Genomic DNA, 103,354 nt, shown 5'->3' with positions numbered 1-103,354 from the left:
TACACCTTACATGGCTGGATAACTGCATTGCAAAATTCAGTAAAGTGCAAATTTCAAAGCCTGACTGTGTTTTGGTCCACATTGTTGTTCCAGAAAGCTTGCATTTAAATGCAAACTGAACTGAATTTCTCCTCCATCCCTGGGCAGCACTTACCTTCTTCAGAAATGTTTAGTATTGCTTGGCTTTTAATTTGCAGTCCTCAACCCAGTGCTTCATCATTCATCAATTTTTTTGTACTCTGAATTCTCATTCTGAGAAGGTGTGGAGTGCAACTTCATTTCCCTGTCGTCTCCTCTCTCTTAAAGCCACACCATAAGACATTTTGCTTCACGGAAGTGCCTTGGACGAACACAACTGCCCAATTCCCTCAGCGATGTCCTCTCACTGCATGCAGCAGTTACTCTTAAGGTAAAGGTAAAGGGACCCCTGACCATTAGGTCCAGTCTGGGGTTGCGGTGCTCATCTTGCTTTACTGGCCAAGGGAGCCAGCATACAGCTTCGGGGTCATGTGGCCAGCATGACTAAGCCACTTTTGGCGAACCAGAGCAGTGCACGGAAACGCTGTTTACCTTCCTGCCGGAGCAGTTCCTATTTATCTACTTGCACTTTGACGTGCTTTTGAACTGCTAGGTTGGCAGGAGCAGGGACCGAGCAACAGGAGCTCACCCCGTTGCGGGGATTCGAACCGCCAACCTTCCGATCGGCAAGCCCTAGGCTCTGTAGTTTAGACCACAGTGCCACCCGCACCCCACACATTCTCACCAAGAATCCTGGGAAGTGTAGTTTGCCTCCACAGTGCTACACTTCCCAGAAGTGTGCAGTTCTCAGAATCATTTTGTGTGTTTAAAATGTATGGTGTGTGTACACAGACTTAAGCATATCCTTTATCCCTGACCTAGTTTTAAAGTGATGTAGCGCTTATGTCAAAACAAAAATAAAACACTCATCCTTTCCTACTCTACTTTCCACAGGGCAGCAGCCCATAATATTCCTAACCAAACCAAGAAAGCAGCTCTGCTGCAGCAGCAAAGGGAAGGGACACAGTGCAGACAATCTTTTTTGCAGGGTAACTTGCAGAAGATCAGAGAAATGTCATCTCCACTCCAGCCAGTCGGGGTCCTTTTTTCTTGAGACACACTAACTTGCTAGGATCTCATACTATCAGCCTCCCCTCCCCCCAAAAAAAGTTCTCACCAGAAATTCTGCCCAGAGCAAGCCAGAATTCTTGCATTGTTGCCTACGATGGAATCACAGGGAGTTCTTGTGCTTGAAAAATAAAGATACTGGTACCTCGGGTTAAAAACTTTAATATGTTCTGGAGGTCCGTTCTTACCCTGAAACTGTTCTTAACCTGAGGTACTGCTTTAGCTAATGGGGCCTCCCGCTGCCGCCGCCACCCAATTTCTGTTCTCATCCTGAAGCAAAGTTCTTAACCCGAGGTACTATTTCTGGGTTAGCAGAGTCTGTAACCTGAAGCGTCTGTAACCCGAGATACCAACCAAAATAATGAAATCTTTACATTTCAATCTAAGCAATACATTTCAATGATGATTTCAGTTTTGGAACAGTGTCCTAAAAGAAAAGGGGGAAGAAGAAGAGCAACAAAGCAAATTTCAAAATAAGATCCAAGCCGTTGGCTGAAATTATTATTGTCGTACACCTGGAGTTCTTGACAAAAATCTCCTGCTGGATTCTCATTTTTATACAGGGATTTTTGCCTCTTTAGCAAGATATTCTCTGTGCTCCTGCTAAGAGCATTTGGAGCTGAAATGTGCCCATGTGAAACGATCTTGTGGACTGGCTGTTAGAAACTGTGCTCAGCAAAAATGAGGCTGCAAATCCCCCTTGCATGGACTTGACCACTTCTGTCTAAGTGGATTCCTCTAAACGCCTGTGCCTCTTCAGTCTAGCTCCATTTCAGAGCTGCAGCAAAGCATGTAATAACCACAGCAAGAGTTCATAACTAGGCTATGAGCGGCCACAATTTTATGTGCTGTGGTTGCAAAGTCATCCGTAGATAACATTTTATCTATTAATCAGGAATATTAACAAGGCATACCTCGGTTTGTAGGCAGTTCTGCATTTTAAATGCATTTTGAAGTTCTGTGAGTACATTTTGTGTGGCATAGCAGAGCTTAGAAGCTGCAGAGGGATCTGGTTGTGTGGGAAAGATAGATCCTAAGGAATGTACCACTGGGTTACAAAATACACGGGTCCTGGGAACACATTCTCAGATTATGGGGAACTTTAGAATTATTCAGCCCAGGACGGTCTGTGGTTGGTGCTAAAAAGCCCCACCTGCCATTGAGGGGAGGAAGAGGAAGAGGAAGAGGAAGAGGAAGAGGAAGAGGAGAAGAAGAAGAAGAAGAAGAAGAAGAAGAAGAAGAAGAAGAAGAAGAAGAAGAAGACTCATACATGTTTGAATATATTTGTTTAATTTTTGTGCTTTGGCATTAACATTTGAGGGGACTGCAGAAGTAGTATATGTCACTTTTAGGATCTCATGCAGTGACTAAGAGCTGTTCGAGACAATAAAGTAATAGAAAATGTGTTCTTTTATATGACTGTTGTCTTTGTCCATGGAGTTTTCTTGGCAGGAATACTGGAGTGGCTTGCTGGTTCCTCCTCCAGGTGGATCACGTTTGGTCAAAACTCTCCACTATGACCTGTTCATCTTGGGTGCCCTGCTCGGCATAGTTCATAGCTTCTCTGAGTTATTCAAGTCCCTTCACCACGGCAAGGCAGTGATCCATGAAGGGGCTTCTCTTATAAGTCTTTATGGATCCCTATGCAGCAAAAACACTGTTATCCACTCACAAGAGGGAACTATCACTAGCCTTGGGGAAAACGCTTTGGTTTTCAGATGGAGTCTGAGGGAAAATTCCAAGACAACTTCAAAACAGCCTAATGAGGATTAATCATATTCAGTGGTCACAGAGTACTCTCTCTGTGTGTGTTTGTAATATAAAATGGGGTGGGAATTGAATGGAGTATTCTGGTAAAGGACTTGAGAGGAGCCTTGAAGAAGAGCACGACACACTGCAATGATGTGTTGCAGGCCCCATTTGTGTATATCTCCGAATGCCCGTTCCACTTGAAATCCTTTCACAGAAGCGAGAACATTTTTCATGGCTTGCTTCTGCTTCATCTGTGCCATCCATGATAGAGCAGACTCAAGCACCTTTATCAACAAATGAAGTGGGGTTTTTTGTAAACTTGTTGCAGAAGATTATACAGTCGACCTTGGAAGCCAAACGGAATCTGTTCTGGAAGTCCATTCGACGTCCAAACATAGGGAAACCAGGCAAGAATACTAATGGCCCAAAAATGGAAACAAGAGGAACTACCGACCTTGACTGAGTGGAGAATGAAACTTATGGATTATGCAGAATTGGATAAAATGACTGGAAAAATTAGATATCAGAAAGATCACAAATTCATTGAGGACTGGGGAAAGTTTACGGAATATCTGAAAACTGTATGTGATGAACAGACAACGCTAGTGGGTTTTAAAGAGGCTTTGTGATAAACCAAGGTATATTGTAAGAAAGAAACTGAGATGGAAGGTTATTATCAAATCGGCAATACTACATAGAAAATGTGTAAAGATATGAAAAATGGATGGTTGAAGGAGGTACTGGTGGAAGTTCAAAAACTGTAAATTGGTAAACATGGTTGTCAAAATTATTTGTTAAAGAAAAACTTAATAAAAATTTATATATATATATATAAAAACATAGGGAAACCAAGGCACAGCCTCCAATTGGCTGTAGGAAGCTCCTGCAGCCAATCAGAAGCCGCGCTGGATGTTCAGGTTTCCAAAGAACATTTGCAAACCAGGACACTCACGTCTGGAGCCCAAACGTTCAACTTGCAAGGCGTTCGTCAACCAAGGTACGACTGTACATAGTTCTCTTTGTGGAAATCAATGGTGAACAGCGCTTCTCCCTAACTGGAAAAAGTCCAGGTAGTACAATACTATGTGGATACAGTGGTGGCAAAGGAGAAGGACATTTTTGTCACCATCATCACCATTTCCAATGGGCTTCATAGGAATTTTGGGCACAGATCTCTACCGCCAGCCCTCTGTCTTACTGCAATCACACTGGGCGAACTGCATCCGAAGGCAGCCTCTGTCATTGTTCTCATTATTCTTAATACATCTAATGCTGGGAGGAGTCATATCTGTGGCCTGAACACATGAAGAATGAATTTTGCCAGTTATTCATTTTTGCAAGAATATTTCTATCAATTCACTCTTCTCCTAACCAAATACATTGAATTTGAATTTTTGGGGACAGGAAAAAAATGGTCAATGTTTTCACATCACATTTCTAGGACTCCTTATGGACACTCAAGGTCTTTCTGTTTTGGTACCTGGCTAGCAATTTGGCAGAAGCCATCTGTTTCCATGGAGACTGGGCACACACCTTGCTATTCTTATCTCTATGTGTGGCTGAATAGTTCACCTTGACTATTTCATTGGAACAGCAAAAATAATAATGCACACACACACACAAACACCATTCTCTCCTGCAAAGCCTTTTCTGCAACATCTGAGGTTATGCATCTCTGCTTTCACATTTATAACCTTTATTTAGCATCAGCAAACTGCTATGTTGTACAGAATGGAGCCAGGAGCCAGGGCTGGTTTGCATGAGTCTTGCTGCTTGGATTTCATTCTGCTGTATATATGACTCCTATGTGTCATGATATATTTTGATAGTAAAGTGTGTGGGGCTATGAGATTTTCCTTCTCCCATGGGATAGTCTTTCCATTCAAGACAATAGTACTTTATTACTCATTGTTTGCAAATGCAACTAATTAACATTTCCAGAAACAGTTTGACAAGTTCTTACTTGTTGCATCCTGATAACAGGTTTTTGTTTTTTTGTGAGTCTCCCAACTAAGCTGTTAAGTTCCAGCTTGTCCATATGAGGGATAAGTCAATTTTTTAACAGAAAACCCTTAGGAATCGTCCTCCTCATATGTACACTGAATGCATGGCTGACGGGTTGTGTAGCCATAGTATGTGGCAGGGACGCATGACCCACCTACCCCTCATCTGATCACTCCTACAGTAAAGGTAAAGGGACCCCTGACCATTAGGTCCAGTCATGACCGACTCTGGGGTTGCGGCGCTCATCTCACTTTATTGGCCGAGGGAGCCGGCATATAGCTTCCGAGTCATGTGGCCAGCATGACTGAGCCACTTCTGGCAAACCAGAGCAGCACACGGAAACACCGTTTACCTTCCCGCTGGAGTGGTACCTATTTATCTACTTGCACTTTGATGTGCTTTCAAACTGCTAGGTTGGCAGGAGCAGGGACCGAGCAACGGGAGCTCACCCTGTCGCAGGGATTTGAACTGCTGACCTTCTGATCGGCAAGCCCTAGGCTCTGTGGTTTAGACCACAGCGCCACCCACATCCCTACAGTAGACATGTATTAAACATTTATTTGCAAGCCTAAGGAGTGTATTCAATTTTCTGACACTTAACGGTCTTAGAAACTGAATCTTGAAAATGGGATTGAAGAGCAGTAGAGTTCTCTCCATATCTTATATGCAGTGCCAATAACCAGAAAACATCATTAAGCCCGTTGTTCAAATAAAGCTTTAGAAACAAGGACAACCAGGGAACACATATTGAGTTGAAAAGTCTCCATCCTTTCAAAACATATTTAACTTATTGAGGAATTGAAAGTGGCTCTTTGCTCCTCTCTAGTGACCAGGGGTATTGATCTGCAAAAATTGTGAAAGTTTTGCCAGTAGTTTCAAGTTACAATCCCAAGCCTCAAAATAAAAATAAACATGAAACAAACCTAAAAAAGAAAACTTTGTGGGTCTGTGATTCTAGAATATATTCTAGAATATAGTCAAAAACAGGCTAACCAAGACATTATGTCACTCATTCTTAAGAGCTGGGATTTATTCAATTTTCACCTACTTGGTAAAAAAGCTACATTGAAGTGAAATGTGCATGACATCACTAATAAGCTATGAATGAAAAGTGGCACATACTTTCTAATGACTTTATAACTTACCGTTCATTCATAAGGACTTCTGAAAATCACATATCAGCTTAGTCAGGCTTTTCTGATGAGATAAAGTGTTGTAAAATAAAGGGTGTCTCACAAAATATACATATTAATAATATTCCTTAATACCTATATAGATCTAGATAACCTCCCCGTGAAGGAATGACAGCTTTTCAGTAACATTATCAGTAACCTTCTCATACCGACCTAAAAAAAAAAGCAGTGCCGCCAGTTGAAAAAGCATCTCTCCTGCTCTAGCAGCTTAACAAATGAAATAGGAAGCTTCAGCATAACTGTCATGCCATGGGATCTTTGCCTCACTTCTGAAAATAGGTTAGATATTAGGGATTTGTAGGTACTGTGAAGAAAACTTGACATTAGCAACAATCTGCCAAAGCCTGGGGCAAGATAGCAAACTCACGACCCACACATTCCACAAGCAAAATGGCTACTTTTCTGAATGATGTGCATGTTAAGGCAGATGTCAAAATATATCCAGCAGAAGAAGTAGTTGCCTATCTTCTGCCATTAAGTGAGTGCATACAGAGGTGTACCTTGCACCCTTGGCAATCACTGTCTCTCTCTGTCTCTCTGACTTTCACACCCCCCTGGGCCTGCACTCTTGATGGGGGCCAACGTGGCCAACATCTAGGTATGCCTCTGAGCAGTGGCATAGCATGGGTTGCCAGGGCCCAGGGGGGTATGCGGAGGTGGTGGGTGGCAGGAAAATGTACAGAGTAACATTCTACTGCCTAATAGCATCCACATCACCCAGGAGATTGCAGAGGCAGAGATAAAGAAAAGAAGAGTTGTTCCATTGTCTGGAGAGGCCATTTCCTGGTTCTCATGCAGAAACCATTTTCAATGGAGCCCAGTTATGGAAGTCTACAGCTGTTTTGAGGCAGCACTGGGTGTTGAAATTTAATGATGATGATGATGATGATGATTTTATTTATTTATTTATTTATTTATTTATTTATTTATTTATACATACCCCATCCATCTGGCTGGGTTTCCACAGCCACTCTGGGCTGCTTCCAACAGAATATTAAAATACAATAGTCTATTAAACATTAAAAGCTTCCCTAAACAGGGCTGCTTTCAGATGTCTTCTAGAAGTCTGGTAGTTGTTTACATCTGCTGGGACGCTGTTCCACAGGGCGGGTGCCACTGCTGAGAAGGCCCTCTGCCAGAAGGCCTTTGGCACTGGACCTCAGTGTCTGGGCAGAATGATGGGGGTGGAGACGCTCCTTCGGGTATGCTGGGCTGAGGCTGTTTAGGGCTTTAAAGGACAGCACCAACACTTTGAATTGTGCTTGGAAACGTACTGGGAGCCAATATAGGTCTTTTAAGACCGGTGTTATGTGGTCTTGGCAGCCGCCCCCAGTCACCAGTCTAGCTGCCGCATTCTGGATTAGTTGTAGTTTCCAGGTCACCTTCAAAGGTAGCCCCACGTAGAGCGCATTGCAGTAGTCCAAGCGGGGGATAACCAGAGGATGCACCACTATGGCGAGGCAGTCCATGGGCAGATAGGGTCTCAGTCTGCATACCAGATGGAGCTGGTAAACAGCTGCCCTGGACACAGAATTGACCTGCACCTCCATGGACAGCTGTGAATGACTCCCAGGCTGTGGACCTGGTACTTCAGGGTCACAGTTACCCCATTCAGGACCAGGGAGTCCTCCACACCCACCCGTCTCCTGTCCCTCCAAAATAGTACTTCTGACTTTTCAAGATTCAACCTCAATCTCTTAGCCACCATCCATCGTCCAACCGCACCCCTAACAATTTTGTGCCTGGGGCAACCACCCCTCTGGTTTGCCCATGCTGCACCCCTGCCCCTGTGTGCACAGATTAGCTACAGTTTTTGTGGTTGGCCCAGAAACTCTTCTTTTTCAGCTTCTTGCTTAGGCTTTGCGGCAGCTCGGGTTTTTCCATGTGTAAATCTGCACACACTGACCAAACTGTTTCCGCTGACGCTAAATATTGCTATGATGGCCATTTTATACTTTCTCAGTCAAAACTCTCTGACTAATGACCTTCCGCCATCTCTCTATATCCGCCACCCCTTTAACCTATATTTATAAGTCAGTGAGAGCTAATAATGAATAATAATGTTCATTAGCTGGCCTAGCAAAACGTGGCCTTTTTAGTCCTCCTGTCCAGCATATAAACTAGGAGGTCTAACTGTGAAGTAGGAAGGCATATGGACAACTTGGAGATAACTGTAGGAGTCTAACTGACAGTTGCCAGTGTTTCTGAACTTTGTCATTGCCATCTGCAATTACGGGGCACTTTGGCCATGGAGTTTTCTTGGCAGGGATACTGGAGTGGCTTGCTGGTTCCTGCTCCAGGTGGAGCACATTTGGTCAAAACTCTCCACTCTGACCTATCCATCTTGGGTGGCCCTGCATGGCATAGCTCATAGCTTCTCTGAGTTATTCAAGCACCTTGAAGCTGAGGCTCCAATACTTTGGCCACCTCATGAGAAGAGAAGACTCCCTGGAAAAAACCCTGATGTTGGGAAAGATGGAGGGCACAAGGAGAAGGGGACGACAGAGGATGAGATGGTTGGACAGTGTTCTCGAAGCTACCAGCATGAGTTTGACCAAACTGCGGGAGGCAATGGAAGACAGGAGTGCCTGGCATGCTCTGGTCCATGGGGTCACGAAGAATCGGACACAACTAAACGATTAAATAACAACAACATTACGGGGCACCATCTTGAATCCAATTCCATGCAAGCCCTGCTGTCACTGGAAAACGATACCGATAAAAATGTTAAGCATAAACAATTGGTCTTCTTTCTTGTGACAGCAGTGAAACATACGGTTGCTTCCAACTGGGAGGGGAAAAACCCTCTCCCACCACACAAAAATTGACCCAATACAATATAGCACTTACAGAATGCTTAACTCACCATTGGAGGGTGATAAGAGGAATAACAAAGAAATATGGGTTTTGGCTCTGTGTGGGCTTGATTTAGATCGTTTATCAGCAAGAGTACAGTAATCTCCTTTCTGTCTCAGTTGCTGCAGCCACTACGGAGAAATTATCTTAATGCTTTAGATTGAAGTATACCCTGCGGTTGTGAGCTGAATCTGTAATGTAAAAAGATTTTCCAAGTTTGCTTTGATGCTATGCAGAGGACTACATGCAAGCCTTAACATCTGTACAGGTATTTTTCTTGGAAGACAACTGAGCTTAAAATTTTAAATAAAGGTTGTAAAGAGAAAAAATAATATACAGAAAAATATATACAGTGGTTCCTCAGATTAAGAACTTAATTCGTTCCAGAGGTCCGTTCTTAACCTGAAATGGTTCTTAACCTGAGGCATGCTTTCACTAATGGGGTCTCCTGCTGCCGCAGCGCTGCTGGCGTGCGATTTCCATTCTTATCCTGGGGCAAAGTTCTTAACCTGGAGCAACCACTTTCTGGTTAGCAGAGTTTGTATCCCAAAGCGTCTGTAACCCAAAGCGTCTGTAACCTGAGGTACCACTGTGTGAGGAAAGGTAAACTTTTTTGGTGGGGGGTCTTCCTTAAGACTGTGGAGTTTGAGAACTCTCAGTGATATCTTGACCTTCACCGTACTGAAATCAAATGCTCATTTCTAATAAAATATACTTGTACAATGTTTTCAGACAAGACGCAGCAGGTAGGTTATGTAAATAGTTGCGCCCTGAAGGAAGGGAGGAGAAAGAACATAATGAGCAAACATTCAGGAATAAAATATATTTGAATTTTCTTCTCAGAAAAGACCTGTGCTCATATGCCTGTGGCTTTCTCTTCTTGAACAGAAAGCTGATGCGATTTGATTAAGCGCATTTCTATCCTGTCCTTCCAGGAGGGAACAGAAGGTGATTTGCATAGGATTGCCACAGCCTTGTGAGATGGGCTAGGATGAACGAGAATCTGACTTGCTCAAAGGCATTTCACGGCTGATGGGAGATTTGGTTTCACATATGCAGACCAACAATCCAGGCAAAACACTACCTTGATTCTCAGTGTCAAACTAGAGTCAAATATCGTCAAAACAGCCATTAATTGATACGAGCAATTAATGTGCATTAAGCAAAAGGCATTATGGGATGGCCAAGTAGGATTGGGACCAGAGTGGAGAGGCTTAAAAGAAGAGTTTGGATTTGATATCCCGCTTTATCACTACCCGAAGGAGTCTCAAAGCGGCTAACATTCTCCTTTCCCTTCCTCCCCCACAACAAACACTCTGTGAGGTGAGTGAGGCTGAGAGACTTCAGAGAAGTGTGACTATCCCAAGGTCACCCAGCAGCTGCATGTGGAGGAGTGGGGAAGCGAACCCGGTTCCCCAGATTACGAGTCACCGCTCTTAACCACTACACCACACTGGCTCTCTTCTGGTCTCATATCACCTGATGAAATTCACTTGATGAAATGTCCTGAATTGGCAGGACTTTGGGGAAGAGGAAGAGGATCCCATTGAGGGGTGTAGCTGGGAGTGGGTCACACAGCAGTAACCTGGGGATGGAAATGAGAGTTGGTGTAGATAGTAAAAAGGTAAAGGAAAGGACCCCTGGATAGCTAAGTCTTGTCAAAGGCTACTATGGGGTTGCGGCACTCATCTCACTTTCAGGACGAGGGAGCCACAGGCAGCTTTCTGGGTCATGTGGCCAACATGACTAAACTGCTTCTGGCACAACAGATGACCATGACGGAAACCAGAGCACACAGAAACGCTGTTTACATTCAGGACACAGTGGTACCTATTTATCTACTTGCACTGGTGTGCTTTCAAACTGCTAAATTGGCAGGAGCTGGGACAGAGCAACAGGAGCTCACTCCATCATGGGGATCTGAACCCTGACCTTCCAATCAGCAAGCCCAAGAGGCACAGTCGTTTAGACCACAGCGCCACCCGCATCCAGTGTAGATAGTACTCATGGAAAGAAAGAGGATGGTGAGGGGCTAGGGGCCAGTGCACAAGAAGCCGAACAGCAGCATCCTTTGCCAGAACCAGAGAGGCCCCCATCCCCATTAACATGGCGGGTCCTAAGACATAGGGAACAGTGGGTGGGCACTCCAGGAAGCAGAGGCAAGCTAGGACCTGCAGCCTAGTTCACTAGCTGGCCAGGTGGGGAAGGAGACATGTGATTCCTCAGCTGCAGCAAGCTGAAAGCAGGTGAGGGTCACCTGCCCAACCAGGCCAGATGCACCAATCAGCAGGCATAGCATCAGAAGGCAACAGAGCTGAGGTGGTGGGTCTGCTCAACTGCCCACATTGACGGACGTCACCAGGGATTCTCCTTCTTGGGTTTCTATTTCGGGATTGACTCCGGACTGTATCCTGACTGCTGAACTTCTATCTTGGCTTACTTGGACAGACCCCAGACAGACTGTGTTTCCTGATCTTTGGACTTTGTGTGGATTGGCCTCTGAATTTCACCTCAGCACACTGTCTGTCTGCCAGGTAGTCCAGGGGATCAGGACATGAAATTCACCCCAAAATTTACCTCCAGGGTGGAAGCTCTCACTAGACCCATTGAAAGCCTTTCTCCCAGGTCTAAGAACAGCTTTGTGGTGTCAGGAGGTTTTCATCAGCATCAGAAAAGGGTTGCCTTCCCTCCCCCTATGCTCCTGGTCTTGCTTGGAGCCCTGCCTGCCCCTTCATGGCAGATATTTAGCCTTCAAAAATGTGTGTGTTAATTGCTTGCACACAATTAACATCACTTCTAGTATAGTTCTCAATTGGAGTACCATAACACATATTGGCATAAGCAAGAGAGATAATGTCTTCTTGCTCCACTCAGTGCTGTAATGCTACGCATATTCTCACTAAACATGGTTGTTGATCAGGCGTGTTCACAGAGAGAGGCCCTTTCAGAAGTGCCTCGGGAGAGTATGAAAGCTGTTGTACAACCACAGAATTTCTACTACATTATTTCCCAGGAATTAACTGCCTCGGAGGAACAACTCGTCCATTACTCAATTGTCATAGGATTTTTGATTTAGGAGATGACATTTTCCACCTCTTTCCCACAATTACAGCTGCTCTGCTGGCTGGTTGGGCAGCAAGCGTGATAAGAGCTATGAAGGGAAAATATAAAGAACGACTGAGCAACACAATAAATTCTGAAGCACAGACACAGGGTTGCTTGGTCCTTGCAAGCCCACAGGCTCTGCCTGTCACTAAGGGATCGGAGGCGATTTTTGAATGTGTGGCCCGTTTCTTTGATTGCTACTGTGGCACAGAAACAGGATTTCCCCAGTTCCCCAAATCACAGCGGCTTAAGCGATGGGAAAAACCACCCCTGGCAGAAATTTTCATTTGATGGGACTCGACAACCCTACCTGCTACCTGCCAGAGGATGTTGGCAGGATAGGGCCATAATTACTAACAATGGAAAGGGGGGAGGGAAAGTAGCTCAGTGGCCAGCAAGCACCGGCTTTGCCTGCCAAGCTTCTAGTAGGGTCTTCATTAAGAGTTGGGCCTGGGGGAATCCAAGCCCTGAATCTTGGGTCCTGATGCCTTTATCTCCTATAGATCAGCTGTGTGGTCTGTGCAAGTGTGTCTCAAGCAGCTGAACTGTTGTGCAATGGAGAGCACAGCCTTGTAAGTCTCAAAGAATAACTTAACATGAAAGGAGAGGGCCAAAAATGTGTGGGATGTAATATAAGCAGTCAAATACAACATTTCCTGTTTGCCTAGAGTGGACATGCACGGGAATGTTGGTCCAGCCAGTTGAACTTCCTGTTACACCTGCTCTGGAAGCATCCTTCCTTTGCATGTGACCAGGCAGGTGGGCGTGGCCCTTCCAGACCTAACAAAAGGGCCAGTCACGCAGCCATCACCTTCTTGACTCTTCTTCCTTGAGATGCCATGCTCTCTTGATGCAGGTGTATTTTGTTGTCTGCTGGCTCTCAGCCACCAGGACACGGGCTCATTCCCATATGGGATGAACTCAAACCTTCTTCTGTAACTCTAAACTGAAGAACGCCTTCAGGGACCCAACTGTGAACTGAATGTGAGTAAACTTCTTATTACTTTTAAAAGAAGCTTCCTGTGTCTTTATTCTCTTTAGGAGGGATAAAAGGGGACTTGCCAGGAACCAAACCCAATCTGAACAAAGCCAGATTGGATTGCTTAAGTAAAGAGATTCTAACAAATCTGCAACTAGCTTCCTGCTGTGTAAAAGGGGGGAAATGTACTCAGCTAGCGTGTGTTAGGAAGGATACACTCACTAGCGTGAGTTAGGAAGGATAATATTTAATCAATATATCCTCTCCAGCCACCCACAACATTCCCCCAAAAGGTAACATGTGGCAGCTGTAACAGTGTCTTAAGGAGATGAGAGAGGTGGTCAGGGCAGGCTGGGCCACGAATAACCACCATGGGACCACTGTTCCCTTGCTCAATTCCTGTTCTCTCTCTCTCTCTCTCTCTCTCTCTCTCTCACTCAGCTGAAACTTCCTCATGCTCAAAACCGAAGGCTGAGGCTCCTTTTGGGGAATTTTAAAGAGCAGAAGACAGATGCTTTCCATAAGCAGCTGCTCGATTAAATGGCAAGAAGTGGATTTTAACAGCATTTTTGTTAAAACACTGCCCATGCCACCCTATGCCTGCTTACTCAGAAATAAGTCTCGTTACATTCAGTGGGGCTGACTCCCATGTAAATGTGCATCAGACATCTTATAGCAACATTAGCCACACAGGACAACCTTCCCCTGCCCCTTATTTTTAAGATGGAAAAAGGGAATCTGCACCTAATGCTTGCTTTCCTTTGAGTATGGTGCATAGGATTGCATTCCTAACTACATTTCTATGGGTCTGTGTTTCAATTCCTGCTAGATCTGGTTGCTGACGGACAGATAATGAATATCCAGTATTTCCTGTAGAGAAATCTGTGCACATTTCTGTTGGTCTATTTTGGGTCTGCATGTGTGATGGACAAAAACAAACAAACAAACCACTCTTCTTTGCTGTGAATCCAAACAGGTGGCTAACCGTTTGCTAAAGAAGGTATGTGAATATTTAATATTTCATTAATCTGTTGTTGTTGAATGCATACTAGTCTTGTGTGTTGTAGTGTGTAGCTTCTGCTAGTGCTTTTTGTCCTCTCACTACTAATCTGAGCAGGAAATCATCTACCGTATATTTTCTGGTTTATCCTTTCTGTTACTCTGAATCCTTTCTCTTCATCCGTCAGTATATACAGCCAGTGGCGTAGTGTGGGGGGTGCGGGGGGGCCGGCCGCACCGGGCGCAACATCTGGGGGTTAGGGTTAGGGGGCGCAAATCCATGGGTTAGGGGGCGCAAATTACTTGCCTTGCCCCGGGTGCTGACAACCCACGCTACGCCACTGTATACAGCCATTCTCTTTAACCTATTGCATACATACAGACATACTGGTTACATGCTTATCCGCCTTTTGTAGCCAAAGGCCTTCCACCTTCAGCTAATGCCCCATCTTAAATCCCTACCCTCCCTTTTTATTCCCCCCCCGTCCCTCCCTCTCCTCCCCCACCAAAGACTTTTCTCAGCTCCCCTCTCTGATTTATTTGCACATATTATTCTCTGCATGTTAAAAATTGTACACATCATTACCTTATCTGTCATGTATTTTATTAATAAATTTGTGGATGTTTATTCAAAACCTACCAAGGAGTCCAAGTCATTTTGTTGTTTTTTTAAGTAGTTTGTAAAAAGTTCCCAATCTTCCTTGAAGTCACGATTGTCCTTCTCATGTAGTTTATGTCAACTTTGCCAACTCTGCATAACTCATCAGTTTTTCTTGCCATTGTTCTTTCTTTGGGATTTCCTCCTTCTTCCATCCTTGTGCTAACAAGACTCTTGCCGCTGTTGTGTTGTTGTTGTTTAGTTGTTTAGTCGTGTCTGACTCTTTGTGACCCCATGGACCAGAGCACGCCAGGCACTCCTGTCTTCCACTGCCTCCCGCAGTTTGGTCAAGCTCATGTTGGCAGCTTCGAAAACATTGTCCAACCATCTCGTCCTCTGTCGTCCCCTTCTCCTTGCACCCTCAATCTTTCCCAGCATCAGGGTCTTTTCCAGGGAGTCTTCTCTTCTCATGAGGTGGCCATAGTATTGAAGCTTCAGCTTCACGATCTGTCCTTCCAGTGAGCACTCAGGGCTGATTTCCTTAAGAATGGAAAGGTTTGATCTTCTTGCAGTCCATGGGACTCTCAAGAGTCTCCTCCAGCACCATAATTCAGAAGCATCAATTTTTCGGCTATCAGCCTTCTTTATGGTCCAGCTCTCACTTCCATACATCACTACTGGGAAAACCATAGCTTTAACTACCGTATATGGACTTTTGTTGGCAAGGTGATGTCTCTGCTTTTTAAGATGCTGTTTAGGTTGCCACTGTTGTAGCAGACATAAATCGATTCTTTATTTTTCTTGGCGGGTCTCGTCCTAAAATCCCTAACAAAAATGCTTCTGGTTTCTTTACAAATGTCATTTGAAACTTTTTTTTTCCAATTCATTGTATATCATTTCCCTTTTTTTTAACTTCTCTACATTCCCACCACATATGATACATAGTACTTTCTTTTTCTTTACATTTCCAACATATATTTGACCCGGTCTTCACACTGTGTTCTTAGCCAGTGTGCCATAGCCTAGCTCTCTAGTCTTTAATTTTTTCTGCTACTTCCTCCTCATCCTTGCTTCCTCCCTGCTTAGGACCCCCTCTAGTGCCACACCCTTTATCCCCCAAACAGTTAAGTTGCTTTCCTTCTCCAGTGGGGCTGCCCTTACCACCTCTTGTCTTTTTGACTGACCTCTGCAGTTGAGAGTGTAAGTGAAAATGCAGCGCCAGTCCCTCCTGCAAAGCTAGATTCTTATGTTCACTCAACCTTTCTGGAGGGTGTCTTTTCAATCATTCCTACGTGTATTCTGGGCTTGCTGCTGCATATGAACCATCAATATTCACCCAGTCTCAGCCAGATAAATATTCATTTAGTGCAGACTCTTAATAGAGAAGGAATAAAAAAGAAAGAAAAAGGAAGGTTTGTGGCGGAAGACAGCACCTGCTTTATGCCACTGTAATCCCAGCTGGCTCCAGTTATTTTATGTCTGGTTTTAAAGTGGAACGGTGTAGAGAGGGATGTTTGAAAGTAAATCAGATTTATATAGTTTGAGACAATGGAAACACACGGACAATTCGCACCGCCACTTCTGATGGAATAAATTCCTCACAGGAAAACTTTTAACTTCGTTTTCATTTCGGGGAAGAGAAGCGGAACAAATTGAGTGGGATCTCACCTAAAAATTGTCAAGACAAAATGTTAGCTTGGATAGGCTTTCTCCTCTATTGTAGCTTTAGCAATTTCTTACCTCTTTTGGGTGGTGGATTTCATTCAAATGCTTACCCCAAGGGAAAGGAGGCAGTAAGTCGATGTGTGCAGGTCTCTGCCTTTCAACAGAAAACACAAATTTGCTCTCAGAATTCCTGTTTAGGCATTCTAATAGGCACCTAGCTGTAGACTGAGCTGATAAGGCTCAACATTTTACTACTTGAGGCTGCAATTGTGTGTACATTTCCAGCACAATCCTACAGTCCCTCAGGGAACAGAACGTCCCCAGAGACCTCCCTGGTTTCAGAAGCCTTCTGGTTTCTGCGGCAAGGCCCACTGTTGTGGGTAAGGCATTCCTGGGTGGATCAGGGGAGGTTTCAGATTTCTGGGATCCAAACCCATCCTACTCCCAACACACACCCCCCCATGAAAACCCCCAAAGCTGCCCATCCCATTCCCCATGAGCAAGAGAAAATACACCTTAAAGCTCAAGCATTTCATGTGAACAGGACAGACTCTCCCAGGGCCCTTACTTTCCAGGGGCAGTCCTGGATTTACAGAAGCTGTCCCGGTTTCTGATTTGATCCTGGAAGCTCCCACTTTCCCTTAAAAGTTAGGTCCATTCGTGACCGACTCTGGGATTGCGGCACTTATCTCGCTTTATTGGCCGAGGGAACCGGCATACAGCTTCCGGGTCATGTGGCTAGTATGACTAAGCTGCTTCTGGCGAACCAGAGCAGTGCACGGAAACGTCGGTTAGCTTCCCGCCGGAGCGGTATCTATTTATCTACTTGCACTTTGACGTGCTTTCGAATTGCTAGGTTGGCAGGAGCAGGAACCGAGGAATGGGAGCTCACCTTGACACAGGGATTCGAACCGCTGACCTTCTGATCGGCAAGTCGTGGGCTCTGTGGTTTAACCCACAGTGCCACCCGCGTCCCTTAGGAAGTTCCTATTTTCATCTGAGAAATGTTGGAGTGCATGGAGTTATGCAACCTGTGAGCCAAGGAGATAAGTAACTTCACAACCTTTAGAAGACATCTGAAGGCAGCTCTGTGTAGGGAAGCTTTTCAAAAAAAACATTTTAATTTGATTTTACAAATATAAATTTATAACCATACCGAATACATATGCATATAAAGAGATTACTCTGAATCTCAAGACTTCCCCCCAACCCCTTCCATGGCTCTTATTGTCAACATTTCCAACTGCATATTATTTCGTAATCTATATTTTATATCTCTCCATATTGTCCTTAGTATTTGTTACATTTACAAGTGAGATTAAAACCCTGCTAATATTTTCAACTGCTTACAGTGGTCTCCTTCATAAATTATAAACTTTCCCGATACTTTCTAGAATTTCTTGTCTTCTTGGTCCCTGAGCTTTCTGGTCAGCGTTGCCATTTCAGCATAGGCCAACAGCTTGGTTTGCCATTCCTCTCTGCTAGGAAGCTTTTTAATGTTTAGTGCTTAATGTTTTTCTATATGTTGGAAGCCATCCAGAGTGGCTGGGCCAACCAGGTCAGATGGGTGGAATATAATAATAATAATAATAATAATAATAATAATAATAATAATAATAATAATGGAAAAGGGTACCCCTATTTTCAACAGAGAAATGACAGGGTGGAAAGTACACTGGGCCTGAGATGGGTGTGCTTATTTTTCCTCTTCACTGATAATGTTGGGTGTAGGGATAGATACAGCCTATACTGTGCTATACTAAAGGTAAAGTTAAAGGACCCCAGGATGGTTAAGTCCAGTCAAAGGCAACTATGGGGTTGCAGTGCTCATCTCGCTTTCAGGCCGAGGGAGTTGGTGTTTGTCCACAGACAGCTTTCCGGGTCATGTGGCCAGCATGACTAAAGCGCTTCTGGTGCAATGGGACACTGTGACAGAAATCAGAGCGCATGGAAGCACTGTTTATCTTCCTGCCACAGCAGTACCTATTTATCTACTTGCACTGGCGTGCTTTCAAATTGCTAGGTTGGCAGGAGCTGGGACAGAGGAACGGGAGCTCACCCCGTCGCAGGAATTCGAACCGTCAACCTTCCAATCGGCAAGCCCAAGAGGCTCAGTGGTTTAGACCACAGCGTCACCCGTGTCCCTGTGCTATACTATGTTCGTACCAGCAGAGCTGGGGAGCAGCCAAGTACACTTGCCATAGGCTTTGGAGGGCTGAGCCGGCCAGGCATGGGTCTCCAGGGACTGGCTGCTTTTCAGATTGAGTTTATAATTTTATTCCAACAAGACTCTTGCCCCAGGCCTCAGCCAAGCTCTGCATGGGCCGGCCTAAGAGGCCAAGCCCTACAGGGCTTTGGATTGGGCAATTTGCCCATCACAACTGCTCTTTACTCCAGCCTTGTAGGATTACTCTGTTACACCATGAAAGTAAGCTCTGCTGAACTCAGCACATCCCTGAGATTGTGTTGTCTGTCTACCACCTCATGCAGTCCAATTTGCTCCAAAACCTAAGTGATCATTTCCCATCGTGGTCCCATTCATCATCTTACAGTCACAAGGCTGACAGACAATTTGATGTGGTAAAATTACTATGAAGCATGCCATTTTGTCCTCTCTGTTCTGTAACAGAACTGTCTCGGAAACAAACATGTTTATTATCATGAGTGGACTGACATAGAGAGCAAAAGTCAGTACGGTTAGCAAGGAAGATTTTTCTCCCCCTTTTCTGTGTACCAGCCTCACTGATTTTTCCACAACAGGGGAAAATATTTTGGCTTGCTCCGCAGACTGGCATTTTTCTTTTTAAACCAAAATGCAAAAGGAAGTAAATAAATATATAAACAAAATCAAAACATTGCTATAGTGCATTTCTCATAAAACTCAGTGACTTACTGCAGCCCTCGCAGAAAAACAACGCCATGTCAGGCACTGTACATAAATATAATTTTACAACAGCAAAAACTGAGCATGAATCTGTTCCACAAGGCCATAACACTTTTTTCCTCAGCCGGTAAAGGCTTTAAATTGTAGAATGATATCGGAGTTATTTGTATGTAGATAATAAATAGCATTTGCTTCCATATAACATTTGGTGCTCAGGGAAAAGCAGAGAAAGCACGAGTGAGTGAGAGAGACATATTTCTAGCTTAAAAACACTTTTAGCGCTAACACATTTCTGATGTTTTCCCACAACATTCAATATGCTCAATAGAGAAGCCAATTGAGCTTTAAAGAGGGTTTTGAAGACAATTTAGACTGGCGCTCAGATGTAGCAGGAAAATGAAATTGCCCTGAAATAAAAAACCTATTTACATTGGCTTCAACAATGGGGCCGGCAAAGAAAAAGCATTTTATATATATTAAGAAGTCACCTATCAACGTGATTGTCTTCATCTTCATTTCTGTTGCCCCTAACAACCACCAGACAACATGAGCATGACCTATATTTTCTTATCAAAATTGCTTCCCTCTGTTTGTTGCTCCCAGATTGTCCATGTGTGCTGGGTTGTGGCCGCTGATTTCTGCTGGAAGTGGAATCGCTTGCCAACAACCACAAAAATGAAAGTAGACCATTTGCAGAGAGGCGTGGGCAGGGAAAGGCACATATGTTAGTAGCACAGAATCATAAAATCACAGGAATGTAGACTTGGGAGGGACCTTGAGGAGCATTTAGTCCACCCCCTACAATGCAGGAATCTCAACAAGATTACACGCAACAGATGGCCAGCCAACCTCTGCTTAAAAACCTCTAAGGAAGGAGAGTCCATCACCTCTTTTCTGTTCCAATGTTGAACAGTTCTTACTGTCGGCAGGTTATTCCTGATGTTTAGTCAGAACCTCCTTTTTTGTAACTTGAATCATTTGGTTTGAGTCCTAGGCTCTAGTATAGGAGAAAACAAGCTTGCGCCATCTTCCATGTGACAATCCTCCAGATACTTGAAGACGGCTATCATGTCTCCTCTTTACCAGGCAAAACATACCCAAGTCCTTCAACCATTCCTCATCAGGCTTGGTTTCCAGACCCTTGATCACCATGGTCGCCCTCTTCTGCACAAAGATTATAGACAGAGGTTCCGAGACAAAAGCTCCTTTAGTCCAAACTGTCACTTGTTGGATAGCATAAACAGGAGTCTCTTTAATTTTGCTACTGAACATCAAAGCTTTAAATTAGGCTAACATTCTGTTGATTGTCATCTGTGGAATGTGAAAGCTTACCTTACTTACGTTTTGATTTGAAGGAATTATCCCACAACTTGGCTCCTACACTTCCTAAAAGGCTTTTTATGTACTTCTACTTAAATACCAGTACTTCATTATTTTGAAAGATGGAGGGAACTTTATTTGACCAGTGGATAATTAACACAAGTAAAAGTAACTTCTTTGTTTGACAGTAGTTTCTGCTAGTTTGAAGGCCTGCACCAGATCTATTTTAATAACAATAATTTTAATAATAATGTTATTATTTATACCCCGCCCATCTTTCTGGGTTTGGGTGCAGCTCATCAGGTCCTGGAGATTTGAATTCATTTAAAGTAGTTATGTGTCCCCTTACCATCCCTTTTCTAGCTTTGGTTTTAGCACCCTCCTTGCATCATTCATTTCTATTATCAACAGGTTGAGCACTGCTTTTCTTTGGGGTGAAGACAGAGGCAAAGTCGGCGTTGAGCAGTTCTGCCTTTTCTCTGTCATCCAATGGCATTTCTCTATCTTCTCCATGCAAGGGACCTACTACTCGCTCGATCTTCCTCTTGCTTTCAACATAGCCAAAGAAACTTTTTCTTATTATTTTCAACCTCTCTTGCAAGCTTGGGTTCATTCTGAGATTTGGCCCACCTGACCTTCTCCCTGCAACTGTTGGCTACTCCTGTATACTTTTCCTTCTTTCTTCCATTTCTTATATCTCAGTTCATCTGTAAATGCCAAAGTGCACGTCCAACTATACTCAGCTATCCTTTAACTCTGTATAATGAAACCCAAGAGGACATGAACACTTCCTCCGAAGGTTCCTTGTATAGTGGTACCTTGGTTTATGAACTTAATCCATTCCAGAAGTCTGTTCTTAAACCAAAGCATTCTTAAACCAAGGCGTGCTTTCCCATAGCAGCAGGGGACTCAATTTACAAATGGAACACACTCAGCAGGAAGCGGAACATGTTCTTATTCCAAGGCAAAGGCCGCAAACCAAAACACCTACTTCCAGGTTTGCAGCGTTCTTAATCCAAGTTGTTCATAAACTAAGCTGTTCTTAGACCAAGGTACTACTGTACTTTCATTTCATAAAAAATCTCCTTCCTGTTGGTAAGGCCCAGGTCTAAGAGAGATGACCTCCCTTGTTGTTTCTTCCACTGCCTTTGAAATGAATTTTTCAGCGAGGCAACTGAGGAATTTGATGGACTTTTAACATTCTCAGCAGAGTTTGAGTGCCAACATATATTGGGGTAGCATATGAAAAGAATGATTCGTTTTCAAGCAGCCATTTTTTGATAGAAGTGCTTACCTTTCATTTACATTTCAGATGATTGCTTATGTAAATATTATGCCATCCCTCAATTTTCAGTTACTTGTGTGTGTGTCGATACTCAAGGTGAAGTGACTGTTCACTTCCAAGGCTGCCTAATTGATTGCATCTTATAAAGCACAGGAAATCTCTGATTAGAAGTTTTTTCCGCATTTCTCTGAGGATTTGAATGAGAACTTTCAGTCCAGACTCACTGGAGTCAGTTGCCAGGATCCAAAAACCATGAAACTAGTTATGCAAGCCCAAAAGGAGCTTTACATCTTGCTTTTCCTGAACAGTATCCTTTGGCAAGCTGCTTTTGAAACTGAGAATTTCAAAAACAAGTTTGCAATGTGGCACAGTGGTGGGCTATTAAAGCAATTCTACAGAGCTGGAGGACCCTCATGTGAATCTATGGTAGCTCTTTGGATTCCAGCCAACATGAAGTATGATTAATGTGCTCCTTTATAGTCCAACATGGCTGTGTGGGTTTGGAAGCTTATATGCAGAGATTACTTTTACACCAAATAGTTCCAGGCCAAAAGAGCTTTGGGGCTACTTTTGGATGTGAAGTTATTATAGTTATGTTTACCTGACCTACTGGTGAGCTTTGAGCTCACTTAAATGTTGATGTCCAGTAGTGATGTATGGAAGTGAGAGTTGGACCATAAAGAAGGCTGATCACCGAAGAATTGATGCTTTTGAATTATGGTGCTGGAGGAGACTCTTGAGAGTCCTATGGGCTGCAAGAAGATCAAACCTCTCCATTCTGAAGGAAATCAGCCCTGAGTGCTCACTGGAAGGACAGATCGTGAAGCTGAGGCTCCAATACTTTGGCCACCTCATGAGAAGAGAAGACTCCTGGAAAAGACCCTGATGCTGGGAAAGATGGAGAGCACAAGGAGAAGGGGACGACAGAGGACGAGATGGCTGGATAGTGTTCTCGAAGCTACCAGCATGAGTTTGACCAAACTGCGGGAGGCAGTGGAAGACAGGAGTGCCTGGCGTGCTCTGGTCCATGGGGTCATGAAGAGTCGGACAGGACTAAACAACAACAAATGTTGATGTATGCAGAATGAACTGTTGTCTTTCTTGTTTTGTTGTAGTGACATGATACTTTCTATTACATATTGTTATGGGACACATCTAGAAATGTCACAAGGAGCCATTGTATTGTACTTCCCAAGGAAGCTACTAAGGCCGCAATGAGCGATCACTGTGGTCCTGCAAGGAATCCATTTGTTGTCACTGAGCTATGAACATCGTCACCAAAATTGACCTCCCTGCTGCCTCTGCCATTTGAATTAGAATAAATTTGCCATTAGAGCTGATGGCAATTTCCCCCCTCATTTGGAAACTGCAGGCCCAGGGCCCAGTCTGGATCGCAACTACAGGAAAGGCAAAGAGTTAAAGCCCGCCCCCATCCTATGCCAGGGTCCCAATTCAGATTTCTGTTTCCTTTCCTTCTCCCCACCACAGCCCGCACTGGCAATTTGCTGAAGGAAAAGTTTGCACTCAGGAGCAAACTATGACTGTGTACACATAACAACAACTGTTGTTGTTGTTGTTAATACCCCGTCCATCTGGCTGGGTTTCCCCAGCCACTCTGGGCGGCTTCCAACAAAAGATTAAAAATACATTAAAACATCAGTCATTAAAAACTTCCCTAAACAGGGCTGCTTCCAGATGTCGTCTAAACGTCAGATATTTGTTTATTTCTTTGACATCTGATGGGAGGGTGGTCCACAGGGCGGGTGCCACTACTGAGAAGGCCCTCTGCCTGGTTCCCTGTAGCTTCGCTTCTCACAGTGAGGGAACCACCAGAAGGCCCTCGGAGCTGGACCTCCGTGTCCGGGCTGAAAGATGGGGGTGGAGATGATCCTTCAGGTATAGTGGGCAGAGGCCATTTAGGGCTTTAAAGGTCAGCACCAGCACTTGTGCTCAGAAATGTACTGGGAGCTAAGGTAGGTCTTTCAAGACTGGTGTTACGTGGTCTTGGCAGCTGCTCCCAATACATTTACATTTAAAGCACCTTTAAGCACCCCCTGAACCCTGGGAACTGTCAATTTCTTCTCACAGAGCTATAATTCCCAGCACCCTTAACAAACGACCATTCCTGGGATTCTGTAGAAGGGGAAAATTCTTTTTGGGCTGTATGATAGATGTGCAGACTATGTGGGAAACGCCACATACAGCTTTTGAGACGTTTCCGTATCTAGCACAAACCTGGAAGTTATATACATATTTTCCTTTAGAGCAATTTCCCCTGCTGCTTCGGAGTTACAGGTGTGAAGGTGTCAAGACCAGAAGCTCTGTAAACAGAGAACTGAGAGAATCTTTTTGAAAAGCATTCCCTGTGGCAAGATGTGATTGGACTTACAGAATGATCACGATGCTCGACAGCTCTGCCACTGTGTCTTCGCAAGTAAATAAAGAAATCTCTCTCGCAATGGATCGGTATTTTACAATTTCCACGCAAGGCAAACACCTAGAGAAATGATGCTAAGACAGCTTCTGCTTCCATCTTGCAAGCATCACTTGGCAATAAATAGCAACAGGTTTTTTCTCATTTCTGGAACTGTGATTTGGCATTCAGATTCTTCTTTTATGTTCCATTCTGTACGTCAGGTGGATTATTTGTGTTATTTAGGCCTGGATGCTAAATTCTCTTCCTGATGAAAATGTCTAAATCCCATTAAAGCCAGCTGCCCACTAGATGAAATTATGTGCAGGTATTAAAAGGACAAATATGCTCTTTAAGCTTTCGGTAATGTGTTGGTGCCCGAAATCCCATCAAAAGGAAAATGCTCTGCATTTAGGCTGGCTGCCGTTCATAATATTTGTAGTCGTAATCAAATGTCCTTTACTGTGTGGTTATTTTAACATGGCACTGACGATGTACACGGAAGCAGATACAGGTGTGCATTCAGAGAACCATTCTGGCTTCATAAGCATTTTTCTTCCTTTACACTACTGCTCAGTGTTGCATTTTGAATTACCCAATTCATCATTAGCTATATTAGCTGTTCAGACATCTTGAAATTTGCTGATAAGGTATACTTTTGCTCAGTGCTCTTTTTCTAAAAAAATGTTTAGGTGTACTCTCATTTTTGAGTCAAGAAAATCACCATATTTTACTTCAAATCGAGGAAAATAAATACAGTAAATGGACAAAAGTACAAAGATTCATAAAATATTTAGGGGTATGTGTACCCCTGCAGCCCCCAGAAAAAAAGCACTGCTTTTGCTTTTAACTTTGGGGTCAAAGTGTCAGAAAGTTTGCTATTAACTGGCAATACCAAACACACTGCGAGCTAGTTGCTATTCATGTGGAAATTTCAGGTGTGGTAAGGATGCTTATCATATCACAAGGGATTCCTAGCCAAAGCTGCCTAGTTTCCCAGCATCCCAAAGCCAAAGACTCATGGTAAAGGGGCACAGTGTTATTTTGGTGCAAGGCATGATGCCATTAAGAGACGTCAAAAGCAAATGTCCCCAGGGATGTGGTTGAGTGGTAAAGGGGTGGAACTTGTGCAAAATTTGAAATTTTGCAAAATCCAGGAAATTTGAAATTTTGCCTTTGGATGGTAACCTTTCGCCCTTTTCTCCAGAAAAAAAATGGGAATTTTCCAACTTTTTAAAATCGTACAATAATGTTTTAGGACTGTGTAACTTTTTATAAAATGAGAATTACTAAAGTCTACTGACGCGGGTGGCACTGTGGGTTAAACCACAGAGCCTAGGATTTGCCGATCAGAAGGTCGGCGGTTCGAATCCCCACGATGGGGTGAGCTCCCCTTGCTCGGTCCCAGCTCCTGCCAACCTAGCAGTTCAAAAGCACGTCCAAGTGCAAGTAGATAAATAGGTACCGCTCCGGCGGGAAGGTAAACAGCGTTTCCGTGCGCTGCTCTGGTTCACCAGAAGTGGCTTAGTCATGCTGGCCACATGTCCCGGAAGCTTTACGCCGGCTCCCTCGGCCAATAAAGCGAGATGAGCGCCGCAACCCCAGAATCGGTCATGACTTGACCTAATGGTCAGGGGTCCCTTTACCTTTACTGAACATCATTTTCATTGCTCTTCAAAGGATGTGCCTATTGATGGTTGATGTTGTCACCGTTAACACATTAGATTTTTTTAAGATTATCTCCAGCCTGCTTAACTCAGGGCCCTGCAACCCTATTGTAGCCATACTTTCTCGTCAGTAAATCCAACTATATCCTGCAGGGTTTACATCAGGGATGGGGAAACTGTGGCCTGCCAGGTATTGCTGAACTATAACTTCCATAGTTCCTGCCCACTGACCATGTTGGCTGGGGCTGATGGGAACTGGAATCCGATGAATGGAGGTCCACAGCTTCCCTATCTCTGCTTTACAGTACAGAACTGCCATGCTACTTTTACTTATCAGGTCTCCTAATAAACAGTGTCTTTCCTCTCCAAATTTCCCCCCTCCCCGGCCTTTGCACGCTCCTCCCAAAGTGGCTGTTACTAAGGTACAACACTGGCTACGTGCAGATTTTTTCCTGCAGCCAGGAAAGTGAGCAAGTGGCTGTTTTCCTTCTTTTACTGTGTTCTTCCTTCTCTCCCTTCCATCCTGTCCCATAATGCCTTACTGGCTCCAATTTTGCTGTGGTTTTTGCTAAACTAATCCATTTCAGAATACATTACTACACTGCTACTCATTGATTCTGGATTGTCTTAAAGTGAGATGACATGTAAACACACAATCTTCCCCTTTACATGCAAATAGATGTTCAAATGGCATTGATTCAAATAGAGTTTGCAGAGAATTGGCAAAGAGGGAAAGCTTCATTTTTCTTTTTTAAAAAAGCTGAAAACCTAGTTGAACACTGTCATGACGGAAGAAAAATATTGAATGAAGCTCCTACAGCCCAAGGCAAATCAGCCTATCTAGGTATTTTTGAAAAATGTTGGCATGCATTTGCTTAGAGCCAAGTTTCTTTGAATGCCCCAAAGCAACAGGCTCCACAAGGAATATAGTCAGTAATGCCCTCTGTGTGAACTTGTCGATTAGAAGTGTAGGACACTGTAAAATACTAATACTAATAATGACCTTTCAGGCAGTATGTCTACTAAAGTCGTTTACATCAGCAACACAAAAATATTCAGCACAGATTTAAAAAAACCAGTTAAAATCACAATCAACAGTATTCAATATAGGGACAAAAGCAAAGAGCTTGTGCAAAGGAGGCAGAGCTCAGCAAAAGGTCTGGGTGAAAATATATGTTTTTTAATCTGTGCTGAAAATGAGCGTCAATACCGATCACATTTGAAGGGGAAGGAGCTCCACAAATGGGGGAGAAGGCATTCCACTGGATATGTGGGTCATAAGCCGCATAAGGCTTTGTATGTACATTGAATTTGGCCCAACAGCATATACTAAGCAGCAGAAGCGTTTTTTTGTCTCTACACTTGAGAAACCCATATGCCAGAATATAAACCATAAACCAGTTTTCTTCACAAGTGTGAAGCTGTTTTATGTCCTACTTCCCCTTGTTATTAATACATGTGTTGATAACAGCATGATTATAGTGGGTGAGCAGGGATTTGAGTGCCTATTGAAGTCTGGGCACATGGAGTGATCTGGGCTTTCACTTCCCAGTGCATGCATTCAGAGGAAAAACAGGCATTTGCAGATTGACAGTAGGATTGATGAACAAAGTTAGTTCTCAAATAGCCCCTATCTGGCATATAAGAATATGAAATATTACTAGCCCACCCATCTACACATTTCTACATCAATAGGCTGGAGGAAAAAGAACCAACTTTCTTCCATTTACATAAACTTCCCCTTTTGGAGTCCATTTTCATTTGCCAAGAGCAACTAGATTACAAATCTAAGATGAACATTAAAAAGGACATTAATAATTTTTTTAATGAAAAGTGTTTATTAAACACGTGCATATTTACAATACTGAACATCCCGACATACCCAAATCTTATATTACACAAACATAAATCTGAAAAGGTTTAACAAAGTCAACACAAAACACACTGAATTGTATGCCAAATAATGCTTTTAAATAATCCATTTAATAAAACACAAGAGGAAATAATGTTGCAGGCACACAAAACGTTTGCAACAGAAGGTTGCTTGCCTTGACAAGCTACGGTTGCTGTACTTAAATCCACTTAAGCTATTAAGCACAAGTACAAAGGAATAAATATTTGGAAATGAGCTTTTTGGACCTGATTCCACAGACATAAATTGTGCACAATTGATTTTTACTCCACTGATTCCACTGTGCGCACAGCAGCTCTGACATACATCGGAGCTCTATGCAGAGAGGGTCTGTCCCATTTTCTTCCAACTTTCAGGAATGTTAGGTTTAGTCAGGTGCACAGATAGTCTATAATAAATAGGACAGTCTGCTTGCATGGAGTTTGGGATTGTGGCCCTTGACTAATCCGAGCATTAAATCCCATTGATTTCAATGGGATTAAAGTGCTTGCAACAGGGCTAGATTTTAAGACCCCTCCGTTGCAAGAATTAATTCCCACTGATTAATTTTTCCTATTTCTCATTGCTTTTACAGTGCTGAGTAACAGATGCCTTGAGAAATATTGCCAGTCATACATTCCCAGGCAAAGAACTAAGCTCAAAGCCCTTATATTTAGTAGATTGCAGTTAAGTGCTTTGGGGGATCAGAAATAATGTCCATTATAGAAAAAGTCCACAAACAACTGCAAGAACCATCTATTCTTAATTATCTAAAAATAATAAAAAAATAAGCCACATGGTATGCATCAAGACAATTTTACTATGAAGACTATATTAAATATTTTACATGGCTTGAAATACAGTGTTGTAGCTGCCAGCATGTAATGCATTTTAATAAAATACAATTCTTGCCCACTGGATGAAAACTTTGTGTGTTAAAGTCTTGCATGAGCATATGTATACCGGACTGCAGATAAAGAAACCCAGAGCAATTGGTTTCACTCTAAGAGCCAATTAGTACAGTGACTTACTAGCCTGAAACTCCACGGCTCTAAAACTGGTCTCCAAATCAGATTATGCAAAGGAAAAAAGAAGATCAGCTGGAGTGTGTAGCCAACACCAAATTTAGCTGCCTGGGTCACGTGCAACATGATCTGAGAGGCAAACACAATTGAAAGTGCCATCACAAACAGCACTTAGCTGGCAGGTATTTTGTGCTCATTTTGTATGTACAGAATAGTCCAGATTCAAATACTATTACCGTACTGTATGCATGCATGTGCCTGATATTCTTGATATTTTCTTATCTGTCTGAATGCGATGCCATCGTATTGTATGTTTCAACAGTGATAAGAAGCTAATAAAATCCTATCTGTATTGTGGCATAACCCGAAGCTTTTTGCACATGGACTATTGCACTGCAACAATATTTTCTAATCAAAGACAGCCTGCGCCATTTTAGAGAATGGCCCCACACTGTGGCTTTTAGGATTGGCTCAAGAGTTTAAGGACATTTAAGTTTCTTTAAGGACTTTTGTTTGACTCTGAAAGTCATGCTAGACTAGAGGATAACAAACTAATAAGCTCTTTTTTGAGGGGGCGGGAATTGTGAGTTATGACTCTTGGGTGTTACCTGGAGAACTGCAAAGAACTTACGTGAATTTTCCATGACAAACAACAGTATATAAAAAAAAAATCCATTTTAAGTTATATGTTGATTCAGAACAAAGTAATTCTTTACACATTTAATAAAAAAGCAAACACCTTACAACATCGCCCGGATCGTTTATATATTCAAATGAAATCGACAAACATTACAAACCCTTAAATATTCCAAGTAGCTGGATATCAGACATCGTCAGCAATCGTAGTGTCAAAAACCCGATAGCAAATTTGCTGCTCTCTTCCATCCGTGACATAGTAGGATTTGATAAAACAGTCCAGCCACGGCAAGTCGTCTACAATCAAAAGCAAATGACTGGTCTTAATGTGCATTTTCTGTATTCAAGAATTGTGGCCCAAAAAACAAAACTTGTATAGACCTCGAAACATTAAGCATATATCAGAATCACAGCAGTGGGACAGAAACAGTGGCGCATACAGTGTGGCTATAATACAAGGGTATTCATGTAGTGCAGAAAGGAACAGCACCATGGACTGCAATGTCTTAACCAAGACACTACAATCCACCTTGGAAGTTGAACGGAATCCATTCCGGAAGTCCATTTGACTTCCAAAACGCTTGGAAACCAAAGGGTGGCTTCTGATTGGCTGCAGGAAGCTCCTGCAGCCAATCGGAAGCCATATCCAACATTCAGGTTCCAAAGAACATTTGCAAGCTGGAACACTCACTTCCAGGTTTGCAGCGTTCGGGAGCCAAAACATTGAACTCACAAGGCGTTTGGGATCCAAGGTACGACTGTATACATATTTAAGATGCCAAAGAAAGCACTTATCCTACTTCACGTGAAACAAAAACTTGGTTAGGTGAGTCATGAAAAATTCAGCTGGGCTTCTGTTTGAAGCACTCTGCATCGAAAAAATGTCCCTTATACATGAACCGCTGCCAAGTGAAATCAATGTTCCTGTGTTTGCTAGCATGGCAGATATTACTTTTCTCATTTCTCCTCCCCCCCCCCCCCAAATTCGGCATAAAATCAATAAAGTGTCATGGTTGTTGCTGAGTCTATCAGATATTTGCACTATGCGCAGTTAAATTCTGAAGGCCAGAATGTATTTCTCAAGTTCTATTGGGGAGGAAAAAATCTCAAAACAATCCACAATATTCTCATACAATGAAACTGGGCTCAGTAATACACAGGCACAAGAAGCTAGCATTTGTCATCAACAAACACAAACAGTTTTAATTCAGAAGTATATACAGGCAGTCACATTCTTGTACAGGAAAAGGCAACTTTAAATTACTCTGGCAACCAATTGGACTAAATGTGGCTGGCAAATGTACAGAGGTCCTTAAGGCTTTATAGATAGTTTCATGAGGTTTCAGCATATATAAGAGAACAGAAGGGCCACTGAAGTATACCATCTGTGACTTCATTTGAAGACACCTTTCAGTGCTGCTAAATTGCCAGGTTGCTCTTTAAGGATACAGTTTAAATGTTCCATGCTGTACAGAATAGTTATCCTTTGTACCAAATTCTCTGTTTCCACAATTGCAGCCAATGGAGAAATTATACATCTGTATCTTTAAAAAGAACAGAGCTACAAACCGGTGTAGTTTTCTGGTACAGCAGGAAAAGAAATTCTCTTTCCTATAGAGTGTAAAAATTAAAAAAGATAAACTTATGTAGATTTTAACCATGCTTCCAAATTTATGATAATTATCTCACCTAGATTTGTGTCTGAGGGGCAAAGTTTTTTCATGATTCTTTCTATGTTCTCTTGAAAAATATTATTGAACAAGACTTCAGAAGCTGGAATTTGGAAGAAATCTTCCTGGAGAACAGGAAAAATGATGCAGATATAATTAAATTAGTCAATAGATATTTGGCAAAGAAATGAAAATTACATGTAACAAAAACATGTTTCACACTTCATGTTTTTAACACAATGCAAATAAAGAAAAACAGAAGGGAGTAGCATTGTTTATTCACATAAGCAGCCTAATATTTAAATCTGTTTTTAACGTTCTGGTATAACAAGAAGGAGCACCTTTTAAAAAACATCTTCACTTTAATCCAACTCATAAGTGAATCTAAATTCACCCTCTCAAAGGAATTCATGCCAACCTTAGCTTTATTAAAATTCATAGCTAAAATAGAAATAATCTACCACATTTGTACAGGCTAGATCTTAATAAAACATGAATGTATGTCTCAAGTGTATGTTGAGCAATTTCTACCACCAATATGCAGTTAACTCACAGAATACTCTGTAGTCTCATCTACTGCACTATAAACCCATGTACCAACACTTAGTTAAAAATAAGAGAAATTACAGGTGCCAATTAGTGCTATTTGGTATGAGTAGATGTAATCACATTATCTCTGTTTTATAGCTTCTATGTAATTGAAGGGTTCAGATTCTAAATATTTTTGAAGGTTAAAATGCTGTACCTTGTTGCAATGCTTCAGCATATAAAGAACTGGTAAGTTTAAAAAAAAAGGGAAACATTTCCCCCCGTAATTTTCATGTCCATCTACAGTGGTACCTCAGGTTACATACGCTTCAGGTTACATACGCTTCAGGTTACAGGCTCCGCTAACCCAGAAATAGTACCTCGGGTTAAGAACTTTGCTTCAGGATGAGAACAGAAATTGTGTGGCGGCGGCAGCAGGAGGCCCCATTAGCTAAAGTGGTGCTTCAGGTTAAGAACAGTTTCAGGTTAAGAACGGACCTCTGGAACGTATTAAGTACTTAACCCGAGGTACCACTGTATATGTAATAACCTTACTTTTACATTTTTGTTCAAACATGTCAAGACTGACAAGTTTTTACATGCTTCCCACATTCGTCTGTGAGGAGGTAGGCTGCCATTCTATCATTTTTTATAGAACAAGAACATTTTTTCATCTTGTTTCTGATTTGGCTTTGCTTAAATTCTAACTAGGTAAAGGTAAAGGGACCCCCTGACCATCAGGTCCAGTCGTGACCGACTCTGGCGTTGCGGCGCTCATCTCGCTTTATTGGACGAGGGAGCTGGCGTAGAGTTTCCGGATCATGTGGCCAGCATCACTAAGCTGCTTCTGGCAAACCAGAGCAGCGCACGGAAACGCCGTTTACCTTCCCGCTGGAGCGGTACTTATTTATCTACTTGCACTTTGACGTGCTTTCGAACTGCTAGGTTGGCAGGAGCAGGGACCGAGCAACAGGAGCTCACCCCGTCGCGGGGATTCGAACTGCCGACCTTCTGATTAGCAAATCCTAGGCTCTGTGGTTTAACCCACAGCGCCACCCGCGTCCCTCTTAAATTCTAACTAGTGATGGGCAAACTGTCCCGAAGTAGAAAGGGGCCACAAATTATTATTCCTCCCCTCCCCCCGAGAATTTTAAATTAACACAAGAAGAGTCTGCTGGATCATGCAATAGACCTATCTAGCGCAACATCCTGTTCTCATCGTAGCCAACCAAATGCCTGTAGGTTTACTGAGCGCAAGGACACTCTCTCTTCTCCTGTGGCTTCTAGCAGCTGATATTCAGAAGGCTGTACTGCCTGTGACCACGGAGGCAGAACACAGAAACCATGGCTAGTAGCCATCATTAGCCCTTTCCCACATGAATTTGCCTAATTTCTCTTTTAAAGCCATCCAAGTCTTTTAAAGGCCACCACTGCATCCCATGGCAGCTTCCGCAAGTAATTCTTTAAGGAACTCTTTCTAGCCCTTTCCTTCAACTGGAAAGGAAGGGAGGAGAGAGAAACTAAGAGAAAGAGAAAGGGGGACGAGAGAAGGATACATAAGGAATCAAGTACAGTGTGTGTTGCACTGTAGTTCCAGAATGGTGGCATGTCATAGCACCAAAGAGAGACACTGGGGGGGGGGGAATTAAAACGACAGATGCTCCAAAATGTTCCAAATCTGGGCAAAGAAAAGTTAGCGGTCATCCACTGTCAAGACCACCAACAGGCGCAACTGCTTGTATCCAGCATATAGCATTGGGATCAGGCCCTCTCAATGTTGGGCCTGCTATGTCTGTTGCTGCTGCTGTATTTAATCTAAAAATCAAGGTCTGAAAGTGGCTATTTTCATCCAATTTCACATGAGCTTAACTAAATCATTTTTAAACTAGATCATAGTTCTTACTGCTTCTACTGCAACTCTGCCCTCTCTCCATGTCGCTTAAGAGAACAGCCATATACAAGCACACACTTATATTCAAACTGAACATTTTCAGAGTACAATGCTTTGGTCTCTTACGCAATCCATGAGATACACATTCAGGGTTCCTGTTCCATCGTCCAGCATAAACTTCATCACAAAGACATATTCAAGGGGCACAAGTCCTAAAGCTAAGCAGGAGGAAAATAAGTAGTTGTGTTTAGAGATTACTCAATATAAGCGAAGAATAAAAAGTTAAAACTATATTATCGGTGAAATACAGAAACTTAAAACACCACTGTCATGCACTGATTTATTTCTGCTGTAGAGGATTCCAGTGTGAATGAACGGCTCCCAACTAAACCGCTCCCTCTATTGAAGTGAATTGCGCAGTGATGTGCACACAAGCGATCTATACTGCACCTTCGTAACATAGTAACACTGCTGTGGAAGATGCTCAATAGCATTTACATACACAATTGCATCCATTGAAAATTTTAATTTCGTGTAGGCTTTGTAAGTTATTTCCCAATAGCTAGTAGACATCTTGGCAGCGTTATTGTGGATTCATTTTGTTCTGCCCAGTTCCATTCCTAAGGAAATCTGAAAGGGAAAGCGCTACTGATTCCTTGGTAGAAGAATGGTCCCCTGCAGAGAACTGTTCTGCTATGTATCCCATTAAAATAACCCACCAATTTATTTTGTATAGCTTAAATACAGAGTCCAATGAAGATATGAACAGCCACTGAATTAAGTTTTCTAGTTCCATGTTAGTGTTTTAACACACAATTCTGGTTTCATTTTTGTTGCTATTGTTGCTTAGGTAGATTACAGTGGGGCGGGAGAACAGAAAGCTGCTGGTTGTGTTTCGCTATTATGTCTTCTGCTAGGACAAGATTCATATGAGTGAATATAGTGAAAGCATGGAGCAAGACTGAGCAATTGAGCTCCTCTTGCCTGCTCAAATGCAGATCTTTTGAAAGGTGACTGCTATGCAACAAAGAAACCAGCATTTGTTCTTATTTACATAAATCAGCATCAAGGTCATTTCTCGAGAACAAAAGCCACCCTAAATGGAACTTGTGGTAATTTGTGAATAATTACATAAATCAACTATCAAAATCAGCTTCCCCTGCATTTATTGCTTGTGATGAAGCTAATCATGCTTTATTTTACTTCCAGAAATTCGGGAATTCACATAACACACTTCCATGGGGGCGCAGCTCTATGCACAGGGACTGCAGCACGAAATGCTGTGTTTGGAACCTAACCATTCCTGGAAGCCCCTTACAAAATAATAATAATGCTTACACACCATTGCACTCTGCTATGGGGCTAACAGAAAAGCCCTATTACTTAATTCAGATCAAATGATTCTGCAGGATCTTTTTTTGGACGCGTGCGTATAATAATAGCACTGGACTCTGTAGACCTTTAAAGCTACATATAATTATTTCCTATGCATCAGATGCCAGACTAATATGTATCAGATTGAGATTAAGCTAGGGACATTCCTGCTCTTTTCCAGGAAAGCTCTGTATGCTAAACTCAAATTGCCTCTTGCAGGCATAGAATTGTAGAGTAGGAAGGGACCATGAGGATCATCTCATCTGGTCCAACCCTCTGAAAGGCAGGAATCTCTTGCCCAATGTAGGGCTCAATCATAGGACCATAACATTAAGAGTCTCATGCTCTACCCACTCAGCCATTTATTACATCTCAATGATGCCCTTATTTAAACAACAAGAAGAGGACTGTTCACAAAGAAGAGCAGGCTTTGAGCACTGCCTAATGTGCTGCTTTGAGAACCCTGAGTCAATCTAATTTGAAATTAATGTCAAAAACACTTTATTCAACTTAATATAACTTTGCTCTCCTACATGAACAAGGCACAAATAATGAGAGAGACATCTTCAATGTAACAATTATTTCGGAATGAACTGCAAGTCATCCTCTTTCTCCTGGACTCAATAACTTCTTCAATCTTTAGATTTATGCAGCTTTCTCCTTACTTGGACATTACTGGGTGGTTTTATTTACACTCTCGACTTCTGAATAAAAATATGGATAATAGCATAAACTAACCTTGTGCTATGGTAGTGGGCTCCCACAATGGATCTTTCTGTGCAGCAAGGGGACTCAAGCTTGCTATTGCCTTTGGATTTGAACAGTGTTTGCACCTAAAGTTTGAAACAAAACAATAGCATTAACTGTTCTGTATATTTAGCTTTTCTCAGAATCAAACTTGTCAGAAGAACATTTTCCTGCTATTTTATAGACAGATATTTTATATGGCCTAGAAAAGCAATAAACTTTAATGGCTTTTATAAAATACTGTCAACAAAAATAAATCCCTTGGTCAGTTGTACTGAAGAACGTCAGGCAAACTGATACATTGCTAAGCATATATTTTCTAAACACTGCTCTTTGTTATTTAATGACACAAAACTGCTTCACGCAATAGAAGTAATAAATTTGGTATGGTACAATATGATAAAACACGACTGAATTAATAATTTAACCACGCCCTAACGAGTGAAAAAAATTATTCTTTAGTACTTTGGCAATGTTTAAAAAAAACTTAGAACATTTTTATAGCCACAAAAATCATCAACATAAAAATGGTGTTTGTAGGTTTTTAAAAGAGAGCTGCAACAAACCTTTTCCAGGTAAGAAAAGTATGCAAATGCTTGTATAGCACGCTTAAAAAGACATCTTTTAACTTTTGATGACTGCAGAAAATAAACCAAGTGTTTTTAGTGTAGAGAAAGTGAATGTTATTGTCCAATATAATCGGGTCTAAGTCAAGATGAATTAATACTGTGATTTCAGTTTCATTAGTTCCACTGACTTCTTCCCTTGTAGCAAGAATGAATTTCTTCCCTCAAGAAATTGGCTCCATTGTTACCGTTTCTAATGTCTGACCAAATTCTACCCTCCTGTAACTGAAACCCATTACGTAGATCTAACCCTCTGGGGTAGCAGCAGCAAGCAAGACTTGGCACCCTTTCCATGTATTTCAAGTATTTGAACAGTGCTATTATGTCCATTCATAGTCTTCTCTTCTGGAGGTTAAATATATCCAGTTCCCACAACCTTTTCCTCATAGGACTTGCTTTCCATATGGATTTCACTGTCATCCTGAACTACTTCTTCAAATGGTTTTGCCCAGAGGTGGACACGGTACTACAGATGAGGCACAACTAATGCGATATTACCTTTCGTGGCTTAGAAATGCCTCCATAAAAAGGCCTTTACCACATTTGCAGGTTTTGTTGACACAGATTAAATCCTGCCCTAGTGATCTAGTGGCACGTGGCACATCTGAGAGTATTGGTAACGCATGCACAACTCTAGAGTATGAAACAACTTCCCGAGCTAATTCAAAGGAGGCAGAAGTTGTGCACTTTGCACACGTAAGATTGCTATCCTGCCCATAGCATGGGTGTAAAAATAACACCGATGTGTAAATTTGGACCCAGCTAGGAACTTATCATCCTGTCTTCTTCAATTTTATTATTTGATATAAGGACAGATAAAATAACTAATTTTCCAAAGGTTTAACAACCGATCAAAGTTTCAGCATCAGAACTGGAGTTAAGAAGCCAGATTTAATATGGGTGTGTGTGTGTTAGATTTACCCATAGTGTGGTATATTCCCTTGCCAAAGAAATGGAGCTGAAAGATCCAGCAACACAAGATCGTCTTCCGTGGCTCTTACGGGTATAATTCCTTTGAATTTTTTCGAGAGCTTCAAGATTTCCTCCAGTGTGCCTCCTATTAATAAACAGAAATAGCTATATTTAGGTTACTTTAATACTCTGATAACACGTTAAATAACAGCAGTGAGCCAAGTTATCAAATTTATCCCTGACCATCCTTGTGTATATAATGTGTGTATATTTGGATCCCAAGAAAGACAGACAATCATACAATTCTAGAATCAGAAGGGACCTTAAGGACCATCTAGTCCAATCTGCTGCAATGCAGGAATATGCACCGTACGGGGATTGAACCTGTAACCTTGGCTTTATCAGCACCATGCTCTAACCAACTAAGCTATCCAGCCAATAAGCAGGCAGGTGGGCAAAGTCCACCTGAAAGTCTGTTCCAGCTGGACGAAGGATTCCAGGAGCCAGAAGGAGCCAGGTGACCCCAGGACCTGCTCCTGCTGGCCTGTACCCCACTACCAGCACCAGGGCTCCTACCACCAACTACTCTGTAGAAAGGATCCTGAAAAAAACCCCCAACAATCGTCTTCTTAAACTACAATTCTATTGCCTCGGCCCAGTATACCTCCACCCCCATCATTCTGCCCGGACGCTGAGGTCCAGCGCCGAGGACCTTCTGGCGGTTCCCTCATTGCGAGAAGCAAAGCTACAGGGAGCCAGGCAGAGGGCCTTCTTGGTAGTGGCGCCCACCCTGTGGAACGCCCTCCCACCAGATGTCAAAGAGAGAAACAACTACCTGACATTCAGAAGACATCTTAAGGCAGCTCTGTTCAGGGAAGCTTTTAATGTGTGACATCTTAGTGTATTTTTTTGTCTTTGAGGAAGCCGCCCATCTGGCTGGGGAAACCCAGCCAGATGGGCGGGGTACAAATAAATAAATAATAATAATAAATAAATAATAATAATAATTAGAATAACCAGGAATCTGCTCTCACAGTGGGTGGCAAAATGCCTATGGGAAGTCCACAAATAGGACCCGAGTGCAACAGCAGTCGCCCTTCCTGTGGTTTCCAGCAACTGGTGTTCAGACAGCGGAAGTAGAACACAGTCATATTATTTATAAGCCACCTTAGGACGATTGGTATCCTGAAGGTGGTATAGAAATAACTGAAATAAATGTGCTCTACACCATGCATGGAATACAAGCTTAAAAATATAAAATACACAAACGCCCGATACGGTTCATTAGGATTTCATAAAGTGGCAAACATGATGAAATGTATTTCATGGAAGATACCAGTGGGTGGTATGTTGCAAATTCAAGACTCGGCAGCTGAGGACCAATTAATTAATCCAGCTGAACCAAGAGGGACATACCGTATTTTTCCGTGTATAAGACTAAGTTTTTCCCTTAAAAATAATGTTGAAAATTAGGGGGCGTCTTATACATGGATACATCTCCCCCCATTTTTAAAAATCTGAGTCCCCCCAAATAGTCTTATACATCGGGGAGTCTTATAGACAGAAAAATACAGTACTTCTTCTGTCTAGCTTTCAGCATAGGTCAATTTGCTTAGTCCAGTTGTGAAGCAAACCAATGAGAGTTGTTGATTTCACGTGTTTTATTTTATATTGTATTTTGAATACAGTGGTACCTCGGGTTAAGTACTTAATTCATTCTGGAGGTCTGTTCTTAACCTGAAGTACCACTTTAGCTAATGGGGCCTCCCGCTGCCGCCGGAGCACGATTTCTGCTCTCATCCTGAAACCAAGTTCTTAACCCGAGGTACTATTTCTTGGCTAGCAGAGTATGTAACCTGAAGCATATATAACCTAAAGCTTATGTAACCCGATGTACCATTGTACCACCATAGAAGGTGATTCATAAATCATTATACAAATTAATATCAAATCTGTTTCAATCATTGTTACTTGCATTTTTCACACAAAAATACAGAGCTCCTGGAACAAACAACTGTTGTTTGTAAAGCTATAATAGAAACACATGGGCACAGTCCACTAGGAGGTTCTCTCGCAAAAGCCCACAAAATGAATGGCGGCTGAGTAATTCCTTTTCTTGGGGTGATGCCATTCATTTAAGAGGCACGTGTGCCCAAAATACATGAGGTATGGCTTGTGAATAAAAACAAAACATAGCTTGCCTACTGCTTTTCTCACAGTAGCACAGCTTTATCTCTGTGAAAACACTGACATCCAGAGGATGACTAAGTACAGTACGTTTGCAACAGGAAAGGCTTTTGGGCTTGTATATTATCCAGCTACTAGAAGTCGTAAAATACTTTCTTAGAGGGCAGAATATGAATTCCAACTAAAATGGAACCAAAGGTAAATTGCACAAAGACATTTGTAAAAAAAGAAATAAAGCTTTGGATTTATTATTCAGTGTCTCATTCACAATTCACTATATAGCAATTCTCTCTTAAGATTATTCTTGTCCTCCCCATTTCTCTTCTCATGTTTAAATGTATCTCACAGATTCAAATCAAGGAGTGCTACCTAAATTTCCAGCTTAGTTTCCCCTTTTCTATTTTAACCCTATATACAAACACCTTTAAGTATTTTGCAGAACTATGAGAAAGAAAGCAGATTTATTTGGGGGCAAAATTCAAGGTAAGATTTTGAAGAGGCAAGAGACCACATGGGAATGATTCGAGAAATGTGTTTTATGAACGAGTCCATTATATATATGGGGCTTGCCAATTAACAACTATTCCATAGTGCATGAAGTTTGCTCACAAAGTGCACAAATCAATTTGAAAAGAAAACTTGTACATATATGCTGCAAACATTTTCTCTTCTGAAGTTTTTCTGGTTTAGTGGAATCACACGAGGGTAACAGCAAGAGACAGATACTTTTTATCAGCATCAAAACTTTTTAAAATAGTTAAGTATTTCTTAAACTTTATTTAAAAAGACGAAGATATTGTGTAGCATACCGTCTGATCTCTTACATACAGCTGTATTAACTAACCTTCTATCATAATCAAACTGTCTTCTGGGTCTTGTAGTAGTTCATCACGCTTTACAAAATGAATAACCACACGTCGCTGTCCCTGGTTTTCAGTATCCCAAACAACAGATTCACAGAAGGATGTATTTTGTAAATCGGACATTGGACATGTAGCTGAAGCTTCCTGTATAATTAGATCAAGCTCACTCCCATCCGGAACCTCTTGCCTGGGAAAAAACAACAACAACAGTCTGAAGCAATCTACAAAAGCCTGCTCAAAATGATGTTGTGGAATACATTAGATGTATAGTTAAAGCTATGGTTTTCCCAGTAGTGATGTATGGAAGTGAGAGCTGGACCATAAAGAAGGCTGATTGCTGAAGAATTGATGCTTTTGAATTATGGTGCTGGAGGAGACTCTTGAGAGTCCCATGGACTGCAAGAAGATCAAACTGATCCATTCTTAAGGAAATCAGCCCTAAGTGCTCACTGGAAGGACAGATGCTAAGCTGAGGCTCCAATACTTTGGCCACCTCATGAGAAGATTAGACTCCCTGGAAAAGACCCTGATGTTGGGAAAGATGGAGGGCACAAGGAGAAGGGGACAACAGAGGACGAGATGGCTGGATAGTGTTTTTGAAGCTACCAGCATGAGTTTGACCAAACTGTGGGAGGCAGTAGAAGACAGGAGTGCCTGGCAAGCTCTTGTCCATGGGGACATGAAGAGTCGGACTCGACTAAACAACAACAACATATTTGATATTTTAACGGATCGTGCAATTCAGGAGTAGCTTGCCCCAGGGGACTCACTGCCTGTTACTGGAAGGGGTTTAGTGGCAATGAGGTGAGGTGGGCACACTGGCCGAAGAGCTGAGCTGGCTCTGCTGGCACATCAACACAGCCTTGACCTTGCCAAGTTGCCCCTCCTGGTAAGTGGCACTGACTCTGCTGCTGGGAGAATCTTGCTGCGGCTCTGTCAGCCCGGAAAGAAATCCTACAATAGCTAGACTCACTGGCAGAGGAAGAGGGGGGCAGGGGGAGCACACTGCCATCACGGCTGTTGTCCTGGCCCGCGCTGGCCGCCACGCCCCTGCGGGACGCGTGCCAGCCATGCCCCTGCCTGTTCTCTGCTCCCCAGTGTTGGAGCATGAAGCTCCGCCACTGGCTAGACTTTTCCGCACACATGTTTGGACACAAGGTAATTGGCGAAAGCAGGCTGCGGTCCTTTAAGAAAGCGGAGAACAGGCTCAGAAACACCTTTTAAACAAGCTTTAAGACTCCATTTTATTTTCTCCACATCTCCGCAGTGAATAGTGGTACTGAGAGAGGGTAAAGGAATAGCTCAGATTTTCATTAAAAGGTGTTTCTAAATTTAAAGAACTTGTAAGCATTTCATGTTCCTGAAGGAGTATTGAAGTCCAAAATACGTGGAGGTAAATTAAAAGCCTTGTACCACTAAGAGCTGGAACCTGATATCTTCTTTGTTTTGATGCTTTGTGGTGCTTTTCAACCCTCTTTCTGCATGCTGCTGGAATTTTAAGGTCCTTATGTTACTCAGTACTGGAGCATCCCACATTAAAAAGGAAGTTAGAACTAAACATGAATCAAAGTGATCACCCCAGCTTCTTTTGCTTTTGCTTATAAAAGTGAGAGCAAAGACTGCTACTTAATAAGGTAGAGTAACTAAGAAGCCAAGCTGATATTACGGATGGGGGAATCATTCTCTGCCTTCTATACGGAAGTCTCTCAATAAAAAAATGGGGGAAGGGAACACCCTGAAATACTTGCAAGCTTCTCCTGTCTGTCAGTCAATTTGCCTCATACCATAAATGTCACCCACCACACAATGAAGCAAAAACACCTTACCCAGTAAAAAAAAAAAAAAGGTAATACAGTGGACCCTCCAGATACGAACTTAATTCATTCCGGGGGTCCGTTCACACTCCAAAAATAACGTAAATAGAAGCGCACTTCTGCGCACGGCGTGACTGAGCACTTCTGCGCATGCAGCAAAACCCGGAAGTGTACACTTCCGGGTTTGCCGTGGCCATAACCCAAAGATTCCGTATCCAGAGGGATACATAAGTAAAGGTACGACTGTATTTGCTATTTGTGCAAGGGCAAATTAAACATTTGTTAATAATAAACAAATCTCTACTGTGCCCGTTATATTTTAACAACAGCGAATTTTTAAAGTGCTAATATCATGTTCCTTTATCTAGACAGGCATTTTAGCACATATTTAGGGTGGAATATATAATGACAAAAGGATACGATAACCATCCCTTGACATTGCTGTACATCCAAGTTCCACTGATCCAAAGCTCTAGGAAACTTTGTAAGCAACATCTCCAAAGCAGCATGAGAGAAAAATGTATCACGGCACTTACAACAAATTGCACTGGGGACAATGAAGTTTAACAGACTGATGAAGCTTTTCAGGTTCAAATTGTCTCAGCTTAGCTCTGATGCGATACGGCTGAGGACTCCTGCTGTTCAAAATAGTACTCAGCGCAGTCACTTCAAAATGCTGGTGATCTCTCAGCACTGTAAAACACAAAGATATCAAGGCTTGTACTGATGTGAACAAACATAAAATGAGAGGAAAATAGCAGCTCGGAAGTAAATTTAAACAAAGCTTTATTAAATTGCTGGAAGTTGTGGATTCATTCTGTGGTCTAGATGTGACAATTCTGAATACGCACTTATGTGAATAGACACTTCATGTTTTGAAATTAAAAATACACACATCTGTTGTATCCAGCTCTTTACCAAAATAGGACTGGGCACACCCTAGGTCTGCACAACTGATGGCCTAACAGGCAGAAATATGAAGTGTTTCAATGGGTAAAACCAATTTATTTCTGATCCATGTCAGTTGTGCATGTGTTCATTCATAAGACTGTATATGCAATCTCATCTGCTACTTTTTAAATCCACCCTAAATAAGGGTTTAAAACTTTTCCCATCTCAAAATGTGGATTTCAAAACATATTTTCATGTGCGTTTTGAAAACGTATTGTGATACGTTTTGAGCAGAGGACAGTGCTGGGATATTTGGAAAGCATAAATCTGCTGGATATTACATTTCGATAAGCATGTTAGTCAGGGAGATGTGGATCAGGTCAGTACCTATCAAAATTTGCAAAGTTCAAATATCTCAGGCCTCCCTACTATCAATACAAAAGGTGCCTTAGCTGAGCAGAATGTTAGTTCTACTGATTTTCTATTCTGCTGCAGCTTCCCATTTGCCACACTCTGAGCCATTCTAGGGGGGGTACAACCTGGAAAAGTGGGCTTGGTGAAGCACAGAGTGCTTCAGGGGAGAACACTCTGCAAAAAACAACACTGTGCACGAAGAACTTCTTTGGATCAAAGGTATACTGCATCTGTGAGTCCTACCTGTAACGGATAACTGCTGGCATCCTTCTGAACAAGATCCTACTTTTAAAAAGACAAGAAAGGGGGAATTAATTTTCTCCCACTTACTTTTCCCTGTAAACTGCAAGAGACATCATATGCCACAACAAATTTCAACACAGACTGAAACATCTTGTTTTAAGATGACAAGAAGCTGTATGTTTGAGCAACAGCATCCATGAGCTTTGACTACTTACAGCGTTATCACTTAATTTTTATTTATAAGAATATTTCTAAAATTCCAAATCATTAAATTATTCCTGCATTGCAGGGGATTGGACTAGATGACCATTGGAGTCCCTTGCAATGGTACAGTTCTATGATTCTTAAAAAGTAAGATAGTGTACAATGAAATCATTAACATATTATAACATTAGGTAAAGGTAAAGGGACCCCTGACCATTAGGTCCAGTTGTGACCGACTCTGGGGTTGCAGCGCTCACCTCGCTTTATTGGCCGAGGGAGCCGGCGTACAGCTTCCGGGTCATGTGGCCAGCATGACTAAGCTGCTTCTGGCAAATCAGAGCAGCGCATGGAAATGCCGTTTACCTTCCCGCCAGAGCAGTACCTATTTATCTACTTGCATTTCATGCTTTTAAACTGCTAGGTTGGCAGCAGCAGGGACCGAGCAACGGGAGCTCACCCTGTTGTGGGGATTCGAACCGCCGACCTTCTGATCGGCAAGTCCTAGGCTCTGTGGTTTAACCCACAGCGCCACCTGTGTCCCTTTTTATATATTATTATTATTATTTATATAATATTATTATATTATAACATTATAAAATCTTAAATATATCTTTTTAGATATGATCAATCATGCTTCAGATGTAGGTTACATATTCCATTTGGTAGAAAATGTAATGTGGTCCCAAATAACCTGATGTGAGATGCAAAATGTTGCCACCTGCTTGTCACTTAAACTTCCTACCATCTTAGGATACATTTTCTTATCCAAGATGACAGAGAAAACAATTTTGCACATAAACAAAGAAAGCAAAACTATCTTGCGTAATTCAGCCACTTTTTATCAGCTGTTGAGATCAAAGAAGTCAGTGATGGACCACAGCTCACGTCCACACATTTTTAGGGTTTCCTGAATATTTTTATCTTGCGTTAGAAGAAACGGTATGCAACTCCATAAAAAGAACATGGAAGTACTATACTATAAAGCGAGGAAGACAGAGCTGAGTGTTGTTTTCAAGTTTATTTACATGTAAAGTAAGCATTCTCGGGTTCTGAAGAACTTTCTGAAGACTCATCTTCCATCAAGTCTACAGAGTTCAGGAATCTGAAAATGAAAAAGGTTTTGAAGAAAATAATCAAAACACAGAAGTAAACAAATAAATGGCCTTGCAGATGGGATTTTGTTTAACTCAGATGAAATCTACTTTGTGCTTCTCATTCCATTGTGATGGGACCATGTTCAATAACAGAATTTGAACATGCTGCAATGACTCCCTGAATTCACATGCTCATACAGCCAGATTGTTAGCACTGTGGACTTGAGATTTATAAATACAAAGTAGTACTGGCGTGCACTGATAAAATGATAGCATCCCCCTAGAAGACAGGGCCTTGAAACACAGCTATTTTTCTGTGGTTCCTTAATGTTGCTTGATTTTTATTCTATGCCGATCATACCACAACAATGGCTCTTAATAATAATAATTTATTATTTATACCCCGCCCATCTGGCTGAGTTTCCCCAGCCACTCTGGGCGGCTCCCAGTGTTAAAAACAGTACAGCATTACATATTAAAAACTTCCCTGAACAGGGCTGCCTTAAGATGTCTTCTGAACGTCAGGTAATTCTTTATCACTTTGACATCTGATGGGAGGGCGTTCCACAGGGCGGGCGCCACTTGAATCTTATGCATATTGATTCATTAAAATAGCATGCATCTAGAGTTTAGAAGTAACCATCACTCAGATTACTGGGAAGCAAAGGCTGACCATTAGTAACATGAAGGCTTCTCTCATTCCCTACTCTTCTTCCAAATGACAGCTGTCTTGAATTAGGGTTGCCAAAGTTGTTGAGCAATTTAGGGAAATCATGAAAAGCAACATGGGCTGCCATACGTCCAGATTTCCTGGGACCTTTTTGCGATTTCTGCCTGGACACTGCTTCCGACTGCAGTATTCCAACTATGTCTGGGAAATTTTGGGCATATGGCACAACCCTATCTTGAATTCTATTTACTTACTTCTTTAGATCCTCAACATCGGCGTGGCCTTCCGGCAGGCTTGTAATCCCACGGCCGTACGTGGTACCACCATGAAGATGAAATTGCAGATATGAAACATTAGGCTCACCTTCCCGACTTTGGAATTTTGCATGCAAACTGTACAATCTAATAAAGCTTCCAACCTTGAAATATATAAAACAGTTATTTCAGAAGGTAAAATAAAACTCGTTTTCATCTATAAAAGAGAGTTAAGGAAGATGATGCCGTGCAACTAGACCGCGCTGTGCCAGAGACAACTTTTCTGAACATGTTGCCTCCTTTTTAGCATACAAACTGCTTTCAGAACTTTTTGTTCAAAACCAGCACATCAATAAAATAAAATACCACATGAGTTTATATCGCACCACCCTTTAGAAAATAAACTCAGAATAGCTTACAAAAAAGAAACGTAAAATACATTAGCACACCATAAAACAGTTCAAATTACTAAAATTGATTTTGCATGTTAAAACCAGAAGCAGGATAAAACAACTCAGTATAAAAACAGGGGTGCAGAATTTTCACCCCACAGTAGACAGTCAGTTAAACAAAATAAAAGCTCACCTAAAACTTAAAGGAGAAAGGACCAACTGAATCTCTATAGTTGTGGATAAGATTCACAGCCAGGGTGCAATAGAAAAGGCCCTGTCTTTTATGTATCTAGCAGCAGTCTGCAAATTTTTCATTCAACTTCCTTCTCTCAAGTCAGCTTCCAACAGTTCCTATAGGAACCCATGGGCCTCTAGTTGTTGTTGGACAAGCAAGGCCAATGGTCAGGGGTGGTGTTTAGCAAACATTTATTAATTAACTGGAGATGTTTATTTATTGTTGTGGTGGATTCTTAGTCACCTAAATAAAGGTGAATATCCCCCTTTTTCTTTTAGCACCATGCCAAGGGATCTCTCTCAAAGCTACTGCTGCTTCCTTTAACATCCATTAGATGGTGTTAATGTATCACAGACACTTCCTGCATTTCAGTGAGATCAGAATGCCCTGCCTCGCAGAGATAAAACCACATAAAAATTAGGACGCTTGGATTTTGAGTAACTGGCCTCTTTTACTCCAAAATCCTACTTTATGGACAATTCCTGCGGTTGAACAAAATAAATATCCTTAAAGGGTGATCTTTATAGCTACCGGGCAGGCCTTGAAAATGGAAGTTTGCAGCAATGTTATTAAAGCATATCTTATGGCAGCATAACTCAGAGAGAGAGGTTTGTCTCTATCAAAATCTATGTCTCTTGAGGCAAAGAACCATGCAATTAGTTCCATGTGTATAAGGGGATGCCAACTAAATGTAGCATTTCCCCCTTGTGGCATACAAACATCTCTAAAAGCCAAGGGGGATTTCATAAGCAGTTTGGCATAGGTTTCTGTCACTCAATAGGACGAGGGAGGTTGAAGTCCTACTGGTGCATGGAAAGTGGAGATAATCTCCCTGAAACTTTTGGGCAGGCATAGGCAAACTCCAGCCCTCCAGATGTTTGGGAGGGCTGGAGTTTGCCTATGCCTGCTTTTGGGCTTTGCAGGATAAGCTGCTGGAGCTGTAGCTCAGCAACATCTGATCATCCTCAGACAACAGGTCCAACGGTCAGGATGGGCACTGTAATTCAACAAAACCGGTGGTGGTAGGGGGCACCATGTTTGCTACCCTGGCAAAGTAATCCTCTGGACCCTAGCCTATAGAACTTCATTTATTCAAAGCATTTATATTGGACTCTTCAGCCAGAAAGGCTCCCCAAACAGCTTACACATCAATTTAACTGGTAACCACCAACTAGTGCAATCTAAAAAAGGGGGGAGAGAAGGGAAGATTAAATCAAGCAAACTTATGTTACCAGGTTCTCATATTAATCAACTGGGGTGGAAGCAGATTGCTCAAAGTTCTAAAACCAGGCCTGGTTGGGCCCTTGAGAAAAGGCTTGGTTGCTCTGCCCTCCTTGAGGGGTCTGCAGCAGGAGGTTGTTGCTCTTACAGGGTGGGGACTTGGCCTTCTGGAGCCTAACTGGAATCTGCTGGCCTGGCTTCTCTTTACTTTTTTCCAGGAGATGGATAAGTAACTGAAGAGCTTCTTTAATCACATCCAGCACTCCATTTTAATGCCTCCCCATTTTTAAATAGTAGAAGCCCCACAACATGAACTGCTTTTGAAGCTCCACTCAGTTTCGGAAGATACTTGCTGTGCAACATTGAGAATTCACGATTATGAAAGAATAATTGTTCAAACTATAAAATAATAAAATTATATTTTATTTCTAATAGAAATATATGTTTTGTATGTATCTTTTTTGCTATGTCTTGTTTAAGTCTAATTAAGCAAAGCTGATGCAATCAGTTTTTTTTTTAAAAAAAATGTTCACAATCTCATAACATAGCCCAGCAAATGAGCAGAGGCTGTAGTCATGTAACAGTATGTGCAATATAAGAATTTTCCGTTGGAGGGCAGCATTGTATACTTCTGGTTTGTAAAGAGCAAATTCTAATCATGAGTCTGCAGACACCCACACACACAAAAGCAAGCTAGTTTTATGTTTAAACATCCATATAAAAATTGGGTTGGATGCAAAGACAATAACCACCAGTGCTATTCTGCAAATGCTTGCCCAAATGCCAGACAGAAGAGTTAGCTCAGGTTGTTACTACAGTTACATTAAGTGGGATGTCAAACAAAATTTGGCAGTGTGGAGTATACTTGGCAGGATCGCTGCTCCAGCCAGCCAGCCAGCCAGCCATGTTCTCTTTGGTTGAAGCTAAAAAGGGGGAACCCATGCACGCAAAACAGTTGAAGGACTGAGCGCACTCAGTGGGCATGGAATGGCCTCAGACCATTGCAGGGTGAGTGAGGAATGGATGCTTTAGTTGAGATTCCTGCCTTTCAGGAAGTTGGCCCAGATGGCCATTCCAACCCTACAATTCTATGATAATATTGTGCAATCTCCACATTTAGAACCAGCAGGACACAGCTGAATTCCCATGGAGGTTGTCTGGTGCCTTCTCTCTCATTTTGTACTAAGCCATGCCCCATGTTGCATTAGGGCCAAGTCCCCACTGCAGCTATTTTGTGAGTGGAGCCCACAACATTTTCTGAAAATTCAAAATGGCCCTGCTGGTCTAAAAAGACTGGAGAGGTCTTCCAGATGCAATGGACCACAAATCTAATCACCTTTGACTACTGGCCTTGCTGTCTGGGATGGGACTGGGAAGGTGTTGGCTACAAGCGGCCTTTACCAATGATACATAAATACTAACATCTGTATACAGCATGAGCTTATGCTGAAGCATGGTCTACAAATACTAAAACAAATAAGTATTATTCTGGTGCACAGCATATCCAGGTGCCATGCAACACGAGGCTGGGAAACATACAAGACCTGAAATGTAAATATAGCCATCAATACCACTAACCTATTTTCATCAGTAGCAAATAAAAAGCAGCAACATAATTTACCATTCAAGTAGCATGCAATTTAGTGAAATTAAAGTTTTGTATTGCATTCAATGGAAAAAATATGCAGTGTTTTAAGACAAACTGCTGTTGGCAGGAACACAGCGATATAAATTTCACACTGTGCTGTTATTAAGTGAAACATAATGTACTTCCACCACCCAGTTTCCCCATGTTTTCTGCTTCTTATGTGCCTTCGCACTGAGCACCAAGTTTTCAAATATGTATAATTTAAAAATAAAATTAAACATGTCGTTTTCATACAGACGTCGCTATTGTCTTTGTGGCAGCAAGAAAGCACAAAGCAGATTTATACGTTAAACCACCATTTCCAAACTCCAGCTGTTACTGCAAAAATGAACATGATGCTATTGAGTAGAGTCACCTGCCATTTGACCAACAATTTACACAGCAACTCAATCCTGAATAAATTTCAAATGCAGAAAAGAGGTTAAAAACCACCCCTATGGCTGTGGCCTTTGTTCAGGAAAATAATAATAATAATAATTTTATTTATATCCCGCCCTCCCCAGCCGAAGCCGGGCTCAGGGCGGCTAACAACAATAAAACAGTACAAAAGTACAGCACAAACAACACTCTAAAATCATGCATTATAAAATTGATTCAAATCAAGCCACTGGCAACCATTGTGCCAGAGCTCCACAAAGATTGCCGAGGGAGGGAGTCAGGCTGTGCCCTGGCCAAAGGCCTGGTGGAACAGCTCTGTCTTGCAGGCCCTGCGGAAAGATGTCAAGTCCCGCAGGGCCCTAGTCTCTAGTGACAGAGCGTTCCACCAGATCGGAGCCACAGCCGAAAAAGCCCTGGCTCTAGTTGAGGCCAGCCTAACTTCTCTGTGGCCTGGGACCTTCAAGATGTTTTTATTTGAAGACCGTAAGTTTCTCTGTGGGGCATACCAGGAGAGGCGGTCCCGTAGGTACGAGGGTCCTAGGCCGTATAGGGCTTTAAAGGTTAAAACCAGCACCTTAAACCTGATCCTGTACTCCACCGGGAGCCAGTGCAGCTGGTATAGCACCGGGTGAATGTGGTCTCGCAGCGAAGACCCCGTAAGGAGTCTCGCTGCAGCATTCTGCACCCGCTGGAGTTTCTGGGTCAGTCTCAAGGGCAGCCCCACGTAGAGTGAGTTACAATAATCCAGTCTGGAGGTGACCGTCGCATGGATCACAGTGGCTAGGTCAGGGCGAGAGAGGTAAGGAGCCAACTGCTTAGCTTGGCGGAGATGAAAAAATGCTGCCTTTGTTATAGCTGCAATCTGCGCCTCCATGGAAAGAGAGGTGTCGAAGATTACACCCAAACTCTTAACGGACGGTGCTGGCACTAATTGCACCCCCGCAAGAGATGGGAGTTGGCCCCCCAATCCCATATCGTCCCGTCCCAGCCACAGGACCTCTGTCTTCGAAGGATTTAGCTTCAACCGGCTCCCACGTAACCATCCAGCCACAGCTTCCAAACATCTGGTCAGTGTGTCTGGGGCCGAGTCAGGATGGCCATCCATCAACAGATAGAGCTGGGTGTCATCAGCATACTGATGGCAACCCAGCCCAAAACTCCGGACAAGCTGGGCGAGGGGGCGCATAAAAATGTTGAAAAGCATCGGGGAGAGTATCGCACCCTGAGGTACTCCACACACCAAGGAGTGGCGCGATGACAATTCCCCCCCAAGCGCCAGTTTAACATGTATATTCCAGTTTGGAAAGGCAACACAAAATTAATGACAGAGGCTTGCTACCATGCAAGAACCATGTCCCATTCCCAGAAGAAGCAGAAAAGGCTGGAGGGAGCAGAAACGCTGCCTCCTGCTAAATGAAGCAATAAGTAGAGCAAGACATCTAGCATAAGCAAGTGGCATAGCACACTGGTGCTGATGCACACATCCTGTACTGAACATTAGATTCTGGCACTGGAAAGGGAAGTAAAGTAAGACCTTGGTTCTTGAACTTAATCTGTTCCGGACGTCCATTCGACTCCCGAAACCGTTCAAAATGAAGGTGCGGCTTCCGATTGGCTGCAGGAGCTTCCTGCACTCAAGTGGAAGCTGCGTCAGATGTTCGGCTTCTGAAAAACGTTTGCAAACCAGAACACTTACTTCCGGGTTTGCGGCATTTGGCAACTAAGCCGTTCAAGAACCAAGGTATTACTGTACTGAGCTTGGCAGCTGCAAATGTTTGCTATCTTTATGCCCGCCTGTCCCACTATGAAAATTCTAGTCCTGCTTTTACAAAAAGGTTTAAAAACCTAAATGGCACAAATTGAAAGAAATACTAGATAAAGCTGTTTTAGATTTAAAACAAACTCAAGAACAGGGCTGAAACGCTGCAGTAACACCTGGGCCATGTTTGAATTTTGGTCATTTAAAGTTTATGATTTTTCTATTTCCTTCTGAGGAAACTAAATAGTTCAGTGAAATGAGGTTTGTAGCCAGCATCCCGTTAAAGTTTTGTTCTATTTTAGGTTCTAATTTTTTCCTTAAGCTTTTTGATTTTTATTATTTAGTTGATTTCCACAAGATAATATTTCTAGTCGATTACTTCTCGTTTCAGGGATTTTCACGGTATTTCATTTGTTTTGTGCAATTTCTCAATTCCGTGACTGTCTTTTTTCTATTGATTATTATCCACCTGCCCCACTATGGCTTGAGCCCTGTTCCCTAACAGTGACATTGTGTCGGGGCCCTGAGGAGTTGCAGACAAATGAAAAAGGCAGCGCTGCAGCCCTCTGGCACTTTTCAGCAACGGGCTCTAAAGTTCTTGCATGCTCCTGCCCAGTAACCCTAATGGGGGTGATGCAGTTGCCAAGATGATGCCAGGGTATATTTTGGCAACGTGGCACTGCCAGAGCCTACTGGGGCAGCTTGCCTAAGGCCCTGGGAGAAGAGAGGACAGAGAAAGGAAGCAAATGGCTTTTCTTTGAGCTGTATAATTTCTATCCCTTCCAGCGTTCTCTGTCCATGTTTGGAATTATTACTGTAGTAATGATAATAATAATAATAGAATTTATATACCGCCCTATACCTGGAGGTCTCGGGGAATTCTTAATACACAGCTCTGACATGGTGAGCACAGTGTATAATGAGAAGCATCTTATCATTAAGTTGTAAAGAAAGTCTGTACATAGGAAGTATTTATATGGAACAACCAGTTGGGGGGCCCATTCAAATATCAATAAAAGACTTCTGTGGCTCATCCAACAACTGCATCAAGGGGACCTCATGCAAGTGAGACTGGGCCTCTCACAGGCAATTCTAACTAACAGAGGTGTCAACAAGGATGTATACTGGCACCCTTCCAATTTAATTACTATATAAATAATCCCTGATATTGCATCCCCTCCTTTTTTGCCCCCACCCTTGGGAATCGTAAAGTGCCAAATCTGCTCTATGCCGACGACTTAAATTTTGTTATCTCAGAACAAAATCATATTTAAAAGGATACTGGTTAAATTTGGACAGTTGTGCAAAAAAGAGCATCTACTAAAAATTAACTATGATAAAACCAAGGTCACTGTATTTGGAAAGAGAACTACCAAGTCCAGGTGAGCTCTAGACGGTCACACCCTAGAACAAGTACCCAGATTTAAATATCTAGGATTACTTATTGATTGGAAGTCATCATGGAAACCCCATCTGGAAGCAATTAAGCTAATATCTGATCATTCTACTGGGCAGCTATATAGGTTCTTCCATTCAAATGACGGGACGCAGGTGGCGCTGTGGGTTAAAGCCTCAGTGCCTAGGACTTGCCGATCGAAAGGTCGGCTGTTCGAATCCCTGCGGCGGGGTGCGCTCCCGCTGCTCGGTCCCAGCGCCTGCCAACCTAGCAGTTCGAAAGCACCTCCGGGTGCAAGTAGATAAATAGGGACCGCTTACCAGCGGGAAGGTAAACGGCGTTTCCGTGTGCGGCTCTGGCTCGCCAGATGCAGCTTTGTCACGCTGGCCACGTGACCCGGAAGTGTCTCCGGACAGCGCTGGCCCCTGGCCTCTTGAGTGAGATGGGCGCACAACCCCAGAGTCTGTCAAGACTGGCCTGTACGGGCAGGGGTACCTTTACCTTTTATTCAAATGACGGGCAGCTAATCAACCCAGCTATTAAGAGCTTTGTCTCTAAAATCATAGCCCAAATGCTCTACGGGGCTGAGATATGGGGAACTGGTGTTAAATCTGAAATAGAGATCCTACAAAATAAATTTATGAGGCAGATTTGGGGGCTTCCCTGTGGGACACCAGCAGCCCACCTCAGAGCCAAGTTGGGCCTCCTCTCTCTTGCAGCCAGAATTGATCTAGCCTATTAGACATACTGGCGCAGGCTAAATGCAGCCAGAATTGATCTAGCCTATTTGACATACTGGCGCAGGCTAAATGCCTTCGAGGAGTATACTAAGCTCTGCAGGTTAGAGCAACTAAGGACAGGGGGCTGAGCACAAAATTGCCAAGATACACTTCAGCAACGTTAGTTAAAACTGTTCTCATTCCTTGAAAATTATCAATATTGCAAAGCCACTTAAGAAATGGTGGACTGCACATTCAAACAGTTATTAATGGCAGTTTTAATGAGCAATAGGCTTTTAAAGAGTATAAAAATATTGCTTATAATGGGGACTACAAATTAAACTATGTTTTATCTCATTTACAAGAAATAATTTAAAGTCACGGAAGACATTTCGCATATGTTCACAACTGCATGATACCACAATATCTGGAATAAAGCTGCTTAATTAGGAGACCACTTATATGTGGCATATTAAAGCAATTAGTCTTTTGTGGGCGGGGGGTGGGTTAGAAGGTTTGACTTACTAGGAGGATTAAACAAGATAAAAGTACACAGTTTAAATACATACAGAGCTGGGTAGCTAGCTTCTGGTAAGATCACACACATAACGTAAAGCACTGCTGAGGACTTACCTTCAGTGATTTTGCCAACTGCACATGATTATCGTAAATGACAACATCCACTATCAGGTTTCTTAGTCGATGAATGAGAACACTGTCACCTTCAAGGTCACCTTCTGTAACAACCACCTTCCAATACGAAAAGGGACATTTTGTGCCATCCCATACCTGGTATGAAACAAAATTCATTCTCCTTTTAAAACTGGAACGATTGTGTTATTTCTTTTTTGTTTTGTTTATCTGTTTTCTTTGTTTGGTTATTGAAAATTAATAAAAAGAATTTAAAAAAAATGGAACTTTTTTATTTTTCCAGATTAAGGCTGCAATTCTAAGAACATTTGCTTTAAAAGGGTTGACCAAAGCCAACTGGGTTCACTTTGAACTAACTGTGCTTAGAATCACAAAATTGTGGAGAAGTAAGTTTTATTGGCCCTTCTGATCTCACTATCTTTTGTGAAGGTCATGAGGAGCTTTGAGATTCTGGCTTCACCAAATCTCACCCCAACTCACTGTGATGAGGGTTGAAACAGTGTTGGCAACAGGGTGGAATCAGAGAAGGGTGCTGGCATGTCTAAAAATGCTGGAGCAAGACTGGCCCCAAAAGATACATCTGGCAATTTCTTGGTTTTTCTGGACCAAAATTACACAAGACTTGGCTGACTAATTGATCATTTTTCTTTAGTTTGAAAGTGAAATATAAATGGTTTTAAATAATGAATGAATCACCTATTCAAGTAGCGTTTCTCAAAATGTGATAAGCTCCTAAAATATTAATATTCCTGGGAAACCCAGCCAGATGAGTGGGGTATAAATAAAATAACAACAACAACGGAAATAATTGCTATTATTGCTATTGTAACATTCCTCATACAATAAATACATTTTTTGGAAAGACTGGCTTTATGTAATCCCCTTACAACAATCTGGATCTTCTGAGTCATAAAGTCATGAAGACCAACAATCCAAATAATGGACATCATCTGGTTATGATACCACACTTGATCTTAGCCAAAAGGCAAAGAAACAGTGTCATGATGTGAACATTCTGCCCAATCAAAAAGATGCATGTATGTGCTGTCTGTGAACACAGGCCTTAAGTGCTCCCTTCCATGCGTGTGTGGGAAATATCCCTATTTTCACCTTCTAACTGAAGGCCCTTGTGTGGTTCCTGAGGGTCTTATTTCTAGGTTACAAGATGATTGTACAGGAAAGAATTTTGGTGGCAAGAACTTGCAGTGAACACATGGAAGGAAACACTTGGCCCTTAGGATCTCACCTTGAGAATGAAGCCAAAGAGATAACTAGAACATGTATAATAGATACACAGAAAGGACCTGCAAAATATTTTTTCAACCACTTTTTTTTTTATCTTGCTAGTGATAATTCCAGTTTTTAATAAGTTGCATTTTCAAAGGGAAGGGAAGGTCATCTCCTACCTAAGCATTACAATATTTCAATTTACCAGTTCAAACAAAGTGTGATAGGACTATCCAGCACTGTGATGCGACCAGACACAAGGAAAAATAAGCTTTTAATCACATTACCTTCAGTTTGTTTGTGAAGTAAAAATTAACTAATCGGGTTTCATGGGTTTCTCTGTCCCCCTGCCTCCAAAATTATTACCTCTTTTAGATAACTGTATTTATTTTCTGCTGTTTGTTCCTATGAATTTACTTACTTTTAAAAGTACATAAACCCCAGCAGTTAATAAATCCCTGCCTGCATCTTGTTTGATTTCCCCCCTTATTCATTGGAATGGTCATTTGTGAATTTCAGAATAAAAATATCCATTGACACAAATGTAATAGTACCCTAATAATCTAATCAATAGTAATCATTCAGCAAAGCAAAATTTCGGCCTCCCCTCCTCTGTACTTTACAACTTTTGGTTTGAAGAGCCAAGCGCTGCATTCCTTTTTTTAATTTATCTTTTACAGTGGTACCTCTGGTTGCGGACACGATCCATTCTGGGGTGCCATTTGCACCCCAAAAAGTCCGCAACCAGAGCAGTGCGAAGCGTGATAGAACGCTTCTGCGCATGCGCGAACCGCACAAAACGCTTCTGCGCATGTGTGAACCACGCAGAATGCTTCTGCGCATGCAGCAAAACCCAGAAGTAAACATTTCCGGGTTTGCCCTGTTCTTAACCCGAAAAAACACAACATGAAGCGTTCTTAAGAAGAGGTATGACTGTACTGAAATTTTCAAATGTATGCCCAAATAATGAGGCTATCACCACTGAAAATGCTGGGATTTCTGTATGTGTCAGGTTAATGTTCCAAAACACAGAAACAGAGCACTGAATGTGGTCAGTCACCCACAGTGCAACATGCATCTGATGTTTTGTGGCATCTCATGGGAAAACTACATGTTACACCAGTCACGTGGCCTTCAAGTGCAATTTTAATTGCATGATCCAGTCTGCACTGGAAGACAGAGGGTTATTCCTATGTACCTCTCCTTACACCAGGGTTTCAATCTGGATCAATGCTTGCCTGCCCTACAAAATATTTGAAGAAGGGGTTGGTGGATGGGAGAACGAATTGTTCTGCTCAAAAATGTCACACATTAAGCTAAGGGAGAGTGGTAGCTCAGTGGCAGAGCACATGTGTTCCCTGCAGAAGATCTCAGGTTCAATTCCTACCATCTCCTTGCAGCACCAGGTAGGAGTCCTTACTGAAAACCTGGAGAGCTGCTGCCAGTCAGTGCAAACAAATACTACAGCTTCTTATAAAAAGGTAAAGGTACCCCTGACTATTAGGTCCAGTCGTGACCGACTCTGGGGTTGCAGCGCTCATCTCGCTTTATTGGCCGAGGGAGCCGGCGTACAGCTTCCGGGTCATGTGGCCAGCATGACCAAGCCGCTTCTGGCGAACCAGAGCAGCGCACGGAAACGCCATTTACCTTCCCGCCGGAGCGGTACCTATTTATCTACTTGCACTTTGATGTGCTTTCGAACTGCTAGGTTGGCAGGAGCAGGGACTGAGCAAGGGGAGCTCACCCCGTCGTGGGGATTCGAACCGCCGACCTTCTGATCAGCAAGTCCTAGGCTCAGTGGTTTAACCCACAGCGCCACCTTATTCGTGTGTAAAGCATGGCTGGCTGAACTATTCCTCTTAGGGTAGGGTTTGGGGAACCTTTTCTCAGTCCAAGGGTTGGATAAGAAACTGGCCATCCTTCAGCTATTTTTGACAGGTGGTTAGGGGCTGCCCGCATGTCCATCATGTGATGTCATTAGGCTGTCAGGCGATACCTTCAAAAGGGGCTTGCTGTCAAAGCCAATCAGCTGACTTGCACTAAAGCAAGGCCCTATTAAGTTGTCTCTTTGCAGGTGAGGTTGGGATTCCAGGCCAAATTAGGCCTACAAGACAGAGGTTCACCACCATTTTCTTAGGGGCCAAGGATACGCATCTCAAGAGGTCAGCTGAATCTCCATGCTCTTTCCCTTATTCCCTCTGCTCCTTGCCAAACATTCCCAGGACAGTTTGAAGGCATGAACTTGAAAGTAAAATGTGCAAAAACCAGCAGATACATATAAATTTCCCATACCAATCTAACGACAGAGTTTCAACGTCAAGATTCGAATATAGCAGCTCTAGGAGTGGAAAGTAAGTATTGTTTGGTTCTTGGCAGTGCTGCTAAGAAGGGAGAAAACTTACTGTGCATTAGTTATAACATACTGCCTTTATACTAACATGAAAGAACTTTTGAATTAACACATTTTGGGGGGAGCGAGGAAAGCAGCAAACCTTGAGAAGGTAGGAAGATCCGTCAAGTTTTGCTTTTCCTAGAAGCTGGCAAGTGAGATCAAAATACATAGGCGGCTGGATGCCAGACAATTTTGCTACGACTGCAGAGTTTAAAAGATTAGATGCCACCCAAATGCGCAAGTCTTCTATTGTTTTTCTGTCTTCATCTGTAAATGTGAATAATTTGCTGGACGTTCGAGGAACCACTGGTGTTCCTACAGTGCCATCAAAGGTAAGTGCTGCAAATCCACTGCTGCTAATCCCTTGCATCTGCCCGCTGAACTCTTTGATCTAGGCGACAAGAACAAAAAGGCAACGCCGTAAGGAAAAATAAAAGTGTACCGCTTTTTGAACTCAGCGGGGGAAAAGCAAATATGTAGGATGATTATCACATGCATTTGAACTAATTATCACAAATTAAAAGATGAAAGACATGTACCGGCTTAGAAAGCAACAAACACCAGTCCATCCATCTTTGAACACATTGTTTTGTAACAGGCATGTATTTGAAAAGTCTGACTCTCAACGTTCAAGATATGAGCTCGGCAAAGCGCTCCGCTGCCCAACATTCTTGGGGTGCACCAAGTCAAATCCAACCCATGCAAACCGGAGGTTAGTCCCAAACGGGCGGGGACATAGGTAGCGCTGTGGTCTAAACTACTGAGCCTCTTGGGCTTGCAGATCAGAAGGTCGGCGGTTTGAATTCCCGTGATGGAGTGAGCTCCCATTGCTCTGCCCCAGCTCCTGCAAACCTAGCAGTTCAAAAGCACACTAGTCTGGCTTCCGTCACGGTGTTCTGCTGTGCCAGAAGTGGTTTAGTCATGCTGGCCACATGACCCGGAAAGCTGTCTGTGGACAAACACCGGCTCCCTCAGCCTGAAAGCAAGATGTGTGCCGCAACCCCATAGTCGCCTTTGACTGAACTTAACATTTCAGGGGTCCTTTACTTTTTTACCTAGTCCCAACCTTAATTTGAACGTATGTAACTCTAATGAAGGGACGCAGGTGGCACTGTGGGTTAAACCACAAAGCCTAGGACTTGCCAATCAGAAGGTCAGCAGTTCGAATCCCCACAACGGGGTGAGCTCCCATTGCTCGGTCCCTGCTCCTGCCAACCTAGCAGTTTGAAAGCACGTCAAAGTGCAAGTAGATAAATAGGTACCACTCTGGCGGGAAAGTAAACGGCGTTTCCGTGCACTGCTCTGGTTCGCCAGAAGTGGCTTAGTCATGCTGGCCACATGACCCGGAAGCTGTCTGCAGACAAACGCCAGCTCCCTCGGCCTATAGAGCGAGATGAGCGCCACAACCCCAGAGTCGGTCATGACTGAACCTAATGGGCAAGGGTCCCTTTACCTTTTAACTCTAATGAAAACACTGCTAACTTATTTGGTGTGAACTTGTTGCAGTTTATTCAAGCTTCAAATGCATGCTAAGGAGTATTTTATGAAGGTCATTTGCTGGATAGTACAGAATGGTTGGTGAGCTGGTCCCAAGTAAATGTGTGTCTATTACTAGGGGTGTCTAAGCTTCAGAAGGCTGACATTCCTGACTCAAACATGACCACTCTAATAAACAAATGATCAGAATATTTTAATTTTTCAAAAAAAAGTATCAAAGATGATATTCAAAGAAACATAGCAGTTTTAAAATTAATTAACTTCTAGGTAAAGTAAACTAGGTAAACTCTCTCCCTTACTCCCAATCTCTGACATAGTTAAAAAAAGAAAACAAAAAGCAGCTTCTCTAACAAATATTGTGAAGCTGTGATAAATGGGTAGCTTCTGATTCTTCAGCTGACTTCAGCAATATATTCCATTACCGCTCAGGAGTGTATACTGACCAAGAAAACGCAAAGTCTTGTTTCATCAGCTTTATGTATTTATTTGCAACAATAAGATCTGAAATAAATTGCCCCCTTTTGCTGCCTCCTGGTTCAAACTGACTCTCTAGACACGTGTGTAGTGCTACATCTCTTCTCCTCTCAAGACGCCTGTCAAAACCCACTCAGAGTTTGCACAATTCCCTTACTGTAATTTTCTTTCCTGCCCTCCCTTCCCAAAGGAGCCCAGTGCCCTACTGAAATTAATAAGCATGACAGGGGAAGGTCATAGCTCAGCAAAAGAGCATCAGCATTGCATGTAGACGGTCCCAATTTATTTTTTCTTTATTAAATTTGTATACTGCCTTTCATCCATAGTTCTCAGGGTGGTTCACAGCATAGAATACAATATAAAAAACAGAAAATACATAATAAAAACAAGAACAAGACAAAACAATACCCCTCCAACACATTTAAGAGGGTAGTGGGTGTTAAGTTTTTGCCTGGCACCTAAATATGTATAATGAAAGTGCCAGCCAAATTTCAGGGAGAGCATTCCACAAATGGGGAGCCACTGTAGAAAAGGCCAGTTCTTGTGTTGCCATTCTCAGGATCTCCTGTGGAGGAGGCACACGAAGAAGGGCCTCAGAGGATGATTGCAAGGTCCAGATCAGTTCCTATGGAGAGCAGTGGTCCTTGAGGTATTGCAGTCCTGAGCCATCTAAGGCTTCATTGTTCAGAACCAGCACTTTGAATTGGGCCCGGGAACTAATTAGCAGCCAGTGCAGTTGAGCCAGGAACAGTGTATACCGTCTTGTCCTGGCGAGCAATGTCGTTGCTGAATTCTGCACTGGCTGAAGTTTTCGAACTGTCTTCAGAGGCAGCCCTACGTATAATCCATTGCAGTAATCTAACCTAGCGGCTGGGACACGGGTGGCGCCGTGGGTTAAACCACAGAGTCTAGGACTTGCCGATCAGAAGGTCGGCGGTTCGAATCCCCACAACGGGGTGAGCTCCCATTGCTCGGTCCCTGCTCCTGCCAACCTAGCAGTTCAAAAGCATGTCAAAGTGAAGGTAGATAAATAGGTACCGCTCTGGCGGGAAAGTAAACAGCGTTTCCGTGCACTGCTCTGGTTCGCCAGAAGTGGCTTAGTCATGCTGGCCACATGACCCGGAAGCTGTCTGCAGACAAACGCCAGCTCCCTCGGCCTATAGAGCGAGATGAGAGCGCAACCCCGGAGTCATCTGCGACTGGACCTAATGGTTAGGGGTCCCTTTACCTTTACCCTAGCGGTTACTGCGGCACAGATGGCAGACAATCTCTGGCATCTTCAGCTTGGGCTGGGAGAGACCCTGTCTGAAACTTTGGAGAGCTACTGCTAGTCAGTGCAGAGCAAGATGGACCAATGGTCACACAGGCAACCCCTAGCCTAATAAGCTCTTGTTCCCGCACTCCCCCTCCCCCCCCACACACACTGCACATAAGAAATCACTGCAGCAAATTTGCAGTGGCAAAATACTGACTCATGTATCAAGGTAAAGCAACCTGGAGCAGAATTAAACCCATAAGGTAAAATTTACTTCTGGCATATAATAGACGCCCTGCAGTGCTTTGTGATTTATTTTGATATAGCAGCAAAAACACACACACAAAACCCCCCACAAAACTACTGTGGTGCTTTTAAAGTGGAATATCCACACACAAATACTAAAACTTAATTTATTATACAGGTGAAAATGCTAAGTTATATTTTGAGAAGTTGATGGGGCCAGAACAGAACCCTGTTAGCTTTGAAAGAGAAATAATTATAGGTTCAGAGAGCACAGTTTCCCTAAGGCTAGCAAGGTCAGAGCTGAGGCAATATTTTAACCAAGGACTTTGGAGCTTGCAATTTTCGCCGCTAAAGGATGCCACCTCAATTACATGTGCCTTATGAACGTAACAGAAAGAAACCTAGCTCAGGGATTTGCATGCAAAAGGTCCCAGCTCCAGGTAGCGTTGGAAGAGATTTTGGTCTGAGACCATGGGAAACTGTTGCCAGTGTAGACCCTATTGAGCAAGCTGGGCCAATGGTCTACCAATCTATGGTGCTACTGTTAAGCATTTTTACAGAATTTACTGACACGAAGGGCCAACTCATGCACTCAAACCCACAACCAAGCCAGCACAGCTAATACAGTTGTACCTTGGTTGCCAAAAGCCTTGGAAGTCGTACGTTTCAGCTCCCGAATGACAGAAAACCGGAAGGGAGTGTTCCAGTTTTCGAACTATTTTTCGGAGGTTGAGCATCTGGCATGGCTTCTGCAGCCAATCAGAAGCTGTGTCTTGGTTTCTGAACAGTTCCGGAAGTCGAACGGACTCCCAGAATGCATTCTGTTCAAGAACCAAGGTACGACTGTATAGACTTAAAAAAAAAATACAAGACATTCAGAAATATATGTACTAAAGACAAAGTAAACCTTTTATTTTTCATTGCAATAAGAATGTTCTGAATCCAAGAAAATGAAACTTTCTCAATAGATTGAGATTAACATATATAAAGCTATACATTTAAAAACATACTAAATAACACTCCAATCTAGGTACCTTTAAAAATGGAACGTTTGACTCTAATTGCGATTTACGATCATGTGTGATAATGGGATAAGAAGAAATTCTATTACAGAAAAAAGATTTTGCCTTGGAAGCACATTAATTAACTGAAATAATGGGCAGATATTTTACGTGTAACTTTCAAGCACTGAAAAGAAGGAAAATTATAATTTACTTAGGCAGCTTAAAACTATAATATTTAAGTAGCTTAATTAAACTTTTACTATTCTAAATTTGGCTGCCAGTTGAACCCTGACCGCAGCTAAATTGTACTCTCAGATAAATGGCTGCAAGATACTTACCCAGATACAACTGCCTTGAAGTGACCAAAGCTACACATTTAGAAACACAGCAGGAAAGCTGGCAAATATTTTTTTGCTTTCCACATGCTATTGTGGTTGAGCTAATGGGTGGAACTCAATTTATTGCAAATGTTTTGCTTCTCTTATAAAGAACACACAATATGTGAACAGCAACGGAACAGAAAAATGAAGTGTAGCACCCTGCTTTAAAAGTGTTCAACATTTGTTGTCATTTAAAAGCAACAAAACAAAGTTGCGTTTTCTTTCATTGTGCCTTAAATTCTGGGTTATATCCAATGTTATGGGAATGGAAGGGTTAGGGTTGGTGCAATGATTCTTTTCCTCCCCCACTTCCCTCCAAGTCATTTTCTTTTTCTAAAGTGGGTTTTTTATTATTATTATGAAATACTTTATTTTAGAATGATGAGCAAAGGGATTTCTGAAACTGCATACATACACTTACGCGCCATTGGCTTCTGCGTCGGGAAATGAATTAATGGATAGGAATTCATACCAGGAAATGGAGGGAGTCCTGGAGTCCTCGTGGCTCACGAGAAGACCCACCCCAGGGCTTGAAGAGGGCACCAGTGAAGGAAGCCCCAAAGTGGAAGCCCCTGAGGTGCAGTGGAGCTTTGTTTAGGCTGCTCAGCTTCCCCACCTAACAGCTGGAGCATGGGGTAGCACAGCAGCTGCCACAGCCACTTTCCTACACATCCTCCAGCCAGCCCTAGAACTTCAACTCTAGCTATTTTGGTCTGGATTAGAGAGAGAGCAGGAGAGAGAGCTGGAGAGCAGGCTTTTTAGAGGGCGCTCCCCACTTATGCGATTGTCGCTTATGCGCACAGGGGCCCGGAACATAACCACGGGGACTTAAGACTCTGCACTTTATCAGCTCATTATAATTCCTCTATTATAACGCTACACACAGTACAACTCTAAACTGCGAAAGCGAGATGTGCCTCTACTGCTTGGGAGGGCGCTGTCACAAGAGAAGAAGGGTTCAATGCCTTCCTTGCTTGTGGCTTTCTTCTCATTGGCATATTTGGTGTATCTGTTTCTGAACCTAAAGGACTGGGAGATTATGCAGACCAACCTAATTTTGCTGCCATCCAATTCAAATCTGTTGGATCCAAGATGCCAAGGAGAAATGCAACTGATGGTAGAATTGCTTCTGCATTTGATCGGATTACAAAACAAACAGGATACTCAGGGCTTGATGTTGGGAAGGTACCTTCAAATGTTTTAGAATACAGAATATATTTGGGTATCTGGCCAAGGAATACAGACTGGGATTCCCTGCCAAGCATCCCTGAAACATGGTTGCAAGGACCTCTTTGTACAACAAATCCTCTAGCTCCTGTTGCTTCTTACCTACCTAAGTCTCCTCCATCTTCTGCTGCATGTAAAAGAACCTGGTCTGTTTGGAAATGCACTAAATAACCTGATATGTGAAAGGACCAACCTTCAGTATTAGAAGTCCATGATAAATATGATGACAAAAACTGAAGAAACAGAAATGGATAGCTCCCTACAATGAATGGTAAATACAGCAAAGGTACCTTTATTCTGTGAAATCGAACAATGTCACCATTTTTGTAGATTTGTGGAAGGGCATCTTTGTTTACATTAAAAAGTGAACATATCAGCTTGGCATCCGATTGGTCCACAATGGTTATCACTGAGCAATAATCTGTAAAGGAGAAAATATCGATGTAAAAAAGTTGGCACCATACTTCTAAAAGCACAGAATAATACATAAAGGATCATGATGTCAGGTAACATCATGAGAATAAATGCAGGGATGAGATTATAGGATTCCATATGCCTTTAAGAAAGCAAAACAATTTCCTAAGATTAGCCATGCCAGAAATTTTACACCTACCTCTGTTTAAAAAGTGCATGCATTTTCAGTAATCTTGACATGTCTACATATGTGAATGGGTTTGAAACTTTCATAAAATTACTAACAAATCTTAACACTGAAGAGAAAGTATTTTATTTTAATTCAAGGTATCAAGTACAATGGTCAGCCAACCCTTTAATTGGCCAAGAGTGACAACGACACTTTCTTCTGTGACATGAGGCAAGGAGGAATGATTGCCTAGCATGCAGTCTAATTTTCATTCAGTACTGCTCCATTTCTTCAAATCTAGCTTAGGTGTTAGTCTCCAGAGAGCTAATAATTGCCAGTTGTGTGGCAAGACTCCTTTTGCTTAGCTTTGCCCTCACTTAAAACAGCCATATTAAAAGGGCAAATGGCTTAAACCACTTCCTGTTCATGCAGAGTAAGTAACAGACTGTTTAGACTTTAGAGAGAGGCATTGGAGGGGGTTGAATTAAGATGACCCACAGGGTCCCTTTCAACTCTATGATTCTATCAGCACTCAAATCAACCCCCTTAAGAAGACCGAACACTCGGGAGAAACATGTATGTTCTGTAAAATTCTTATAACTTTAATACACTAATATCCTGCCCTTCCTTTCAAAGGAGTACACAGCAGCAAAGGCATCAGTGATTTTTTAAAAAACAAATTAAAAATACAATAAAAACATATTTAATACACCTAAAAATATCTTACTATTATAACATTTATATTCCACATTTCCTTCAAGGTGCCCCTCTTTCCATGTTATTCTCACAACAATCCTGTGAGTTAGGTTAGGGTGAGAGATGGTGACTGGCTGAAGGTCACCCAGTGAGTTTCAAGGCAGATTGAAGATTTGAAGGTGTTCCAGGTCATGGCTAGGCAAACTAAGGTCCGGGGGCTGGATCCGGCCCAATTGCCTTCTAAATCCGGCCCGCGAACGATCCGGGAATCAGCATGTTTTTACATGAGTAGAGTGTGCGCTTTTATTTAAAATGCATCTCTAGGTTATTTGTGGGGCGTAGGAATACGTGTTTTTCTCTCTCTTCAAAATATAGTCCACCCCCCCCAAAAAAAGGTCTGAGGGACAGTGGACTGGCCCCCTGCTGAAAAAGTTTGCTGACCCCTGTTCCAGGTTTTAGTCTAATAGTCTAACCCAGAGTGGTCCAACATTGCTCTCAGACTGCAAGCAGCCCTCAATCCCTTTTCTGGCAGCCCTCAGCAACTTTTGATGCCCTAGCCCTCATGGTGCCTTCCCAAAGCTGGGTAAGTGAGGCACTGGGCTTTGGGAAGGAAGCTTGAGGACTCTGCCAGGTTCCTAGAGTTCTCCTGCCTCCTTCCTAAAGCCTAGTTAGCGCTTGCCCAGTCATTGATCCTCTAAGCACTACAGTCCATAAAAGTATTGGGTATCAATGCCAATTTTCATATTCAGGACACCATCCTTTAAAAAATGAATTTCTAATGCAAAGGACAAATCTATTATTTCTACAGGCTCTGGCAGAAACAACATACAGTGGTACCTTGGGTTACACACGCTTCAGGTTACATACACTTCAGGTTACAGACTCCGCTAACCCAGAAATAGTACCCCGGGTTAATAACTTTGCTTCAGAATGAGAACAGAAATCGTGCTCCAGCGGCACGGCAGCAGCAGGAGGCCCCATTAGCTAAAGTGGTGCTTCAGGTTAAGAACAGTTTCAGGTTAAGAACGGACCTCCAAAACAAATTAAGTACTTAACCCGAGGTACCACTGTATAACCTTTGGGCTAAAACAACACCAAGTTTCGATACAGTTTACTAGATTTGCCCATCATACTGGAAACCATTAACATTTTTGGATTAAATAGTGCTAACTAGATCTTAATGTGTAAGAGTTGAAAAATTAAACTTTCTGTTAGGTATTAGAAACAATCTTGAGCAATTCACCTAATTTCCTCTGTAAGATTAAGTGCAAATTGCTTTGTAGTTTTATTGCAAGGCCTGCTAGTATCTCTAAGCCAAGCCTTTAATCAAAGAAGCCATGAATATAATAGTCTACAGTGTATATTACAAATACTTATTTGTAATTCTCTGCCACCATTGCACAACACACTCTAGGATTACAGTATAAATGAGTTAACTTTGAGACAGGAATGTCATGTTCAACAAATAGTTAGGGAATAGTTCCAATGAGGTGCTTTAAGCCAACAGCTAATACTACCAAAAATATTTTAGTTTAATTTTTTACTTACTGTAAAGCAACTATTCTCAAAGGATTAGTCCCGAGAAACAAGGCCTAAGAAGTATGATACTGAATTAGCTGCTTGTTTAACTTTGCAAATTATCTTCAGGAAATAGCATCAAAGTACAGTTAAGTGTGCCACAGAGGTGTAAAAAGCAAGTAGGAATAATACATTTTAGCAAGCTCATTAAAATCTGACAACTTGTTTTAAACCTATATACTGTGTACCTCACTTTAATTCAAAAGGTGAAAAATGGCATGCTGGCAAGATATACAAGTTCTAAGGTAACTCAAATTTAAATCTAATATTTTCAAAACTCGACAAATATACAGGCTGCTTCAAGTTACAGCTCTGTGCGTCACTACAGGGTTATCTCAGTTCAGACAAGCAAGACAGTACATAGTGTAAAATACTTTCACAAAACATGGGATCTCGCCATCGCTTAAGGAGAGAAACCGTGTCAGTTCAACAGTGCAAAACTAATGCTAATACTTCCTCATGGATTACCAAAATCTGGCACTGAAGTACAACAAATGCTTATAAAAATTCACTCTACCATATTCTTTTATAATGTGTTGGATAGAATGCATCTCCAAGGTGACTTTCTTTCCATAGCCTGAAGGCTCTTCCTAGCACTCTAATAATCTCACCTTACATTTTTGTTTCAAAACATGTGGGGTTGCAGAAAAAAACAACAACTTGGAAGCAAACAGTTTGCATGGCTCACAGACCTAAAGCCAAATGAAGATTCCAACCATTATTATCTGTAGATCATGTTCTCATGCCTTAATTGTTAGTTAAAAAAATCTATCTCATGATTTGGAATATAGGGAGTTAGCCTCTCCCAGGTACCTTATCACATCAGGTGACTGGAATAGTTATATCCACTTAGGCTTGTTACTGAATATGAAATTGTATTTTTCAAGTCCTACACGTCTGTCATGATATGCCGAATGTCAAGGTAAAAAAGGTAAAGGACTCCTGGATTGTCAAGGTCCAGTCAAAGGTGACTATGGGGTGTGACACTCATCTCACTTTCAGGTTGAGGGAGCCGGTGGTTTGTCCACCGACAACTTTCCGGGTCATGTGGCCAGCATGACTAAAATGCTTCTGGCACAGCGGGACACTGTGACAGAAACCATAGGTACCGCCGCAGCAGTACCTATCTACTTGCACTGGCGTGCTTTTGAACTGCTAGGTTGGCGGAAGTTGGGACAAAGCAACAGGAGCTCACCCTGTCACGTGGATTTGAACCGCCGACCTTCCAATCAGCAATCCAAAGAGGCTCAGTGGTTTTGACCACAGCGCCACCCATGTCCTGGTTCTAAATGTTGAAAGTATCCTGGCATGTTGTATGGAAAGTAAGTGAAACCCACCAGTGTTGGGAGTCTAGTTCATACACTTACTAGAATAGCTCTTCCATATATGTGAGTGGGGGACACTGAACTCTCTAATACACCTATCACACACATACAATATAAGGCAAGATGTATGTCATAGGTACACATGTTTCTCAAAACACTTCTCCCTGAGAAAGCACATATTCTAGGAAAGACCTTCTAAAGTGCATGAAATGGCCCCTAGCACAAGACAGATTGAAAGTCCAAAATGCTATTCAACATGGAAATCAGTAACACAAGAAACACAAACTACATTTAGTATTTTAGTGGCTAAAGAAGCTTTGAATGTCACACCAGGTGCAGTTTCCATTTCGGAAACATCCAGAATGGATTTCAGGGTAGACAAGCACACCAAAAACAGAGAAACTTTAATAGTTTTGCTATAGCAGTTTGAAAATACATGCATACATATGCAAAAATGAAAATACATGTTCTGTTTCCAACCTCTTTGGGCCTTTCCACTGAGACCAACAGACAGCTACAGTTTTACATGTATGCCAGAAGCAGCTTCCCAACTGGGATAGATCTGCAACGCTAGCTTTCGAGCAAGTGCATCACAGTTCCTTACCAGCATGAGCAAGGTGATAGGATGGGTTCTGCTGGTCATGCCAACTTTCCTATTACATTGCCCTTCCAGTAAGCAGCAGCGACTCAGCTGCCAGGAAGTCAGTGTAACAGCTCCACACCAAATTGCAAGCCATTGCTGATCTATGTATTTTTACCAATCAATTCAATGGAAGTGAGCGTTCATCTTTATTCGATATCTCAGCTCTCTGTTCGGGCCACTGAAGCTCTTTTATTTAGAACAGTGCACTTCCAAATTTGGGCTTCTGTATAGTTCCAGGTTGTATTGTCTGTGATTTAGATCACTTGGGTTAGGTTAGTTTATTCTGTAGTAAGTCGCAAACTTATGCTACCATGAAATAATTTAACTGTATTAGCATTGTTTAAGAATGGCAAAAAAAAAAAACCCCAAAAAACCCACCTATGGAAACGACTTTAAGCAGTAAGTTGTAACACCTGACAAAATTACTTAACAGCTACTGTAAACTTGCTTGGCTTAACTGCAAAAGAAGGAACAGGGAAATATTAAGCCCTCACAGCAGTAGTTGGAGCTACAGTTACTTCTATGTCATTAGAGACCCTAGCCTGGATCCAATTGCCATTTCATGGATTAAATTTTCTACCATCAGCTGTGAAGTCTTCAGATATCTTAATAGGGGGTTGCCAACTTTAAATTTCCATTTGATATCCTCAGTCGAGAAGTGCCCTTTCTGCAAATGATTGTCTACATGCCCTTTTGGTTTTGACCATTTTACATTTAAAAGCTACAAGTGGTGAGGAAAGAGAAATAAGAGGATATCTGCCTATCCAGAAATAACATTTTAAAAATCAGCAACACCTTCTGCAATATCCTAAAGGATAGAAAATCATAATCTTCTCAGCTCTCTGCAGCTCTCCAAAAGGAAAAAAAATATCCCTATTAAAATTAAAGACTGAAAATCTCACAGTGAATGCAGTTTTCTCAAACCTACAGACCTAGCATAACTAAGCATCAAAAGATGCTGAAGTATAAGAATCTAAAAGTTTCATCTTGGCTTCAGGAAGACAATTCCTATACAGAAAGAACTAGTAAATGTTAACCATATTGATATAACTTGTACATCAGAATTGTATTTGGCTTTACATACTTTTTTCTTAATGTTCTACAAACTACATAGGAGAACAGCACATACACAATATAAGATATGGAGGCCTTGTTCACACATAACACTAAACCATGGTTTGCTTAACAAACCATGAGTGAAACCACAGTTGTCCCACAAACAGACAAGTATGTTTGTTTCTCCAAAATTTAGTTTGTTTTCCAATTACTAAACTCATTCCTTTATAGATTGACCACCGGAGATGCGCGCCAAACCAACATGGTTAAGGAAGAGTGCTCCATTCACACATAGCACCAGATCATAATTCACACAAACTAAGGTTTGCAAATTATCAGCAAACCATGGCTTCAGATTGTTGTCAGGAAACAAACCATAGTTAAGCTGCTAGGTAGGGTTCACACAGTGCTAAAGCTATGGTTTAGCATTATGTTTGAAGCAGATCATTGTGTCCTAATAATGGCAACACTATTTTTCAAACATCTATTTTAAATCTATTTCTATTCCTAAATTTAATTCAAGAAGAGATAGATAGCAATACCTGATGTGCTTTATGAGTACCCCAGTGATTCAATGATGGGGGAACAGATAAGTGGGCATTTCATGAAATTTACAAGCTACAATGCAACTCATTCCAGTTTTAGCCAAAACAAGATCTTGAATCATTCTAAAGAAACCCTAGTTAGTAAGGGCTACCATCACAAGAAGGTAGTCAGCCTTAAAAAAAACAACAGAACAAAACAAAATCCAGCACAACTATTTCCCCAAATGGTCAAACTTAACAAATTGTTTGTAAAACGTATCATCTACAGAAGTATTGCTTTTGTTCCCCGAGATCCTGGCAAAAGGAATAAGATGGGTTCACTTAAAAAAAAAAAAAGTTTCCTTGGAATTCTGGATAAAAATAATTTTCATTACTGCCACAGTCTGCCTTGCCAGGATACAAGATCACCATTATGAAAGAAGTTGACCAGTTTAGAAAGTTCTTTCTATGACAGTATGTCTTCTATCATCAGCTCAAATTATCACAAAACTAACGACCAATATGCAAATCGCTCCATTCCCTCCAAAATTAGAGCAGACACATTATTTTCCAGGTTCATGCCTGCAATATAATTTTAGTTTATAAGTGAATATGAGATGAAACTAATGATATTCATTTTAATTTCATTTTGTGGGAAAATAGACAAAGCATATGGTGTAATATCTGTAATAACAGATGGACCATTACCAGTTCCTGATACCAAATTTAATTACCCCATCCATTTTTTAAAGGTCTGACATATAAATTATTGTACCTCATGGTGCTTTATTCATATATATTTTTCTTAGCTGGGATGTGAAAACACTTATCTTTCAATATTTCCAACAGTTTTATGTTTAAATACCATTACCACAAACTATGTTGGGTTTGTGCGACTAAAGTCATGTTCATTTTTAAACAAAAGAAGTGAAGGAAGCAGATCCATTTTCAAACACCATGACCAAAGACTACATTCCTCTATTTGTCAATCCAAAGAGCAAAGAAATCCCTCTTGAGTTTCTCACCGTTGTATCAAATGGTGTGCAATGAATAGGGAGGTTTCCATAGCTTCTCCACAAATGAATAAAACTTTCAACTATTGCCGAGGACATTGGGCTGCCTAATCTCCTAGCCATGCTAGCATGAATTTCTTTCCTTTTCAAAGCTAACCATGGTCAGGGTTTCATCTGCCCTAACCACTATAAACTCCAAGTTACGATACAAGCAGCTCCCATTTCCAAACTTTGATTTGGAGTTCGTGAGAATACTGAGCACAACAGGCAACCCCCATTTTAGGAATATGTGCACAATTGCACACAGCACTGAACCCAAATGTTGACGTGGGAATGTCATAAAAGAAGCTACTGAAAGAGTGGAACAGACCAAGGTGAATCTGAGCAAGCATTCTTTACAGCAGCCTTTCTCAACCTGTGGGTCCCCAGATGTTGTTGAATTACAACTCCCATCACCCCTAGCTAGCAAGACCAGAGCTCAGGGATGATGGGAGTTGTAGTCCAACAACATCTGGGGACCCACAGGTTGAGAAAGGCTGCTGTACAGGAATCCAAGCATCCAGGAAGCATTGAGCAGTTTATTCGAAATCATAAAGGTAAAGATAAAGGTAAAGAGACCCCTGACTCTTAGGTCCAGTTGTGGATGACTCTGGGATTGCGGCGCTCATCTCGCTTTACTGGCCGAGGGAGCCGGCAGACAGCTTCCGGGTCATGTGGCCAGCATGACTAAGCCGCTTCTGGCGAACCCGAGGAGCGCATGGAAACGCCGTTTACCTTCCCGCCGGAGCAGTACCTATTTATCTACTTGCACTCTGATGTGCTTTCAAACTGCTAGGTTGGCAGGAGCAGGGACCGAGCAACGGGAGCTCACCCCGTTGTTGGGATTCAAACTGCCGACCTTCGGCAAGCCGATCAGAAATCATACAATGACCCATAATCGACTTCTTGCTCATATCTGCTATGAGCATTTTTTTTAAAGCAGAACACTTTGTGAGTTTTATATATTTAATAATACATACCCGTTCCTTTGCATTTATATGGAGGCTTGAAGAATTTCACAGCACCATAGAGGTTGACAATAGTCCCGCCTTTAACAAGATTCAGAGGAGTGTATGTATAGCTGGGGGCAACAGACTAACAAGACAAAACAGAAAGTGATCACATTCAAGTCAAATTCTGTAGCTATTTTAAAGTGGCAAGCTTCTTCTTCTTCTCTCTCTTGCCAAAACTTTCTTTATATACAGGGCCTAGATATCAGGTCCATTATGAACATCAAACAAAACATTTTTCTTTGCTACTGGTCATTCCATCAGAATACTCCTTCCTCCTTTGGAAGAATTCCCCTATAAGGAAAGGTTATAACAATTTGGGGTGGGTTGTTTTTTGTTTTTTTTACTGTACAGAAAAGGTGAGCGGGGAGTGGATATGCTTTGTGATGTATAAAATGCTGTTGGTGTGTGTGTGACTATTTTCATACTAGAATCTGGAACCATCGAATGAAGCCGAATGTTAGGAAATTCAGCCCAGAAAAAAGAAAGTGCTTCTTTATACAGTACATAATTAAACTATGGGATTTGCTCTCACAAGAGGCAGACAGCCACCAGTTTGGGTGGTTTTAAAGGGGGAATGGACAGATTCATGGAATATAAGGCTATCAATTGCTGCAAGCTATGACTGTTATATATGTTGCGAGTCTGATCCTGCAGGACTCTTCTTATGAGACAGCCAAGTGTTATTTCCTGGCAAACGGCAAATATCAGACCATTCTAGAAACACTAGCTTTTTTTGCTTTTCTAGTTTAAATAGTACAACTGCAGAGTTAAAGCTATAAAACATTTGCAGATACAAATTTGTTTATTATTTCAAAAGGCATTAATCTAAATGAAAAAAAGAAAGAGACAAGAACCTATATCATAACCTACAAGAATAGATTAAATAATTAGTTTAATTATCCTCAACAAACCAAACTTCAAAACAGTGTAAAACCACAACATGTTTTGATTAAATCCTTGCTATATTTAATAAGCACCTACTCATTTGTTGCAAATTCATCTTGTTATGTTCTCTGACATAACAAGCTAGCTTGGCCATTGAAGCAAATTCTTACATTTTCTCTCTGTATTTATTAATGGTTGGTATCATTGCTGATCTTCCTTTTTCTGCCAACAAAATTATTGTTGCCAACACCATACAATGACACAGATCCTTATGTTGCTGTATAACTAAACCATCTGTATAGTTTAACAGAAAAAACCACCGGGTCCAATTGTAAGTTAAATGTTTCTAGTACAATAGCACTGATTAATTTCCCTGGTTTTAATAGTTATCACACATGTTGATTGATCATTTCACAGGATGTTTAAAAAACCCATTTGCTGTACATTCTGTGGTTGGAATAAGTGTGTAAGCTACTTACATGAGAAGAGAAAACACATGGGTCCAACAATGAGAAAGCCAACTGATTTTTGATCTTTGCCAATTGATTTTTGACACATTAGAATTTCAGTCTGGCCCTAGTGAGTATAGAATCTTGCCAACCAGTTGTACACATGTCAAAAAATCTACAATGTTGCCCTCTCCTGATACAGCAAATTTGCTTTAATAAAGTTTTGGAAAGGCTGTTGGAACACATGAATTTTTGTACTTTCTCCAGCATCCAGCAGAAGGTGCCACAGGCATTTTAATTATTTCTGTCATCACCTTGTTCTGCTGGCTAGCCTAATGGCAGTCATAATACTTGCAGACCATCTCCAAGATGTTCAGGAAATTAGCACACTTGCCAGAGTTTCTGAGCCTCTACAGCCTGGTGTATTTTTTTATTTAGCGGGGCTGATTGAAAAGAATTTTTCTATATACGTAAGACAAATTAAAGTAGCTGGAAAACACATTCATATAGCATTCCCAGCCTCACAGTGTAAAGAGAGATGTCCAAAGGAGGAAACCTAGCATGTGTTTGGATTTATTCAAAATTTCTGGACACCTATTCTCTGCCTTATTCCTTTTGTAATTGTGTTCCCCACAGCAGCTAATGCAAAATTATTTTGAGATCTATAGCCATTTCTACAGGCCATCTTAAAGTTGCTGTAAAACTTGTTTCAGGCACTGAACTCGCGATGCCTTCTGGAATTTAAAACAAAAAAGAAACACCAAAACAAAGCTTACCATGGCTACAGTTTCTGAACCAGTAATTGTACTGGATGACCTAGTACAAACCTGCGGAGAAAAACAGAACTGAAGATTGTTAGAACAAACTGGAAGACAATAAGGATCATTTCAGATTTTTTTATTCCAATATTTTAAAATGGACATTCTTGGTTCTTTGAACAAATATATGCTGGAAGTTAATCTATTATGTATAGGTAACTTAAAAGATAAAAATAATAAAGGTATGCATTTTTATTACATTGTAATATAAGTGAATTGTCTTATGTCAAACATATAGCAAATGCTACCTAAATATTTATGTAAACCAGCAATTCTAATTAACAAACATTTATATTTTTGTAGACTACTTTATCTCAAACATTTGGGGTCAGTATAAAAAACCCACAAACTAACAGAACAGAATAGTTTAATAATGCATATTTCTATTATGGCCAATATCAAAATAAAATTGAAGTAAAGAAAATTCACTAAAACCCCTCCATTCTTTCACAACTTAGCCCTGAGCTCAAAAGGGCAAATCAAATGGGTAGGATTTAAAATATTCCTAAAGGTTCCCAGGCTGTACTGGGATAGATTGAGGGATAATTCTTCCCTTGGTAATTTAAATTTCTGTATATTATAAAATATACTGCACAAATGTACTCTATGGCTACCTAGGACCTAGTTTGCATGTCATGATAAGTCAGTTTACCTGGCTTTGTATATGAGTTAATAATGGATGTGCCTTTATTCTGCCATGCTGGCCCCAGAATGAATTCTTCCCATCCACAGAGCTCAAGCAAGCCATACTATGGCTTGTCATGTGATAAAAACCCAGACAGTGATTTGTTTGAAAACAAACCATGGTCAAGGTTTGGATGACACAACAAACCATAGCATTTTTTTTTACACTGCCGTGTGGATCCAAAAGAGAACTTCACTCAAAGTAGCTCTTTCAGTTTAAAACAAGTCTTTAAGAAATAATATGAATGAATTTATTATCAGCGTTTTTAACACTCAATGCTACAAAGATACAGTAACAGAATACCTACTTGGCGGGTGCTTTCTCTGGTTTTAGTTTTCCTCTTCATTTTTATCTACAAAACAACAAAGTGACTTCAAAACCCTCAAGAATTTCAAATTTAAATTTTTTACAAAATGTGTGCATCTCATTTTTCATATTTCAGTTGCATTTGTCAAAACCACTTATCCTTGGGTGCTTAGAGTCCAGTATGAGTACTCGTGTATTATCTTTATGAAATGTATTTAGCAAGGAGTGAAAAACTTGGGCAGAATTCCGTTGACTACAGATAGTGTTGCCACCTCTTTACTGGTCTTGCTCTTGCACCTATAGCAGCAGCCTGAAACAATTTTGAGTAAATAAATTACAAAAACAATCCCTCCAAGTACTATAAGACGGGCTTACGGTAACATGACTTTTTGAGATCAGAGCTAAAATCCATTGACTCTAGAAATATTAGTTCTCTTATCCATTCTCCAAAATAAAGCTATCACTATGTAAATATATTTACAGCATATTTGCTATCCCAGAGAAACGACACAAAGCACCGAAAAGGTATGCTACACTCTGCCAACTCAGCACAATCTCAAACATTCCAAGTCTATGTCAATTCAAGGCTAATACTATTGGAAATCTGGCAAGGGGCCTTTCCCCATTAACTAAAGCAGCAACACTGTAGATTGCTACTACCGTATTGGCTTGAATATAAGCCTCACCTTTTTCCCAAATTCCGACCGTGAAAACTTAAAGTGTGGCTTATATTCGCGACCTTATGGTATGCAGCCAGGAGTGCGACAAAGCAGCGCCTTCCCCACGAGTAGTTCCTCGTCCTCTCCCCCAAGGCTGGGAAGGGAGAGAGCGAGGAAGGGGAAAGGCTGCCAGCAACGCAGTGTGGCTCCCCCCCCCCCCCCGCAAGGTTGCAGCCAGGAGCAGCAAGGAATGGAGCGGCTTATATTTGGGTGTTTTTTCTTTTTTCCTCCCCCCCTCCAATTTTAAATGTTTGGGTATGGCTTATATTCAGGTCAATACGGTACTTCAATACAGCACAACTGGATTTATAGGCCCAAGTCATAATAGTTAGGGTTCCCACAGCAACATCCAATACTCTCCCAGGGGGGTGTGCATATACGGTAAAGGACCCCTGGACAGTTAAGTCCAGTCAAAGGCAACTATAGGGCTGGGCGCTCATCTCACTTTCAGGCCAGTTACCTCGAGTTGAGAACTTTGTGCCCGAGGATTAGAATGGAAATCATGTGCCGGCTGTGCAGCGGCAGCAAGAGGCCCCATTAGCGAAAGCATGCCTCTAGTTAAGAACAGTTTCAGGTTAAGAACGGACCTCCGGAACGAATTAAGTTCGTAACTAGAGGTACCATTGTGAATATATATGCTTCTGCCCCTGCTCACATTGCTTACCAAGCTCCCTGCTGCTGCCACCCTCCTTGCTAGTCCCATCCCTTCCTTCACACCTCATCACCCGAATCCGCCATCGCCTCCTTCAGCCACCCCATTCCCACAAAGCAACTCCGGCCTCTCTAGCTCTGCAGCTCCACTCCCTCAAGCCCTGCACTCCCTTCACAGCCCCTTCAAGCCCCTTACCTGCCCCAGCTCCTCTGTGTCCCTCTATTTCTGCTTTACTCAAACTTTGTTGTTCTTTAAAACTCCATCTTAAATCCTGCCTCGTGTTTGCTCCCCTGTTCCGACATCATGCAAATCCAGGATTGTGATGTGGCTCTACAAATCCTCCAATGGAGGCCCAGCAATGGCAGCTTACATTTTTATGAGAAAGAGAAGCAATAGGACTTTACACATTTCAAAAACTACCCTATAAACACTGATAAAGAGACAGCACTGTATGAGCTACACACATTTCAAAGCATTTGAGTAATGCTAACTTTCTTCCCTTTGGGCAGCAGCGGCCCGCGTAGTGTGTCAGATTGCTTAGAAACTCTGTTCAGTATCAAAAATAGTTTTCCACATGCCACAAACTCTATGATTGCTGTCATCTGATTCTTTATCACCAGAGATAGCTCAGTCGGTAAAGCATGAGACTCTTAATCTCAGGGCTGTGGGTTCGAGCTCCACATTGTGCAAAATATTCCTGCGTTGCAAGGAGTTGCACTAGATGACCCTTGTGGACCCTTGTGGTTGCTGTTTGATATACAAATGCAAGTCTAAAGCCCCCTTAGACACTCAGCTGTAGCCAAGGGTTTTCTCTGAATCCCTGTTGTTAGTATGCTGAAGGGTAAAGTTCTTCTATCTTTTTAAAGCAGACCTTGATGTGCTTCTTAGTAATCCACAGCCTCTCAGACTCTCTTATTAAGAAAGTTTTGGAGTGAAGGGAGAGAAGAAAAGCTTGAGAAACATACATAAATAGTTGACCCAGCTTCGTCAGAGACTTCTAGCCGACAGCAATGCCCATCAGCTTCACTGGTGGACTTAGCCATGCTGAATCCAGCTACCACCATCATGTCCTATAGAGAGAGAAAAAATGCATCATTATTACTATTAGTTATCATAATTTCAGAGTCCTTAAGTGATCAGATCATTTGATGAAACATTTCCCCGGATCTTCAGAAAATATGACAAATCCCTGCTGATTAGGAAAGCCTCTGGAAAAGAAAAGAAAAATGTAAAAGTATGATGCAACCAAAGTTTCAATATGAAATATTTATATCCAGGTCTAAAATTTCCACTGAAATGTGTCATTAACTTTAGCTGGGATAGTGTTTGGGGAAAACAAAGGCCTTAAGTGATTGAAATAGTTTAAATCAAGAATTGCATGGGGGAATATTCAATGTTAGCCATATTTGGAGCAGACCCACTAAAATCAATGGACGTATCTATAGATTTCAATGAATCTACCCTGAGAATTAGCTATTACCCACTGTCAAAAATCAAATGGTATCAATCATTTTAAAATTAATTATTGAGATTCCTGCATTTGCAGGGGGCTGGACTCCATGACTCTTGCGGTCCCTTCCAACTCTACAATTCTATGATTCTAATTACATATTTTAGCATACACAGGTGTTCCAATGATCTGCAGGTCATCAGTGGACTTAGATGTTACATTACGAAAACTTACAATTCATCTTTCATAAGACTAGGGCAATGGGGCAAAGCTTCATGGTCTGAATGTTGCCAGTATTTAAAAAACAAAAGAGTAGCTAACTATTTTATCTGTGACAAACAAGAAGTTGATAAATCAAGAGAATCGATCATATGGAACTTAAATGGCACTTTTTGAAAAATGCACCGAAGAACTGGTTTCTGATATCTGACGACTGGAGTGAGCAAAATGGCCTTTTCGGTACTGTGAAGATTAGGGTAAAAAACAACAACAACAACTCTTCCAACAAAACAATATTAGCAAGCTGAAAACATTCAAATAGCTTGAAAGGTGATGAACAATCTAAGTCACTTATAGAAGATATTTGTTATAAAAATTCTGAGATGAGTGCAATACTCAATTCTAAAAGGTCTCTTTGCCAGTAGTATAAATCAGAAAGAAAAATAGTTACTGCAATCCCTCTGCTTCCTCCTATACAAATAAGGTATTTGCTCAACAGCCAAACTGACGTTAACGTCAAAGGATGTCATTTTATGGAGACTGACTTTTGTAATGGCACTTTCCATTATAGCATTTTTAAGTAGTGTGGGTTTTGTTTTTTAAAAAAGAAATGTCAGTGATTTGAAATCTAAGCTGAAGCAATAATGGAATAACACTAGCATGAAATAGTCCTGGATTGGGGGTGGAGGTTATGTACCAGTTTGCAAAAATAAGTAGTGTAGAAAGTTATTATTCAAACAGGAAAAGTAAAACACATACACACATTTTCTGATTTCTACAGGAAAGTGACAAAGGGTAAACTCTTTCTGTGCATTTTTTTTTTTGAAGCTAATGTCAAAAAGGGGATCTAATCTACATAAAGTTTGGTAAATGCACCCCACTAAAATCAATATAAGTGCACAGTTCAACACTGAAATCTGATTCATTTCAGTACAACATAGTCAAACTTCACTCTCTCCAATTAGTGGCCCAAATCAGAAAGAATAGTTAGCAAATCACTATTACTTGATTCTGTTATTATGAGGTCCCTATCTGATCTATCCAACATGCCAAAGGGAGACTCAGGAGGGTTGTGTACCATTTGCAGATTTTTAGTTTAAAATAAAAATGGGGGGATATGATAAAGCAGTGGTTCCTGATTGGAGGTCCGCGGACCCCAGTGGCTCTGCAAAACCCACCCAGGGGGTCCGTAGCACCATTCACAAAACAAAAAAACTACCCTAGAGTAGTTACTTAGGTTTTCCAACTCCACAGAGGGATGGTGGTATACACAAAATTCAATATAGTTTTACCACAGAGGGCTTAAACAGCAACACTTCATATTTGTTTTTCCAGTAAAAAAATTAGCTAGGCACATTTAGCACCTGTTGGCTACTTGCAACCAAGTGAAGATGTCTGGGTGAAAGGATGTTGCCTGACAGCTCCACCATCTGGAGGTACACGCTTGGGGATCATTGGATCTTGACTGTTTTGACACACTAATACCACATCCTCCAGAATTCTATCAGTTACATTTTATCTGCACAATCATAATGAATTTCAGGAACCAAAATGGCAACTAGGCATTCTGTTTTGGCACCTAGCTTATATATCTGAATTTCTAACACTAATTGGGGAGCACATGGTATTTAAAGCTCACTTTTAACAAAAACAGGAAAGAGAAGCCTCCACCCATTATCTAAAGCAAGTGTGAAAACCTGTAGCTTGGCAGATGTTTTTGGACGCCAAACTACAATCAGTGCCAGGTAGCATCCTCTTGCCAAATGTTAACGATCTATCACTCTCAAAGACTGGTGTGTTGAATAATCAAAATCAAATGTAACGTATCATTTATATTGATGATATTGGGGAATGAATAACAAACGGCAGAACTGTTAAATTAACACATCATTCAAATAGATTTTTGACTATGGAGATCAGGGAGAGGAATCTGTGGTCCTTCAAATGTTCTTGGACTCCACTGCCAATCATCCCAGAGAGCATGAGCGGGGATGAAAAGAACTGTAGTTCAGTAACAGCCAGAGGGGCCACAGTATCTCAGCCTGCAAACTTAAAACAGAACATGTGTAGAGAATAAAAGAGAATACATTTACATTATGTAATTGTATTCCCAAATTACTAAGAAACATGGACATAACTTTCAAAAGGCAAGACCCAAATTTTAATTACTGCTTGAAGATCTTAGTTTCTTAGCTCAGGATCTCCCAGAAAATTACTTTGCACCAGCACCAACTGCAACTTTTGGGAAAGCACACTTGCAAGTTTTGCACAGCTATATTCATTTCAGCTTGCCTTGCACAGGTAAAATTATTGAAGGGACAGGCTTTGTTTAGAAAACCGTATGTGAACTGTGGCTTTCTCAGGGTCAGCCTTCTTTAGTAGAAAAGCAATTAAGAAGCAGGGCATCAAACTACTGAAATACTGTTTCACTGCTTTCTTGTTATGTCCAAACATAGCACCTTGTTTATCCCTATTGACTCAAAGGAGTTACAGCAACAATGCTGTTTCTAGTTAAGTCAAGCCAAGCTGGTGGCTAGATTTAAGTGCTCTCTCTTTCTGAGAGTCAAATGCCCTGTATATTAACATCTTCAGTGCTGGCCCAGATCCACCTACTTGCTATGAGTGAGCAGCTGGATATCTTTCAGCAGTGAAGAAGTTAAAGGTACTGGATTTTCTGCATGCAGCACTTGCCATCTAAGATTGCAGATGTCAGCAGTTATTGGACCATTAGCAGTCAGGTTAAAGAGAAAGAAAGAGGAAAAGAGAGCTATCCACTTGTCTCTCATCCCTCAGCTTATTACACGGCAAACTCCCATGGAAGCAGGGAGGGGGTGAAAGAGAAGGTTGATAGACTGCACTACTGACAGGCAGGGAAACTAAGCTAGATACCTGAGAAAATGAAACTGAGCACAGGGAATTGCAATGCAAGTTAAAGGCTCCTTTACCATAGTTATTTCTGGCATTGTCTGAGTTTTAAAGCGCCGTCTCAATTTTGCCTGCGCCCCCTAAGTACTTCCAGATGGATGTGCTCTTCCTGAGAAGCATTTTAGCCTCAGCGCTTCATCTTTTGCATTCAATCTTGTACCAACAACACTCCCGTTAGCTTTTACTGCACGTCTTTTGTCCGTGTTTTTATTTGATTACAATAAATAAAAGAGCTTTCCGATTAAGGCTGAGTTTTTAGCAAACTGCGGCGCTATGATTGCTCTTTTTGCTACTTCAGCAGTCTCTGATGATATTCTTTTAAATGACTGAAAACCCCAAACCTTAATGTTTTCCGGGGTGGGTGGGAGACTGCTAACTTAAGTGATACAGACAGATTCAATTGTTTAAAAAGAATTAGAACAAATTCCAACAAAGCTTAATGTGCAATGGAATTACCGGGGTGCAATGAATTTTATTCTGTGCCACCATTTTGGGAGGGGGACAGGGGAGTTAGTTATGCCACTGTTCCATCTTCCTTTCAATAAAAAATGAGAAGTATCTCTGTTAACAAAACAAATACAAAATCCATGGGTAAAGTTTCTTACATATGAACCACAACCTGCCTTTAAGAAATGGGGACGGAAAACCTGAAGCATTTGTGGACAATCTTCCTTAGTTATCAAAAAGGCACCTAACTCAGGCACGATATCTGCTTGATATTTCAAAGAAGCGATTTTAAACTGTCTTTTGTTGAGCCTTTGGCTAATTAAACAATCTGGCCATTTAAACTGGGGTGTGTGTGTTGTTTTTGCTTGTTTCCATAGTTTGTATTTTTGTGTTTTTATACTGTAAACCACCCTGTGATCCTCGGATGATGGGCAGCATAGAAATTGAAAGAATGAATGAATGGAGGAATCTCCAATGAACTCAACAGGGCATATGTTCCGAAAAGCCACACACAGAACTGCAATGTACATTTCTAAAATTGGTGTAAAGTAAGTTGTAAGCCAAAAGAGCTATGCTCCTGGATATTTCATTCCCGTTCCAGCATTTTGAGATGTTACTGAACGCACAAGTTATTTTGGAGTTTGGTTGCCAAGTCAGGGTTGGACAGCTGACTAGACTAAATCCCCCAATTTAATGGGGATAAATTTTAGACTGGTGCAGAATGAAGTAGTTCAGAATGTAATCTAATAATTTCTTAAGTTTTACACCAAGATGGCTCCGCAACTTGACTGTCTAGTTCACAAAGAATGGTGCTTTTGCTCTTAGCACTAAATTATGAAATGCACCCATTACCAATACAGAAATTCATAACACAGGTATATCTTCTACATATGCCTAATATGCAAGCATCAAGCACATTTGGTGCTATATTCTGTAATTTTTTGAAAATAGCGGTATTCATAGGAGCAACAATATGCATATACTCTTCTATGTTACCGTTTATGTCTCCCATTGGGGAACCCCCAATTCCTTGCATTGCAATTTACTATTTAAATCAATGACTTTTTTAAAAAGAAAGTTCAACAGGCTTGCTAAAATGGCCTGATCACTAAATTTTGAGGTTTTTTTTAAAGGAACCGAGATTATCCTCCCTATATCATATTCATAGTAAGCCTCTTAAAAACCACACGCACAAGTCCACATAACCACGGCTCAAGTCACAAGGGAGGTGTGAATATTCTGTTGCTAGTTCAACTCTGTTTGAAGTTTCCAGCTCAAGGGCTGTAGTTTCCAGTACAGGTCCTCAGTACTGATCTCTGTGATCTCCTAATTGGTGCTTTGGGCCTTGTTTTACTACTTCTCCTTTTATCAAGAAGGGTGCAAAGCGCTAATTAAGTTTCAGACACTTTAAACGATGTGGTAGAAGAGTTAACTTGAAATCATTTCTCAGTGCCCAATCTATACTATAATACTGGCAGGTAGACCACCACTACCACAGGGCCCTTTCTTTTATTTTCTTTTTTCCTTTTACACATCTTTTGCTGTGCTGGGATAAAAGTCAGCAAGCAAAGCTGCTCATTACAAATGGGGGGGGGGGGACTAAATAGAATGACAGAGGCATGACCGGTAATTAACATAAGTTTCAACTGGGCAGATAACTAGTCTTAAGATGTTTACTTATAAAGGGCATTTAGGGGAAAAAGGGGTGTTCAGCTATTCAATACCCTTTTAAAATGTGGCTCTATTGGGGGGTGTTATTGGGTTATTGTTCTTCTTTTGATTTTATATATTATGATCTTTTCTGTGAATCACCTTAAGAACTCTAGGTATAGGGCGGTATATAAATTCAATAAGTAAGTAAGTAAAGTTTTCTTGGGGTTGACCTACTGAAATCAATAGACCTAACTTAGTCATGGACAGTAATTTCAGTGGGTCTACTTAGAACTTAGTTGAAGACTACCCATGGCTCATACTGGACTTCAGAAAGAGAGGCTAAATAGATAGTCAGGTAGTTAAAGCTGGAAAACAGTTTTAAAGGCAATCCCAGTTGTTCCAGAAAGTGTATATAATGGGTGTCTGCTGTATCTCAACAAGAATGCTGTTCCATGGAACAGGCAGCCCCACTAACCAGTGTTAGAATCTCAAATATATAAGCTGGGAGCCAAATGGCTCCTTAAGACAGAGTTACAGTCGCCAAAACAGAACGTCTAGTTGCCATTTGGGGGGCCAGACGGATCAAAAGTCATGTTTTTCAATACAACTTTTTGGTTCCTGGAATTCATTCCGATTGCACCATTAGAATATCACAGATAGAATGCTACAGGATGTGTTGCTAGTGTGTGAAAACAGTTGAGATCCAAGGATCCCAAGGCATGCAGCTCCAAATGGTGCAGACGTTAAGCAAAATGCGCCTGCTGGCTTTCAGACGCTGTAAATTTACCTGCTATGCATTACTGTGGAGCAGGCTTCTGAGATCTATAGACCTTGAAGGAAAAACAGATCTCAGTGACCTGTTGAGTATGTAAGTAACTACAGCAAGGGTTGGAAACTTGTGCTCCTCCCCAACCACTGGTCATGTTGGCTGGGGCTGATGGAAGCTGGAATCCGACAACATCTGGTTCCCTGTCACCGAGGTGGAAGACAAAGAGTACTATTTTGAAGAGGTGTTTCTTTCTGTTTTGCCATTAGGTGATGCCATAGTGCTGTTCAAGCAAACAGGACTAAATCAGATTCCAGTGACGAAAAGGAACACAAATACAGCTTTAATACACAAAATGCGTGGGTGAATAGCACCCAGGGATTTCGGGCCACAGAGACTACTCATTTGAACACCAGTCAGCACCTTAACCCGGTCAAAAAGGCAGCCGCATGCATTGATCGTGTAAACACACTTAGGTCAACAAGATCAGTAGAAAAACAGTTCACAAGAAGAAATAAACATCTAAGAATGAAAGAAATAAAAGCATTTACCCCTTGATGTACAACGCTGGCACAATCCTCTGCCAACTTCCCAAACATATAAGTATTGATAGTACCGGCCTTAGAACATGGGTTTTCTGACTCTGAAAGACACACAGGAACAGTGACACTAACATTTATCTGAATATACTAAAGGAAAGCCTTGCAGCTCTGATTTCACAGGGATATCGCAAGCGCTGAGAGGCCAGGGACATTAAAATACACTCACGCCTGTGAGCCAAGAAACTAAGGGGGGGAAATCTCTGCGGCTCCCGAAAGGCCAGAGTAAGGACCACAAATGAGCTCTATTCTACCAGGCAATCAATGAAGCACACAGCAGCAGGTTGTAGTTGAAAGTCCAGATAACCTTGCTGGTGAGGACCGACATCAAAAGACAAGATAAGGACTGTGAATTTTTTTAAAAGGGTAGAGGAAGGCCTAGCCTCTGTTGTCTATGCTCTGGTAACTTTTAGGATAGACTGCTGCAATGCATAATATGTAGGGCTGCCTTTGAAGATGGTTTGGAAATTACAGCAGGTGCCGAATTCAGCAGGGAGATGGCAAGCTACCAATTCATTTCCTGGTTTGATTCAAAGTGCTGGTTTTGACCTATAAAGCCTTCCACAACTCAGGACCCCAGTAACTCCAGGACCACCTCTCCTCCTGCAGAGCAACAGCTTATCATTCAAGGCCCATCTTTGTGTGCCCCCTGCAAGGGAGGTATTGACAAAAGAGCAGGCTTCTCAGTCTCGACTCCCCAGTTATGGAATGCTCTCCCAAGTGAAGAGCCACCATTATTGATTTAGGCCCAGGGAAAAGCATTTATTTTATCAGCAGGCCTTTAGTTTTTGATAATCCATTGTCTCCTTCAGTGGGATGGGATGTTTTAGACCTTCCTTTTTCAAAAATATGAATGCTTCAGATTTTGCTCTCTTAGTGTCATGCTAGTTTTACTGTATTTGTTATTCTTTTTCTGTTGTAAAGTGGTTTGAGGTACTTGGTTTAAAAAGTGAACTGTAGGTTAAATAAATAATAATATTATAATTTGCAAAATACTTCGACTTCAGAATTCCAGATGCCTCCTCAAATAAATCATCTCTCCCATTTGTAAAAGCATATGACACTGGGTTGTTGTTTTTTAGATCTTCCACTATATCTGTTATTACCCCCATTATTACAGTCCCACAACTTTTGCCTGTGGAGCACAAGTAGTACAACCAAAAACTATATGTTAAAATACCTTGAAGTATAATCTTGAAGAAAGATGTCCCGTTTCCCACTTTACTTAATGGATAGGAAGCAGCAACTGTTCCCTGAAATGAGAAATTTGGGGAGGAGGGGGTCCTAATTAGCAAGTCGAAAATATTTCCAATAGAAAATATCAATCATATTCATTACTTGACCCAGACCTTTCGGATTATGTGCAATATCTCCACAACAGCAGCATCGCATCAGGTTTTACAGTGGCAGAACAATTAACGAAGTGCTTCATAAAATATACAAACCTATAATTGCTTTCTTCATCTGTATCTAACAACCTAACTGCAATCCTGAGAAGTCAATCGTCAGTCTCCTTTTACAAATGGAGAAGCATGGCGGGACCAACTACTCAATATCTGTCCACTACTTTCTGGACCAAAGAATGTTGGTAGAACAGAGAGTCCTGTGCCACTCAAGAGAATCCTCAATAACTTCCAAATAAATGGCAACATTCATTTTTATGGTTTGCAGCTGACCAACAAAAGCTAGTCTTCCAGCTGAATGGTGGCCACTCCTACTCCAACTATATCCCATATTCATTTGTGCTCTGCATAAAACATGACAAACTTAAACCCTCCTCAGGTGTTTAACCTCCATTCCCAACCCTTGTGCCAGCCCCATGCTCCAATATCCCTGTGGGAAAGTGAAGGGACTTTTTAAGCACGTTTGGTCGAACAAGTCTTGAGCAGAGGTGGGGAATCTGTGGCCCTTCAGAAGTTGCCGAACTACAGTTTCCATCACCCCCAGCCAATAACTGCCAAGGACAATGGGAGGTATAGTTTAGTAACATCTTGAGGGCCACAGGTTCTTCATACCTGGCTTAGGAGCTTCCCCACAGTCAGGGATCCTGTATTACAGTGTTTCCCAAGCATGGGCATCCAGCTGTTGTTGGACTCCCATCATCCCTAGCTAGCAGGTGAGGGATGGTGGGAGTTGTAGTCCAAAAACAGCTGGAGACCCAAGTTTGGGAAACACTGCTGTATTACCAGAGCTCCTGTGTGTTAACAGGCTTTTAACCAGGTCAGCTTAATGTCCTTTGTAGCCCACTCCAGACCATCCTAACACTGTGATGTTAGGATGTGGGTCTAGCGCAGGAGCCCCCAGCCATCTACACACTTTTTGCTGAAGAATTTTCAGCCCAAATGCCCAAGAATTTTCAGCCTGAATGCCCAAAATACTGCTCTTTCTTGCTCTGCATATCCCCCTCTCTCAGCTAAGAATTAATTCCTGTGCATATGAAAAAATATGGCCCATATGAACCTATGCCATGGCAGCCTTTAACTTTTAAGGAGTTTGGTGTTTTAAATTCAGTAAATGTTTATTTATTTACATTAGCAATTCTCATGTAACCAAATAGTTTGTCAAACTGTGTCGTGTTTCAATACTGTTACAGAAAATATCTTTAAAAATCATTGGACTGGATCTAGAGTCATTGTTGTGTGAATGGAAAGGCTCCTTCCATTTGTGGGAGGAACATTTACCCAGCAGTTCCTACTTAATGAAGTCCAAGGGAATTAATTTTTGCTGATTCACTCTGTAGTGACTAGCAAAACCTAGCCATGCTGTTCTGGAGGGTCCCCCCACAATCCAGAGCTGATTTTCGGGGCAGGAGGAGCAGGAATGTGTAAAATATCACCTCCCCTTTCTTCAGCAGAGCATCACATAAGCATAAGAATGCCACCGATTTGGGCTCCAAACCTACCTTCTACATTTGGTCTCTCCTTCCTTGGAAGCTTTTAAGCAGAGGTTGGATGGCCATTTGTCATGGATGCTTTAGTTAAGATTCCTGCATTGCAGGGAGTTGGACCAGATGACCCTTGGGATCCCTTGCAATGGTATGATTCTATAATTCTTTTTTTTAAAGATTTTGTATAACTCTAAGATTCTATGATTTCTCAGGATAGACCAGCCAAGGTCCACACTTTTAAGCTTGTCATGGTGAATTTTCCACTGCTCTCTGCGGATCATGATGCGCCCAACCTTTCATCCCAACCTTGGGGCAGAAGAGTGGGCAAATATGGTCCCTGCAGATCTGTTTCACTTTGTACTTGGGAGCAGTGTTCAAAATTTGCCAGGCGTGTTTCGCACCTGGCTGTCGGTCACTTGTGACCAATAAAGATGTCTGGGTGCCAGGATGGCACCTGATGTCTGCACTATCTTGGAGGTGCATGCCTGGGGATCCTTGGATCTTGACTGTTTTCACATACAGTGGTACCTTGGGTTACATACGCTTCAGGTTACAGACTCTGCTAACCCAGAAATAGTACCTCTGGTTAAGAACTCTGCTTCATGATGAGAACAGAAATCGTGCTCCGGCAGCGTGGCGGCAGCAGCAGGAGGCCCCATTAGCTAAAGTGGTGCTTCAGGTTAAGAACAGTTTCAGGTTAAGAACGGACCTCTGGAACTAATTAAGTACTTAACCCGAGGTACCACTGTACTAGCAACACATCCTGCAGAATTCTATCTGTGATACTTTAGTTGCACAACGAATTTCAGGAACCAAAAAGTTGTACAGAAACGATGACTGTCAATCAGTCTGGCCCCAAAATGGCAAATAGGCATTCTGTTTCAGCAACTGTAACCCTGGTTTAAGGAGCCATTTTACCTAGCTTATATATCTGAGCTTCCAACACTGCTTGGGAGTACTGCAAAAGAGCAAGGCAACTGTGGGGATGCTCCAAGCTACCCAATTCAGAATGTGGGCCAGATCCGGAAATAATTTTCCTCCCCTGGTTTGATACATGGCATATTCTTTGTCTCTCTCAAGAATAGCAGAATTTCTTGAACGCTGCACATGTTATACACAGCTGAAGGAGTCAGGAGTAGTTAACAGACCTGTGTATTAAACTGCCTGAATTACAACTTGCCTTTTTTCCTCTGGCATCTCTGCTTGTACACCAAGGATATATTTGTCTGTTCTGAGCCTATGTATTACACGGCAATCACACGTGAACAACAGTAAATATGCAGTACAACCACTGTGATCATCATAATATATTTGAAAGCTGCTTCCAGGTAGAAAGCAGATGTGCGTCCTCCAGAGCAATCCCTGGCACATTAGCAGATGCCCCAATAAGTGCTTCTGTCAAATTAACAAGAGCTAGTTTCCTTGTTAACCGTGTTCTTTGTGCCAGCCTTTCACAGTCACCTAGTTTGTTTGCTTCTTCAGGCAGCTTTCAGATGCATTAAATTCTCTCCTCACCATGAGGCAAGTTTCCTCGGAGGAAATTATCTATCACAATCAAATGGAGTACTGAACATATATTTTGCGCCAGCACAACAAGAAATAGCCTCTCTTTGAACACAAACCAACTGTGGCAGTGATCTTTAACAACTTTAAACGGCATTCTACCCCCCACCTCCACCTCGGTGCCCCATATCTATTTTAGAAATCAGCCATAGATTATATTCCTGTACCAATGCATTCCACAGGACTGGGCTGATGACACTAAACGCTTGGTTTCTTGTTGTTGTCAGATGTGCCTTGACAACTTGGGGGATAAACAACAACCCTTCTGCAGATTATCTTAGTAAAGAAGCTAAGATATAAGGGTTTAGGTGATCCATAAGGTATCCTGGACTTAAGTTGTACAGGGCCTTGTAAATTAACACAAAGACTTTGAATCTGGCTCAGTAGTAGATGGGCAGCCAGTGCAGATGTTTTAATAAGGGTGTCACATGTCATCAGCAGTGTTAGAAATTCAGATATATATAAGCTAGATGCCAAATGGATTCTTAAACCAACGTTACAATTGCCAAAACGAAATGTCTAGTTACTATTTTGGGGTAAGACAGCTCAAAGGCCTGATTTTTCAAATGATGGACCAACTGTGATTAATTCTCAGTTAAACATCTGGCTAGTTCAGATGATAACCTTTAGCTAAGTTAAGAATTTAAAGAACTTAAAGGACTTAAAGAAGAAAAGTCACTTGATCCAGGTCCTGTTCAGACCTCTTTTTCCTAATGGTGACTACTCCTGCTCAAGCTGCACAGAAAAAGCAGTTTGGTTCCTGAAATTCATTCCGAAAGTGCAGATAAAATAAATCTGATAGAATTCTACGGGGCGGGGTATGAGTGTGTGAAAAGACAAGATCCAATGATTCCCAGGCATGCACCTCCAGACGATAGAGATGTCAGGCACCATCCTGGTGCCCAGGCAGCTTCAGTTGGTCGTAGGTGGTCAAAAACCAGGTACAAAATGCACCTGGCTAATTGTGAACACTGGTTGTTTAAATGCCCCCCTCAGCAAGTGACTAACGTTTCTTGACCAGAGGGCCATGTTCACTCTTGAACCCCCAGCAGGAGGATGAGACGTGCATGCTGGCAGGTGTGGCCACAGTTAAAAAAGAAAAAGGAGGATGCAGCCCTTTTTGCAACGTGTGGCTTTCAATTCAAGCATAAGACACACTGTATACCCTACAACCATTCTCCATGCCTCACTGAAAGAAGGTGGAAGTGGCAGCTGAAACACTGATATGTTGCCAAGGTCATTGTCAAAAAGCTCTCTTCCCAAACTGCAGCTTATTAATCGAAAACTGATATTGAGCCTTGGACCTTACACCCTTCATACCTCTCTGAAGCACTACATCCAAGGAATGTCTCCAATGAATGAAGATAACTACTGTGAACTTCGTGCGCTAGAGATAAAAAGGTATTCCTGGAGAAGAGTGTGAATTAAAAATACCTGACATCACAAAAATTCATGAGTCTTTTTAACCTCCATTTTACCCTACATAAAGAGTAAAAGGTTGTATTGATTTTTTCTTTTGTAATTCTCAGCTTGCTGTGACGCGAAAATACAATATTTGGCTTTATGCTGTACATGGAGATAAAAGTAGCAAAGAAACAGTAATGATGACTGAATTGCATGCTCTCGCTGAAAAGCTTTTTTCCACAGCAAACAAAATTCAAGTTTAACAGTACTATTCTCAGCTTACATCCCCAAGTGCCAGTAATGATAAAAGGCTTTATAATTAAATTCATCATCATCATCAAATTAAAGCAAACATGTTGAAGAAGACTGGTCTCATGTGTTCTACTCTGTAAAGTTTATACAAGAGGCCTAATGTACCACCAGCACTAAGCACTTGAATTTAGAACACATTTGAAGCCACAGATGGAGCAACACAACGCGTATTCCTTGTTCTGAAACAGCTACTAGACAGCTGAAAATTATTGCTGCAAACTGTGCTGATTTTATGTTGAGGAAATAAAAAAGAAAAGTTACATTGTGGTGCAGTTCCTCCAGTTTTTTGAAAAATGTCCATAAATCTGGAAGACTCCATTGATTCTTTTATAAGAAAAAAGAAGTCCATTAAGTCACCAGACTGGAAATTTTTTTATCACAACACTTTTTTAAGTTTATGCCTTAAATGAAAAGCTCCCAAGCCATCTATATTTTTCTTCCAAGTTTACTAATGGTTCCAGTAATAAAAAAAGCAATGCTAAAAAGAGAGCATGCTATGACTATATAGATAAGACAAAGCACAGGATATTTTTAATTTTAGCAACACTCAGTTAAGACTTACTTTCAAGTAAGCTTGTTCAGGATCTGACTATAAGAGTAGGGCTACCATGTCTCCAAAAAGGAAGTGAGAATAGACAGGAGCAGTATACAAATTTAATAAATAAAATAAATATTCACAAGTACAGTGGTACATACCTCGGTTGTCAAATGTAATCTGTTCCGGAAGACTGCTGGACTTTTGAAATGTTGGGCAACCGAGGATCAAAGGGCGGTTGGCCAAGTCAATGGAAAAAATATAAAAACACACAGCGGAAGCCATTCGACTTCCGAGACGTGTTCAAAAATGGAAGCAATTACTTCCGGGTTTTCGGAATTCGGGTACCGAATCGTTCGACTTCCGAGATGCTCGAAAACCGAGGTATCACTGTAACTTGTTACAATTTTTAACTGATTGAGAAGTGCACTTAAAATTACAAGCTTCTGCTTAAAACGTCTACAAATCAGGAGTGGTTCACATGTATATGGGATCCTTCACATCCTACAGGGCAGGAAAGATCAGTGGAGCAACTCTCAGGAGTGTTCAACTAATGGAACCCAAGTTAACTTAAATCTATAAGAAGCTGATGGCTACAGAAAGAAGGCAGGCAAAACTATTGCATAAAAGAAAATTTGAAGCAACTGTTGCTGAGAATGTCACTAGATCTTGCTCAGCACTAACCTAGTGATAAACAACTTTGAGGGTTGTTGTTGTTGTTTTTACCAATAAAGTGGTGTGCAAGTTTTATGAAACAATAAAATATTAAATAAATAACCTAAGAACAACACTGCTGGATCAGATGGAAGGCCTATCTAGTCTAGCATCCTGCTCTCACAGTGATGAAACAGAGGTCTACAGGAAGCCCACAAGCAAAAACTGAGGACAACATCAGTCTCTCCTAGAAATATGCAGCAACATAAAGCCTATTAAAGCTATTTCCATGGCCATACACTCAACCGTCCTTTAAAAATAGCAAGAAAAGGCCATGGCAGTGCTACACAACTTGTGACCCATGAAAATGATCCCAGGCCCCAGTCATGTACTGCAGAAGGCAGGGGGTATTGTTTTGCTATTTTTGTTGACTATTTACATGTGCTTTTACCTTGTATTTTATCCTGTGAACAACCCTGAAATCTTATGCTGAAGGGCAGTATATAAATCAAATTAATAACCAGTGCTTTTTTCTGAGGGTAACTGAACATTATTTAAAGAGATATTATAGTATGAAGAATGTGCGAGCAGGATTTGAACTATGAGCAACAGAAAAAAACTGGTTATTATTGTGTTATGGTTATGATATAAAAGAGGAAAATGGGGTGCAGCAAAGGGGGGGAGAAAAACATGGAAAATGGGATGTGAAGTCTGTATTATACAGATAGATAGACAGACAGACAGACAGACAGACAGATGTATTGGAATTCTATGTGGAATCTGTAGGAATTTAATAAAATATATTTGGAATTTTTTAAAAAGTTTACCTGAAGTCGAGATACACATGCGCACACACACATATAACACACACACACACGTATGCGCGCACACATGCACACAAAGACACAATTATTTGAATTCTGTGTGGAACATGTAGAAATTTAATAAAATATATTTAGGAATTTTTAAAAAAGTTTACCTGAAGTCGTTATGTTGAGAGAAAGAGAGACAGAGAGATACATAAATATACATACATATGCATATGCATATATATATATATATATACACACACACACACACACACACATACATACACATTGACACATAATTATTGGAATTCTATGTGGAACCTGTAGAAATTTAATAAAATATATTTGGATTTATTTTTTTTAAAAAAAGTTTACCTGAAGTCATTATGTCGAGACAGAGAGATACATAAATAAATATACATACATATACATATGCATATATATATATATATATATATATATACACACACACACACACACATAGACACATAATTATTGGAACTCTATGTGGAACCTGTAGAAATTTAATAAAACATATTTGGATTTTTTTTTAAAAAAAAAAAGTTTACCTGAAGTCATTATGTCGAGACAGAGAGATACATAAATAAATATACATACATATACATATTCGCATACACACACACACACACACACACATACATATGGACACATAATTATTGGAACTCTATGTGGAATCTGTAGAAATGTAATAAAATATATTTGGAAATAATAATAATAATAATAATAATACTGTAAAGAGTTTACCTGGACATACTTGCTGGCGCAGTCACAGCCCACCTGCAAATGCTCGAAACCAACTTTTTGGAGGCTTCCCCGCAGAGAGTTTTCAAACACCCTGAAGGAGCCCCTGATCTCTTCAAGTGGCATGGCGCTCCCGCTGCAAACCCAGGTTTTGAAGGCCGGTCAGGCCTCACAGGAAGGCAAGGCACGAGCGACCACTTCGTCCGTTAGGCAGCCTTATTTACAGGGCAAACCGGGCCCGGGGGCTGAGGGGCGTCTTAACCGCTTCGTGGGTTACCGGCCGCGCGTGCGCACCGGCTTCGTTCTTCTCTATGGTTCGCGGCGCCCAGACGTTACCAACGGAGCCAGGCGCACGCGCACCGTGCTAAACTGAAGCTCCGCAGCGCCGGGCAACGCGAGCCGCGTTTCTGAGGCTTGGGCGAGGGAAGTAACGGTTGGGAGGGAGGTTTGAGTTCCTCCAGCTCTCTTTTTCTTTTGGACTACAACTCCCATGATCCCTAGCTCGCGGGCCCAGCGGTGAGGGACCATGGGAAATGTAGTTATGTAGCTGGAGACCCAAGTATATGGGAAACAACGGGTTGAAATGCACAAATGAGATTCTTACTGAAATCAGTGGAACTTGCTTCTCCTGAGTAGATATAAATAGGATTGTATTGGGAAATGGGTGCACAAAGACAGGAATATTTATCTACTTATAAATGTATATAGTTTTAATTCCGCCAGTGTTGAGCGGTCCGTGTTGTGCTATTCTAATATTGTTGAATATTATGTTTTATTATGAATTTCTGTATTGGATCAGATTGTTATAAGGCGTATGTTCTTTGCTGTATATTTTATTGTTTCTGAAAACCACCTTGGGTATTGTTATATAGAAAAGCAGTATACAAATTAAAAGTGAAATGAAAACTGTAATTTTAGTTTTTTCTGTGTTTTTAACCGTTCTTGTTTTTAATCTCGATTCAGGTAGGTAGCCGTGTTGGTCTGATGCAGTCAAAATAATAATAACAATAGCACCAGTAGCACCTTAAAGACAAACTAAGTTTGTTCTGGGTATCAAACTTAGTTGGTCTCTAAGGTGCTACTGGACATTTTTTTTATTTGTTTAGAATTTGTAAGCCGCCTGGAAATAATACAAATAAAAATAAATTCTGTTTCAAGATAGAGCAAAGAGTCCACACAAATTTGAGGTTTTCATATTATTATTTATTAAATTTGTTTACTGCCTTTATCTGAAGATCTCAGGCCGGTTCACAGCATAAAAATACAAAATAGGGCTATCAGCCACAACCCCAAAATTTATTTCCTGAATAGTTACAGCCAGTTCACATCTCATCAATGCATGTATGAAATTAGAATGCTCATCATCATTATTTAATCCCAACACACACCACTTAATTGTGTTCAGTCTCACCCATTAAATAGCTCTTTCTTTCCTCATCCATCTGCAGTTAGGAAAGAATTCCTAATCTACTTTGGGGGTTGCTGTTAAGAAGAGTATTTAAACGGTTGCAATTATCGTTCAATCTAATGAAAGGGGTAGAATGAAATCTGATTAACTTGCATCCAAATTCTTAGAATGTTTACTCAGACACAAGTTCTGCTAAACTCAGTTGAAGTTCCTTCTGCATAAGCGTGTTTATGGCTGGGCTGTTGAATAAAATAATTACCCAACTCTGTGTAATTTTGATAATGTATTCGGTTTGTGTAAACATGCATAATTAAGTTGATCTAGTAATAGAATAGAATGTTGGGTTGTTTTTTTGGCTGTTCCAGGATGTTCTCCAGAATTTCAAGTTCATGGTTAGCAATAATGCCCAGATAGTCCTCAATTTCTGAACATTCTTTTGCAAAAAAAAATTACAGCAGCATATTTCTGCGTTGCAGAGGGTTGGATTAGATCAGGCATTCCCAACCTTCAGCCCTCCAGATGTTTTGTTGGACTACAGTTCCCATCATCCCTGACCACTGGTCCTGTTAGCTAGGGATCATGGGAGTTGTAGGCCAAAAACATCTGGAGGGCTGCAGGTTGGAGATGCCTGGATTAGATGATCCTTCCAGTGCTATGATTCTATTATATTTATGAACTGCACACCTAAACACACTAGGTAGGGAGTGAATCCCATTGGACATGGACTTAAAGAAGTATGCAGTGAACATCCTTAAGACTGCGCTATAAACACCTTTACATAATGAAGGCTACAATCCCATACACATACCTTACACTTAAAGCTGGTTTTACGTCTAATCTACTATGCATAGGATTATGCATCCTGGAATTAACCAAATAATATTGTTCAATGTAGTTGCGCATACTGTCGTGTTTAATGTTTGTTACATTTAACTTTCAACAGAATTAATAAAATGGATGTGCTACAAAATCGCAGTCCGGTGCTAAACTATTAAAGGCTTCAATTTAATTCACACTAATCTGGAAGTAAGTCCTATTGAAGTCAATGATGCTTTCTTTTCTGAGTAGGGTTGGATAGGATTACACTGTTTAAGACACTAAGAAAACCTTCATGCTTACAAAAATGTGGCAGAGTAGTGATGTATTATGAAATCTTTAGGAGCTGAACTCTTATTTTTTACCCAGAATTTATGGCTCCAAAGAAACTATTTAATATGTCTAGTCCAGGGGTAGGTAACCTAAGCCCTGTGAGCAGGATCCGGCCCAATCACCTTCTAAATCCGGCTTGCAGATGGTCCAGGAATCAGCGTGTTTTTACATGAGTAGAATTGTCCTTTTACTGTATTTAAAATGCATCTCTGGGTTATTTGTGGGGCCTGCCGGGTGTTTTTACATGAGTAGAATGTGTGCTGTTATTTAAAATGCATCTCTGGGTTATTTGTGGGACATAGGAATTCGTTCCTTCCCCCCCCCCCAAAAAAAAATATAGTCCAGCCCAACACATGGTCTGAGGGACGGTGGACTGGCCCACGGCTGGAAAAGGTTGCTGACCCCTGGTCTAGTCCTCCTTTTCTGCCAGTTAGGAATTAAATCAGTTCAGTTTCACTAAGCACTGAAACTTAGTTTCATGGTCTGTGACTATAAGTGCTGGGAGGTAGAGAACCTAGGGTCAAGTTATTTCTCAACTGTTATTTCATTCACCACAACTGTGGAACATAGGAATGTCAAGGAAAGTCAGTGGAGGAAATGTCCTATTAAGTTTCATTCTGAAATGTAGAGGCCCAGTACCATCGGTGAAAATTTCCCACATGCTTATTAGAAATCTTCTGATTGCAAAAAGCTTGCTTAAAGCCCTCTGTCACAAAAGGTTCTACAAAATGGATTCTTTTTATATTTTGTTTGTTAAAAGAAATCTCTTGTCACTCACAGCTGCAAATACATTCAAAAACCATTAAACCAAAAGCACGGGGGCATTTCAAATGTCCAAATTAATTCAAAAAACTGGGGTGTGTTTTAGTGTGAGCATATGGGTTGGAGTAGTTTGTTCTGCAAAGCAAGGAAGCCTATCTTGACCTAATGGTTCAGAAAACAAATAACAAGTAAATAACAAAATAAATCTAACGTAGGGAGAGGGAAACTAAATGATTTCATCAAAGAATGTGTCAAGAGTACCTGCAATAAATTCATTCGGGCATTATCTGAAGGCACATGAGCTAACCAACTTGCTCTAAGTTAAAGGTAAAGGTACCCCTGCCCGTACGGGCCAGTTTTGACAGACTCTAGGGTTGTGCGCTCATCTCACTTAAGAGGCCGGAAGCCAGCGCTGTCCGAAGACACTTCCGGGTCACGTGGCCAGTGTGACGAAGCTGCTCTGGCGAGCCAGCACCAGCTCAGCACACGGAAACGCCGTTTACCTTCCCGCTATAAAGTGGTACCTATTTATCTACTTGCACTTAAGGGTGCTTTCAAACTGCTAGGTGGGCAGGAGCTGGGACCGAACGACGGGAGCTCACCCCGCGCGGGGATTCGAACCACCGACCATATGACCGGCAAGTCCTAGGCACTGAGGTTTTACCCACAGCGCCACCCGCGTCCCTACCTGCTCTAAGTTAGTAAAAGGTAAAAGGACAGTTAAGGCAACTAGAGGGTGCGGCGCTCAACTTGCTTCAGGCTGAGGGAGCCACCATTTGTCCACAGAAAGTTTTCGGGTCATGTGGCCAGCAGGACTAAACTGCTTCTGGCGTGACAGGACACTGATGGAAACCAGAGCTCACGGAAATGCTGTTTACCTTCCACTGCAGCAGTATCTATTTATCTACTTGCACTGGTGTGCTTTCGAACTGCTAGGTTGGCAGGAGCTGGGACAGAGTAACGGGAGCTCACCCCATTGCGGGGATTTGAACCGCTGACCTTCTGATCAGCAAGACCAAGAGGCTCAGTGGTTTAGACCGCAGCGCCACCTGTGTCCCTTTACCCCTCTTTCTACATGCTGGCTGGGACACAGTGGTTCCTGACTCCCGCCACAAACTACTGTAGATTAACTAAATATTTTGGTTGCAATAGTGTTTACCCTAGTGTCACAGACAGCTTTAGGATCATCTCTCTGCTGTCAATGTGGGGTACATTACTTGTATTTCCCTTGCCTACCCATATAAATTTGGGGAAATCTGGTTGGCCACTAGATAAGCTACTTGCCTGGGTTCTCTCCTGTTATGTACTGAGTTGAATAGGATCCAAAAGGCAGCATTCTGATTGGTCCTAGAACAATAGGATTCAGAATGCAGCAGTCTGATTGGTCCACAAGAGCCACCCAATCCAGCTCCAGATGGAAGTGAATCTGCAACCTGATTGGCCTACAGGTGAATCCCAGAATTAGCCAATCACGTGGGGCCCATTGTGTAAATAATGTACATAAAGCAGACATTCTGGGGGAACTTCCATTCCTCCTCACCACTATAAGGAGCATGAAATCCACACTTGACTCCAAGTATATTTCACTCCTCAGTCTTTGGCCCCCAAACATTTCTATGCTTTTTTGAGTATTTTTGTCAAATAGGTGCCCAAAAGTAACCATACTTTCATGTTTCTTACAGTAGTAGAGCACTAAAGAAAAAATTCCTTTAATCCTGATGTTGATTTGTTCTATGATCTCAATTGACACATATGAAGGTGTATAAATTCACATGCAGGCACCTGGACAATAAAATCTGCTTTTCTGAGATGCATACATATCATTCATTCAACAGCATCACTCAAAGTCCAGTTTTTAGTGGTGTACCATACATAACATAACATGGTTGTAGTAGCTTAATTCTGGGCAAGATTTTGAAAAGTAGGACATATGACAGCCCACTGCCTAAATGTGAGAATGCTAAAGGAACAAACGTCATTTGGCTTCTCTGTAACAAAATCCCGAGAGCCATGGAAATACAGCATGTGGGCACTTGGATGATTAACCATGGCAGTCCCATAGACTGAGATTGTCCCACCCAAAAGGACATCTATTGACTTCTGTGGCATAAAGTAATATAAGGAGAGTCCTGCTCAACTAGTCCAGGGCTTTTTTCCAGCTGGTACTCACTGGAACTCAGTTCTTGCACCTCACAGGTGGGTTCCAGCACCTCTCAGGTGGGCACCATACCCATTCTAAGAGAACAAGAGAGGCGTTCATGGTGAGTTCCAGCATCACTTTTTCTAGAAAAATAGCACTGGCTAGAACAAAAGTCCATCTAGTTAGAATTCTGGTGTCAAATTGATTTCATGCCTTCCCTTCACTATAAAAACCTAGGGCAGGTTACAGCAAGTGAAAAACACAGCAAGTGAAAACACATAGCCATGTCTAAAAGTCAGAGATATTGGCTTAAATCTGTCTGGGTCTGGACTGAGGAGGAATGGTGAACTTCTCCTGAACCTTCCTGAGAACAGGAGGACGGTATAGATTTAGAACAGTGGTTTGCAGAAGGGCATAGTTCAGAGGCTGCAGAGTGGAGAAGCTGGGAAATATTAGAAGAGGAACAGCAGGAAGAAGAAGCACCGGGAAGAGAGAGCTGACAGACTCAGTGTCCTTGGAAAGCATTCCTGACCCCCCTCCCAAGACCAGGCAGGCATTGAGGGTAGTAGAACAGAAAGCTCAGAAGCAGAAAGCTCAAATTAACTGATGCAGGGGTGAAGGGACGATGGAGTGGGGTGGGACTTTCTTTGGAGCAATGCTATTTCCAGAGAGAGACAAAGCCTGGCAAAAGGTAGACATAATCATGCTCTACTCCATATTAGGTTTGGGCCATTGGACTTTAGATTATTGTTCTTTCAACATATATATTTTTCATTTGAATCTGGAATTTGGACTGCTAACCCAAGTAGCAATATCTGGCATTAGCATACGTAAAATTTACATCGCACTACAACTCTTCATGAGTCTTGGCATACTGTTAAATGTTTCCTATTATATTGTATGTCTAAAACAATTGTTTTAAAGAAGCACAAATGGTTAAAAAGGCAGAATTGGCTGGATGTGTTAACTGTTCCCTACTTTTGGAGCAGGCTTTCACTGCTTGGCACTTAGAACGCACTGCTGTTCTGTGTCCTGTAGGCTGGCCAGCTTGAAAAAATTATCTTGGAAAATTGGCCATATTTTTGACACTAATAAATGACTGAGTGTTGGCACGGAGTTACAGAATGCTTCTATGGTAGGTTAAAATTATGTATAGATAGACTCTAGGTTGAGAACCTAAACGATTACAGTCATACCTCTTGTTACATTCAGTTCAGGTTACGTCTTTTCAAGTTGTGTCTCGCAGCGACCCGGAAGTACCAGTAAGGGTTACTTCCGGGTTTTGCCACTCGTGCATGCGCAGGTGCGCAAAATGACGTCACGTGCATGCGCAGAAACAGACGCGGGTTGCATTCCTTTCAGGTTGCGAACGGGGCTCCGGAACGGATCCTGTTCGCAGCCAGAGGTACCACTGTACAAGAAATGGAAGCCAGAGTCAACAATTGGGCAAATTAAACTTCTGGGTGCAAAAAGGAACATATTTTTGGTTTGTTTAGATATCTTACATATAGAAGCAGCTTAAGGGTAGCTCTTTCAGATTAATTGATTCTTATATCAATAAGCATATGCAACCCTTGGTCAAGGTGTTTCAGCAAGAACCCTAGAGTTGGAAGGGATCCTGAGGCCCATCTGCATTCTAGTCCAATCCCTGAAATGCAGGAATATGCAGTCGTCCCATTGAATCTGCAAACCTGGCGTTATCAGCACAATGCTCTAGCCAACTGAGCTATACAGATAGAAGCGAGCACAACTAATGCACTGACCATATCATGGTATCTTCTCAGTTTGTGAGAGCAATTTTCAGATTATGCTAAATGCATGCATAGCATGTACAAAGCCACTTTAGCCAACTTGCTCACAGCAGCCACCATCCAGCCAAAGTCAGGAATTTTCAAGTCCCATTTAATTTCAGTTGGGGTGGCGGCAAAGTATGTGCTTTAAACTCTTCTGTTGAAATCAATGGGACTTGACAATGCTTAGCTTTGGGTTGATGGTGCCAAATGGGTATGGAATCAGAAGAGGTTCTTTTGAGTTCATTAGATTTGGGATCAAGTCCTTCAGGAGAACTGGAAAACATTAATTTAAAATCTGAAAATGCTTTTTCCATCGTACACTAAGGCAGTGTCTTTGTTTAAAATGAGATATCTCCTTTGCTAAATTAATACACTTGCTAATTATCCTCCAGTTGCCTTTCTGTACTTGCCTAATTAGTTTAGCTGTGTCATCCTATTGTCAAACTCGCAAATGATTCAATTAATCTTATCTTGTCGTCCCAATAGCCCTCTGCTAAAATGAACAATAGTCTAGTTTTTGTTTGTATCTATCTTTGGGTATAATAACTGCTCTGCATTCTGTTGTAATATTCCCTTGCTGAGAAGATATTTCTGTATAGTTCTTTGTACTAAAACTTCAGCTGTCTCAATAGTGACAGTAGTTTTTTTGGTTTTGTCACTGATAAAGCAGCCTGTGTCCTTAAATTGGTTACCGAAACCACTGCATGCATATATATATATATATATATATATATATATATATATATATATATATATATATATATATATGATTGCTTCCCATTGAGCAAATGTCCCTGTGTGATGCATATCCTGGCATTACAATAACGGAACGAAGAAAACAGTTTAGAAGCAATGAATTCTTTATTTTCCTTGCAAACTCAGGAATAAATGTAGCACTCCTATATGTCGGCTAATTAAAATCAAAATGGGATTACAGAATACATTTAATATTTAAAATTCCTCTATAGTACAGTGGTGCATCCATTATAATGACAGGTGCTTATGGCACGAGACATTTAGCAAGAACATGCAGGTAGTAAAGTACAATATCTGAAAGCCCAATAATATAATGAGTAAATTCAATAAAGTGCCACTGTATTCACGTAAAAGTAGTCTTCCACTCTCTCTGTATTTTTTCAAGAAGCCTATTTAAATGTTACACCCCCCCAAAAAATATGGTTGGTTTTTCACCATTTAGTTCTGGAAATTTCAGAGGATTGGTGTATCTACTTTATAACTATAGTTCAATGATTTAAAACATATACAGTGGTACCTTGGGTTCAGTGGCGTAGCGTGGGGGGTGCAGGGGGGGCAGCCGCACCGGGCGCAACATCTGGGGGTTAGGGTTAGGGGGCGCAAATCCACGGGTTAGGGGGCAAAAATTACTTGCCTTGCCCTGGGTGCTGACAACCCACGCTACGCCACTGCTTGGGTTAAGAACTTAATTCGTTCCGGAGGTCCGTTCTTAACCTGAGGTACCACTTTAGCTAATGGGGCCTCCTGCTGCCGCTGCGCCACTGGAGCACGATTTCTGTTCTCATCCTGCAGCAAAGTTCTTAATCCGAGGTACTATTCCTACGTTAGGGGAGTCTGTAACCTGAAGCATATGTAACACGAGGTACCACTGTATAGCCATGAATATCAGTTGTGTAGGGTTTTTCATGTGCATGTGGTTAGCAGTTGTCATGGATGGAAGCAATCCTTGTTACTCAACATGCTTCAATCAAATCAGTAGCAGAATGATGAACCTGTCAGGTGATCCTAGCTAACTGGCTTTCTTTTTATTTCAGTGGCATGAAATCAGAGACGGTAGAAGACAATGAGAAATTTGTTCTGGGGTGGCCTGATGTTCAACATAAAGGTAAAGGTAAAGGGACCCCTGACCATTAGGTCCAGTCATGGCCGACTCTGGGGTTGTGGCGCTCATCTCGCTTTATTGGCCGAGGGAGCTGGTGTACAGCTTCCGGGTCATGTGGCCAGCATGACTAAGCTGCTTCTGGTGAACCAGAGCAGTGCACGGAAATGCCGCATACCTTCCCGCCGGAGCAGTACCTATTTATCTACTTGCACTTTGAGGTTCTTTCGAACTGCTAGGTTGGCAGGAGCAGGGACCAAGCAACGGGAGCTCACCCCTTCGTGGGGATTTGAACCGCGACCTTCTGGTTTAACCCACAGTGCCACCCGTGTCCCTCAGGTATGTTCAACATACCTGAGGCCAATTTTGAGTTTTCA

General features: G+C 41.6%; 1 protein-coding gene and 1 long non-coding RNA gene across 5 annotated transcripts; one reads left to right on the top strand and one right to left on the bottom strand.

Moving 5' to 3' along the window:
- The first annotated feature begins 12,878 nt into the window (after positions 1-12,878).
- On the top strand, positions 12,879-24,409 carry LOC309379592. Of its 2 annotated transcripts, none has more exons than XR_014172542.1 (3): positions 12,879-13,040; positions 13,865-14,035; positions 24,051-24,409. It is a non-coding gene; the product is annotated as an uncharacterized lncRNA (long non-coding RNA). The 2 variants fall into 2 exon arrangements; XR_014172543.1 differs by lacking the exon at positions 24,051-24,409 and adding an exon at positions 20,913-20,974.
- A 5,121-nt stretch (positions 24,410-29,530) lies between these two features.
- Positions 29,531-94,173, bottom strand: POT1 (protection of telomeres 1). Of its 3 annotated transcripts, XM_081928845.1 has the most exons (20): positions 93,874-94,173; positions 86,125-86,197; positions 84,897-84,988; positions 77,851-77,955; positions 75,516-75,560; positions 74,482-74,532; positions 72,339-72,453; positions 64,192-64,322; positions 57,919-58,209; positions 54,182-54,337; positions 45,801-45,964; positions 44,808-44,884; positions 43,579-43,620; positions 42,567-42,723; positions 40,198-40,403; positions 37,176-37,311; positions 35,620-35,714; positions 33,634-33,725; positions 31,108-31,213; positions 29,531-29,715 (listed from the first exon to the last, which is right to left on the bottom strand). In XM_081928845.1, the coding sequence occupies exons 1-20, from the start codon at positions 93,994-93,996 to the stop codon at positions 29,606-29,608; spliced, it is 2,367 nt and encodes a 788-aa protein (XP_081784971.1). In that variant the 5' UTR covers positions 93,997-94,173; the 3' UTR covers positions 29,531-29,605. The 3 variants fall into 3 exon arrangements, with proteins under 3 accessions (XP_081784971.1, XP_081784972.1, XP_081784973.1); XM_081928846.1 differs by lacking the exons at positions 77,851-77,955; positions 84,897-84,988; positions 86,125-86,197; positions 93,874-94,173 and adding an exon at positions 77,081-77,206; XM_081928847.1 differs by lacking the exons at positions 77,851-77,955; positions 84,897-84,988; positions 86,125-86,197; positions 93,874-94,173 and adding an exon at positions 75,996-76,154.
- Positions 94,174-103,354: the final 9,181 nt, after the last annotated feature.

Source organism: Podarcis melisellensis, assembly GCF_964234715.1.
Source record: "Podarcis melisellensis genome assembly, chromosome: 10".
NCBI classification, from domain to species: Eukaryota; Metazoa; Chordata; class Lepidosauria; order Squamata; family Lacertidae; genus Podarcis; species Podarcis melisellensis.
Note: the sequence above shows the minus strand (reverse complement) of the source record. Positions and strands in the feature narration are given on the sequence as shown.

Excerpts from the sequence above, each read along its gene's own strand:
- POT1 (XM_081928845.1), bottom strand. The coding sequence starts at position 93,996 with ATGCCACTTGAAGAGATCAGGGGCTCCTTCAGGGTGTTTGAAAACTCT. Across the intron at positions 44,885-45,800 it reads GATGTTGAGGATCTAAAGAA|ATTCCTGAACTCTGTAGACT; the intron begins GTAAGTAAATAG and ends TTTCATTTTCAG. Across the intron at positions 29,716-31,107 it reads CCCCTCAGACACAAATCTAG|ACGACTTGCCGTGGCTGGAC; the intron begins GTGAGATAATTA and ends TTTTGATTGTAG.